The 103,498-nt window shown below is 48.6% G+C and overlaps 3 long non-coding RNA genes across 5 annotated transcripts; all 3 read left to right on the plus strand.

Annotated features, from left to right (window-relative positions):
- The first annotated feature begins 5,339 nt into the window (after nucleotides 1-5,339).
- Nucleotides 5,340-61,707, plus strand: LOC310704660. Of its 3 annotated transcripts, XR_014524945.1 has the most exons (5): nucleotides 5,391-5,551; nucleotides 36,264-36,573; nucleotides 51,653-51,739; nucleotides 55,578-55,648; nucleotides 61,294-61,707. It is a non-coding gene; the product is annotated as an uncharacterized lncRNA (long non-coding RNA). The 3 variants fall into 3 exon arrangements; XR_014524944.1 differs by lacking the exon at nucleotides 61,294-61,707 and having other exon boundaries at nucleotides 5,352-5,551; nucleotides 55,578-58,862; XR_014524943.1 differs by lacking the exons at nucleotides 51,653-51,739; nucleotides 61,294-61,707 and having other exon boundaries at nucleotides 5,340-5,551; nucleotides 55,578-58,862.
- LOC310704664 lies at nucleotides 7,207-12,036 on the plus strand. Its single transcript, XR_014524950.1, has 2 exons — nucleotides 7,207-11,276; nucleotides 11,511-12,036. It is a non-coding gene; the product is annotated as an uncharacterized lncRNA (long non-coding RNA).
- Nucleotides 61,708-92,403: 30,696 nt separating the features above from the next.
- Nucleotides 92,404-98,287, plus strand: LOC310704663. Its single transcript, XR_014524949.1, has 4 exons — nucleotides 92,404-93,462; nucleotides 93,581-94,486; nucleotides 97,049-97,186; nucleotides 97,535-98,287. It is a non-coding gene; the product is annotated as an uncharacterized lncRNA (long non-coding RNA).
- The last annotated feature ends 5,211 nt before the right edge of the window (nucleotides 98,288-103,498 follow it).

The raw sequence follows: 103,498 nt of genomic DNA on the forward strand, positions 1-103,498 counted from the left end.
TTACAGGTCTAGGGATGCAGATGAAACAGTTTAGGTAGTCAGTGGCTACAATCTGGCCTACAATGATAGAAGGGACCCTGAGAGTCATCGAGTCCAACTCCCTGCAAAGGGAAGGACTTAAAGAAAAATCAACATAGGACTGAAACCAAAATATATTTTGTTACAGGGAGAAATTTTTTTGCTTCCTTCCCCAGTATAAAAACAGCCCAATACACAGACAGGTTAACAAAGAATCCCATGGAAATTCGACAGAGCCACATGGACACAACCTCAGCTGCACCCTTCTTAACTAGGTTGTGAGTTTGGCTATGAATCAAGCACACTGGCTAGCTATGGAAAAACATCTGCTTACAAGCACACTCCTTAAAACCACAAGAAACACGATCTAAAATTTCAAACTCCTTCTGCCTGATTAATCCTGGCCAAGCCAAAACGTACCCATTTCCTCTATTCCAGACCATAACTGGCCACATTAGGGAGTAATGAAATTACAAGGATTTGTTAATCTAGCCTCTGGATCTCTGAAACACAGAGACACAATAGCCAATTTCCAGAACATCTGTGCAGAAAGTAGGGGAAGGGGCTGGTGGCTTGATCACTTTGTAGGAACTGTGTAGGTAATTCTTTGTCCGCAAGGGTCCTGTGGGAGTGTCAGCATGTGGGGACTGCTTACAGCAGAACTGAGGTCTCAGAAGCCATTATAAAGGAAACACCTTTCCTCAGGCACCTGGGACCTTAGGTAGGCTGAGGCCCAGTAGCTTCTTCCCTCAGGGCCAGCCCAACTCCGGAGGCTTGGCAAGGCAGTCACTGCAGACAGCAGGCTGGGAAAAGCTGGTAGGAGTGGCAGATTCAGCCCCCCAAGGAACGTACTGCTTCCTGCTTCCTGTGCATTGTCACCTACCTTCTCCCCACCCCTTCTCTGGCCTCTTTTTTTTCTTCCTCCCCCACCTTCTTCAGCACACTGGGCTTCTGCAGGCTGCCTCCAGTCACCTCAGGTAGAGGCAGCAGGGGTGGCAGAGGAGGAGGTTGGGGGCGCATTTTCTGTAGCAAAACATATTGGGCTGGCTGATCCAGCTTTCCCTCTGCTCTCTTCATCTGAACTAGAGTTGTGAGGTAAGGCAAAGGCAGCTTCCTTCCCAGTACCAACAAAGAGCCAGAAGCGCAAATCAGAATTCCTCTGCAATTGTGGTTACCTAAAACCCTCCTCAGAAGGATAAAGGACTAAGGAAGCAGGACCATGAAAAGCCAAGCTTGGAGGTTGTCCGTAGACCTCTTACCAAGCTGAACCTAGATGCAATACTTTGAAGTAAAGCCCATTTGTTTCAAACTCCAGTGATTGTACTCAAATGGGCAACCAGGATAAAAGCACAGGTATGTGTCACTTGCTTTAAAAAGTGGATGTAAAGGCCACAGTGTTCCATACATTTAAAAATGTAGCCTAAGCAAACTTGCTAGTGAAATGAGGTGGGTGGAAACCAATATTCACATTGACCTCACTGTCATACGTGAGGGTGTCACTGTTGACTGTGGAGTCATAATTCCAATACTTTCCAATGTGAAACCAATGACACAGATCAAGCATACAGGAAGAGCCATAGCTTAGTTGTAGAGCATCTTTTTTTCCATGCAGAAGATCCCTGGTTCCATCCATCACTTGATCTCCAGGTAAGACTGGAGGAGACCCTGCTATGAAATTGCCAGTCAGTGTAGGCAGTACTGAGCTAGATAGACCAAAGTTCTGACTCAGCATAAGGCAACTTCCTATGTTCCAAATGGTTTCCTGATACCCTCTCAAAAACAGTGCTTTTCAAGGGAGGCAGTGAGGTACACCTTAAGTGAATGGAATGAGCCTTCAGACCTCATACAACCACCACTCCAGTTGTTTTTAGCAACACATTTTTACTGCAGCTAAACTTCCTCTCAAGGACAGGGCTGTGATAAAAATATTATTTTGAAAGCACTGCCCCATGTGCAAGAATAATAGCAGATTTTATAAATTCCATATAATTAAGCTGATTTCCACAGTATTCCTTAATGTTGAGGTAGCAGGAATCAGGTACAAAGTGCTAACTCCAGATCGGAATCTGGAGGATTACAGTTATAACAATTAATAAAGCAGGCCAGGTAGTCTCTGAAGACATTAAAGTCAATTGAATATTTGTCGTTAGCTCCAATGTGGAGTGAAGGGGCCCTGAAGTGTCAAACTCTGACATTCAGAACCTAAAATCATAACTGTAATTCAAAACAGGTTCCACTGATGTCAATGAGACTAAACAGGAGGCAAAATAATTCTAGATAAATATGTGTTCATAAACATGGTCATAAAAATGCATCTCTCCCCATACCACATATAGAAAGAAGAAAGCCAAGCTGGCAATCAGATCTTGCTTCAACACTGGGAACAGATAGCATCCACCACACCTGAAGGAAAGCCTTCCGTAGCACACACACATATCTGTCCCCGACATCAACACTTGCATCTATTTCCCAACACCTACCTCCCACTCCCTGCCCACCCTCTAGCATCTGCTGCCTGAGGCCGCTGCCCCTTTCTTCCTAATGGTAGTGCTGGCCCTGAACATGATAACTCGGAAGGAAATGTCAATTACATTTTCATGAGACATCCAGCCATGCCTACTCTGTGTTGAGAAACTAAATGAGGATGAAGTCCGCATCAGTGTACATGAAATCTAAGCCTTATTGTATAACACTGGTGTTTCAGAGACCTCTGATCGGCAGGTAGACCAGCGAGGCTTCCTTCCAAGTAAGTGTGATTAGGGATTGCAACGTAGTATGGACGCACATCGATTCAGCTATCTTCTTTGACCGTGTTCCCGCATCGAGGATTGCAACCCTAAGCGCGCTCCTGAATAAGCCTTCCCCCGCCCCGCCCCCCCCCCGGAGTACAGCGGGAATCGACTTCCCTGTAAACAGGCGTAGGATGGCACCGCATGTGTTAGCCCTGCTGCCTGAGGGCTTTTGCTGCGGCACAGCCAAGCCGCTGGCAGGCGGTGAAAGTAAACCCTATTAAAATGAGCAGGAGTTTGCGAGGAGGCAGCAATTCCAGAGCCTCCCTCTCTAGGCTGCAGCCCTTAAAAACTTCCGAAGTGAAAGTGTGCAGGAGAGAGGGTACTGCAGAGCAACGAGCAAGACTTTGCGCCCGGGCAAAGGGCGTCCGAACAGGCTGGCAGCTTTCGCCTGAGCAGCTCCGCGCCGGAAGAGAGCCGCTCACTCCCCTCCCCCGATCTCCAGGCTCTGGCCTTGAGCTGCACCTTTCTCTCCGGGGCTGGCGAGGGAAATTCCCCGCGGCCCAGACTCGGGCTCCTGGCTGTTCGGCCTTCTCAGAAGCCGCCTGTCGCAGCTCCTTTCTTGGAGCGAGCGGGGTCAGCAACTGCGGGTGACGAGAAAAGAAAACCCTTGTAAACCCCAGCTTGGCGTGCGATTAGTCATCCCCAGAGTTCCCCTAAGTCAAAGAAAACTTGGCAATCCCCCAAAGCCGGAACCGTTAGGAGGGGCTACGCCTCCTGTTTCCCCATCATCACCACCAGCACCCCCCCCCCTGCTAGGAAGGGCACGGTAGGGGCTGGGGAGCTGGGGGGGCAGTGTGCGTTTCTGCCGCCGCCGCCGCCGCGTGTGTCAAAGCTCCTGCAGTCTTTCAAACGCTCGCGAAAGGTTTTCATCTTGGCAGCCAGATTAGCAACTAACGAAGTTCGGCGGCTGCAGCCCACACGACTTTAGTTGCCTGCGTTTATCCTTCAATAAAAGCCGATTCCTTTATTAGAAACAGGAGGCGCGTCTCCTACCGCCCCTCTCAAATCCCAACGGGCGAGGCGCAGCCCGACACCTCTCTACCCGCCCTCCTCGCCCCATCGATTCCCCTCTGGCAAAGCCACCGCCAAGCCCTCCCGACGCCGGTGGCTGCCCCTGCTTCCACACCGGGGCCGGCCAGCAAGGCACACGGAGCCCCTGCCAGCCTCTCCTCCCTGGTGCAGGGAGTTAGAAACCCACAGCACACCCTCGATCGCGAGGGAGGGGGAGCAGCCAACGTCTCCCTTGAAATCTCCCCTCCGGGGAGGCAGCCAGCCCGAATCTGCAAACTATTAATCCCTTTCTCACCAGGGACAGCCAAACTACCAGTAGCAAATCCCCCGCTTCCCTGGGGCAAAGGTTTGAAATCCGTCGCTCCCCCCCCCGCAAAAAAACCAAAAACCAAAACAAAACCCCCACACTCAAATCCTCTTCCCTTCCCCCATTCTCTCCCCATAGGTATAACCAATCTATTCATTTCTAAGACCATACAAACACACACCGTTCCCTAGCACGGCATCCAACACCTCCATCATCCTAACCAGCCCCCCCCCCCTCCGGAGCACCTTCGTTCTTCCTTCGAGAAAAGTCGCTTCCTTTATTAGAAACAGAAGGCACGCCTTACCCCCTCCAATTAAAAAAACCACAAAAAACACCAAACCTCGGGCGCAGCCGCCCCCGCTTTCCCACCCCTAATAGCAGGGGGCCCTCCCCTTCTCAGGCGAAGCTAACACGCCCTTCCCTCTCCCTCAAATCCCTCATTACCAGGCGCAGCCAACCTCCCTCCCCTCCCGAAGCGCAGCCAACCACCCATCAAATCCCCCTTCGCCAGGCGCTGCTCCCGCTCCCTTCCTCCCTCCCTCCCCTCCCCCCGCATCAGCAGGTCTGAGAGGCAGCAGCGACGTATTTGCTTGTGCTCGTTCGCCAGCGCGGCCAGATTGAGCGAGCGAGGCTGCGAGGTTTTCCCGGGCGCCGCCGGGAGAGCTACGCTTGCTCTGGATGCCAACGGGCTCCCTGCCTATCCCTCGCGCTCTGCAGCGCGCTGGAGGCCCTGGGGAGCTTGTCGGTGCCAAAGCGAGGGCAGAGCCCGAGCCGCGGCTACACGGCCGCTGTTGTGCGAAACGCCATTCGGCAAGCTCTGCTCGCAAAGCAGGCAGGTGATTCTGCCGAGCACAATGAAAGAGACCCTTTTCCGCCGGTTTAAACGGCGCTGAGCTGAAGCGGCTGGCTGGCTGGGGGCGGGGAAGAGAGCGAAGCGAAAGCGCTGGGAGGCCAGCTGCGGTGGCGATACCCTCCGCGAAGCGGTTTGGCCACGTCCCGGGGCGGCGGGACAAGCGAACTGGTGTTTTCCTGCGGGGAACGCGGCGGCTCTCGCCGAGTCCTCCTTGGCGCAGGCCCCAGAGCTCGCGGTACAGCGAAGCCTGCCCCGAGGGCGGGAAGAGGCGCGAGGAACAAAGCCCGGCGGCAGCCACCTCAGCCGCCCCAGGGCTGGCTGGCTGGCAGGCAGGCAGGGGAGGGCTAGGGAGGAGCACTTGGGAAACGCCACCCGGGCGGGCGCGGGCCTGGCAGGGCTTCCGAGGCCTTCGCCGCGGGGAGCGAGGAGACCCCTTGCTGACGGCCAGGCTAAGCGGGGGGGGGGGGGCGCGAAGACAGGCCTCTCCAAAGCGGGAAGTTGCCGCTTGGCTGCCCTCCCTGGCGCGTCGCCTCGCTCCTCTCCTGAGGCCAGGGGCCTCCGCCGCCCACGGTGAGAACCGAAAGGGGGCCAGCCGGCAGTCTCGGCAGCGCGGGGGTGGGAGAGGGGAAACCCAGCCACGGCGTCTGGAGACAGCGCTGCCTCTAGGCCCGGCGCGGGCCTCCCGCCCTTCTCGCCCAGCCGACGAGGGCGAAGAGAGCTGCTCTGAAGAAGCGGGCTCGCTGCGCAGCTCCGCACCAGCCACGGCTGGGCGCGGGAGGCCGGCGCGGGAGGCTGGCGGAGCGGCGGTGGCGGCTGCCGCCTGCTCTATGCCTTGCGCGGCCCTGAGCTTCCACCTCTCGGCTTGCCTAAGGGCGCGCTTTGCAGAGCGAGCGAGGCAGACACAGCCGCCGGCGCCGCCGAGTGAGGCAGTCAGTCTCTGGTCCTGCTGCGTGACACGAAAAGATGGCGCTGCCTCGTCTTCCCTCCCCCTCCAGCAGCCTCCTTCCCTTTCGGCTGCCACTTCCTTCCCAGCCGCCTCGCCGGGCCGTTTTAAAAGGCTTTCCCTCATTTATTTTATTTTATTTTTTGCACCCGGACACTAGTGGGTCTCTCTTCTGCCTTTTCTCCCTTGCTCAGTGTCCTTGTTCCCCGCTCCATTTGGCTTGTTAACTTTCCTTCTCTTCCCCCTCCCCCAGCCCGCTTTTAATGTCAAGCAGCTTGCCGCGTGGGGGAGGGGAGCAGGGGGAGCCGGTGGACAAAGCCCGAGAAGCGAGAAAGGAAAAGTTCCCTCCGTCTCCGCTCTCCACCCTCCTCCGTTTCCTCTCCCCCTCCGCCCCCCCCCCCGCCACCAGGGCGGGGAGGCCAAAGAGCTCGGAGCGGGTGGGGTGGGGGCTGCTCGAGACTCCCCGGGAGCAGGAAGGAAACCTCGCCAGAGAGTTTTGGCTGAGTTTCAGAGACACACACAAACAGAGAGAGAGAGAGAGAGACCCGAGCAGGAATCAAAGCATTGCGGATTTGGGCTTCAAGCTGCTGCGAGCGCAGGGAATAATGCGTCAGATTGGATCTGGGAACAGGCCGTCGATAAAGTGCCCTCTCCATCAGGTCCACCCCTACCGCTTCTCATTAACTGGGGACGGGGGAGGCAAAAGCCACCACACACTCTTCCGGCCACGGCAGCATTTTAGCTTCGCATCGAAGCCTACCCCCCCCCCCCCCGCGGATCTTGGTGTGGGCTTCAATCCAGGGGTTCTTCCCTGCTTAGCGGAGTTGTGGACAAGAGGCTGCCGTGGGCCCAAGTGGCTCTGGTTCTCCCTGCCTGCCAGCTTTTATGCGTCTGTGCCTCCCGCCCCCCACCCCTCTCTTCATCGTGCTCCTCTCTCCCCCTCTTCCCCCTTTCGGTTGTTTGATGTTGTTGTTCACTTCCTCCCCACCCATCACCTTTGCTGATGGATGGAAGGGGGTTGGGCTGCTGGAAGGGAAAAGAAAAGAGTTGATGCGCCAACGGCGCACTATAGATGTCACAGCCGTCGGAGAAGTTTAACTGCCTGGAAATTCGGTCACAAAAGGGAGAACGAACCAGCAGCCCTTTGAATCGGTTCCAAACTACCTCCCCCCTCGCTCTGCTGCTCAAACCCCAGAAATCCCCCGCCCCCGTGTACACGCAACGCAGTCAAATTTGCCCTAAAGTGCTAACAAAATTTTTTGTTTTGTTTTTGTGAAGACTGCAAATGAAATTCAGCGTGGCGGTCGCCTATTTTAAGGGCCTGATAACTGCACGTCGTGGTACTGGGATGCTGCTTAGAGAGGCGAAAAGGCCTCGCGTGATCTCTCTTTACCAGCCCAAAATATGCGGACAAGTCAGCGATGAGATCCGACTCGCTCCCCACCCCACCCCCTCCAAATTGTCGAATAAACATAATACATGAGATTGTAAATCTGCTGGTTTACAGAGGGTGTGTGTGTGTGTAAATTAAACGTTGCCAGAGCTTTGCCTTGTCTGCCAGCGCTTCGTAGCAGTCTGTTTTAAAGAAGAGCAAATATTTTCCTTTTGGGATAGAAAATGCAAAATTAGGAAAAGACTGCCACCCAGAACCACATCCCAGTTAATTAGAAATCGATAAATCGTAGCAAGAATGTCTATAGTAACTGGGGGGTGGGGCGCGCGGTTTGTATACACGGATTTCAGTGAGATTTACGTACTTCTAGGTAGTGTGTTTTGGATCCAAGCCGGTGGTGCAGTTTTGTTCTAGGCAAGTGCCCATCTCTCTAAAGGCAAACTGATTTCTTAATTGTTTTTGCTGCTTGGTCTGACTGCCAGTTAAATGGAGTATCCATCGTTGTGATTGTGCGTACAAAAGTGGAAGGGGCCAGATTTGGTTGTTTGCGACTGACAAGGTCAGGAAAATTCTGACCTCTGATCAGATGCGCTCGAGAGGCGCATGAGTGACGTCCGCCAGCATGTTAACATTTAGCAGTGAGTGGAGCAAGTCTTCCATTTGTGCTGAAGAAATGGGGCAGGGGGCTTTCAGGAGCTCTATGCTTCTTCATTTCGAGACGATTGATTTTTGCTGCCAAGGCACCCGGGTCGCAAACGCAGTTGCTCTTTCACCTCCAGACACACGTAATGAGAACCGTGTTAGTCGAATCCCGCCACCCGCTCAGAATGCAAATGTAATTTTAGCCTGATTTCCAAACAGAAATTATCTCGAGAAGCCTCAGGGGCTGCGGTCCTCAAGTACGTTGTTTGCAAGAAGGCGGACCAGGAAATATCGTATTTCCTATTGTTGTTTTGAAGTAGTTATCTGATTCCTAGCAGTTTGCAAAGGGGGTTCTGTGCATTAAACTCTTGGGATGACGCGGGAATTCCGTCTTGTCTCGAGAGGAATAACGTTTGTCCTTCATATTCTTATTTGTTCTTTGTTTTCTCTTTATGTTTGCTTGATCGTGGTCAAATTTGAGGAGCGAATTCAGGTTTGCATGGTGATTTGATAGTGGGAATGCGGAGAAGCGTCTTTCTTGTACCTGTTATCTCGCTCCGGATTGAATATTAACAGACATCAGCCTCCTGCGGTCGGTCCCGAGGCCTTGCCTTCTAGACCTTTGTCTGCTTTTCTAAAGGCAAGCAGGCACCAGGCACTTTCCTCTTTAAATGCACTGGGGCTAATCGGATTACAGTGGGGCCGATGGGGAGGAGGAGGAGGAGGAGCGGGAGAGCCAATTCTGACTATTTAGAAAGCGGGTGCAGGGGTCCCCAAGGCCACAGCACCTACCTACGCGGGCCCGTGGTTTGGCCGAAGGTGTTGATTTCTTTCTCCAGCGGCGTTTGGTTTGACTTTCTAACCCAGGAGGGTTAAAGGACTTCCACCACGTGCTAATTAAATTGCAAGCTCTTGCTGGCACCCTTGCAGCCGAAACGCATTCACTGGGAATCCCGATCCACCACTCTGCTAGATGAAAGTCCTGAAACCTAAGACGCCAGAAGCCTCGGGTGGCAAACCCTTTTGTGTGGAAGTAACTCTTATTCATTTCAGTGGAATGTAAGGATTAGGGGGAAATACTTTTTTTTATTGAAATGAATGACACTTCCAAATAAATGCGGCATAGGCTCTTCCTGCACTCCAGCAGCGATCTGTCGAAGTTCTCGGACTTAAATGGCTTGTGGATCATTGGTAGGCAGTAACAGATGAGCAATGTCAAATAAATACCAAGTGGAGCTGTAAAGTAGAAGTTTGGAAGCGCCTTCCCAGGGCCAATTAATCTTACTGATGGGGGCGGGGGGGGGGTAGAGAGCACGTACCCGAGATCCCTTCAGGACTGAATTTGAAGCAGTGCTTAAAAACGCCAGCACGTGTTTTCAATATTTGGGCTCAGATCTGGTGCGTATGAGCTGGAGACAGATGTTTTCTTCCTTTTAGTCTTCTGAGGTCTGGAAGCAGGGCGATAGAATCTTCTTTCTTCGCGGGTGCGCACTCGTTTCTCTCCCACCCCGTCTGAGCGTTGTGCCAGTGCAGACAGGTTTTTCAGGTTTTAGCTGTGCTTTGTCAAAAAACCTGCAAAGCCTGTTTGACCGGTGACGATGGTGCGTTCGCCAAGGAAGGATGGGGGTGGGCTCTTTGGTGCTACCTTGGGCTCCTTTAAATAAAACCACAGCCTAGCTCCAGGCTAATGGAGAAAGCTGCTTTTATTCCGTCCTGCTTTAACCACAAATCTTCTCCCTACTCCCTATGCAAAGCACACCCGGGACTGGGCACAAAGGCTTCTAGATCAGAGGGTGCGGCTCTCAAGAAGTACGGAACCCCAACACCTTACTTCGTGGTAAACAAGAAGGGCAGTTCTAGTGGACTAGTTATCCCCACGATTAGGACGTCAAACGGAGGCTTCCCTGCTCATTTTTTCCCTTCAACATATGTTTTAGCAGCGGTGTGTGACTCCAAACGGCCTGTGCCATTTGAGGAAGGGAGGGGAGGGGTGGTGAGAGAAGCAAGTATTCTGAATTAATTAATCCGGGGCGAAAAGGGCGCGATCCCCTCTGCGCCCTCGCCGAGTCGGCATGGTTGCCAAGTGCAGGGGAGCCCCCAGCTCCCGGGCAGGCTGGTGAAAATAAGAGCCCCCGGGCCAGCTCTGCCTAGTAAACAGCGAGCGCGTTTGTGCAGGCGCGCCGAGTAAACAGTGCCTGGCAAACAGACCACCGGCTTGGCTGGGGCTGAAGCAGAAACCTTCCACTTCTCAGCACTTAGCAACCGAGCCAAGCGTTGCTCGCCCGCTCTTTCCCGGAGCCAGGCAGGCAGGCAGGCTCGATTTGATTTACTTTCTGGTTACGACGCAGAGATTTCGCCTGGCAGTTCAAGGGCAGGACAGGAATCGTGGAAGCGGAGTCTTGTGAACGGAAATCTCTCATTTACAAGGTTCTGCTCCGCCACCGAAAGCCACCCTCGAGCACATTTGTTCCGCACGCAGCTCCCTTTTATCTTCTCCACTCGCTCCTTCTTCCCACGTCTCGCACGGAGGGGGGAGGGAGGGAGCCGGTGGGGAACCGCAGCGCAAATGCTACAGGAGCGAGCGAGCGAGCTCTGCTTGGCCTCTCGTTTAGGCCCAGGGCAGGCGGAATGTAAATAGGAAAGCGAGCTCCGGCTCCACGCGTAGACTAGATTCTCCAAGGCCAGACAAACACAGCAGAGGCACGTGATCAGGCTGCCCTACGAGCCTGTAAAGGCAGCAGAAGAGGAGAGCCAAGGATCTCCCCGCCACTTGGTGGGCTGAGAGGAAGGTGAGGAATGAGCAGGAGGACGTGCGTCTGACCAAGAGAGCCTGGCTGGCCTCGTGCAGACCCGAGAACTTGGCGCGTTAAATGAACACTTTTCGAGCCCCGCAATCTGGCTGTTGGGTTGATGGGAATAGAAAATGGAGGCTTGGCATTATTGTGGTTTTCACTCAAAGGACTGCAGAGTCGTGTCAAAAACTTGTAATTAGGGCCTGCACTCAAACAGAAGGATAAGGTATTGATCTTAAAAACAGGAGCGGGAAGGCTGAGATAAATAAAACATGTTTTCAGTCCTCTCCTTAGGCGAGGAGCCTTGAATGTCATGCCCCGTGGAAAGCCAGTAGGCCTTCACCGCCAGTGTTTATCACTAAACCCAAATGGATAACACAGAAAAAGAAAACTGGAGAATGAACTCTCTATCAGAGATTAGGATATGAGGGTATGTTTTGCCTTGGCTTCCATATTTGGAGTTCTGAGATCCTCCAGTCCTGCCCCCCTCCAAAAGGAAGTTTCAAAAAGCCCTCTAGCAGGGTTGTACGGTAAAGGTAAAGGGACCCCTGACCATTAGGTCCAGTCGTGGCCGACTCTGGGGTTGTGGCGCTCATCTCGCGTTACTGGCTTCCAGGTCATGTGGCCAGCATGACTAAGCCGCTTCTGACGAAGCAGAGCAGTGCATGGAAACACCGTTTACCTTCCCGCCGGAGCAGTACCTATTTATCTACTTGCACTCTGAGGTGCTTTCGAACTGCTAGGTTGGCAGGAGAGCAGGGTTGTACCTGGTGCTTATTAGGTGGTGACTGCAGGTTTTTTTTTTAGTGTTCTTGGAGTATGAAACTGCTAGGTAGTGGTAGTTACTCAATACAGTGGTACCTCGGGTTACATACGCTTCAGGTTACAGACTCCACTAACCCAGAAATAGTACCTCGGGTTAAGAATTTTGCTTCAGTATGAGAACAGAAATCGTGCTCCGGCGGCGCGGCGGCAGCAGGAGGCCCCATTAGCTAAAGTGGTGCTTCAGGTTAAGAACAGTTTCAGGTTAAGAATGGACCTCCGAAACGAATCAAGTACTTAACCTGAGGTACCACTGTAATGGCTATGGCTTTTCCTTTAAAAAGAGAGTGGCTTGAGTTTCGAAACCCTGACTGATTACTTGCCCCTTTTGAATGGCCCCCAGTAATTCATTTTCATTCATAGGCTCCCATTGTCTTTTTCTCTGTCACATGCTTTGGGTGAGGAGACCTATCATTTCAAAGAGCAAGCTGGGAATAAAACTCACAAACTCAATGTATATTAATTTCTTTGCATATTTTTTATTTTTAGCCTACAATTGTGCTCAGGGCCATGTTAGTAATTTTGGGTCTTGCTCAAAAAACCCATTTCCATTGGGAATCCTGCCACATAGTTATGAATACTTTGTACCATAGAGGAAAAGCAGGCTGTGTGAAATCACCTTCTAATTTTTCTTCTACAACAACTGCTAAAGCAATGGGGTCTTCTAAGCAAGAGTCATGTTAAGAGAGAGAGTTTTAACTCTACATAACACTCAATAAGCTAACAGTTTATCCTCAAGTCTTGAAAAGTTTATTCTGCCATCATCAAAATAATGTGCCTAGACAGGGCATTATTTCCCCCTTTTCTTTTTCTTTTTAAAATGACACTGTGTTTAGAGACTGGCCACATAGTTGGTTTCTTTAATTTAAAGGAACACACACTGCCTAGTGAAGATCTATAATACAGATTCATACAAATATGTGAATATGCCACATATCCCAGTTTAGGAAGTTTTAAATTATTTGCAATATCTTGGACGGAAGCTGTGCAAGTCATAGGTGTGCTAAACATGGTGTATGCACATGTCACATAATAAGAGCAATGTGCAATGTACAATAGTACCTAATGGACTATACATTTTTTTATATGATATTTATTGAAAATTTTTAAATTACAGAGAAAAAACAAAGCAGAAAAAGAAAAAAGAAAAAACAAACCACATCAAACAATACAAATTCAAAAAACAAAAATACACCGCAAACAGACAAAAATAAATCCATCATTCTCAAATCCTCAACTCTCATTACCTTCTTTCTTTGACCTCCTCCTCCTCCCTTTTTTTGTATCCTGGTTAATAATTATCGCAGCAAATCCTTTCCATATTTCATAGTATTCTGTCATTACATTACCTTAATCTATTTTCATCTTATCTTATAGAAAACCTTAAAAACTTAAAACTTAAATCTTATTTTTACCGACTTCTCACAACCATAATATTCTTACCTAATTCTTTAAACATTTTTACTAGAGCCAAGTAATTTCGTTCCAACATTTTTCTAACATTCATCAATTTTATAAAACAATCCTGGTAATAAAAAGAGAAATAAAAACAATCCAATCTTCATCCAGCGTCCCTTCCTCCTGGTCCCGGGTTTTGTCAGTCCTTTTTATCCCATCGATCTAGCGCATTAACCTGGTAACCTTATATCCGAGGCCCTTAAATCTCTTCCATGTCCCTTCCGCAGCTCTTCTTCATATTCTCCTTTCACTCATGGGAACTCCAGCTTGGTGATGTTTTTGACCCTTTTCAACAAATCAGCCCCTTTTCCATAGTCCAGACTCAACTCCATGTGGTATTTAAAAACATGTTTCAGAATCCCTCCAAAATTGAGAGCCCCCACAGCTCCAAACATCTCACAGCCCATTGCCAGACTCGGAAAGTCCAAACATCCCTGCATAGGGGGGTCTATCCAACCCCCCATTTCCAAACCAATCCAAACTTTATCTTTCCAAATCTGGCTTTTTCCAAGTTCATTCGTCAAATCCAAAGGTCATGTTCCTGCAAGGCCACAGCTCCCTCCATCTCTGGCGCCCAAGATTCAGCAACATCCTCTTCTCTCATCTGCTCTAATTCCTGATCTAATTCCTGGGTTGGCTCCACATAGTTTCCCACTGCCTGTTCAAAAATTCTGGCCGCATTGGTCATCAAATCCATCTTCTCACTTAACTGTTCCAATAGGGCACTTGTTTTACAGAGAGCACACAACAGAGCCTCTGTATACATTGTCCTACAAGGTCACAAGTCCATTCCCACGATTGTAATCTGAGACAGCTGCAAGCTTCCTGGAATTAGTTACAGTTTCACAGTCTCCCTCTAGGGGGAGAACTTCTATTTGTTCTTGCAACAAAGTATCCTTTTTGAGATATTTTGTCAATATTTGTTCCTTTAAAGTGCGAAAGGAAACAGTGGAATCACTATGTTTCTCTTCCTTTAACTATCTGTCAAAAACGTTTGTCTCTGGTCAATGAGCTTCAAACGTCAGTCCTGACACCCCGCTCCAGGATCAGGACGGTGGAAAGTTACTTTACTTTAAACTCACTTCTGCAGGTTTAAACAGTCCAAAAAAGATCCCCCTTCTTCTCCTGCTGCCGAAGGGGGGTTCAACAATTTTAAATGATGAAAGCCAATCCTTTAGAAGCGATTTTCTGAGCTCTAGTTTACGTTGTCTTTGCTTTATTCTGTCTACAAAGAAACGGAAGGCTGACTTCCTGTTTAGACCTTCCCGTTTCAGTACCAAATTGAAGTAAATTTTTAAGTCCAATTCCTTTCTGCTCGCAAGTCCTTATTTAAAGTCCGATTGTTCAAAGTTTAAGTACTCACAGGTGCTTATTTTAGAAGCCAAATTGTCCCAGGAAAAAGGCAGCGCTCTCCGGCAACGGCTATGCGGCTTCGCTCCATGGAAATAGCAGTTGACTCACAGCACCGCGCCACTTCCCCCTCTTCACTTTGGAGCCCATTAGTGGGTTCCTTTGCGGGTTGGGGGGGCGCTAAGGGTGCCCACCGAGTCCCATGGTCACAGGCTTCATCCGCCTATGATTTTTAGCAGGGTCCCCGCTTCGCCGTAGCGGAAAAGACCCGTTTCATGCAGAGCTAGTCCCTCCAGTTCAGAGGGAGTCCACCATTGCCGATGGCGCCACCCTAATGGACTATACAGAGGGAGAAAAGGAACCAATTTTGCCTGTCCACTAGCACCTCTGGCATGTTCTCTGTCTAGGCTAGCCATATGACATACCAAAATGGTCTTTACTTAGCTTTTGGCTAAATCCTGCATGGCACCTTTCCATATGCAACCTTTTGATTCAGAAGAAAGTGTGTGTGTATAAAAGCATTCATTGGATGCCAAGATCCAAGTTTGGGGAATGCACTCTTTGGTGAGAGCACCCCAGCAGATATTTAAAATCACAAAATATGTAGCAAAGCAAAGCATGGAAATTTAGGCAGTTAGACCTTTTAAAAATGCCTTTCCAAGTGAGTTCCGAAATAGTCTCCTCTTCTGCCAACATAGGAAAATACCATATGTTTAGTAAGTTAAAAATGGTTTCCTTACAAACTCTCTAAAGGTCAGGTTCATGTGTTTTTCCATACATCAGTATGCACAGTTGCACAGACAGTAAAACTTAGTTTAATTCCCAAGTGGTGAAATGATTTATATACAAACTCAAGAGTGACTTGTGAAAGCCATCCAATATGAGCTTGGACAACTAGCTCAGACTTCTTCACACATTGAGCTTGTTAGGTAGACTGAGGGGAACAAATACTTGAATACCTTCTCTCTCCAAAGGTGAGCTGAGCCTGGACTCTATGCTTTTAACCCTTTTATGCATTAATTAGACTTAAGCATGCTGGTTTTGTGACTGTTATCCTACATAATTGGGTTGAGGGGCTGATGGGAAATACAGTGTGCATGCGTGCTAAAATATAATGGATTAAATCTTGCCTGTGTTCAGTTCATTGTCAGTTAATGACACCAGTTTCACCACAATTTTACCCATAGAGTAGAGGGCATGCTGGAATTCTGCTTTTTGATCTTATTTAATCTGAAGCACACTTACTAGGAAGGAGTAAGCCCCAAGGGAAACCCCTAATATGTGTGTTTAGGATTGCATCCTTAAATAAAATAAACATTAGTGGTCCCATCATGTCCTTTACTCCATAGGGAAAGACTGTGACCAAACCGAAGGAATTGCCACTGAATTTAACCATAGTGGGGCTTATAAACAAAGGAAACAAAAGAAGCATGCAATATGGCCTTTTATCTCAAACCATTTGAACTACAAAAAATAGCATTACTGTTGCAAACCAGGTGAACTACAACATAAAACTATCAGCTGAATAGTTTGCAAGAATTTAATCATTCAGTGTAATGTGAGTGTGGTATGAGACAGCTACTGGAGGATAACCAGTTGTGCTGTCCCTAAATCACCACCTTAGTCCTCAAATCTGTTACTTTGGAATATAGTATTGTTGAAATTAGAAGACCCCAGAGTCAGCAACTTGCAGGTTTCCCCCCTACCATACCTTCTGACATCAGAAAAGCTTGTATATTTGACCTAAAGGCTTTTCTTCTCCTGCAGCACTGTTTATAGTTTAACTTTCCATCCAGTTCATTAACAAGGAAAAGAGCTGCTTTTTCAGGAAAGGCAATGTTCCTAAGGACAGCAAAGTCCTTCCTTTCCCTTCTTGAAAATTCTCTACTTACAGGCAAGGCCATTCACTGCCTAATGACCAGAGTTTTTACCATAAGGCTGTGTGTGCTCCAGAGTTGGAAACCGCTAGCTAAGCGAGTCTATTTTTAATTCTTTTTGTCACAGGAGGCCTGGGTTATTTTTGTAACTACCACATCTCCAAATCCCCCCTCTCTGGCCTCCAAGAAGGTCTTGGAGCATGTCAGTAAATATATATCCTTACCCTAGATATTAAGATGGGCAGAAGTCCTAGATTTATGCCCAGCTTCTTAAGCAGCCTTGGCTTCTTAAGCTTTGAAATACTGCAATTATGCAAATATTTGTGATGCTGTCCCCTTTGATCAAAACTTTCTCAAAATGATCCCTTTCCATTATGGTGCAGGAAAATGTATTTTGGCCATGTAAAGTGAGGTGCAGAGCCCCTTGAACCTTTTTTTAAAAAAACAAAAAACCAGAATCACACTAGTTTCTCATGCCATGCATTCCCATGTTCCCCAAAGTTGAATGATAAAAAGGATTTCTACAAAAGGTGTCCTCCCCACTCTTCTTCAGGCCTCAGTTTTGTCACAACTAATATGCAAAAAGTACAGGAGGTTTACAGTCTGCTTTTGTTTTCAGCTGAGGTCATCTAGTTGATATACCCCTCCAAGGGTGTTAGGGGAGGGGTAGTACCGTTGGTCCCCACCCAGCACTCAGCTCTCACCTGTGGCTCCTAGAAGCTGTAAGCATGTGACAGCAGCTACACCCGGGGACATGGCTTCGACTGGCTAAACCAGGTGAAGGTAGCCGATGGGTGTCAAATCCTTGGCAAGTTAGGGACTTTCCCTGCATAGAAAGACAGGCTCTGGTGGATTGAGAGGAGGAGAACAATAGTGGGTCCAAAGGTCAAGAAGGTGGTTTTTGCACATGCTGTAGAGGGAAGTGAGGAGCAGATGGGGCTCATCAACCTGGGAAAGTAGCTCATCCAGGAGAAGGAAAACTCTGATCCTAAACCTCTGCTGCCTTGTGGGATATCCTCAGAGAAGAACAGGCTAAGGAGAAAACCCTACACAAATCTAGAGTGGAGTCCCTAAAATGGTTGGATGGTGCCTTGTATGCCTCCTTCCACTGATGTCACTGAGACTAAACACTAGGCAAAATAGTTCTAGATAAATATGTGTTCATTAACATGCTCAGAAGGGCATTCTGCTGCCTAAGGACAGGGGCAGAGCTACCTGCCCTGGCACCTGGAGTGGCTTGGGGGCAGGGCTAGCCACACGCACGGCGAGCGTGGGGGGGTGCTGCTAGCTGCCCATGTGGCGAGCATCCCTAGCTGCCTGCCACCCACACTGCGAGTGTGTGGTGGGGTTAGGGATGGCATAGCCATGTAACCCGCCCTCACAGCTGACCCCCCCCCGCACCTGCCTTCCTCCACCAGTGCCTGAGGAAAGGCCAAGATGGCACCCCTCCCCATTCCACATATAGAAAGAAGAAAACCAACCTGGAAATCCCCAACACCAACACTTGCATCTATTCCCCAACACCTCCCACCCACTCCCTGCCCACCCTCTAGCATCTGCTGCCTGAGGCCACTGCCCCATTCTTCCTAATGGTAGTGCTGGTCCTGAACATGATAACTCTGAAGGAAATGTCAGCTACGTTTTCATGATGCATCCAGCCATGCCTACCGCAAGCTTGTATGCCTCCTTCTGGCAACTGCTGTAGCCAAGCTGGTGTCAAATGTATTGCTCTCCTTTCCTTTGGACTACATAAGTGAGACTGAGAGTGGGGTCTTGTTGTCTGGGCAGCCCAGGACTTTCATAAAGGTAAAGGGACCCCTGACCATCAGGTCCAGTCGTGACCGACTCTGGGGTTGCGGCACTCATCTCGCTTTATTGGCCGAGGGAGCCGGCGTACGGCTTCTGGGTCATGTGACCAGCATGACTAAGCCGCTTCTGGCGAACCAGAGCAGCACACGGAAATGCCGTTTACCTTCCCGCCAAAGCGGTACCTATTTATCTACTTGCACTTTGACATACTTTTGAACTGCTAGGTTGGCAGGAGCAGGGACGGAGCAATGGGAGTTCACTCCGTCGCGGGGATTTGAACCGCCAACCTTCTGATCGGCAAGTCCTAGGCTCTGTGGTTTAACCCACAGTGCCACCCATGTCCCATAGGACCTTCATACACACTGCCTAAACTTGCACTCTGGGGAGGTCATTTCGGTGCTACTAATGCAGTAGTTTGACTTCCCCCTTGGAAGTGCAGCCCATTGTCTCTTGAGACAGACAGATGCCAGCAACATATCCCTCCAAGTGCATCACTGATAGATGTAATCCAATCCAATAAAGCTACTGATGATTTAACTAAATTTATGTGACAGAACCAGACCACCTTAAGTCCAGCATGCCATCTTAACAAGTTTCTGCAGTAGCTTTAAAATGTATTGAATGCTGATTCAACTGGTTTGCTGATATTCTCTTATTCCTTCTCTGATTGACAAGGTAGGAAGCAGGTAGAGAAAATTTACTTCCAACTTTCTTCTCAGGCATACAGCCAACCTCTTTATCTAGTCTTTAGACTTACAAGGAGTGTTGAGGCAGTTGCTAGGTGCCGTTTGCAGTTGTGGTACTGCTTGCTGCAACCAAGCCTCAGCCTACTGGGATGATTTGACTAGATCCAGGAAAGGAGGCTGCTGTGTTGCATTTAGCAGGTGATGATAGGACACAGTGCCAAAAGCCCCCGCAAGCCAACTTGGAAATGCCTGTGGAGCCTATCCAGAAGTTGTCTAGAAATCACAGTGCGCATATTTATTCTAGGATCCAGCAAATAGCTAGGGCAAAAATGTGGCTATTTCAAAGAGCAGCCCAAATTGGAGTGTGTGCATCAAGGAAGGTGGAAGGAAAGAAGTAAAGATAATATGGGGGTGGAGGAAGGCACCAGGGAAAGGATCTTATGAAATATAGGCTCATGAATATGAAAACATGCCAGAATGCTATGTAGGCCTTCAAGGTGCCACAGAGCTCTTTGTTTTTGTAACAATGGACTAACACATCTTCTGTTCTGCCTAACAATGCTATATGTGCGTCATACTTTAACCACAAAACACATTACTGTATATAGACTTGCCTTTTGGCTAAATGACAATTGGAAAGCTTTAAAGCCACCTCTCGCTAGCACTATGTTACTTTTTGTTTTTAACTGACAATTGCTGGCCACAGTTGTTGCCCATTAAAGTTTTCTTTTAACTCGGCATGGGTATGTTTGTATGGGTGGATCCATGGATTTAATAATATTTCTGCCCTACCTGTTGGTGTAAAATGGCCTCAAGGTGACTTATAATAACAAAGTACAATAAAGCTAATACAGTATAATAAATACAATTACACCAACCAAACACAGAAATCCAGTAGATAAAGGGTCATTAAGCGATCACATATAGCACTAAACACCCCAGATAATGGGCTGGACTTTACTTCGTGCCTAAAAGGTAAGAGTTGATGCTCACTGAATGTGGGTTCCATAATTTGAGTGTCACCCAATAAAAATCTTCTCTGTTATTCTCCTATTCAACTTCAGAAGGTGGGGAAATGATTTCTACACATTATTTTGCTGGCTGGCAGGTTCAAATGCAAGAAGAAAAAACATTTTTATACCCCATCCCCACACCATTGAGGACTTTGAGAACTAAAACTAGAACTTTGAACTGAACTTGGAAATTAACTGGGAGACAGTGAATATATTTTAAGATACCATGTGCACTGTGCAGTTGGCTGTGACAGTAGAACTTTCTACATGTGTTTCAGAGGCAGCATTACAATAATCTAGCCTGTATATTACTAGAGTTGACTAACTACGGTCCAATCATCTTGTCTCCAAAAGGTGTACGCTCAATCAAAGTTGGTAAAAGTTATGGATGCCAACAGCAATTGTACATTTCATTTGTTTTCAAACAAATCATTTTCTACTTGAGCCTTCTAGGTGAGATACAAATTTAAATAAATATTGAATTCTAGATAGAGAGCATGCTTGCTGTTTCTGTTACTTCCCAGGGAGAGGAAGGCAGAGCAATCGGGCGTTTACTGGGTGGGAGACAAAACTGAAACACTCCCAGGGATGACACCACTTCTGGGGAAAACTAAGGAAAGGAAATATTAAAAACAAGCTGATGAAGAATGGTAGTATCTCACTATTATTGAGAAAGCACCCATACGGAGACCCTTTTCATTCAACAAAGAATCTTGTGACATGTCAAAGATTAACAGATTTATTGTGGCTTAAGCTGTTAGTTTTATTATTGTTAGTCTTATTGTGGCATGATCTATTTGTCTTTAAGGTGCCACAAGTCTCTCTTGATGTTTTTGCTGCAACAAACACAACTACCTTACTAGACATCTTCATACATTCATTATTTATTTATTTTTATTCATTTGGGGTGCAATATTATAGTGGTGTTATACTGGCTGAGAGGCTTTCGGATTTGTGAAGCTTCCCCAATACAACAACAGAATAACTGAAACGGGGGCAGTCTTTGGCTGAGATGCACAAGAAAGGAACACACTTGCACCAAAACCTATTCTCTCAGTCCATGGCCATGCCCCCATTGGTGACAAAACTTCACTCTTCCATTGATCTCAATGGGAGCGGTGCATGTAAAAATAGCTTCCCTTGCACTGATAACCACACTGCCCACATCTCAGTGACAGAACACAGGATATGGTATAACTCAACACCCCATCACAGGACACCACAATTGGTATATAAGCCCCACACAGTGAGACCATAACTCAACTATTAGGCATGTGACATGGGAATATACCTCTCTGGCCTTATGCCATACATGCTGATGGGGGGATCTGATGGAAAGAATCTGGTTGTCCAGATTCTTGTGAGAACAGGATGCTAGACTAGATGGGCCTTTGGCCTGATCCAGCATGCCTCTTTTTATTTTCTCATACCCCATGGTGCACCTGATTGCTTTCTGCTGCTGTGACTGAGTGGTAAGATTATTGTACTCCATATGTGGGCATTTGATTTCCTTGATCTGCAGAACAAGTGCAGATCTTTTTATAAATGCCTCATAATTTTTATTCTACACATGCAAGGAGCCAATCTTTCAGTGTGGTAGGACCTAGACTCCGGAACTCAAAGACCATTTGATATTAGGTGAGTGTCTTTGTTGTGTATTTTTGGCACCTGCAGAAAAACAATTTTTTAAGGTGAGCCTACCCAGACATGTACACTTGACAAGCATTTTAATATGTATTTGTATTTTATCACAGATATTTTTAACACTGCTGATCTTATTTATATTACCGGTATATATTTTTTATGCTCAGCTTGTTCTTAATGTTTGGTTTTTATCAGTATATTTAATGTATATTTTATATAAACCAATTTGAGCAGGTATGGGGATCTTAGTGGATCCAGGTGTGGCTGAACTACAGCTCCCATAAATCTTGACCATTGTCCATGCTTGCTGAGGCTGATGGAAGTTGTAGTTCAGTAACATCTGGAGAGCCAAAAGCTCTCCACTCCAGGCTTAGATGATTAACTGGTATACAAACCCCATTAAGTAAAAAAGTGGGGAGCTGCTCTGTGGTATTTCCAGCGTGAATTTGAGTCTGAGGTGTTCCCTCTTTTTTGCCCATAACATACCGTATTTTTCGCTCTATAACACGCACCCGACCATAACACACACATAGTTTTTAAGGAGGAAAATCCGTAGGTATGCCACCCGAAGGCATTCCCTCCATAACACGCACAGACATTTCCCCTTACTTTCTAGGAGGAAAAAGGTGAGTGTTATGGTGCAAAAAATACGGTAATTCTCCCCTCCTCAGCATGGGAAATATGATTGGGAGTATTGAACTCCTATCTCCTGGATGGTGTACCATCCAGTGAACCACAGCAGGCTGTTCCTGTCAGTGTGTATCCAGCCTTGTTGCATGTCCTGGTCTCTGCTTTCACCTGTTTGTTAAAAAAGACCTTTCCCTTCCCAGGTGGATCTTGAACCCTTATGCCAAGGGTTGCATGTGTCTCTCTCTGTGTGAGTGCCATTCAAGCCCCTTGCCCAGGGAGCTGTGTGAGTGCTGTGTTTTGTGACTTCTCTTAGGATATGCCATGCTCCACTGTAGTAACAAAGAACATAAGGGGTTCTGAAGCCCCCAACTTGGAGGAATGCCTGGGGACTGGCAGTAGAAAGCCCATTGCTAGCTGTGTCGTAGGGGCTGATCAAGTGAGGGTGCTGTGGCATCATCTGTGTATAAAGTGGTACCTCCGGTTACGAACATAATTCATTCCGGAGGTCTGTTCTTAACCTGAAACCGTTCTTAACATGAGGTGTGCTTTCGCTAATGGGGCTTCCCGCTGCCGCTGCACCGCCGGCACAAGACTTCCGCTCATATCCTGGGGCAAAGTTCACAACAAGAAGTATCTACGTCCGGGTTAGCAGAGCTCGTTACCCGAAGTGTTCGTAAGGAGGACGGTACGTAACCCAAGGTTCCACCGAAGTGTGGTATGTGTACTGCAGGCGTTTCCCATCTTCATGAGTTCATTGGTTGTCTTTGTATGTGGGTGGTTATATTTCCCAGTCCTGCATAATTTAGGTATAGAATAGATCTGTATGAGGCATATATATTATCCTTACACTTAAAAAAACAAAAAAAAAACTACCCAGATTGTCTAACAAATAAATAAATATCAATGGTTTCTATGCCACACGTATGTTGTGTGAACCTGGAAAATATATATTCCAGGTTTATACAACATACATGGTCAGTAGCTGCAAGGAAGGTAGTACAAGAAGGAATCTAGCACCTCTGGCATGAGTTTACTGTCTGCTGCATATCTCCTACAGTGAGAGGTATGACTGGAAACATTTAAGAGTATTTATCAGAAGCAGTAGGAATGATTTACAAGGTTCTGAGACCTAGCTGGGTTTTTTGCCCATTTAATTTGCCTTAAACATCTGTAATGCATTGAAAACTTCCCCCTTTTACCCAGTCATGACAGAAGTGGTGTGCTTTAGCAATGAGTACCTGAGCTTAAATACCTGAACTTTGTTTGCCCCAAAAGCTTCAGATTGTTTAAACTCTGTGTAGGATTGATTCTCATTGTTAAGGTGGCCTGCCTAGAACATTACACTTGACACCATGTGACAGCTTTTTTGTGTCTATGTGGGAATACATTGTGGGAGACCGCAGTCAAATACAGCTAGCGAGCATAGTGCATGAAGGGGTAAAGGACCACAGAATTGTATTGCTAGATAGACTCAGGTCATGCCCCCTCTCTTCTGGAAAGGAAGGAAGTGAAGCATTTCTACTTCCTCTCTCTCTCTCTCTCTCTCTCTCTCTCTCTCTCTCTCTCTCTCTGTGCATCATGTAACCAGTGAAAGAGGACATGTGTAAGCTTTCTCCTGAGCTTACAGCACATGTTTGGAACTATATTCTGTTATTTTCTACCCAAGAGTGTTTTGCTGCTGCATGGAATCATGCAAGACTGAGACTGTGAATCTGTAAGTAAAGCTTTTTAAACGTACTTAACAATGTGTGGTCTGCTCATTGCAAGAGGCGTGGAAAGAGGTCAGGCACTGTGTGCAGCTGAGTAGGATAAAAAGGTTTAACAACCCGTATTCCTGATGCTATACTGCTACTTAACTTTTGTGCATTAAACTTTGTGAGTTAAACTCTGCTACCGGGGCTCTCTCCCTGCAGGAGAGTGTGCAAAGCCCCATGTTTTGAATCCAGGAACCCAGCTATTTTCTTTGGTTGTTCACCTACACATGTGGGTCCACAGAGATTCATATATTAAATTCCCCCACATACATTTTTGAACAAAGGATTGTGGAGAGCAAAAAAGAAGATTGGGGGGGGGGGTTCACTTCCAAATATCAAATCTCATCTGATCTGATAAACTACAGTATGTCTAGAGAACTAATGTTTTCATGATGTTGCAAGACTCAGCACAGAGCAGCTGATAGAAAAGTTAACTGTTTATTGCAACTGACAATAGATGGTCCCAGTAGTGTGATTTAGGAGACCTATTGCATGATCTGTGAATCCAGTGACCTATCAAGTGGTAGATGGGTAACAAAATTGCCTCTTAAAAATCTGAGGTGAGCTGGGGATATGATTCACCATCCACTTACAGTGGAAGATTAAAATGGCATGCATCCAAATACTCATTCCTTTGTGATTCAGACTATTAGCCACCAGTCAATTGCCATCTGGCACCTTGTCCTCCAAATTTACACAATCTGAAATTGGCCTTGGGGATACCCTGTGCTGGGTTGATCTTGTGCCAGTTTCCTGAAACAGGGAAAGTACTTTTGGAGAAATGTTTGCACCAGCATGAATCCCCAATGTTGTGTGTTGGCTGCTTCCTGGTGCACATCAATGTGCGGAATCTAAATGGGCAGACCATTGATTGGCTACAGCTTATACTGTACTTTCTTTAGAGCTGTGTTATGATTGGCTTATTGCACACCACATTTTTTCTTGCTTAAAGAGGTGCCATGCCAGGGAGGGAAGGAAGAGAGATGGCTTTAGTCTTGCATGCTTATAAGATATTAAGATCCAGTGCCTAATGAGATCATTGGGAGGTTATCAACTGAGTTAAAACATTAATGTAAGAAATTATACAATGTACACATCTTATGACACAGATAGCAAAGCCCAGAATTATGAGAGTTGTATTATTAAAAAGAAATATAAAGCAGTACATGCTACTTGTTTTGACGGGGGGGGGGTCATGTTTAGGTTTTCTTTCCACATGACTCTCTTGCACTCTCTTGTCATTTTGGGGTCATTACCTGATGAAGTTTGAACTAGTAGCAGCAATCTACCTCTCTAAGGGTAGTGGACCCATTCACATTGCCCACCCTCAGAGGCTGATGGAACCTGAGGGGTTCCCAAATCCTTTGACGGATCTTCCAGCTGATAAAGCTGATGATCCTGTTAGAGCTCTGGTTCCGCTATGGGATAGCAGGATGTAATGGGCGGTTGACACAATCACTCACTCTCCCATCTTGTAGAGCCAGATTGGCTCCTTGGTGCTCTGGAGAGCTTCAGGCTATGAAGCAAGTTGGTCAAAGTCTAGAGTACAAGTGGCACAAGTCTCACTCTGAAACCCAACAAACTCTGGTTTGGGCATATAATCATGCCTACCATATGACAGTGTGGACAATGCAAGAAGCCTCATTGTGCAGCTCATTTTGCAGCTTCCATTGCATCCTCTAGCAGCCAATCCATGGAGTTATTTTGGATGACTCCCACCGTGGGTGTGAGATCTTTGGGACGTTCAAGGGCATTCTTTTCCCAACTGGCTATACATTTTGAGGATAAAATTGGTCAACTTCTGATGGATTTTTTGTGTTATTTATTCCTCATGATGCAGTCAGACTTTCTAGAGATCTTTATTTGGGACTTTCCATTGTCTGGGCATCTATTAGGTAGAACTCCTTATTGAAGCTAATAGCTTCAAAATTAGAAATAAGAATCTCCACTCCCATAGCTTGAACAAGTGCAGTGCAGAAAATTGCCACAATCTAGTATTGGAGGGTGGTGCTTGTCTGCCTGTGTGGCCATCTGTTCCCAGGTCCCACTCCCTTCATATAAGAAAAAATGTGGGTCTCTGGGAAGTCATAATCCACTGTTCTTATAATAGGCAGGCACTTCCTCTGGCTTTGAGCTCTAACTGGAAGAAGGAAGATTGCCGCCATCTCCCAGCCATTGGCATGCAATTCTATATGACGGTATTTGGTAAACACAAACTGCTCCCTCGTTTATTCCCCCTTCTCAAAAGTTCCGCCTGTCATAAATCTGCAGATTCGGATTTCAGACCATAATATGTAAACTGAATACATTTATATTTCCCCCTAAAATCATGCTCAATTCTTTTTATGATATATATTTCTTACCTCAAAATATTAACTGCCCTGAACATAGCCTTGTATTTCTGTTCCCTTTCTGCTCATCTGTGAATGACCGAGATCCAGCTCTAGTCATGTACAGTCAGTCACTTGCAACAACTAATGAGTCCGGATAGGGATGTGCGTCCTTATCTGCATTAAAATATCCTTTTAGCCATTTTAACAGGGCCCCTATGTGTTGCGTGTAGCTCTCCTGGTCGTTTATCTGGAGACCAAACAGGCTTTTCTTTTTTTAGAGCTAGAAACTAACAAGAAACAGCTATAACAATAAACTGTGGATACATCTTATCACCTCCAACTGCCCGTTTGTTCTGACCCCATTTATCCCTCAGCACATAGAGATGTGTCTCTACCATGGCATGTGCAGATACACATCCAGATTCACATCTCCATCTGTACTGGCTGTGCATGCAGAAACCTGGTTCTGTAAGCAAATCTCCATTCCTGGATCACAGGGCATTATCAGTAATTTAACAGCGTATCAGAAATGAGCTGTATTATGCAAAATGAAAGATGCATGTACAGTGGTACATCGGGTTAAGTATTTCATTCGTTCCGGAGGTCCGTTCTTAACCTGAAACTGTTCTTAACCTGAAGCACCACTTTAGCTAATGGGGCCTCCTGCTGCTGCCGCGCCACCGGAGCACGATTTCTGTTCTCATCCTGAAGCAAAGTTCTTAACCTGAAGCACTATTTCTGGGTTAGCAGAGTGTGTAACCTGAAGCGTATGTAACCCAAGGTACCACTGTACTTATTATTATGTTTTCATCTGCATACATAGTCTTCCAAGTCCCATTTTATCCTGTAAATTAGGTTAGGAAGAGAGATAGTAGCTGGCTCCCAATGTCATCCATGGTGGAGCAAGGGTTTGAGCCTGGCTCTCCCAAGTCCAGGTCAAATCCTGTAATCAAGATCATAGAGCTTCTCTAGCAGTATAGTAGGTTTTAGCCAACATCTGATGCATATGCTCAGGAACACTAGCGGATTAACAGCAAAATAAAGTTTCACCCTGTTGGTTTTCTAAATCTACAGAAAACTATTTTCTCAACATTTTTGACATTTATATTGTCAGAATTCCCAGACTCTGTCATATCAATAGTTTGACTTCACAGTTTTCATCCTATGATACTTCTTTAGAAAAATATTCATTCTAGAAATGCAGGTGTGTTATCAATTCAATACTGCTTTTTTATGGCTCATCTATTATTATAGGCCACTAATGTACACATTCAAACCAGATGAATCATAAATGTATGCATAATGAGATCATGGAACAAACAAGACACTGCCTGGGTTACGTGGTTTGGTAGGGCTGAAACCTTCATCACTAGTTGCTGCAAAGCTGGTTTATCAAGCTCCGCAGGATTTCTCATGACATGTGGTGGACCCTGCTGTTGTGAAGAATGGATTTTGCACAAGGCATTTTCCTTGTTGCAGTGCACTATGGAAGGAAAAGAGATTCATTTTGCACTTCAGCCCAGAGTGGGGGGACATAGGGAATTTAAGGCGCAAGGACCAGTCCTTGTGTTCCTTAAAATTAAAAGTTGAAAAGCAGCCAATTTTAGGAACATGAATATGATAAATTCTGTAACATCCAATGAAATAAGCCAAGGGTCAGCAACCTTCTTCAGCCGCTGGCCGGTCCACCATCCCTCAGACCATGTGGTAGGCCAGACTATATTTGGGGGGGGGGGATGAACGAATTCCTATGCCCCACAAATAACCCAGAGATGCATTTTAAATAAAAGGACACATTCTACTCATGTAAAAACACGCTGATTCCCAGACCATCTGCTGGCCAGATTTAGAAGGCGATTGGGCCGGATCCGGCCACCAGGCCTTAATTTGCTTACCCCCGAAATAAGCAATGCAGGGCCAATATATGACTTCTGAAGTCAAGCAAATTGCCTCTTTAGAATGCAGACTAAGTGCCAAATAAATTCAGGCATGTTTAAAAAGAAACTCACAGTTCACAAAAGGCAAACACAGCATTTATCCAGCAGCCATGACATTTAAATGCAGGAGATTGGTGCCAGTAGCAGTGAAATCCTGCAGCATGACACACTGGTAATTCTTCAGCCGAGAGAAAACAACAACAATTCACTTAAATTTCACTCCTGTTCCAGCAGCATGTATGAACAACACTCAGGGTTGTGACCATCTACTATACTATTCCCGAGCTATCGCTTTAATAATTTTTAGAAAACAAAAAAGTGATAAATACTTTATGTTGTGCACTGTAATTTTCAGGAGGCTAGGCAGCATTGGGTGTGTAAGCAGGGGCAGCCCTACCAAAATGAGGCAACTGCTTTAGGTGGCAGATGTTGGGGCAGCAGTGGCAGCCCCCTGTCTGTTCATAAGAGCCCTCTGGGCAGTTCAGTCTATTGGAGGTCAGAGCTGTGTATGTTAAATAGCCTGTTCTGGCCACCCTGCTACGTAAGGTGCAACACTGCCAGCATTGTAGTAATATTCAACAGCCAATCTAGTTGACTTCTGCATGTGGATTGGGAGGGATGCCATCTTTAGCCTTCATCTCGGAAGAGGGAGTGAAACTGGGCTGGGGATTCTGCAACTTTGTACACATACCTGACAAACTAAATAATCTGAACACCAATCCCAAGAGAACAGAGGAAGGAAATGGGGCTCCAAGAATTAACACTATTTTGCATCCTAGCAGAAGAAGTGCCATTTGTTCTCACAAACCCTATTCTTGCTCTGGAGAAAGGGGTTCTTTATCCAAGTGAAGCATTCTGAGCAATGTGGCCCAAAGAGCGCAAGTGTTTCCACCACTCATGGTGGCTAGAAAATATTTCAATACTGTATTGTATTCTGAAAACTAACACCCTTCCCACTGATATACTTCCCAGACCCATAAACAGATAAGGGTTAACTTCTGTCCCCAATAATTATATGTCTCTGTGTTATTTATCAGCCTCTGACCCTTTTTCATGGTGATTATTTACTCCGGAACAGAAGTGCCAGTGCAGTGCTGTCTAATAAGCAGGCTGACCTGGAGCTTGAATTACAGGGGGGAACATAGGAGACCTTAATGAAACAAATAAGGTCCACTTCCTGGTTCCACTGAGTTTTTGCAAAAAAAAAAAAAATGTCCCCAAAGCCTTCCAAAAACAGTAGTTAAAGTGGCCATCATAAAAGATAAAGGGGGCAGAAGCTCTGCTGGGCATCATCCCTGCCCTCAGTAAATTGAGTACTGGGTTGACACCATGTACAAATAGTATACAGGACATGGCAGTCCTGCTTTAAACATTAAATGAAGGGCTAGTCTTCCATGCATGGGACCATAACAGCTGAAAGCAGGTCTGTCAAACAGTACAGAGACAGCAGCTTGCATAACTATAGCATTAATATGTTTTTTTCATTTCAAATAACTTAATTTGGCCAATGCCATTTTCTGATTGTTGCTACCCGCTTATTATTTGTGCATATTCAAAACCTGTTGAGTGCCTGACCTAGCCGTGCTCATGTGTTCAACATGCATCTCCACACTCAGTATGTGGACACTGAAGCCAGGGCTAGCCCAGGAATGTGGCATGTGGGTGGGGCCAGAAGCAGAGCCCTACTGCTTCTCCAGTAGATTCACACCCTACATCCATGTAATGCATGAATGGGGTTTACGTATCACTCTTTTCATCATATTCAGAAGCCATGACTTCATGATGGCATTGCAATTTTTTACGCCCACTGAGTGAGTACAGTGGTACCTCGGGTTACATACGCTTCAGGTTACAGACGCTTCAGGTTACAGACTCTGCTAACCCAGAAATAATACCTTGGGTTAAGAACTTTGCTTCAGGATGAGAACAGAAATTGTGCTCTGGTGGCGTGGCAGCAGCGGGAGGCCCCATTAGCTAAAGTGGTGCTTCAGGTTAAGAACTGTTTCAGGTTAAGAATGGACCTCCAGAACGAATTAAGTACTTAACCCGAGGTACCACTGTATAGGTGGGAACTTAGCACGGTTTGCAGATAAGCATGTGGTGAACTGTCTGTTTTACATATGAAGAACTGGCTGGTTGGCTACAAGAGAAAGCATTTGCCCCCCAACTCTGATTCAGCAGGGAAGGGGCAAGGAAGAAACAATGTAGAGTTGGTGGGAAGGCTCCAGCAGTTGTATTTACGGTAATCTGCTGGGCTGTAGCATCTGAGAGGCTATAGCATCTGTGAGGACCACATCCCTGTTGCCCTGCCTTACATTTTACCAGTAGAAAGTAATGGTGATATTCTCACCACCCTCTGGAATGTTTGCATTTGGTGTAAGGTCACCCAAATTCACATATGGCTCATTTATATTTCAGAGATAAAAAACACTTCAACATGACGCCAGATCTGCTATTTATTTCTCTCTCTGAGGATCAGGCCTCCCCTCATTCCTTTTCACATCTATAAAAAATGTCCCCATATCTAGCAAAACATGCCAGCATACTGGATACAAGTTCAAATGTCATTATACTGATCATATAGCTATGGTTGAAGGGACGGGCCTTGGCACTGCACAAGATGCCTGTCGATTTCCCCACTAACATGGTCCAAAACAAGTAGCCCTTGTACCCTTGAAACCTGAAAACTCTTCCTCTGATTCTAACCATGTAATATTCATCTTTGTATTTAGAGAGAGTTTGATGTTTTCACTCTGGCTGGGATCCAAAGTGCTACTTTAGGTATGCCCAAGGGCTTGTACATACGCAATAGGATTTAAGACTCCCCCCCCCCCCACTCCTAATGCCAGACCCACCCATTCTGTGTTAGTGATTGCATTTGAAAAGTCAGTCAGTTTCAAAAGAGGCACGCCAGGGTGGGGGCTGGTGTTTGATGATGACTTCATGGTTGATTTCCCAGTTATCTGCAGAAAGCTCCTGCAGTTGTGAATGATCCACTTGTGTATCTCTTATGTATGGTTTATTTGTTTCATTGGTCACTGAGGATTTAATATGGTCAGCAATACTACAGGATCATGGGTTAGGGAGCGTGTGAACTGAAACTTTGGTTTTCTAGTACTTTGCGATGGAGGGTGTGCCACAACTGTGGTACAGCTCAGGAAACCAAGGAGTTTTCTTTGTGTGGTGAACAGTGTAGTAATGCAGAACAATAGTTACAAATGTCACATTTTCTTATGTAAATATTATTAGTAGCTGTATTGCTGGTAAATACAGGCAGTTGCCCTGGTCAGGGAATCATGCAAGGTGGGTTACTTTCTACTGGCAGAAAAGTACTCTCAAGTAAAATTTGATTTCCCAAATTGTTGCCATAGTTTTTAACCTTCTGCTAATCTATTACATTGTATTTCATATGGAGAATGTTTTGTGAATGCAAAGCAAGTGTCCTTGAAAGTAAGGCTCACTTTCTGCCAAATTGGCATATAAATTAGGATCGTATACTAAATACGGTATGTTTATTAGTAAGCATCCTTAATCTGGATACAACTGAGAATCTCCTCTCATCCCCAAATAAACCAGACAAAGAGCCCTGAAGAACTCAAAAGCTATCACTAGAAATGGATGTAGTTGAAATGTATGTCCTTTTGTATGCTCTTTCACACTACATATTACAATGCAATACTTCAACGTTACATGGCATGAGAATGATATTACTTTTCCTATATGCTTTACTCTGATTCCATATTAGAGAAAGGAGACGGGTCCTAAGCAGGAATGCTTTCACTTCAGCCTGAACAATCAAGGCTTTCTGGTCCATCCCTGTGAGCTTAGGATAAGCACAATGTGCTTAGGCCTTGTGGAGTGCATTTTTGCTGAATACCAAACAAAGGCTTTCCCAGCCCCTCTCTTCTCAGTTAAAAATACCAGAGCCTGCTGTGGATGGTCAATAAATCTTTGAGTTCTCCTATTAAACCGAAGGATTCTGAAGGACAAAGTGAATGGGAAACTTGAAGATTGGAGTTAATTGTATGACTTTGCTTAAATTATTTAGGCACTGAATAAACATTACAGGTGGTTCTCTCACTTCAAAAAGTAGGTTGTCTTGTGTGCATGAGAGATTTGGCAATTGTCTAATCAATGAGTTGTCTTGGGGTTCTCACCTCTTCAAGAAAAAGGAAATTCACAGACACATGGTCATCACTTTTGATGACTGAAAACATCAGGTGATAATTTGTATATTTGAAATAGGCACAAATTATCAAACATCTACAAGAAAGGGGTTTCATACTACTCGTAACAGAATTTAAAACCAAATAATTGCAATGAGACAGTTCATTCTTATCGAACAATATGGTGTCATATGACCTACATTCATACATCTGCAATTCAGCCTTGAGACAGGCTACTACTGGGTATGCATTTTAACACATCAGAATCTGCAATTGTAACTCATTTTCAGTACTGTGGAAAGTTTCAGCATCTTGCCAGAATAATCAAAGGTATAGCAGCAGCAGCAGCACACATGCACACCTTAATTTTTCAGTCTATGTATGTAACGAACACACTCTTTTCTCCGTTTACCACCAGCCGCCTGAAGAGATAGAATTGAGCCTAACAAAATCAGGCCTCCAGATAAACCAGCTCATCTGTAAGGTGCTACTGGATGATTTATCTTTCTACTACCAACAGAAAGATTAAGTGGACTCCCCTCCTCTTCATTAGGAGGCCATGAAAAATTCCAAAGGAAGAGACCCTAGTCACTTTCCTAAACAACCTGGTTTGTACTGTAGTGCCAAAATGTTACTGCCATGTTGGAACAGTGTTCCTGCACTGTGCTTTAAAATCATTGCTTTTTGCAGCAGTGTGCAGCATTTAAACTAGCTAAACTTCAATTTATAGCCAGGTCCTATGTATATTTACTAAGAAGAAAATCCCACCTAGTTTAATGAGGCGTACTCCCCCAAAATTCCAGATAAGATATTCTGGTCCCATCTTATCTTATGCATGCTTACTCAGAAGTAAAAACCCACTGAGCATACTGGCAACTGCATCCTCAGGCTTCTGGCTCTTCCTCCAGGAATTTCTGAGCAGCACTTTAGCCTCATAACAGCCTTGGGAAGTAAGTTGGGATAAAAGATAAAGTCTAGCTGAAAACCTGGGCTTAGTGTTTGAACTTGGATGGGACCGGAATATCCCACAGTGAAGCCCCACTGAAGCCAAGAAGCCACTTTTTTCCATCTCGCAGGAGGCAGGCACTAAAGTGGCATATATGGAAATAAGCCCCATTGATTTTAAATTAAATCTTATTTCCATCTGCGCCTGCTTGGACTTGGTGTTAACACCAGCCATCCCCGCAAGCCTTGCTTTCCGATATCTTTGCTCACAAACGCATCGTCATCCGTGATGATCTAGTATTCGACTTAAGCCTCCCCACCCCAAAGTTGGTGGGTGTCCCCCTCCCGCCCTTCTCCTTCTCCTCCTTTCCTTTCGCTCCTTTATCCAAAGGCTGCTCGGCTCTCTGTCATCTCTCTCCTGGTAATTGGCAGCAACATCTGACAAGGGATCAACCGTTGCTTGCAATCTGTTCAGTGACATTGCACACCTGGTCTTCGCATCCTCTCCCTCTCCCACTCCAGCTATTTATACCGCTCCGGCACCAGACGCGTCCGTGGCTCACAAGAGCAATAACTTTGGGCGCAACAAGGGCACCGCGAGTCATTTTTCTCTTAGCCAGCACTGTCTGTTCTGCTCTGCTGAGGATGACACAGGGCTCTTTCTCGGCGCTCGTAAGCAATGCCCAAAGAAACGCGGCGGCTGTAAGAGACCCGCTCTCCCTTTGCGCAGAAAGGAGTATGGAAAGGCGGCGGCGGCAGCTGCCTCTTCTGCAGTACACCTCCATACACCCCCTCTTGCTCCATACAACGCAAGGGTTCTCCCCACCCATCTCGCCCCTTCCCACCCGCCGCCCTCGCCTCGTGCATAGCCAGCCGAGCTGTCTCTGCTCTTTTCCCCTAAGGTCTCGCGCCGGCAGGCAACAGCCCTCAGCTCTCTCTCGCGCAGCACGCGGGGCTGACTGATAGGGCGCCAGGAGGCAGGCAGCGCTTGTCCATTCGCAGCTAATGATCCCCGCCGGCACTTGGGCTGGAAAATGCGCGAAAGCTGCACTCACGCCCCGCCCGGCGCCTTCTCCCGCTGTGAAATCCGATCCAAGTCCGGAGCCTTCGCTGCTTCCATTTTCAGCCAAGGCTGCTGAGGCCTGAGCCTCCCTAGGAGGAAGTACAATGAGCACCGTGGGATCGGGCCGGAAAGCTGCTTGACCCCTACGGCCAAGGAAAACAAGCGCTAGTGCAATGGAGAGGCTGAGAGGGCAGCGCACCGACCGAGGAGTCCCGGGTTCAAGTGTCGCCTTGGCTACTAAGCCCACCATCTTTTAGCATCAAGCCCACTGTCTACTAGGCCGGCGGCCGGGAGGTTCAGAATACCGACCGACCGCATAAGTCTGCATCCAGGGGTGTCAACTTGAATAAAACATTAGGGGGAGGAGGTAATGCCCGCCCCACATCGCAAGACACCGCGCACGCACACCATTTGAATGGCAATGCCCATCAACTTGGAGAGGGGCTCAAATATTTTACATCGGTCCCTAAGAGTTGGGTTCTATGGTTGCACAGGAAGCTCTCTGAACACTCTAGAAGTCAATGCCAAGCACTGTTACTATAAAAGTGATAGAAATTAGTGGGTCGTGCGCTTACTTCCGAGTCAACACGCCTCAGTCCAGGTTTGTGTGATCCGATCCTAAGCACGTTTACCGAGAGAAGCACGTCCTAGGTCATTTAGAGGTTGTAGGTCGATCCTATGCTTGTATAAGCGAAAGGAAAGCCTGGTGTTATGTCTCTGTTCTCTGCGCGTTTATTCGCCCGTCCCCCTGAGCATAGTCATTTGAAATACAGGACAGCGAGCTGCCTTTCGGTGGCGAGGAAGGCGGGAGGGGCAGGAGCGGCCGGGCTCGCTGGCTACGGCAGCCAAACGCGCGAGGCAGCCAAGGGAAGCCACTTTTGCAAGCGATATATAATTAGCCCGAGCTGCGCTTTCTTCCTCTTTCCATGAGCTTTCACCTTCAGATTCTGAAGGGAAAAGAGAGGGAGACGACGAACGCCCTTATCAAGATGGGATGGGCTCAGGGAGGGAGGTGAGTGCGAGGCGTCGCTTGGAAGCGGGCCAAGAGGAATTCCTGAAGGTTATTCAGGCTCCGGGCGGAATCCTGCTCTCGTTCTCCAACGCAAAAAGGAGGGAGGCAAACAAATGGCTGTCATCCTCATCAGCCAGATAACAACAACCCAGATTACAGACTGCGGGGCAGAATCCTCCCCCCACCCCCGCGTTTCTGCGTTTCCTTGGACAAGACGTCAAGGCGCCCATCAACCGCGCGCTCTGCTCGCAAACTAGCTACCGAGGGCTCGTTTTAAACAACGAGATGTTGGGCCACCTTTGCATCGTTTGCTTCTGTGGAGCAATGGTGGGGAACCTTTGGCCATCCAGCTGCTGTTGGACTACAACTCCCATCCTCTTTGGCCACTGGACATGCTTGTTGGGGCTGATAGGAGTTGTAGTTTAGCAATGGAGACCCACAGGTTCCCCGCCTCTGCCGCAAAGGGTCCTGAAAGCAGGATGCCAGCCATTCTTACAAGGAAGCTAACTCGTTTCAATAGGTCGTATTTACGAAGAACGGTGGTCTTAAGAGTCGTAGTCCTGGACTTCTGTTTGGCAAACCCTGCTTACCTCAGTTCCGTTCTCCGATAAGAGAAGGCGGCAGTCCTAAACATATTGACTGGCTTTAGGTTTTAGCACGCTCTTTGTGGATCGAAGCCACAGCTTGCTGCGAAGTCCTTAAAACTTATAAGGCAATGCCTGAAGCCAAGTGAAACCGGACTCGCTGCTAGGTTGGCAGACACCTGAGCCAGAGGTCTTTGCTAGCCCTGCTACTGCTCCTTGTCACAACGTGATGACTTGGAAGTGCCTCTGAGTTCAGTGGTCTCCTCCGAAATCAGCTTGCATAGCGTAGGACAACCAAAAGCGCTGAGGACTGGAGAAGGCCCTTTCCCCCACAGCCCATACTCCATCTCTGAGGCCTGTATTGACATGCTTTCCTAGCCCTATACCATTTAATTTTCTCTGCCTGCCTCTCCCTCCCTCCTTTCCCAGCCCCCGATTCCCAGAGGCTTCCATGTGGTCGAGATTGCCCCTTAACAAAAGTATCCAAGCGGGGCGGGAGAGGCAGTTCGCACGCTGGCTCTGCTCCACTAAGTCTGCGCAGCCGGAGGAACCTTCAAGGACCGAGCCGCCACCCCTTTGATGTGCGACGCCGCCTGGAAGCGACAAAAGCCGAGCTCTCCTCTCCGCCCGGCCTCCTTTCAAAGGAAGGCGCTTAATTGTGCGGGCTCCTTGTTTGGGGAGGGAGCGGCAGGGAACTCCGCACAAAGTGGCGGCCAGCCGGAGCACGGCTACATCAAAGGTATTTATTTTGATTATCTCCTGGCTATTTTTGGCAAGAACTTTCCTCCTCTCTCGCTGCTTAAGTTTTGCCGGCAGAAGTGACTGTAATGATTCGTCTTTGTTCTCCACTGGATGTTTACGTTGCTCTTAGCATCACGTGCCTTTTGCTGGGACCACCAGCCCGCGGTTGCACTGGCTTGATTTGGAGTTAATCCTGGAAGGGGAAGGTGGGGGCGGCGGCGGCGGGTAACCCTGCTTTTATTAACTGTTTAGGTGTCAGCTAGTTTTTTTTTGCGCCGCCAGCTTCTTCTAACAGCTTATTGAAACTTCTCTAATGGTGGGTTTGACTTTCCATTTGAAATTGTTCTCTTTACCTCCCTGGAACAAACCCGGATCATCAAGTGTCACGGAAGCCTCCTTCATTGACTTCCAATTCTGTTACGCCTGCTTCTTGTTATCAAAACCAGGAGCCAAACCCCAAAGATGGAACCACCTTGTACTGGTTGTTGACTAATCCGGGTTAACCACATTTCTGCTCACGATTCTAATCTGGGGTTATAATTCCTCGCGTAGAAGCATGAATGGACAGAAAACACCCTCACCAATCTTGAATCATTCGACGGCTAGTAGGATCTGTAGGTAACTCTTATTCAGAATTTGCCATGATATTGACATTGGACCTAAAAAACTCCATTACGCTGCAGTTCTAAGTATATGCTTATCTGAAAGTAACTCTCAGTTAAACCTATAAAACAGAAGCAGGAACAAACCTGCTTAAAATAGGCCTGTTGTGGGCGGCGGGGAGCCCGTGACAGAGCATCAACTGAAGGGGTAAGCAGCTATCCTTTGGTAGAATATATCCAATGAATTCCGGTAGACTTATTTCCAAGTAAGCACACATGATGAGATGGGGTCGTCAGCCCTACAGAAATCAACGGAAGGAACTCGGTGTGTGCTTAGGGAACTTAGGGATGTCCTGATGGAGCCAGCCAAGTGGGGGGAGGCGAAGGTGGCCTTTCCTATCCCAGGAAGGAGCGACAGCCGCCGCCCCCTTCCTGCTGGGGGTTGGCTCGCGTTCTCCAGGAGGCTGGAAATACCTCCAAATTCGAAACAGCTGCTGGCCTTGCCGTGGTCTGCCTGCTAAAATATGCCGATCTCCTTTTAATCTGTTTCATATTCACAAATTAAGCACTTAGCCTAGGTAATAAATCATTAGCAGTTTACGAGACGAGGCTGAGACACACCAGTGAAGGGAAGTTGGGGGTGGGGGAACAGATCCCCCTAAAAGCGCAGCAGCCGCGCCTGGAAACCAGCGCTTGGCAAAACGTTGCCTGGATTCTCTGGGGCGCAGAGCGCCCGAAGCACGTAGTGTCGAGGATGACGCCTTGCCAAAAACCGCTTTCTCGAGTTCAGGGGTGGGAGGTGGGGACTTGGCCTAAAAAAAACCCTCCGCGGCAAGCGGAAGAAGCTGGAGGTCTGGCTGGAGACAGCTTCCCCGCACCCCGCCAAAGCCTCGTGCCTCCTCTGAGCAGGTAGCGCCCAGCTTGGCTGCACCTGCAAACGCGGCTCCGCTGCAAAAGATGACTCACTGGGAACAAGCAAGGCGCGGGCGCTCTCCCTTTCTCCCTTCCCTTCCCTTCCCTTCCCTTTTTCTTTCTGGCTGCGAGTCTCCGTCTCCTTTCCAAGGGCAGCTCGCCCATTCCTGGGCCAAGCTCTCCCCGCAGCCAACCCCCCCCCCCCAAAGACCGGGAGACACAAGACACCGGTAGGACTGGGTTGCAGTCAATAGCGGGAAGGCAGTCCTCTTACCCTGACTCTACACGGGAAATAATCGTGAAAGAAACCACCAGACAGCCTAGGATCACATTGAAACAAGATAAACATTTTTACTAGCCTGCTTAAAAAATAAAGACCGGTAGCTCAGCCTGCTCCCTGACGCCACAGAACAAAGCATATTGAGGAAAGGAGGGGTGGGGGTGGGGCTTGCACAGGGGCCACACAGGGAGCCTGGTCTGGCAACGTCAAAGTCCCACAACGTGCTTCCGGTGCCAGGACTCAACCCTAGGATACTGTATTTGAAACCATGCTTCTGAGCAAGCGCAGAGTGTTTTCGTCTCAGCGCTGAGCAGCCAGACCCCTCATTTCTGAATACTGTATTAGGATCTCCCAAGCTTAGTTAGCAGGAATAGCAAGTCCCATTGCGCCCAGGGAGACTTCCTAAAGGGAGACGGCATAATAAGCGGTAAAACACTTGTTGCTGATACCCCACTTCTTTCCTGGATGGGACTCAAGGCGGCTTACGGGTTCTTTGCGTGTTCGATCCCTGACATTGCCATTTAACTGGAACTCTGGTTCCGGGCCGTGGAAAGATCCCTCTCTGCCTGAGGTCCTCCAGACTGCCTTTAATTCCCGAAGAAGAGGAAGGATGGTGGACCGGAGACCCTCCAGTTGCTTTTGGGCTCCAGCCGTAGCCAGCATAACCAAAGGTCAGAGATGATGGGAGCTGTAGCAGCGTCTGGAGGGTCACCGCGGAGTAAGCAAGGTTAATTCTAAACTAACGAATGCTCTGGACAAGGAGCTTCGCGTATTGTATGTACTTCGAAGTAACCCTGTATTAAGATATGGCTTCGTTCTCTTGAAATAAATTTCTTCTGAAACTACCGTGTCTTGTGAGGATTATTATTGTTGTTGTTTGGAAAGGGTGGCCGGTAATAAAAAGGAACCAGGTCAGAGACGGCGGTCCCTCGAGCACGAGACCCAGCACCCACCGCCAGTCCTGACGGTGACATTTAGCAGCCTGATTATGCACAGGAGGGGGAGGAGAGGCTGGCGGCCTGCCTGTCATTACATCCCTCCTCCCTCCTCCCTCCTCCTCCCCTGCCGAGGAGTCGGGGACTACAGGCTGGGAAGGGGAACCGGTTTTCTTCCGAGCCTTCTTCCCACCGCTCTGCTTCAGGTCCGCTGCAAGACTCGCCTCTGCTGCGCCCCTCCAAGTTCCCTCAACAGGAAAAGCCTGAGGATAGGATTTTCTCCGGGAGCCTCCCGCTTGACTCGTCTGTGCCAGACATGAAACGGCTGCCTGCGAGCGCGCTGCAGCCAGGAAGAAAGCGAGACCAGGACGGCGCCGGAGTGCCATCCGCAAATGAGTTCAGCCGGAGTTCTTGCCCTAAAGGCGAGTCCTTCTCCTAGGCTTACAGAGCCGCTGACACGTGACGAGTTACTTGGAACTCTTCCTATCAACCGCCTTAACCCTATGGATGTTTACTCAGATGCAAGCCTAGGGCTCATCCACAATGCCCTTTAACGTGGATAGCAAGCTCCCTGTAGCTCCATTAATTTCCCGTAGTCCGTATCATGTTCCCCTCCAGCAGCCTGCCTTCCCACACTTTCCCGTCCCTCAGTCCGGATTTTCTCATAGCCTTCTGTTCGGAGCATTCTTGGTATGAGAAAATCCGGATTGAGGGAGGGGAAAGTGTGGGAAGGCAGTGGTCTGGAGGGGAGCATGATATGGACAACGGAGAATTAATGGAGGTACGTACAGGAAGCTTGCTATCTACACTAAAAGACAGTATGGATGAGCACACCCACCCACAGAGAGAGAGAGAGTAGAGCGTCTACTGTGCCTTACTCCCAGTTCGAGCCTATATAGTGGGTTTTGCTCCAGTTTAAATGGGACTTTTCACTTCCGGCTCAAGGGGGCTGCCTGGCCGATCATTAAACACCCTGGGAAGTCGGTTTCATTGCGCACTGCAATTCCAGTACTTGGGAGTAAGGCTTACAGAGTTCAAAGAGGCTTACCTCGCAAGTAAGACTGCGGGTCTTTTGCCACTTTAGGTCCAAGGGCTGCTGCATGCAGAGGGAGCTGTTGCTTCCTGTGGGCCAAACTACTTAGCAAAATATCAGTGTGGGCCAATGCCCAAGTCTTAGGAAAGGCTGCAAGGCTGCACCCATTGGAAGGCAAAATATGGAGCGGGTGTGTGTGTTCTGTGCGCACTCCCAAAGCATTGCTCCACGTGAGGCCGGGCACGATACTCCGATAAAGTTGCATTCAGTCTCCTGGCTTTGGAAGGAAGCTGCTATATATAGCCAAGATGGCTGGACAGGACGCTGATGGGAAGGCCCGTCTCTTTCCACAAGCGAGCAGGTTTAAGGCAACACCTCATCCCGAATGCGCTTGTTTGGAAGGAAGCCCCAGCTATTTCAGCCTGGAGCTGGGCTGGAGTTCTGCTCGCTTCCTGCCTTCCAAGGGACTCAGTCTAAAAACTCGGGGGCCCCTTCCATTCATTGTAAAGGTGGGCTGACTTGTTGGGCTCCAGCTCAACTGGGAGGCGGATCGAGATGTCAGCTCAGGCAAAATAGAAGAAGTTTGTGTGTCCAGGATGCCTCTGGGAAACCTCTTATCCTTTCTACAAGCCCTGCTTACTCTCACCTCGCACCGTCAGGAAGGCGATCGATTTCCGTTGCCAATCCATAGGGATCTGCGATCTCGGACAGCACTAATTCCAGCAGGGAGCGAACGGAGGGCTGCGGTCACACCTAATCGTTATAACCCTCGCCTGCCAGGGTCATTTTTAAAGGGCACCAGGAGCCTGCAATTCTATGCACACCGCCCAGCGAGTGAGACCCATTCAACTCTATGGGAGTTACTTCCATGTAAACAATGGGTTGCGCTGTTCGGATCTTTCCTTACCCCGCTCCCCCGAGGCTACCCAGGAAAAGGATTCCGAGAGAGGAAATGAACAGCTCCGATCCACAGCACCATTAAGACGAAATGAGGTGTGTGAAGTGACTGGCTTCAGGGGTCGTAGTTCAGGATTGTTAGGAAAGACGTCGACTTATAAGGGGCTTGTGTTTGGTATATATACACACCAAACCTGATGGATTAGCTGAACGGATTTGCGGACGGGGCCTTCCTGGGAATAAGTAGGCTTTCGGCTTATTGGGGTTTGTGGATTTGAGCTGTTTGGGGTTTTCGGGGGCTCCATGACTAGTAAGGCTTTGAACGCGGAGGTGGCCAACATCAATCGCGGCGGCTCCGAAAACCTCGCTGTGGTGAAGCGAATGCAGCAGCAGGGCGATCCCGGACTCCAAACACTGAAGGGCGGGGGGAGGTGCGGGAGGAGGAGGAGGAGGAGAGGGGAGTGGGGGAGGGAGGGAAATGTAAGCGGGGAGGGACGGGGCCAAGGGAACGAGCGACTGCTGAGTGCATTAAAGAGAGCAACACCGACCTGGGAGCATCCGCCGCGTGCAATTGGAGGCGATCCCCTGGCGAGGAGGCGCTGTCAGAGGCTATTTATCTCTTGCCAGAGCTGAGGCTCCGGTTCCCACATCGGCCGCGTGTAACAATGGCAGCGATCAGCAGCCTTTCACGCGCTTCAGTGCCTGAATGGATTGCGGAAGGTGCCCGCGCTCCGCTCAGATGCCTGCTTGATTCATCCCCTCCGCTGCACAGTGACGATCGCCACGGCCGCTCTGCCCGAGGGACGCGCGCGGGAGGGGAGGGGAGAGGCGGTGGTCTGCCCCATTTGCCAGCGGAACGCGCACCCCCCCCACACACACACACAGACGCACACCCCGCTCCACTTCGCCTTCCTTGCCTCCCTCAGCACCACCTGATTTTCCATTTGCAGGACCGTGGCGTTCAGCCAGAAATGTCAGCGAGGACTGAAACTTGACACACAAATAGGAGCCCGAAGCAATTTCCTGCCTCCTCCTCCTCCTCCTCTCCTCCCCTGGCTCTCTCTTTCTGGTCCAGCACACGCACCCCACATGTCTCCATCTTGTCTTCTAAGTTCACTTTGAAATAGTTTGGCGCTTTTCTTCTCTCTCCTCTTAAAATGCTTGTACAATCAAATAGATGTATTTTGCAGCCGGGTGAATTTTGTCACTGGAAATTCTCCCAGGGAAGAAAGGGCCTTCGGTGCGCTGGCCAGGAGCTGCTCCTCGAAGCTGGAGCAGCCGTAAGGGAGGGGGCTCACCTGCTGTTTATAGGTAACGAACCAAAACAGAGGAGAGGGCCTCGGCCCATGAAGGCACTTAAGTCTCTGAAGCAGAGAAGTGGGAGCCTAGCACCGCCACCGCTCTGACCTGGGAGCACTGTTGGGTTGATCTAATTCGTCTCAAATTCCCTGACTGTACTCTGGCATTGAAAGAAAGAAAAGATGGGGAAGGAAGCTCAGGGCTCGGAGGAACCCGAGCGCCAGTTAAACCCTGGGTGCCAAAGGCAGTAGAGGAGGAGAGATTCTGAAAGGGCCCTTTCATAGGAATCTGCCCTGCTCTGACCATTGGTCCATCTAGCTTAGTATTGTCAACTTCGGGACTGTAGTGGCTCTCCAGGGTTTCAGACAAGGAGTCTTTTCGTCCTCTGCCTGGAGGTGCCAGGGATTGGACCTGAGACCTTCTGCATGCAAAGAAGATGCTCAGCCACTAAGCTGCAGTCCTTCCCTAAGGGACCTTGGAGCTCAGTCATTTCCACACACACTGCTCAATACAGAAATCTTGCGATTGCATTGTCCTTTCCAGCCTCTCCAGCAAAGGAGAGAAACCACCACCTCCTGGGGCAGGCAGGCAGACAGACAGCATTGGTTGATAGGTTCTCCTAATGTTTGGCCAAACTCTGCTTCCTTCCAATTTCCACCGCTTCCTTCTACTCCTGAGCCTTTCACTTGTCCATCAAATCGCAAAGACGTGTGACTGAAGGAGGTCCACACCAGACTGAGCTTCCTTGTGTCTCCTGTTAATCCATTCAGAGACTCGCCAAGTCCAGACTCCTACTAAACGCTGTAGGAAGGGAAGCAAAAATGAAAATCCACCCCTTTACCACAGGGGACAGGGACATGGAAAGGATGCTAAGCGTGTGTGGGGGGGGGGTGTAGGGGGAATCAATCTGTATAAAGACCCCAAACTCCAATTCTAAGCACATTGCTTGGAAATATGCCCCGCTGCCATAAACTACTCCCACTCAAAATGTGTAGGTTCGCGTAAGAGATGAAAGAGGATAACAGCGCAGTCATTGCCGGAAGGTTTCTTGCTTAATTACCTCGCTAGGTGAGGAGCTCTGGCTTTGGGCGCCATCCGCTTGCATTAATTTCAGTGTTCGGCATCTCAAAGGTCTGTGACCTGGTATCATCATAATCACTGCTATTGTTATTATGTTAGGAGAAGCGCCGCCCCTAATTCAATGGTGGAGCATCTCGTGTGCATGCAAAAGGTTTCAGGTTCAATCACCTGCCTGAAATCCGGGTGGGTGTGTGGCACGGCGCGGCGGCTCTGTCAATGAGGGTGGATGACAATCCTGAGGATGCGTAAACTCTGTTCCTTTGCAGCACACCCTAAATACATCCTTTTCCTCAATGAATTCTGGGCACTGCCATGTACACCTTTACGATTCCCAGCAACCTTTAAAACACTTCAGTGCCCCTAATCATTTGAGAGAAAGGATATGCTTCGACTGTAAAGGTACACAGTGTGTACACCATCTAGGCGGACCAATGGTCTCACTCGGTATAAGGCCGTTTCCTGTGTCCCTGTTGTTGGGGCTGGGGGCTACACAAACGCCTCTTTCAACTCAGTGGCTCCACCCTCCTTGACCTTTATTGGGGCTTCAGAGATGGAGGCCTGAAGTCTGTTGCATCAGATAGCGGTGGCCTAGAAAGCCAAGGAGGAGCCCCAGCGAGTCCTGGTCCTCGGGTTCCCCTCGGGAACAGCTCAGGTCGAGGTGGGGGAAGGAAGTGTCCACGTCCACCTCTTTCTTCCTTTTTCTTAGTGTCTGCCCATCGGCTAGAGACCCACAACCCTGTCCAGAATTAAAGCTGCTTTGCGTCCCAGCGACTTCTCCGTGACCTGAACCAGACGTAACCTAAAACGCGAGGGATTGCCTGCGTCATGAGTCTGAAACCTATAGGGTCCAGCCAGGGGCATTTGGCCAAGGATTGCATCCAAACCCGAAACAGATGCAGTTGGAAACCGCTCTCATTCAGATCAACGGGACCTAGGATGAGGAGGTAAAACAAGCAAACAAAAACCCGGGGGCTGGTTGAGCGCTGAATGTTCCGACTCCGAGAGCAGCGTTCGGGAATGCTGTTTGGTTTAATTAAACTGAGCGCTCCGTCGGAGCTTGTCTCTCAGCCTCGTTTGACGCTCCTGTGACCCAGCTGCCTCCCTCCCTCCCTTTCTCTCTCTCTCTCCTCTCCCACCCTCCTCTGCGGGGGAGGTGGGGGGAGAAAAAAATGCGTCTGCGGGAGTGAGAAAAAGCAAATCCGCGACAGCACCGGAGCAATCAGAAAGCCTGGCGTGAACGTGGCTAAACGGCGAGGCAAGGATGCCTCAGCACTTTCCTTCCACTTGTGCATTTGCAGCGCAAGGCAGGCTAATTCCTCCGCTGAGGGCCTCAATCAGGCATTTATTTGACACACATGATGCATGAACGGTTAAACGCTATTCTCAGCAGAGGGGGGATCAGCCAGTCGTTTCGTGGCGGAGAGTTGCCGCCGACATGCGGCTAGCTGGAGGAGGCTGCCTCCGCTCGCGTCTCGAGGCTTAGGGGAAGGAGAAGGGCGGGCAGGAAGGCTCAACTTTTCTCAGCCTCCTCTCCAGCGCAACCAAGGGCGAGGTGATAAACCTCCCGGCTCGCAGCCAGCCCTTCCCCTTTGCTCAGCGATGCCAGATGACCCCCCTTCCTTCCTTCCTACTTCCTCCCTCCCCCCTTCTTCTTCTTCTTCCTCCTCCTCCTCCTCCTCCCCCCGGCTGTTGTTTCCTCTCGCTCGCTCGCTCGCTCCCTGCCTCTCTCTCTCGCTCGCTCTCCCCCTCCTCCCTCACCGCTTTGTGTTTCCCTGCCGCACCGCCTGTGCTGGTGGCCACCAAGTGAAACTGACGAACATGCAAAGCCTGGCAGCGCCAAGCTTAGTCAGTTTCACGAGACAGAGAGAGGCAGGCAGGCAACCAGAAAGGGCACAGGAACTGCAGGGGGAGACAGGGGCGGCCAATATGGAAGGCGGGGGAACCAAGAGATGGTCCTCTTCGGGATAAAGCATAGAACTAGCTACGTGTTTCCTCGTTAGAGCTTTTGATTTTTGTCGAAAGGGCTCTTGGCCTGAGCGGGGAAACAATTGGCCCGTGTTTCCTTTTGGTTAAGTCATGTTCCATGTTCGAACGAAGAGAGAATCAAGTAGGCCCCGATCCCTGCATGTTGCTCCAGAGAAGGCAAATCCAGCAGAGACTGCTAATCCAGAATTGGAATGAAGTTCCACTGAAATAAAAGGAAATGTCCTGATCCTACGCAGGCAGTTCTGCAAGAAGACTGTAGCATTTTCAAACAAACGAAATGTTTATGCTCTCATGCTAAGTGCTTCAGTTCAGCTCAATGCTGCTCAAGGCTTTTAATGGGCCTCATGTTAAGTGGGTGTTTCATGAGAGGAGCAATGGGTCCCCGAAACGCCCTTTCTATTAGGGCACCTAGCTCGTGGAACCTTCTCCCCCCTGAAATAAAGCAGGGGCCAACTCCTTTGAGCTTTTGGAGCCAGGGTGGCAAAATGCAAGTGGCCTTTTTCTCAAAGTTGTTTGGCTACTGACTACAAAAATGATCTTCCTTCAGTTAGCTTTAATGTGTTTTTCTTTTTCAATTTCCACTTTGATGTTATTTGTGCTAGGCAAAAAGACGTGGAGCACAGCTTTACTTTGAGGCAAGGTTACCAAGCACTTAGCACTTCAAATACTATAAATGCTATAAGCACTATATAAGTGACAATAAAATCAAGACATAAGAGTTCAGCTGGATACCTTTTTTGTTTATAGCTTTTCTTCATTATTTTTACAGATGTCAAAACAGATACTCTAAAACAAATAAAGCTTACCAAAAGATAGGAATGGCTACAAAACAAACAAAATTAACAGTAAAACAAGGCTGGCTTGGCCACATGGTTGCTACAGTTCTATATTTTGGGGCAATGGTAATGTTCAAAGTTGAAAAACAAAAAGGGAAGAAGACTGAAGAAGAAAGTACAGCATAGGAGGCTGTAGTATATGATAAATTGTTGCTTTAAGGCTTGTTATACTACTCCAAAAGAGGGCCTGCTTCTTGTAGCTGAGGAGGGAATGTTTAGAGCTGGCAGGAAACTTATAGCAGCCCCTACTTTGTGTGCCTGCTGAACAAAATGAAGGATGTTGCCCTAAAAACCCATGAGATTCAATATTTGAGAGCCACCATACCACATGGCAGAGACTTCATTGGGATCCTAGCAGGGGCAGCTCATGCATGAGGTCAGGTGAAGCCATTTCAGGCAGGGGATCCAACCCCTGCTGTTGCATCACTGCTAGCCCTGCTGGGGCTTCCTGCACTGACAAGGCATCATTGTCCTTGACCCGACATCCGCTGCATCATCACCACTGCCGCTGTGTCATGGGGGCAGGCGCAGGTGAAGATACAGTTGTGTTGACAGGGTGGCAGCAGTGTGGGGGCAGAGAGGGGACTGGGTGAGAACCTAGATCTCTGGGGTGGGTGACATTGACATCAGGGCATGGGCAAAATGCCTTGGGTCAGCCCTCGCTTCTAGAACTGGAGCAAGAGTACATTGAAAGCAGAACAGCAAATAGGAAGTTGAGTCTGGGCCCTTTCACAAACATTGTTGGGGGAAAGTCTGGAAGGAGGCCTGCTACACTGATATATTTTGCAATTCTGCACAAGCCATACAACTTGGTAGCACTACAAAGCCACAGGATTGCTCAGAGGATGGGGCAATTGCCCCATGCATGCAGAAAGCTAGGGGGTCCCTGCATCGGGTCCTGTGCATAACATTGGCCATCAATGGTAAGTCAATGCACCTAATATTTCAAGGCAAGGTGCTACCAGAGAGTAATTTTCTGTGGCAGTTGCCACAGGAAAGCTGTAGGAGTGTTGTGAGGCCAGGCCTTAAGGGAATAATCCTTCCTGAGTGAGTGAGTGAGTAGTGGAGAAGGCAAACAGCAGCCCACAACCAGAAGACATGTGAGACTGAGCCCCAGGAAGCAGAAAAAATCTCTGCCACAAGGAGGTTGGAATTTGGAGGAGATACTCAGGCAGGAGAAGTATAACCTAATCCCTATTCCCTTAATCCCATGTAATAAAAAAATAAAAATGAAGCACACCTGTCATTCTGCTTGATCCCAGGGCAAGGAAGATCTGCAGGTGAGAATTTGCAGCTTGTGCGTGCAGTAATTCTTGTATGTAGATTCCCACATTCGTGCACACATGCATGGGCTTTGCAGTGGGCATCAGCAGGGATCCCAACATCACACCAATACCGGGCCCCATAAACCCGCTGGGTGGCCTTGTAAAGCTGACCATGGCTGGGGGGGGGGGCGGTTGGACATTGAAGGCACTCCGCACCCAGGCTGCTATTTATCCCAGGGCCAGTCCCAGTCCTGCTTCTGAAAACCTACTGGTTCACTCAGACCTTTGCTGGTCATTGATTCCAGTACTATTGAGATTTGTCCGTCTTCTGTAGTTGTTACTGCTTTTACTATATGTGTTGGCTTTTAATGTGCCATTTTATTGTTATGTACTGCAAACCTCCCTCGGATTTTTTAATGAAGGGCAATGTAAAAATACTTGCTCAAATAAACAAGGAAACAAATCCTAGCATATGTTGTACCTGCAAAGTAAATCACACATATAGGCCTTGAACCTCTTGTTCTTGTGAATCTTGTTGCCTTCCATATGTTTAGAATTGTGGCTGTTGGAGTTCTTTCTTAGTTGTGGATGAGATTGTTAGCTTCTCTAATAGACCACTGGAGTCCACTGGTTTTAGAAGCCTTGATTGTCAAGCAACTTGCCTGCACTGGAATGTACCATCTGTTGGACTGCTTTCTTATCCTAAGCACATTTATTGGATCATATTAGATCCCATTTGACACATGAGATCATAGCATTGTGGCGTAGGAAGGGACCACAGGGATCAGCAAGTCTAACCCCCTGCAATGCGGGAATCTTTTGCCCAGTGTGGGACTTGAACCCACGACCGTGAGATTAGCTGCCTATGGGTCAGTTTTAATTCTTCCTGGTGAGGCTGCATTGTCATCAGTGGGGGAAAATATTCATCAGGACTTCAGTGAGAGACAGAAAATAAATATGCTTTATTAAATAAGTAAATTTGGTGGGAGATTGCTGCATCCAATTTTTCAGTATCCTGTGAAATTCCCTCAAAACATAGTTTGTTCAAAACTGATATGAGTCAATAAAAAAGACTGAGCTGATTCACCAAGGCTGCTTCTGCATGGCCTGGGCAAATGCTTCTTCCATCATCCTCTCTCATTTCCCTCTATGCATCCCAAGTGTCAAGGACTGTGTCAAGTGAAGAAGAGCAGAGTGGCCTTGCGGAGCCTGCAAATTGCCAGCATTTACTGCCGGGATATGACATGGTTGTGGCCTGGAATCAGAAAGGAAAGTTGGCAGGGCTAATTGTCTGGGATGATTAGGTGGGAGGATGTTGCAGAGCATGAAAAGGCACGTGGGAAGGGATTTAGTGATAGGGAGCTGGTAGCTGCAGGAATAGACAGTGAAGAGACCAGGGAGAGAAAACTGAGAAAGGGCATGTGAGATAGAAAAAGAGTGCTGAAAGAGGTGCTGCATGGTGAGGTGTTTCAGCTGGCTGGAGAGCTTTGATGGGTGTAGGCTGAAGGCTAGAGTTTTGACCCAGGTGTAAAGGATCAACCCCTACCACAAACCTGTATCTCTCTCCTACAGTCTGAAAGATACACTCTACAAAAGCTGTGTACAGTAGTATAATTATTATGAGTGTGCCCTCTATCAGCTTAGGCTGGTGGCCCACCTATGCCCCTATCTGGCCAGGGACAGCCCAGCTACAATTGTCTATGCTCTGGTAACCTCTAGGTTAGATTACTGCAATGTGTAATATGGTTCAGAAACTTCAGCTGGTGCAAAATTTGCCAGCTAACCAAGTTGCTCACAAGGGCAAGACAGTTTAAACGTATTACACCAATTCTGACCTGACTGCACTGGCTGCCAGTTTGCTTCTGGGCCCAATTAAAAGTGCTGGTTCTGACCCATAAAACCTTAAAACAGCTCATGATCACAAAACCTCAAGGACCACCTCTCCCCATATGAACCAACCCAGACCCGGCCTGCAATGATCATCTGAGGCCCTTCTTTGTGTGTCTCCTCCATGAGAGGTTTCGAGAGTGGCAGCACTAGAATGGGCCTTTTTATTCCATCATTATACAGTGGTACCTCAGGTTACAGACGCTTCAGGTTACAGACTCCGCTAACTCAGAAATAGTACCTCGCGTTAGGAACTTTGCTTCAGGATGAGAACAGAAATTGGGCGGTGGCGGTGCAGTGGCAGCGGGAGGCCCCATTAGCTAAAGTGTTAAGAACAGGTTAAGAACAGATCAGGTTAAGAACAGTTTCATGTTAAGAACGGACCTCCAGAACAAATTAAGTTCTTAACCCGAGGTACAACTGTACACCTTTAGGCACCAGGCATAAACATTCTTCTTCAACCAGGCCTTTTGCTGATTAAGATCCTATATATTTTTTAATGTGTTTGTGGGATGGGAGAGTTACTGGTTTGCTTTGTTCTTGTTTTCATTATGTATTTTGTGTTTTTATCTTGTATCTTTATGCTGTGAACCAGCCTGAGGTCTTCGGATGAAGGACAGCAGACTGACTGACTGACTTGACTGTATAAATAAATAAGATGGCATTTGTAGGAAGCTTCCTTATACTGAATTGCTCTACACTCACTGGCAACAGCTTTCCAGGGTTTCATTCCCTGTCCTTTGTAGGCATGGCTGGATTAAGGTGGTACAGTCCCAAAAATAGGGACTGCAAAAAGTATTGTGGTATCCTAAACACTAACATGCTTATAATGTCGTAGGTTTTACAACAACAACAAAATTACAACACCTCAGCACATGCCATTTAACAATGCAGCCAGGTGAAAACAGGTCCCCCCCCCAACCTTGATGACAATAATAATAATTAGATATCATTACAATGTTACCCAAAGCTCTCAGGACAGGTTACAACAACTTAAACAACTTATGTTTTTTTAAGCAACTTACAAAAAGAAGGTGGGTCTGGAAAACATACATATCAAATGTCAGAAGCCATGGTAAAAAAACACCCCGCATCTTCAGCATTTCCTGAAAGCTGCATGATGAAGGTGGAAAGGGAGTTCCACAATTCAGGGGCTGCCAACGAGAATGCCCTTTCACAAGCTGCCGCCACCACTAGGATAAAATACAAAAAGAAAGCACTCTAATCATGTTCACTTAACACAGTATCACTGTTTTTGCACACTTCCTGCCTTGGGTAGCCTAACCTACCTCACATGGCCATTGTGGCGATATAGAAGGATGAATAAAATGGCTGAAAAATGGACGTTAGTGCTGGCATCATAGACACCAGATGTTGGTTCCTTCAACCAGACTTATGCATCTCTATTCTATAAACAGTCATGTTTTCTTGTGCACCCCCCCAAAAAAAATTGGCACCAACCAATCTTAATCTGGCTTGATTATTGGATGTTTTAGATCCCTTCAGTTTGGGGCCTTAGATTTCAACTGATAGTGAATCGCAACCTAACTGACAGGGGCTTCTGTTTTGACCAGAGCAGCAGCACTGCATGAACGTTCTTTTGCCCCCCCCCCCCCACACTGTTTTCCTGATCTAAACTGCATCCTCACCAAGTACTATTAATACCACTCCGGGGGGGGGGCAGTATATAATGCCTACTGTTTTTTCTCAGTGATGCTAACAGGAACATCTAGCAGTAATTATGGTTGGCTGGCTGGCTGGCTGGCTGGTATGGCTTAAAATTCAGGTAACCTTGTCATTTTTGTGCAATATTATGGGTAAAGAATTTGGCTCTTCATCTCATTTGATACCCTGCATGACTATCTGAAGCCATATCCTCCTTTGGTACTCAATTGCACAAGGCCTTCTTGAGCTACCAGAGTTTCATATTTCCTGTACTTCCTTTTGTCATTCAAATGACAATATTCCACTACTCATGTATTCAAAACCTGTCTTCTCTCCCATCTTTGTCTTGTCCATGTATATCCTTCTGGGCATCTGTCTCCTCTCTGGACATCTGAAATAGAACACTGCAGCAGGGGAAGCATAGCTGTGTCTGCAATCCATAATCAAGACTACTCTTAAATTTTTAAACTTACAGAACTGCTTTGAAGTAAGTAGTTTCTTTGCAATCTGGTGTCCCATCATAAACACATTCATTTAGAAATAGATGAATGGAACTTACTTCCACTGAAAGAGCCACAGTTCAGAGAAAGTTCAGCTTGTTTTTAAGACCTTTGAAATAATGCAAATTAAGTGCATTGTTAAACCCTTGTGCTTTGGTAATTTCAACAACACTGGTTTATGGATTTTACCCATTTCAGTTGGACCCCCTACATGTAGCACTTTCACCCACGGCAGAAGAGGACAGACTATAGCCCAAGTGCCAACTAATTTCATGAGGGTGCCAAGGAAGGGGAAATGGAAGGCAGAGAGAGAGGTGGGTGGTAGAAAAGGTGAGAAGGTTCTTCCACTTTGGTTCTGATTTTGGGCCTGCCCATCACTGGCTGCAGCCTCACCCACCTCAAGCAAGTGGACTTCAACAGATTGCCCCCAAGCCAATGTGGTCTTCAACAGAAAAGGGCTTTCCACCCCTGATGTATGGGATGCAAGCCCTTATTTACACATCAACAGAGCAGCATCCCTGAAGTTCAGTGGCACCAGATCAGCATTAGTAGAGGCCCATATCCCATGCCAGATTTAGAACAAAATAGTTTCAAAGTAGATTACAATTCCCCCTTCTAGTTGTCACAGTTATGGAAATGTCTGCCCAGCCACAAAAGTTCATTGGTACTCATTTAGGGACTTGGCTTGTATGTGGTAGGAATCTATTGAGTTTCAGAAACAAATGTTCAGCAGGAATAAAACAACAACTTGGCAAATGGGAAACACTAGTGCCAATAAAGCAGGAAGCTGCAGAGTACCTTTTTCAGATTATAACAGATGCAGGATCATATTTATTTTTTAAAATAACATTTATTGCTTTTTGCATACATCAATAAAAATATAACCTTTACAGAAAAGAAATTTAAATATACTATGTGGAAAGGTGATCTCACTAGACACACTGTGAACCACTGACAACTGGACATTTAATACAGATGGATATTGTATTGAAGATTTTTTGATAGGTCATCATTTTCTAAACATTTTTAAGCCAGTTGCTTTTGTTGTTCTTGTTCTTTCTTTCTCAAGAGTTTAGCCAAAGGCATTCTGGCAGCTGCCAGTATACATAACTGGAGTTCTTAGATGTTCACACTGGTAACACCATTGTTTCATAATGATGAAGACAGAGTAAAGGATCTATGAAAGGTCATATTGCTGCCTTAAGTTTAGTTCTGAAGTGTTTCAAAGTTTCCTTCTAACCCACAAGCATCCTAAGTAGTTAGTGAACTGCCTGTCTAAATGCATTCTCATTGACATGGAGCTTCTGATAATTAAAACAAAATGTATTCATAATGTAGACATTCATTTTCGACAGATCTACAAACATATAAATGTGATACATTTTTGCTTAGGCCAGTCCACAGTTGGAGAAATCAGTCCAATTAAGTCAGCAAAAGTGTGAGCACAGTTGGTCCAACAGTTTGAGAACTGCATAGTAAATCATCTCTCAAATGCCAACGCTTTTTCTATATTTGTTTTTCAAGTAGAGGTTGTAGGGAGGAGTCAACTGTAGACAAGAAAATGAGGGCTTCAAAGAATCTGAAGAGGTCTAAGAAGTGACATGCAAACTCAGCAAAGGAGGTGTCTACATTCCATCAAAGTGAGCAGAGGGTCTCAGAACCCTATTAAAGAGGAATGGCTTAGGCCCAGTTCTCATCGAGGTGCTGAACCTGTGTCGGAGCTGCATCTCTTGAGGTCTGGTGGGGGCTCACATAAAATAACAGGAGGTCATCTGACCCAACCCCTACTCAAAGCAGATATCATGCAACAAGATTATTAAGTGGAGGCTGGCTTGGCCAGTTATGAAGAGGGCAGTGCCCACCAACCTCAGTCTGCTCTCAGCCTGTTCCTACCTGCCAGCCTTCTGGTGTATAACTAGCCCAGGGGCTGACTCTGGCTGTCAGCTTCCTCCTCCTTAGTCTCAGTTTTACCCTTGTAGATCTCAGAAAGAGGATGGGGGCAAGCCAAGAAATAGTTGGCCCCATCCATGCATCCATCTTTGCTTTTGGGAATTATTGGCTCTGGCTCCACCTACTGATGGCCTCCTTGCCTTCCACCCTACCGATGGGCACCAGCCACCATTGATACATCCCTGCAGAGTCCACTCCACATAGAAAAACGGAGTCAGAGATCAGGGTTCTCACCTAGCCATTTTCCTTTACATGCAGGAGCTGGGAACTCTCCGCTCACCCTAAAATGTCGGGAGCATTCAATCTCTTAAGCCCTACCAGGATTCTGCAGGGCCCATGCCTGTGGCCCTCCAGATGTTAATGGAAAGGACTCCAACGCCCATCCACCCCAGCCAGCAAGGTCAGTAGTCAATAGGAGTTGTAGTCCAGCAACTTCTGAGAAGACCACAGGTTTCCCACTCCTGGTTTACCACTAGAGAGAGAAGTAGGCCTTGGATTTCACCTAAGCACAACATTCCCTACAGAGCTTCAAATCCTTCCACGCATCGAGGGTGTGGCTGGCAAACGGCAGAGCGCGGCTACCCACACTGGCCCACTGGTCTCTCTCCCGCACGTCCGGATGGCCGCTACTCCAAGATGCCTGGAGAAGTTTCCAGGGCTGGGGAAGCGTCGGGACAAGGGACCGGTCTGTTCTGCTTTTCCGACAGGCAGCTCACAAAGCCTGTCGCCCTGCCCCCCTTCCCATCAATTTCCTAATTAGCGACGCCTTTCTGTGTAGCAAGCCGTTTCATATTAATGTGGCATTATGCCTTGCTGGAGCAAAGAGGCCGGAGAGGCCGCTCCAGCGGCGGGTAAGGCTCCGGGCACGCTTCCTGAGCAGGCGTTCCTCCGGAGCTCATCGCGCAGGCGCGACGCGGAGGAAGCAGGCAAGGCAAGCAAGAGGGGAATTCTGCAGCAGCTCGACAGCTGCCACCCGCGAGGCTGGGGCCGCAGCCCCGGGAGCCTCTTTCCCCTTCCCGTGCGCAGCCATTCACCTTAGATCACTGGGCTGCAGTAAATCCACCCATTCCCCGTGGTCTTCCTGGTGCAGTCGGGCGCCCCAGTGCGCACGGATGTATGCGCCTGTATGGACATGTAAATAAATAAATCCTCCCCTCTGCTTGCTCGAAAGCCCCGATTTGCATCGCGATTGGTAGCGAGTCAACTTTCGCTGCAAATCCGCTCGCGCTCCCGAGTTTTGCGGTCTGTTTTCTTGGCTCGGCAGCCAAAGGCTGCCAAACATACGGCGCTCTGCTTTTACATTAAAATTTCAGCGTGTAGGCAACTATTTACATTCTCGGCTTTACCGACGCCTGTGTATATAAAAACCATCGAACATGCTGTCCGTGGGTGCATTTGTGAAAAATCAGGCATCGATCTGCTGTTATTGCAGAGAGGGCTCACGTCATGGACACACACACACACCACACCTCCCCCCATCTATTGTTTCATAAAGGTCTCTTTCTGATGCCTCTTGGATTTAGAACGCTAGGCTGTGTTTTGTTCGGGGCTTTTCCCGTGGTTGTGTTTTTTAACTGGCTCGTAGCTGCTGCTGTTTCCCCTGGCCTGGCCTATCAAATGATTTCCTGCCACACAGCGCTGTCGCCTTCCGTCCTGCAGCCCGATCGACGACCCGGCTCGGTGGAGCACGCTTGCATGTCTAAGCCAATGCAAACCACGATTTCCGTATGGCCGGTGGGGTTTCCTTGCGAGAAAAGGTGGCCCTGGGATCAGGAGGATGAGTAGGGAAATAAACGGTGCCAAGACCACAAACAAACAAAATCTTCCTCTTCGGTTCCCCTACAATAGGGTTGATTCGGTTTGGTGGTCTTTCAGATAAGAAGAGGAAGCGTATGTCAGCAACAAGGATGAAAGGAGATCCTGGGAGGTGTTCTTCCTTGCGAAAGGTAAAAGCAATACAAAGAGCAAACCAGTTGCTGAAAGGAGCGGCGGCGGAGGAGAGAGACTCACCCTGTGAAATATTCCCTGAGCGGCAGCCTCAGCTAAACAACAGCCTCAACCAAGGCCGCCAAGGTCAAATCCAGCCGGTTAAGAAGGGGGGAGGGGCGGGAGAGATGCAAAGCTGGCTCTCTCGCTCGCTCGCTCGCTGGGGAGGAAGGCATTGCTTCTTCAACGGTGCATGGTTCTGTTTAGGCGGAGAGCAAAACAGAACAACCTCTGCCTGGCGAAAGGTTTTTTCTCGCAACAAATTTAACAGCTGCTGCCTCTTTGGCTGGAAATCTTTCGTGCGCTCTGCTCGCCCGTGCAATTTGGGGCGCATGCTCAAGGCCACTTCATGCGGATTAGCTACCTTTTAAACACCCTGTTTTGCTGAAACAGGACGGCCAAAGAGTGGGTCCTGCACTGCCCTGCACGCGCGCGCACACATGCACACCCACCCTTAGGTGAATACTTAGTATTGAAGTGAGGTTTTTAAACCCAATTAAGCTACATGCTTCGCGCTAATCTACAACGGCGCTTCCTCTCTCCCGTTCAACCCCCCCCCCGCCCCCGTTGCTCAATCGTAGTCAGTAAACCCAGATGAGAATCTCCACTTTATTCGTAGGCTTTCCGTGGTGCGGAGGGTGGGGGAAGGAAATGACTGTTTTAACCCCTCTGGTTGTTAAAAGGAGATAAGGAGTAAGTAATCCCCCTCCAGTGGTTTGCCTATATACATCATTGATGACGGGGAGCAGGAAACCAAGGTTGGTAGTCCCCGGCTGTTTAGCTGGAACTATAAACGCGACACCCTTATAGTGAGTGACATCTGAAGTACATTTGCTGGAGGGGGCAGGCAGTGCTGAAAGAGTCAGTTGGCTTGTAAATTTGGCCAGAAGTCCACAAGCCAGTGAAGAGCCTTTAAAAAAGAAAGTATAGCCGCAAGGAGTGGAGGAGAGACAACTTGGCTTCATTGCTAGCCTGCAGACATTTCCATTTATTTATTTCTTAAGCCATCCCCAGGGAATGCACTGCTGCTGCAATTCAGTGGCACAAGAGTTAAGTCTTCAGACCTTTGCCTCAATGGAGAGAGCCAAAGGCCCAGACCTTTGACCTGCCCTGGGACCCTCAGTTCCTTGGCCCTCAGCCCTTAGTCAAAGAACATGGGGCAGTGAGATGGACCAAGTGACCTCCCCAACTTGAGACCATGGATGGGCTCCTTGCTTTTGAGATGAAGATACTTAAACTACTAACTAAACCAGCTGCTTAGGAAATGCAAGACTCTCTTCTTCCACCCAGCCCATACTGGACAGCAGACCAGCTAGCCAAATGAAAAAAGCTGGTTGCAAACTGATTTGGTGCAGGAGACCTAAAGCTCAGTGGAAAGTTTCCTGAAATACCTAGAAAAGATTGGCCCAAACAGAAATTTCCTGATGATTTTGGAACGTACAGTCCCACTACCAACAGGCACACGCTCCACCTCACGTGACTGATGCGCAACTGTTTCTTTTCGCATTTATATCCGTTTGAGTTTTAAATTGTGAGTTAACATTCAGTAAAAAGTTAATAAAGTCTGCTGAAAGAAGGCGGCTATTTGTTGAGGACCCAGTCATATACAGAGTGTGCTCAGTATTTAAGAACACAATAAGAGTCTGCAGGATCAGGCCAATGGTCCATCTAGCTTAGCATCCTGTTCTCCTAGTGCGTGTGCGAACAGGACAAGAACACAAAGGCACTCTCTCTTCCTGTGGTTTCCAGCAACTGGTATTCAGAAGCGTTACTGACTGACAGGGAGCCTGAAGCACAGCCATGATAGCTAGTAGCTATGGATAGCCTTCTCCTCCATGAATCTGTCCAAATTCGTAGTTCTGTTAACCTGAATGGTGTTAAAGCAACAAATTCAACTAGTCCGAAGTAAGTGGGCTGTGTATGTGCCTTTAACAGCTGTGAAAAATCCCTCCATCTCAACCCGCTTCTGCTCTTCCCTTCTCCCTGCCTGAGTGATCCGTGGTAAGCCCCAAGTGGCTGACGTTGCCATCAACAAACCACTAAACCAAGTGATGTTAACGATCTACAAGTGACTTGGGGCCACTTCTCCCAAGTCTTATTTACTAACTGCACAATGACATGGGCGACAAGCAGATTTTGAAGGTCTGGCCACTCCAGACCTTCCTTGGGAATAAGGCCCACGGAGCTTCAAGGGCTCAATCACCGCAGCCACTCCAAAGGGATGTGCTTCATATAGGGCTGTAACGGTGGTCGTCAGCGTCAGCACTGTTAGACACATTCCCATCAGACAGGCCGGTTTAAGTGATTTCAAGAGCCCTCTTTCCCCCGGCAGAGCCCATTGTCTGCACAGCGAGGCCTATTTCCGAGACAGTGGCTTGAAGAACTCGGCCTCTGATTCTGCAAAGCCTTCCCTTAGCCCCGTTGGGCTGCAGTTTCTTTGTCGTGCACTCTAAAGAATGGCTCTTCTCTTGCCAGGGTCCCACAGAAGGGAGCTGTATGGGCTGAATGTAAGCATTGTTCGTGACGCTTCTGTGTGGGAGAATACAACAACCTCTCTATTTTAAAGAGCCAAGAGGGGAGAAACGGCTGGTGCAAGGGGGCTTCTTCTTCGAAGCGTAGCTCTAGGAGCAGAGAGGGGGGACAGGGATGCCGTGGGGGCGGGGCTGCTCTCCGCCTAATCAGCGGTCACAAAATAGCAGGCTTCCTGCCCGCAGCAAAAGGCCAGTCGGGAATGCAAGGAGGGGCTGGGAGAATGCAGGCAAAGAGACCCTGAAAGCTTTAGTTAAGGAGACGCAGCATAAATGAAGCTGGGACTGTCATCTAGCAGCACCAGCTCCCAGAACAAATACAGACACACGGGAGGCTGTGGACCCAGGATATCCTGTGCTCAGAATATATGATCTACACACGGGGGAAAGAAGGAGGAAGACCACTTGTGTACTGTCTTCCTGCCCTCCCAGCTTTGTATCAGGGACTTTCTAACGTCATATGAAGTCAAACACGTCAAGCACTTGCTTTTTATTATTATCCTCTTCATCACCATAACTTATTTATGTATCTATTTTAGTATCTCAAAAGAGGTACTTATCTTGAGATTTTCATATTATGAAAATATATTACCTTTTAATTAATTACTCGATGAAAAGGCATATAAAATTACTGAGCCAACTGACATTCCGAACTTTAACTCTCTACTTTCTTGCAACTTTTAACCTTTTCACACCAAATCACTCAATTTCTTCCTCTTCCTCTCTTGCTCAGGTTGCAACACTGACTGTGTTTATTTGGAATTTCCTTCTGAGTTTTGTCTTTGTTTTAAGCCAGGCATGGCCAAACTTGGCCCTCCAGCTGTTTTGGGACTGCAACTCCCATCATCCCTAGCTAAGAGGACCAATAGTAAGGATGATGGGAATTGTAGTCCCAAAACAGCTGGAGGGCCAAGTTTGGCTATGCCTGGTTTTAAGCCCTATCCAGTTAAGCCTGCCTGGAGTGTTTCAACCCAGCTGTGGTTTCAAGCAAATGCTGCTATTTTAATGGACATCACTTAAGAGATCCTCTAAAGTAGAGGTTTTCAACCTTTTTGAGTCCATGGCTCCCTTAACCAACTACCGTATGTTCTTTCTGTGGCACCCCTGTGGGGCTCAGGAGCCCAGTTATGTCACCCCTTGCCTGCAGAGCTGGCAGCCTCTCACCCTTTTTCAAACACCCTCTCTTGTGCAGTGTTCGTTCCCTCAGCCTCCTCTCCCCTCTCCTTGGGAGTCCTCTGGTCTCTGAGCTGCCCTCCCTGCCCAAAGAGAGGTGTCTCCTCACACTGCCCCAAAGGGGCCTGGGACTTGTCTGTCCATTCTCAACAGCAAGGGCTGGTGGACTGGCTGGCTGGGCTCCCTCACCCTCTTGCTTGCTTGCTTGCTTACTATGAGGCTGCATCAACTCCTGGCAACCAGCACCCCCTGGCCAGCCCCAGAGGCACAATTTGCCTGCAGTTTGCAGCCAGGGCTGCTGCAACAAACAGCTATGCAAGAGATGCAAGAGGGCATCAGAGGAGGGAGGAAGGAAAGAGAGACAGAGGCCAGTGTTGCCCACAGCATGCCTGACCATCATTCAAGGCACCCCAGATTGCCATGGCACACTGGTTGAAAACCACTGCTCTAAAGGAATTGTGACTCGGTTCTGAGTGGAGACTGAATTAGCAGTTTGGGGATGGAGCAGCAGACATGCTTCCAGTCACAGTCTTACCCTCTGAACCTTATAGGGTTGTCATATGTCCTCTTTTTCCAGGACACATCCTCTTTTTCATGGGTATGCCGAATGAGAGCCATCATGGCGATCTATAATTAAAAGTAGAAGTTGGCAAATGTGCCCTCTTTTTTGCTCTTGTGCTCTTCAAAATATGGCAACAGCATTGCTGTTGTAAGGAAGAATTCCCACAAAGAGCATATGAGGTTCCTGGTCTGTAGCACTTCAGCCTGCATGTGAAAGATCTCATGGCTGAATGACTCTCCCACCACCCAATGAAATGAAACTAGTTTATGATGGAAGTTAGGCTACAACTCATTTCTCTAATGTCTACTTTTCTGTCTCCAGGAGTTTTTGATAGTGATGACCATTTAGTGAGGGGATTCCCCCACTGCATTAATACAGACTGTAGGAAGAGTGTAATCACCTAACCTCACCTGCTACTTTGTGAACTAGACCTCCAGTCTCCTTAACTTCCATAGGCCTTAGATTTGCTACCTTCATTAGTTTTCAGACTAAGCGTTCTATGCAATTTGTTGGTGGATCTGCATCAAAGTTTTTTCTCTTTTATACTCTCTGTTGTGGGCTTAGATCCCTACACTCATTTCCTCAGAAATTCATTTTTTAAAAAAAAGTGTTTCTGATGTGAAGCAATGCCATCTTGCTCCAGGGGCCCTATGGAGGGAAAGGTGATTTCAGATGAGGGCTTAATGTTGTGAACAGGCCATTCAGATGTAGCAAATAGGTCCTTAACAAGAGGGGAAGGGGGGGCAGCAGAGTGGTGGAGCATCTGCTTTGCAAATTGAAGGTCCTAGGTTCAATCTTTGGCATATCCAGGTAGGGCTAGGAATGTCTCCTGCCTGAAGCCATAGAGAGCCACTGCCAGCCAGTGTAGACAGTTCATGGAACAATGGTCTTGTAGCTTCCTATATTCCCACAGGAATGGTCAGTGTGGTGTGGCAATGCCCTGCCATCCTCCTCAATGGGTGTTGCTGCTGCCTACAGGGATGGAGCAGAGCTGAGCAATAGTGAGGCTGTGGTTAGGTGAGTGCACCAGGTTGGCCGTGCCAGGTTGGCTGTGCCAGTTTCTCTTGTGCAGCCACAGCTGCAGCCTTGCCTAACCCTCTTGATATATAAGCATGGCGCCACCCACACCAGCCACTTCTCCTGTTATTTTAACTCCAGTCTCATCCACGTCATACATTCAAAGGACATTTAAAGCACCCTGGTTTTCTGCAAAGACTCCTGGGAATTGTAGTTTAAGGGTGCTGGCAAGTATAATGGTGTGAGAGATAAATCACAGTTTCCAGGGCTGTTTGGGGAAAGCCATGTGCTGGATGTGACCTCACTAGGTTTTTTTCTTGGACAGGGTAAATCCGGATTAAATGGGGAAAGATACAGGCGGTGCCAACGACTATATATCGACACTGTCAGGAAACTTGTTTGTACAGCAGCACATAAACACCTTAAATCCATATTCTGTCCTGAAACTGAGTTTCTCGGCGCGGTGACTTGAAAATAAGAGTCGGGTTCATTTCAGTAGGACTGACTTCCAAATCGTGGTGCTTCAGGTATGGGCTCTTTTATGTCAAAGTAAATTCCAAATAAGTTAGACTTTTATTTGGAGGTTGCGGGAGATGGCATGTCAGCCTTTGCTGCGGGTCCGGGTCCTGCGGGATTTGGGGAAGGCATTCACAGCCCCTGGAGATCTCCGCGCCCCCCCTTCCATCCCGCCGGGAAATCTCTCTTTTGGCAAACAAGACCCTGGGCGAGCTTTCCCCTCCCCCAGCGCAGGCGGCGGGGAAGCACTAAGAGCCTCCGGTCTCCTCCCACCCTCTCCCTCGGAGGGGCCGACGCACAAAGGGCCGCTTGAAGGCAGGATCCAGAGCCGATTAGCTCTGGGGGCAGCCACGTCAAGGCCCCATTGGCGCGTCGCGCCTCCGGGGAAGGCCGCGCTCGAGGAGGGCTGTCCCCGGCCTCTGCTCGCGGTCGAGGTGCTCTGCATGTGCGCGACGCCCCCGAGGCTGCAGTTCGGCCTCGGCCTCTTCTGATCTGCAGCCTCCTTCCTTCCCTTCCTCCGGCAGATCGTGGCGCAGCGAAAGGAAACACGCTGCTCCCTCTGTGCAAAATGCGGACCATGTGTGCGCGAACCGTTGGCTAGGAGGCCAAGGGTGGGGTGGGGGTGGGGAGGAAGACAGCTCCGACCCACACAGCCCAGTGAAGCCGAGGTCCCTGGGAAACTGGAGGGACTTTTACTGATGCCCCGTCGTCTGTAGAGTAGGGAACCACACTTAGATTCCCGTTGGAATCAGACGCATTTCCTCGCCTCGTTTGTGTCTCTGGGCGCAGCATCCAGCCGGTTCGGCTTCGGTCCAAGGACATCAAGCGAGGCGGGTAGGGCAGTGTGTCTGTGTGTGTGTGTGTGTGTCCTAAATTAGGAGGGCACGGCTTTTCTTAGCCCTATTGAAACCACCGTGAAGCTTCCACACTCAGGACAAACCCACAGTTAGAAACCCTCTGCAAAAGAGCCCACATTGGCAAAGATTTCCTCCGTAAGAATATTAAATCGGCATTTAGTGCCCTCTTGGAAAAAAATGAATAAATGGGAAAACCCTGGGCCTCAAGGGTAAGGTTGCAGTGCTAGTCAAGATCAGACTACACGTCTCATTTGACAGTCCCAGATTAAGGATCCTCGCCAAAAGGATTCTGAAGGTTTTTGGTTGTTGTTTTTTGCAGGGGGTCTATTAGACCGTTAATCAATTTATGTAGTATTGTGCATACTGTGATTTGCGATCCACAAATCACTTAGGTCGAAATAACAGACATGTTCTGATTTGCCTTTCACACTTAAACGTATATTTGGAGAAGCTCCATGTTTCTCACAGAACTAACTCCCAAATACTGTGTTTAGGATTGGGATATGTTCAGACTCTATCCTGAGCACTCTGACTTGGAAGCAAGTCCCACAGAAAGAGATCCAAGTCAAGGATATGCTATGTAAAAGCCCAATTCTTACTACGATCTTTAGGCCCCCTTGCTGCTTGGACGTTCTTCTCCATTGAACTCAATAGGATTTACAAGTGTTGACGATCCGAGCACTCTAAAAAAATGGCAGACAATACTGATTAAATCCAAGGTTTTGCATTTAGCTACACCATGGACCAGGCAGGAGGTGACCATTTTACAGCCCAGTGCTCGGATTTTACTCGCTTGCGGGGTTCCTTTCTCCTCTTTTATCACGGGCTAATTCTTGTTTTGTTTTTGGAACCGAGAGGAAATGCCTCTTAGACAGACGGCCTCCTCCGGCTCCCTTCCTTCTTGGGTTAGATGGAAAAGGTGGGGGAGGTCTGCAGCTGACAAATATTATCCCTCCTTGCCATCGATCGGAGAGTGTACAGATGTGAGATCTTGAGGCCGGCTGCAAAGCGGCTGCTCCGCCGTTGTCTCCTCGCTCTCTCGCTCTCCCCCTCAGAGGCTTCGGCTTGTCCTCCTCCCCTCCCTCCCTCCCTCCCTCCTTGCCCTCCCTCCCTCCCGCCTTCCCTCCATCCATCCCCGCTTTGTTCTCCTCCCCTTTCCCTCTCTTTAAATAGATTTCAAGGCGCTGCCCGCCCGAGAGCAGCTGTTGAGCTCTCCAGAGGGAAAGCGAGCGCTCGCTTCCCTGTCAATAGCCTCCCCGCTTCTCCGATTTCCAAACAGAAAACAATCCTCGGCGAGCTGAACCTGCGGGGAGGAGTTAACCCCAGAAAGCTGGGGAGGCCGCCTGCCCGACCAGCCATCCCTCTCTGGAGCCAGCAGAGATCTCTAAGAGATCTCTTCCCCCTCCCCAGCTCCTCAAGCCCCTTCCTTTGCATCAGCCCGCAACTCCAGCCTCGCCGCCTAGCCTGACTTCTCTCCAAAGCAGCCGAAGAAAGGCAGCGGGTGAATGGGCTGGTGGTACTCAGCAGCCCAAGGGTTAATCTGCCCGGGTGGGCTCCGGCTGCTTCTGACAGCCTCCCTCCCTCCCTGCGTCTCCAGCGGCCACTAACCTTGCTCAGTGGCTCAGGGAACGATCCACCAGGCACGACTCTTGCCACCGCCATTCATTTCAGGGGGCTTTGCAGGGCGAACTCCCATGGAAATGAATGGCGCTTGCGCAGTAGGGTCGATCTCTCTCTCTCTCTCTCTCTCTCTCTCTCTCTCTCTCTCTCTCTCTCACACACACACACACACACACACACACACACAGAGTTGAAGTCCAGAGAACGTGTACTTGCAAGTTCAGCGCCGCTGGTTTTGATAGGACTGTATTCCAATAGCACCAGATCGGGACCAGAAACAGTGCCCCGCCCCGATTGCGCCTTTCTGAGTTCCGCGCGAAGTTGGAGAAACGAGTCCCACTGGTGGCCGAAATGCTCACATTTAGCGCATACCATGCGCTTAGGGTTCAGAGCGATTCTCATGCCTCAGGGATAAGGAACCCGCCACCCTTCGGGGGCTGCTGAGCTACAGCTCCCAGGACCCCTGACCATTGTTTGGGACTGATGTGAGCCGGAGTCCCATCAAGGTCTGGAGGGCCGCAGGTCCCCCACCATTCACATGACCTTACAACAACCCTGCAAGACAGGCCACTGCTGTGATCACCCCCAAACTGCACAGAAAGTACTGAGGACGATGGGGAGGGGGTTGCCTAAGGCCACCGGCCGCTGGCACAAGAACCCTTCTTTCTCTGCCTCCACTTAACTAGGCGACTTTCGTAGGCTGCCTGAGCTGGGTGTTTGAGGTCCGGCCGAAGCACAAGGCGCTGCCGCCTGCTAGGAAACTGGGCGTCCTCGTGAGGGGCATGGAGGGGGGGACCTTGCCCGTAAAAGCTCAGGTCACAGTAAACATTCCCTCCCTTTGTTTGTTTGCTTATGTGCCAGAGGATTTCTATTTTTTGCTCTTTTGCTACGCCCTTGTAATTAGAAATGTGTCATTTAAACGCGCTAAGCCCTTGAGCGCCAAGCTTCAATCATCCACAACCTTTTTTCGTGCGGGAGGGGGGGAGGGAGTATTCCAAGCCGGTCCCATTGTTCAGTGGGGCTGCCCGTGAGGTGGTTGCGGTTTGTGGGCTGACGCTCGACGAGCACGTTGCCCCATTCCAGCGATGCTAGCAGGCCTGACAGACAGGCTTCCTTCCAGACACGGGACCCGGACGAACCGGTTTGGGGAAGGGCGGCCTTGGGAAAGCGGCACGGGCTTCCCTTTCCAGTGGCTAGGGCCCTGTTCCGTGGGTGAGGCACTCAACTGCGCCTGTTCCCGGGCCGCGGCTGGCGGAAGCCAAGGTTAGCCAAGGCGTTCGTGCTTCGGCATTACGAAACCCAGCGCTGCAGGGGGCGAGTCAGACAGCCGGGCAGCGTGCGGGCTTCAGGCCAGGGCCAAGACCGTGTGATGTACGTGTGGAGCCCTTTCTCCTCCCCGCTCCCCCACGAAGACTCCCCGATTTGAGCTGAGTCAACATTCCGCGTGTTCCCTTTCGGAGCTGCGGAGCACGCGGCGGGCAGCGGACGGATTAAGCGCGATGAAAGCCTCTCTCTTCGCCCCACGGCGCTTTTAAAGCCTTTTCCCCCCTTGTGGGGCGCATCGCGACGCGAGCCTCCGGCGGCGCCTTCGCGGGAGCTGCCAGGGGCGAAAACGTGGGGGGCTGCTGGTGGGCGGAAGGCAAGTGTCACCCGTCGAGATGTTCTGACAGATGCTCAGTGCTATGCCCTCCGCGCGCTGGCTGGCTGGCTGGGGAGGGAAGGAAGGCAGGCAGGCAGGCAGGCAGGCAGGAAGGAGAAAGCTAAGGGCAGATTAGCGAGCGAGCCGCTCCTTCCCTCCCTCCCTCCTTGGGTGTGCACGGGCAGGCGCCGCTAGTAGAAGCCGTCCATCAGCAACCAGTCCAACCTGCCAGTGATAATGTGCGATCAACACCAAATCACCCCCGCCAGGCACGATCCATCATCCCCTGCAATGCGAGGGGGGCTCGAAGCGGAGGCGTCTGCACAGATTGGGGGGAGGGGTGGCGCGGGGGGGGGGAGGAGGTAAGGAAGGAGGAGCGGAAGGCTGCAGCAGCAACGACGAGCACCGGCAGGGTGGTTGCAGCCGGGCTCATCGGCTGCCTGCCTTGGCTGAGATACCGAGCTGCGATGTGCTCCTGGGGCCGCAGCCAACACTCCGGCCGTCCCGCCTTCTGCTGCGGTCTCCCCAGGGAGAGTCCCCAACCTCCCCCGCCCCGCCTCGTTAGGAATAAAGAGGACATTGACTAAGAAGCCAGGATGCGCTCGCGCTGGCTCAAGAAAGACACCCTCCCCCAGCCGCCAGATAGGTTTATTCGGAAGTCAGTCCCGCTGTGTAGAAAGGGGATTGCTCCCAGGTAAGCGCGCACACGGCGGCAGCATCTTTATCCCTGCAAGGATTGGGGCTGCCCCGGTGCTAAAGCCCGGAGTGACACGGCGGCACTTTCTGGTTAAAAAATAAAAAGGTAGCGAGGCTGGCGCTGCACTAAAGGGGCGAAGCGGCTCCTCCACAGTTTCCCCGCCGCTACTTGTGAAATCCACAAGCCCTAAAAGCCTCCTCGAGCTCCCTGCTCCGAGGTGACTGCTCCCTCCACCCGCTAACAAGCGCCTCAAGTGCTTTTGCGCGATGCGCTCTACAAACGCCGGCTAATCCCCCTGCGAAGCTAGGCCGGATGGATCGAGGCTGCCACCTTCGGCGCGCTCTGAAACCTCGGGAGTGTCGCGGCTGTTGTCTGCTAGAGCAGCGCCGCGAGGCTGGAGGAGGTGGGGGTGCGGAGAAAAGGAGGAGGTGGGGGTGGGGAAGTAAGGAAGCGACTGGGAACCCGGCCAAGCGCCACCCGCTGCGCGTCTCCGGGCCCGGCTTCGCCCGGGCTGCTCTCCGCAGCCGGCGTTTCCTTCTCCGCGGAGATCGGGGTCCGCTTAGGGGAGGCGAGGGCAGGCTCGGCTGCGCCACCTTGGCGCTTGTGTGCCTCGGGGGTGGGAGGAGGCGGGCTGCCGGAGCGGGAGCGAAACCACAGCGCACCTGGACTTGGCTCGGCTCTGGAGGAGGAGGAGGCACATCGCGAAGCCGCCGCCGCCACCGCCTCCACCACTGCCGGCTCCTCCTCCTCCTCCTCGGAGGCGCCGTAGTACCTCTGGCTGCGGTGGCAGGAGGAGCGCAGAGCTCGCTCGCCTTGTCTCTCGCTCCCGATCGGGCGCTCCTTGGCGCTGTCACCCTCTTGACCCAGATAAGAGCGAGGCAAAGCCACACGGCTCTCTCGCTTCGGCTCCCCTGCTGTTGTTACACCTCCTCACACCCCTTCCTTCCTTCCTTCCTTCTTTCCCTTCCACCAGTCTCAGCCGCCAGCCCGCCTCTAGGGCGAGCTCCTCCGGCTTCCTTCCTCTGCAAGAGCTCGGCCTTCTCCCCTCCCTCCCTGCGCTGGGGGCCGCGGGCTGGCTCCTCCGACTCCCCCGGGGGGGGGCTCCCTGAGCAGGCGAGACAGCGGGATCAGGGCCGGAGAGGTGAAGGATCCCCGGGTGCACGCATCTGAGTTTGGCCCCTTCCTGGAATCCGCGACAAGAGACTTAGAGGGTGACAACTCTACACACCCTCAGAGGCACTCTTTATCATCTGTTGTTGTTGTTTTTATTTGACCTATTACGAGTCTTGTTTCACGCAGCCACGTCTCCCATTCCCCTCTTGAGGTGGGGAAAAAGAGGGTGAAGAAGAAAGGAAGGCAGGACTGGTGAGATCGTGGCTGCATTAAATCTCCACTCCCACCCCGCACCCACACAGCCACTGCCCTATCTTGCCCTTCCGACAGAACTGTCTGCGAAAATGCGCTCAGGCTTTGTCTCAGTGCCCTTTCTCATTTGCTCCTTATCTTGCACGTTTTCCGATTCAATATTCTTGATTTAGAGACTGTTCCAGTCCGGGACATTGAAAACAGATCCTTCTATTTTATTCTCAATCCAGTTAATGCCTCCCGTACTTAAGAAACAGCCTGTCGTTTCTCTCCCCGCTCCTGCGACTCCTTCCCTCCCCATTTTATTTACTTTTGATAAGGGAGGGGGGAGTGAACTGCAGACTAACAATTGGTCCCCGTCCCCCACTCATTCTTCCGTCTCCCAGGGAGTCCTAAGTTACCTTCGGATCCTGTTGTTGCCTGCTAAAGCCGCACGACCCAAGATAACCCCACTCCAGGACCGTTTGCAGAGGATGTCTAGGGTAATCGCTGTACATATTTTATGATGCGAGATAAAAGGGACCTCGACAGGGATAATACTTCTTACTAGTGAGCGCAGGGAAAGGTGGCGACGGAGCAAAGGAGGCGACGCCCACTTTGCCTCTTGCTAAAGAGCAGATTAGTGTGGTGTGTAGCCCCTCGTATATTTCAATCTGACTGGGGCTGGGGTGGGTGGAGAGAGAGAGAGAGAGAGAGAGAGAGAGAGAGAGAGAGGTGGAAGGAACTAAATGCATAAAAGCGCAGCATAACTCACGCTGTCCCTCTCCCCGGAAGCGCGCTCTTCGCACTGCTCTTCACGCGATGCGTCACGTAACTGAAAGCCTTAAATCCCAGCTTGTCCGAGTAATTGGGCTGTCGATGGGGCAGGCTGCTAATCCCACGTGCATCGCGTTCAGAGCCAGGATCTTCTCCCCAATGATGACTACGGAATGTCCACTGGGTGGGGTGGGGGGCAAAAACTAAGAACGTTTAAGTCCTCTATGGATTGGGGCACACCTGGGAAACAAACATTGTATTCATTTTTAAGAGACTAGGGTCTGGTTCAAATAAACCAGTTTGTACATCACTCCACGGTTAATCTAGCCTACGTGCTGAAAGGTATTGCGATTTGGTTTTTTGTTCAATTTACCATATTTATATAAGCCACCCTGTAGCTTTTTCCTCTGAGTGGCTCACATGATACGAAAGTGGTATTTGAATGGCTATGGTTCATTCCACAGAGGCAAATCCTCATTTTGCCTTACTGTCATCAAGCAATGAACATGCTTGTGTGAACTTATTCTTACTTTCATGTAACATGATTAGAATCAGAGAGCCAGTATTCCTAATTAACAGCACGATTTCTTTCCCCAAACCTATTTGGATAATGGCTGTTGTATAATTTAAGTGAAAATTAGACTTAATTTTGAATCAGGGCTCAACCTGGGAATGCTTTCAAGCACCAAGGTTCACAGCAACGTACATACACACAAGTTCCCACCAGCCAGCCTCTGCAGACTTCACCTCTAAACTTGTGCAGAATGCATTTAACCAAAACCACTCCAGGATCAAAGGTCGTGTGTGTGTGTAATATCCTTGGCATTCTTCATTTTATGACAGAGATTTGAGAGAAAGTGCACACATCAGCATCTTAGCATGGTTGATGATGTTCCTGGCTTAAGGAGGACCAAAGTTATATTAGAAAACATGCTGAAGATGGAAGTTCACAAGGTGCTCACAAGCTTCTTCAAGAAATCACTCAGAGGCGTTAGTGCAAGTATTGGCTCTGCCCTTGGCACACACAGAGATCAGGGAATTTGCATGATTAATGATCAAATTCTGGAATGTAACAGACAGTGACATCCTTCCATTGGGTTGAGAACCAAAGTACTGAGTTTAACCTGGCATCCTTCTGGCAGCGGCAGTCCTGCTCACAAGCAATGCGTTCCATGGTTCCTACAACTTTGCTTTAACTTAGTTGTGGCTCGGGCTCAGACATGTTGGCAAAGACTACCATGTATTTTGTTCCTACGGTATATCCACAAGCAAACTATAAATTAGAAATAAAAGTAACAGTTGGCAGAAATAAATATAGTCAAAACCAGATGGATCTTTCTATTGCACCTACTATTTCCAGATGCCTAAACTGGTTAGGAAGCTGCACTTCCTGTTTAGAAATGACCAAAGGCACAATGTCTGGCCTGTCTCTACCACTCTCTCTCCCCTTATCTGTTTTGTCTCATGCACTGGGCTTGGTTCCCCTCTGTTTGCTTTGTGATGCTGTCCAATTTTGCTTTTTCCCCTCCATGGATCACGCCTCTAAGGCAGCATGAGGGCTCACATACAGTATGCTTCCCATCAGCAACACACAATACAACCATACAAAAGACACTGCTGAAACGGGATCACATGAGCAAGGAAGTGGCCTAGTGTTTGGAGCCAACACAGAACTGAATCACTTCTTATCTTTGGATCTCTGCTACTACAGTGTCTTGGTCAAGAAAAAACCTTGCCAGCAAACCGTAAACTCTGTGTTCCTGCTAATGGCAATACATGTACCACAGAGTAAAGGTAAAGGTACCCCTGCCCGTTCGGGCCAGTCTTCACAGACTCTAGGGTTGTGCGCTCATCTCACTCTATAGGCCGGGAGCCAGCGCTGTCCACAGACACTTCCGGGTCACGTGGCCAGCGTGACAAGCTGCATCTGGCGAGCCAGCGCAGCACACGGAACGCCGTTTACCTTCCCGCTAGTAAGCGGTCCCTATTTATCTACTTGCACCCGGAGGTGCTTTTGAACTGCTAGGTTGGCAGGCGCTGGGACCGAACGACAGGAGCGCACCCTGCCGCGGGGATTCGAACCGCTGACCATGTGATCGGCAAGTCCTAGGCGCTGAGGTTTTACCCACAGCGCCACCCGTGTCCCTGTACCACAGAGTAGGCATGCCCAAAATTGTGGCCTTTAGATAGTTACGTTTCATTTCATTTGTTATCACATTTTAAAACATCAGTCTACAACATCCAGCATTGCCCTTAGACCAGGGCAACCTCTCAGACCAAATGGGCTGCAAGAGTACTTCAACACAGATCCTGCAGGCTGCAACCTGACATGTTGTTCAGGGCGTGGGAAGCAAGGCTAAAATTGGATGCCCCCTCAGCCCTCATGCTGCCTGCCCAAAGCCAGATGAGTGAGGCACCAGGCTTTAGGAAGGAGTGTGAAGCTCTGACAGGGTCCTAGAGCCCTTACACCTTCTTCCCAAAGCTGGGAACTAGGCTTTGTGAAGGAGGCAGGAGGACTCTGAGTATAGGACACTGTCAGGGCTCTCATACGTCCTTCTCAAAGCCCAGCACCTCACTTACCTGGCTTTAGGAAGGCAGCAAAAGGGCTGGGGGGGCATCAAATGTTACCAAGGGCCACCGAAAAAACCATTGACCACCCTGCCCTAGATTATAATTTCATGTCCTTTTTACCCCTAACTCATAACATATTTATTAAACTACCCCATGTTTCGTGTTGCAACTGACTTTGTGCCTTTGCTTTTCTGATTTTACTTGAATACAGGGGCTTGGCATGTGGGGTGATGTTGGGGCAGACACATTTTTCTAGGGGGCATTGGCAGAGTGGTATCAGGAGGACGCAACAGCCATGTGCCCTTTGATCCCAGCCTCGCAAAGTGGATCGGGGCTGACGTCACGTCAGCAGCAGGGGCTGGACTGATGTGCACTTGCATGCCTGCCCCAGGCACCATGAAGACATGCTCTGCTGCTGCTGCTTTGACATCCATTGCTGCCTGAACCCATCTATTCCTCTTTTAGAACCTGTCTTTCCTTTCATTCACTGTGCGGTTTACTTTGGATCATTTGAAGTTTCTGGGCACATCAATTGTCTGTGATTCTTCAAATCCCTCCCCTCCCCAGTATAGTTTGCTATTGTGCTCTCCGTGTCATTTCTTTCCCACTTAGCTGTTTCATGTCATGTCCAAGTTTTTTTTTAATAGTTGTCATCTGGCAGAGAGTAAAATGAGATGGTTCCATGTGGGAATGATTTTATTGGGAAGTACTTATTTCGTCTTTAGATATTTCCAGAAAGGCAAATTTCTATCCATATCAATTTATGCAGAAAATAATTAGCATCCACAAAAACCTGAGATGCAGTTCATAGGTTCTCATACACTTTGCAAGACACAGTGAAGCTCTTGATAAGATATTGATTTCTGAGTCCACTATTTTCAAAATTTGTCTTCCATTTTCAGCTAGTGACATCTTTGAGCTTCTAATAGTTTTGGCTATGGCTCAAAAAGGTTCCATAGTTATAAGACAATTGGAGGGTCTGAAATGATTCAGCACTGTACTAGGCTATCTTAGATATGCTTTGAACTATCAGCTATTACTAGGGTGAAAAATAAGCCCTGAATGTCAAGTGGAATCTTGGGCAGATTAGCAATGTATAGAAAAGCAAGACCCTCACCCACATATTGATATGCATTTATTTGTAATGTTGGCCCTTAAGATATAATTGCAGCACAAAACAACTAGGACAATAAGCAGTGGTATAGTGGACAATAAGCGGTGGTATAGTGGACAATAAGCGGTGGTATATATAGGAGAAGGGGACGACAGAGGACGAGATGGCTGGATAGTGTTTGCGAAGCTATAAACATGAGCCTCACCAAACTGCGGGAGGCAGTGGAAGACAGGAGCGCCTGGCGTGCTCTGGTCCATGGGGTCACAAAGAGTCGGGCACGACAACAACAACAACATAGTGGAGCAGGGATGGGCAGGAAGGAAATGGAACCACTTATTTCACAGCAAGGACAATGCTATCATCTCCCAAGCACTATTTGCCAAATCTTCTGCTTGCCAAATGAATAAGCTTTATTTCAGAAAGTAACCCATCAGAGGAAATGTTATATTAACATGCATTGCTAAGGGTTGACTGCCACTTTTATGTTGGGGGGGGGGACCAGAGTCCCTTTATAGAGTGGCTGGGGAAACGTACGTGTGTGTGTGTGTGTGTGTGTGTGTGTGTGTGTGTGTGTGTATTACTATTGTGACCAACCAAAATGTTTCACTATTTTGCTATCAATAAAGCTTCTTCAGACTGGATGTCAAGCAATGCAGGAGGCAGAGTAAGAAAAAAATGGTTTGGTGTCGAACTAGTAATGTCTGTATTGGTCAAAACTTAATATTTGTTGCATGGAACATGGTGGCTGCAGAGCAAGGTTATGAGGGTTGTAATGGAAAGTACCCACACTTCAAATTTTACCTCTGCACCCCTGGCTATAAGTGACCAGGGAACATTACAAATGACATAACTGTAACAGCCATTGATGTCCCCTGGGGTTCCCATTCATCCCCACATACTTACAAAACATACTGGGCAGAATCCAGACAAAGTTAGGCATTTAAAGTTCAAATTATTTCAGTGGAAAAGTGTGCACGGCTCTCTCCCATTGAAATCAATGAGACTTAAATGGGCTTAACATTGGCTCGGGCTGTATTGTCCTGAGCTCTATAGCAGCTTGAATAATAAAGTCTTTCTTATCTGATAAACTCTCCTGATTGTCCAGTTAAGCAAGATAGCCTGCATATGAAAAGCCATTGTTTAAACCCACACCCTGAATGGGCCCAGATGGCTAGTTGGCCTTGGCAGAAAAGGAGCTGGAATGAACTAGCTTAGGAGGGGGTCCAACAAGGGGATTTCTCAGGAGGAATTTGCAAGAGAAAAAGGAAATACTCACTTTGAGAACTCCAGAGCAGAGGGCTTGTGAAGGAGAGAGAAAGAGAAATGCGGAAGTTCTACAGAAACCTCCTTTATTTTGTTTTTCCTGTAACAGGCATTGTTTCATGAAAACAGCACTCTAGCTCGCACATTCAGCCCCCATATTTGCCAGATGCTCAAAAGTAACTACTATCTTTTTAGTCTATCAAGCACGGTCTAGAACTGCATTTATGAATCTTCTTAATGGCACGCAGGTTTGATACAGGTGGTTTCAAGGAGCTCCCCAACCCTTTCCAATCCAGGGGACAAACAGACCCAGACCTGCTTAGCTTCAGCATGGTGGTGGCCTTAAGGGCCTTCAGACCACAGCTTAGAACTGCTGCTCCAGCTCCTCACCACCACCTTTTCTTATCCAGTTCTTATTAGTGCTGCCCTCAATTTACGCAATTTACTCTTTCTAGCTAAGCAAAACACTTCTGAAGCCATTAGCCGGGACTTGTGAAGCAGCTGACTTTGGAGACTTGTGACACTATAGAGTCGATGGTCTTTTTTCAAATTGTTTTTAAATGCACCTTTAAGAGAGGCAAACACTCTCCTGCATCCCAGAGAACAGAGGAGTGTGACAGAAACCCTTTAAAGTTCTGTGAGTGTTTACTTGGAAGCAACTGTAAGGTAAAGGTAAAGGGACCCCTGACTGTTAGGTCCAGTCGTGGCCGACTCTGGGGTTGCGGCGCTCATCTCGCTTTATCGCCAAGGGAGCCGGTGTACAGCTTCCGGGTCATGTGGCCAGCATGACTAAGCCGCTTCTGGTGAACCAGAGCAGCGCACGGAAACACCGTTTACCTTCCTGCCGGAGCGGTACCTATTCATCCACTTGCACTTTGACGTGCTTCCGAACTGCTAGGTTGGCAGGAGCAGGGACTGAGCAATGGGAGCTCACCCCGTCACAAGGATTCGAACCGCCGACCTTCTGATCGGCAAGTCCTAGGCTCTGTGGTTTAACCCACAGCACCACCCAACTGTACTATAGGCTAATTTCTACACCCACCCAGTCCTTTCTAACCTCCATCCAGACAAGCAAAAGGCATTACAGTTCAAGGTCACATCTAGCTATGCCAAAAGGCAGGGTGCAAAGTGAGGGATGTGGCCTAAGGAGAGTTATGAGCAGGGGTGCCAACTTGAATAAAATATTGGGGGCCCAGGTAAGCCCTGCCCCACATAATCAATCACAAGGTGTGGTGCACCCACACCATTTTAATGGCAATGCCAATTAACGGGGGGGGGGAGGCAGCCCCCTCAAATATTTTATTGAGGGAGGGCTGAAAAGACCTCACCCCCTAGGAGTTGGCTCCTAGAGTGAACAGAGAGGCCTTGGGGGCTGCATTTGGCTCCTGGGCCTGAGGCTCCCCACTCTGGATTATTTAGTTATTGCATTTATATCCCACCTTTTCCTCCAAGAAGCTCCTGGTAGCTTACGTGACTCTTCCCCACCTCACTTTTTTAATCCCCATGTGAACTCTAGACTCATCAAATATTCATATAATTTTAGAATTGGAAGGGACCCCGTAAGTCATCTAGTCCAACCCCCTGCAATGCCAGAATATGCAGCTGTCCCATATGGTAGGTTAGGCTGAGAGGCAGTGACCAGTCCAATATCACCCAGTGAGCTTCATGGTGAAGTGGGGATCTGAACTCAGTTCTCTCAGGTCCTAGTCTGACATGTTAACCAATGCACTGGCAATTGAGGTATCATAAGGTTGCATAATAACTACATAAGTAGTTAGGCACATATTATGTCATTTTTGCATCAAGCACCGTCAGATTGAGCTAGATATGCATTTTTAGTTACTGCTAACTGTACAAAAATGAGGTGCAAAGCATGGAAAATGAAGAATTTTTAAAATTACTTGGATTTCAGTGGAAGTTAAGCATGTGCTTTGCTCTCCTGTTGAAATACAACATTTGGAGTTTATTGCACACATGCTATCAATCTTTTTTGAAATGTAGAATGTAAAAATTTATTCCACTCCTCTTAAGATCTAGTTCTAATTTCCAGTTAGAGGAAGGAAACCTTTTTTTGGCTTCAAACCTTGAACAAGTTAGAGGAGCCTGTTTGAAGGGGAGGAGGGAGGTTGCTGCAAGCAAAATACAACATAAACAACTCAGACAGGAAACAGTAATTTATGCTAAAATAAATAGACTTCCCCCCACCCCTAATCAGAATATTCTTGGGGAAAGCTAAGGAATACTGCAATTTCTCTAATTTATGGTATTGGATGGACCTTTTTAGCACATTTCCAAGGTGGTTTTGCAACAGTTTCTATTTGAGCTGGTCATTATAAGAATTCTGACTTTAAGAACTAAGCTTGCTCCCCTGCACACACTTCATGCTTTCCTCCCCTAGCATGTTAGTATATTTTAGATTGTGCAGGGACCGTCTTACGTCTGCTTTGGGTAAACTACTCTGGGAGGTTTTTGGGGTAAAAAGAGCTTTAAACAAACAATTAAATAAAAGTCCGCTTTGTTGCGGAGGGATTATTAGGAAGAGTGGAGCTAGCACTGGCTATAGTCTGTGTTGCTACTTTTCCATATACGTGATGTGTCTTTGTGAGAAAAGTGACTGCCTTTCTCTCAATGGAGTAAATATCTAGAAGATCCAGCCAATAAAATTGAAAGGCTATGTCATCCTATGGTACTGATATTTTAGCCATCTTTAAGGGCTTGATGGTGTTTGGAGAAACAGAGAGAGACTTCTGAACACTTGGAGCTATTGATTATATGTTGTACAGTAGAAGTCTTTTGACTTGGAGGGAGATCTGCAAGCATAAGGGTGTTTTGGATGATAGCATCAGATGACTAAATACCATCCCCCTTCCTCCTTTTTCTAAACCAGCTGTGGGCAGGTGGCTAGATCAGTCTTGTCCACACTTGCCCAGAGAGAAAAAGAGAGATGTTTCAAATGTTATTACATGTGGAGGCTTCAAAAGCCTGTGGCTTAGTTTCCAGTTCCTCTTTAATAGGGTGCTATGTTTCAAAGGCACCGGAGCAGGCTAGCTCATAAAGTCTTCTGTGACTGAAGAGGTCCTGCCTCGCAAAGGGAAGTTTGGCCGATTCTTTTGCTTGGCTGGCAAAACCTCACTGGAATCTCACGCATGGTCTGGTTCAGTGTCTCCTTGCCCTCCTGACACCACTCTGATGATCTGGTAAGAGGCCTGGTAAGTGGGGGGGGGGGCATATGGATGTCAGCACCCTGCAACTGTCCATTTCCCCCCACTATTGTACATGCCACTATCATAAAAACACCCACCAAAAAAGCTAAATATATTTGGAGCCAAACTCTTCTTCAAGAGGGTGTCCCCCTCCCCCTTTATGCGCCACTAAGCACATTGTACTTCCACTAAATGGAAATCATTCTTGTTTTCGTGTGTGCATGATATGTGGAGTGTGTGAATCACATGTGTGTATTTTGCCATTTTACATGTACTGTACTGGACCCACAAGACTGGATGTGGGGTGGTGTTGCCAATAGTGCATAAAAGTCAAGAGGATGAGCTTCTTCTCACGTGAGGCTTTCTTTTTGTGTCACACTTGTTAATTTTCAAAGAAGGAAGTTGCAAATCTTTCCTGGTGAGATGTAGACTCATCTATCTGGATTCTCAGTTGTTGTACCACCACCACCACCGAGGCACCCAGAAAGATGCAGTGTTTCGATGGGGATCACACAAGGGGGGTGCGGAGGGCGAACCTGCAATGTCCTCGACCCCATTTACCCTGACAGCTGAGAAGGAAGCACCATTCTCTCCCGTTTCCTCCGTTGCTCCCACCCGCACCCCCTTTGTTGAAAAATGCTTAGCTGCTTCCAGTACGTTGGCTGGGTACAAGTACGGCGCTTCTCGGTTTTAACCTTGGCGTGCTTGCGAGCGCGTGTGTTCAATCGCTCTCTGATGCAGCGCTTTCCTTTTCCTTCTCCTCCCCGGCGTTCCGTTCTCCTTTATGAATGCTTCGGGAGGAGTCGGAGAGGTTGGCCTGAGAGGAGCCAACCTCCAGGGTGGGCTTTTTTTAAAAAAAAAAAAAACTGTCCGCCCCCCCCCCTGATAAATAGCACTCCCTCTTCTCTCTAGCTGCCCGTTCCGCCTCCCACTTCACGATTCCGATCTCCTCCTCGCCTTCTGTAAAAGCAGATTCAGCTTCCGAGAATGAAGAGTGGCGCTGCTTATTTTTGTCTCCCCCCCCCCGACCCTACAGCTTGTTGTGAACCCAGGGGAGGGGAGGAGGGTGAGAGGGGGGAAGGAGGGAGAGAGGAGACTGGCTGACTGACTGTAGCCCTTCTGCGCCGATAATAGGCTTATACGGAAATCACCCCCCACCCCCGCCTATTTACATTTAAAACGCGCAGAGAGAGGGGGGGGTGGGTGGATGGGAGAAAGCGCCAGCACACGTCCTCTGCGAGGATAAAAGGGAATTAAAAACAAAACAAAACAAAAAACGCTGGCGCACACAGAGCCTGTGACTTCAAATGACCTTCAAAAAGAAACGCAATTACCTGTGGTAATTAGCAGTGTGCAGTTCTTTCATTAAAAAAAAGCAACCCCCCCACAAAGGAGGGTGGGGGGATGAGGAGGGGAAAGACAGGTGCCTGCTCCTCCGCGCAGTCCCACCTGGCAGAGAGAGGCGAATGGCAGACGCAGCCTAGCCTGGGCCTCAAGGCCAGGGAGGGAGATCTATTCTGCCCCCCCCCCCCGGCCTTCGCTCTCTTCCTTACCTACCACAGCCAGCCATCGCCGGGACCTACTACTTACCCCTGGGGGGGGGCCCTGCTCGTTCCCGCGCGCTTCCCTCCCCTCCACCGCTCTCTTTCCCGCCCGCCGGGCCTGAGAAGGAAAGCGAGCAGAGTCCCGCTCGGCTTTTGTCCATGGAGCGAGAGAAAGAGCGAGAGCGCGCGGCGGAACTCGCTAGATCTGGCTGCTGCCGAGGAGTAGGCGCCGCCGCCGCAGCGTGTTTACTCCCAACTCCCTCACCAAAAACACACACACGGCTCCTCCGGAGGCCCCTCGCCTTCTTCCCCCACGGCTCTCCCTCCCCCTACCACATCTCACTCACACACACACACACTCCTGAGGAGAAGCGCGGGGGGAGCGGAGGGCGGGAGGCGAAGGCTCCTCGCCCGACCCGGAGCTCGGGAGATTTAGGTTAATAGGACGGCCTTCGATCCGCGGTCCCCTCTCGCCCCTAGCGACAGCCACCGGCGCGCCCGGGTCGCCTCAGAGAAGAAACGCAGCAGGCCACGCTCCCGCCTCACATAAGCCGCGAGGAAGCCGCCGCCTTCTTCTGGAGGAACAAGAGAAAGAGCCCAGGCTCCGTTCAGGCCTACAGACCGCGAGAGAGAAAATGTGCTCTGTCATAATAATGGCTCCCTCGGCTCTCTCTCTCTCTCTCTCCCATTCACTGCAGAGCCGAGGAGGAGGGGAGGGGAAAGGAAGCGCGGCCTGCCTGCCCCTCTTCGCAGGGCGGGAGGGACGCGCGGAACGACCCGAGGGGGCGAAGTGGGCGGGTGGCTGTGGAGGGGCGGCCAGGGGGTCAGCTACTCGGGGCCGGCGTCGGAGAAGATCTTTCACAGGATTCAACAGGAGAGCCTGGCAAGAACGCAGGAGCAGGAGGGGAGCCGGAACAGGCCGCCCCCCTCCCGCGCACACTCCTTTCTCTCTCCTTCCTTCCTTCGCAAGGGCTGGGTGGAGAGAGAGGGAGCCATCTGGGGTTGGGTGGCTTCTCATCTCATTACAGGGCATTAGGAGAGCCAGGCAAATATACAGCTATTAAAATTAATCGCCTCACGCTGTCAGCTGAACATAATGGAAATTATTTATAGGCCGCCGCCTACGTCGCGTTTCTCGTCAGAGAGGCTCGGGGTGGTCGGCCGAGGAGGAGCTAGAGGGAGAGGGCCGCGCGAGGCGGGCGGGTGAAGAAGGAATGGAGCCGCCCAGGGGATCCGCGCCAAGTCTAAGAGCCCAGGGGGCAAAGAGGCGGCGGCGGCGGCGTCCTTCTTCGCGAGGAGACAGGCCCGAGGCGGCCCCGCCGAGAGCGAGGAAGAGGCAGAAGCTTCGTCCGAGCTGCGGAGCGGGCGACTTGCAGTTCAGCGCCTAAACGCCGCAGGCCGGCAATAAAGGTCGAGGGATCGCGATCTTCGTCTATGAGCCGAAAAGCAAATGTTTTCCTCGGAATGCAAACAGGGATAAGGAAACGTCGGAGAAGGCACCAGCTTTTGCCACCCAGAATCCAGTCCGTCCCAAGGCCCCTTTTAAAACCCCGTCACAGTGCAAATTAAAATATAAAAAGGGGAAACAAGGAACACGGTTAGGATCCGGGTTGTAGGTGGCTGTGACTCGGATCCACAGTGACACTTCCGAGACAGTGTTCCTGATTTAAAGCGCGCTTACTGAAAATTCAAAACATATTTGAATCGGAATGTTAGGGGTCCCACTGAAGTCAGTGGAATTTGCATCCAGGATCTCAGGCTTTATACATCTATATTCTTTTCACACTTTGATTTCCGAGGAAGTGGGTTCAGTTGGTATCAAGGCGTCTCTGCAGTTCATTATGAGACTGGCTTGGGACCTTGTGTTAAAAATGAGTGAGACGTTAAAATGGCGCTACGTTGTTTTGTAGCGATCCAGACACTGGCCACGAGATTCGCTTTTCTGCGTTGTGGCCCTGAATGTTTGCAGATCAGCAGATTATTCGCCCTGACGGCTAGAGATGAAGGCCCGTGTGGTTTCACGTCCTTGTGGAGAATAATCTCTTGCCATGGCTTTGTGGGGTACAAGTAGGATCCAGTCCACCCACCCAGCCAAGGTCAGAGGGGCTCTCAGCTCACTACCACATTTCGAAGTAATGCACAGTACACTCCCGTGGGATGGAGGAAGTAGAAGAGACAGAGAAGGACTAGAAAACCTTTTAAGTCCTGCAAATCCTTGAAAATGACATATCTGCACTTCCCTCAAGCGAAGGAAAGTGCAGCTACTAGGAAGGGCCGAGTGATTTTTCACCGTTTTAAAAATGTGGCAACGGTAAGAATAGTAACATCAATTGATAAACGTATCGTGCATGCAATGCACTCTCAAAGTAGCCCTGCTCCCCGTCCCCGATTCTAGACACACTTGGAAGGCTAGCCCCACATATCTTACTCCTGCGAAAGGTGTTCTCTTCCTGGAGGGGGGCGCGTGGCTTTTGTTTTTACTGAATGAAATAAAACAGCGCGGCGTTGCACGCGTACGCTTGTTCTGCTTTTCGGGACTGGCTGGCACCAAAACGCAGCCGGCTCTGCCAACACACTCCAGCCTGGCTCCTTAAGGGTAAATGGCCTTCCAGCTGTTAAATGAATCAAGGTCCTGTGACATGACGGATGAAGGCTCCTCCGCTGTGGTCGACCATGGACAGCCTTGCGGCAACGTGTGGCTGGAGGAGGCAAAAGACAGCCATCTGGGTCGGCGAGAGGCGAGGCCGGCGCGGTTTGCAGGAAGCTGCGATGTGGGGGTGGGGGAAGGTGTATGCGAGGAAAGAGGCGGAGGGGATGGGTGGTACATAGTTGGGAAGATGAGGAAAAGAGAGCGAAAGAGCCTCTGCCAGGCCTGGGAAGTTAATAAGCACACCGTTCTCTTTCACGTACGCCCGAGGGCTGACTCGCAGCTCAGCGGGTAATTGACAAGTCTCCAGCCCAAATTGAAACATGTGTTAACAACAACGCCACGCATCCTAGGAGCTGCCCGGGAGATCGTCTCCTCGCGGGGTCCTGGTGCATTATCTGAAATCCTTAGGAGGAAGATGTCACGAGGTTTCCCCCGAGCACGTTTCGCCTCTACCTGCAAATCAGCGCTCTTGCTGCTCGGTGATTAATCCGGGAAGGGAGGAGGAATTCTTTATTTAAGAATAGGCCAATTCCATCACCACCCTGCGTCCTGTCTGCATTCTGCTGTGTCCCCAAGGCAAAACATATGATGCTCTGGACCCTCCTATTAATTAGACTTTCAGCGCTTGGCATCGATGCTAAACACTCGACCGCAGCATATTGATCACATTCCATATCCCTTCTCACCAGGCAAGCAGAGATGCTTTAAATACAGCCTGTCGGCACGTATGGCTCTTTCTATACATACTCCTATGCTTTGCATGTTGTTTTCCAATGCATCCTTAATACACATGGGGGCATGCCATATGGAGGTCTCAGCCTGAGAAACAGGAAAGCAAGGTGGGAAACCTGTGGACCTCTAGAAGTTGTTGGCCTCTGTCTCCCATCCGGTCCCAACCAGTATGGCCAATGGTTAGTTGTAGTGCTACAACATCTGGAGGACCACAGGCTCCCCACCCCTGGCAGAAAGATTTCCTGATGTAAGGACATTTCTGGCACCACACCACGATCACACCACACAGCATCACAAAGGGATATCAAGACTCCCTAAATCACCCGTTAGCATGTTTTGAAAGAGTGGGGGGAACCACCCATTTAACAACTCCTTAAGCAAGAGGGTTGTATTTAACACCTCCCTTTGTGTGTTAAAAGGGAAAGAATCATGCATTAAGTGGTCTTAACATATGGGCCCATTTGGCATTCAGCTCTGTTTTGGAAGTTCTGTCTTTTGTTTCTTGCCTGTGAAAATCTGGGCAGAAGAAAGAAGTAGAAATAAGAGGACTTTGTTATGCGAGTGTATAGATTATGGCCCCAACTCTGTACACCTCCATCTTAAGTCACATTAATGTGAGTGAGATATGCATATGCACATGAATTTTATAGAACTGCCTTGAGGAGTTGGGCTTAATCTGCAAGTAAGATGTTAAGCAAAGCTCTGCTCAATAAAACAAGGTTAATATTTAACCATTTCATGGACAGTTGTTCATTAACGCTTAGCTTACAAGATGATGGCTTTCCTTTTCTCTCTCTAGGGAGAGAAAACCCTACATGGTGGAATAATATCCCAGCCTACTAAGTGATAAGTCTCACTGAGTTCAGTGGGCCTTACTCCTAGGAAACTGCATAGGTTTGCAGCCTTAGAATAGAAACAGTCAACAGAATCTTCATTGTTAATAGATTCGGATAGGTAGCCGTGTTGGTCTGATGCAGTCAAAATATATTAAAAATTGTCCAGCAGCACCTGAGAGACCAACTAAGTTTGTTATTGGTATAAGCTTTCATGTGCATGCACACTTCTTCAGATACCATTGTTGTTGTTTTTTCAGATACCATTGTTCATTGTTAATTTTAGTGGACTCAGGATTACATCGTTATTGTTAATGAATGGAGACAGGTTACTGCAGAAAAGAAAGGTTTGGAGTTTGGAGACATTTACACTAGAGAATCCCTTCTTCTGGGAATTCTATCCCACCCAAAATATCCCCCCAGGAAATCAGGCACTGCAAATCTGGTGGGGACAGACACTTGCTGGTGCTGCATTTGCCAGGAATTCAATATGCAATGACTCAAGACAAGGCATTTTTGGTACAGTGCCCCCCTCTCTCATTATGGAACTCCCCTCCACACCATAATATATGTAGCATGAGTGTTTGACCCCAATTAAAAACTCTCCAATTAAAGATCTGGCCTTTGACTGAATGTTCTTGCTTGAAATTTGTATGCTATGTTATTGATTGTGTGAGGTTGTTTTAATTGTGTCACTTAAATTTGTTCTGAAATATTTTATATGTTGACTTAAACATACTGTCTGAAAAATGGTATATAAAAAGGATATACTAAATAAAATCTATAGGATCCAGACTGGAAGAACATAAACCCAGTGTGAACTCAGAAAGGCATTTCTTCACACCACTGCTTTGACAATGGCTGCTTACTGAAGTAGGCTTCCTCCACGATGACTCAAGTCTCATTGAGTTCAGTGGGGCATAGTCCCAGGTAAGTTGGTATAGGACTGCTGTCTAAGTGATCTGCAGTGCAGTACTGTATGCATGTAGTTAGGCATGCATAGGGCTACACTATTATATTTACTCTTAAATATTTGGAAAATAGTGTTACCCTAGAGCAGAGGAAACCAGCAGTACTTTTACAGAAGAAAAAACACTCAACCTCTTCCCAGTCCGGTGATCCTTTAACTTTTCATCATTTAATTCATTTGAAACAATCCTTGTGGTGTGAGACCACTTCGATTTTACATTATGTAGGACAGAAATTGAGCAGGCACATGACTGGTCAGCTGTAGAGTACCAGGCGAGCTGGGCAAAGAGATTGACGGGAAATCAGAGGCCAAACTCAACCCTCCCTTACACAGTCACGCGCAGAAAAGCACTGTGACCTTGCCCTCCTCGCCTCTTTGCAGCTGCGCACTGGGGCCCAGGGCACAGCAAAAGCCCGCTTAAATCCCTTACAGGTCATCTAGAACTGCAGCTGTCTGCCTCTTACCTTCTCCCCTTGGGGGCCAATCAAGGGCGTTCCCAAGGAGGAAAGACGACGAGGAGGAGGAGGGGCTAAGGCTACAGCCTCCCTCTGCAGCGGACAGCAAATGCAAAGCAGTTAGGGATCCAAAGAAGGGTCTGCCTTTGCCATCGTCTTTCTGGGAGAAGGATCGTGAAGGAACGCCGTTCCCTGGGACCGGGCACATTCCAGCTCAAGGAGCAGATCTGTCTGCCTTACGTTATCTATTAAAACTTACAATCCTGACTCTCATTCTTCCAGTCTCAGAAGAACCTACAGTGAATACAAGTCACTCTCATCGTCCCGGGCGTGCAGAGTATACATTGTAGTGCGTGCATCTAAGTGATACAGCAGCACATCAAAGGGTCTCTCTCTCTCTCTTCCACACCCCACTTTCGACAGATTGCTATCTTTGGGCATCTGCCCAACCCGCAATTAATTCAAGTGGGAGCATTATGATCTTGGGGAAATTGCCCCACTTCCAAACACATTTACATGGATGGTCATTTCCGCCCCCGCAATGTTACTTGTTCCCAAATAATTGTGTTAAGAGCCGATGTCTTAAGGGAAACCCTGATACTTTTGCGCAGCTTCGCACAGTTATGACCCTCACTGGACGACGGCGGCGTCTCGTGGGGGCTTGTGATACATCAGCCGTCGCAGAAGCCACTTGTACACCACCCCAAACGCAATGCTTCCTAATGCAGTCAGTTCACACGTTAAGCTGCCAGACATCCGGCGCTGAGGAAGCAAGCGGCGTGTATGCAAACTGCCCTCCAGAAGACTAGCGAGCCGCCTCCTCGCTCCAACAGGACTGCTAAGTCGACTTTTGCAGAGAAATGGTCCGGGGGGCGCACAGCCTCATTAGGCATAAGTACAATTCCCCACCCCAAGGAGACGTGCCAGATGAGCTTTCAAGCTTGCCCTGCATAGAGATCGCACGCTCCGGGCTGGAAGCCTCGACCCCCTAACCCCAGATACGTGGGGGCCAGTAGCCGAGGAGCGGAAGGAACCTCTGCACGTTCGAGGAGCGAGTATAGCAACTCTCCTTGTTGTGCCTCTAGAGGTGCCCCGCTATTCCCTCCGCCAGGTTTCGGAGTCCAAACCACGTCGGATTCAAATCCGTTCCTCTGTGGGAAGCCCTTCTCTCTCGCGACCCTCCCTCCCTCCCTTATTTACGAGTCTGGCAGGCTCTCTCCGAAACGTTCAGTCTGCCTCTGCTGCTGCTGCTGCTGCTCTGCCAGCTCCAGCTCTTCGCCTCCTGCCAGCTCTTATTGAATATAATTTGTTTGATCGATCGACTTGCGGGCGGGTGGGGAGGAGAGGGGAGGGGAGCGGGAGCGGGAGAGTGTCAGGCTTCAAAATCTGCATATCGCCCTTCGAGATCCCGCTGCTGACAGAACAAGGTCTGCCAGTGGCGTGGAGCCGCTACCAGCATGTCAATGGGGCGGCGGTGAGGTAATCAGATTCCCAGTCCGGGGGAGAGGGAAGGAGGAGGAGGAGGAGACCGGCTAACGAAGTTAGAGGGTGCCCGAACTAGCCAGCGGACCAAGGAGTCTGGGTTCCCCTCTTTGGGAAGCTTGACCAATTCACACGCGCCCAACGCAAGGCAGCTCGCCGCCTGCCAAGCCGCGCACGGAGTTTTCCCTCTCCGGCTGCGGACTCGGGCGTGCTCGCCGCCTGGGAAGCCTGGCTGGGCTCGGCTTTGCATTCCGCGACCGAAAGGCCAGCGACGTCGCCCCAGGCGAGGGAGGAGGAGGAGAGGCGGAAGCAGGCGACGGGGCCTCTTGGTCCCGGGAACCGAGCCGAAAGCGCTTCTCGTCGCCCACGAGGATCGGGAAAACGGTTGAGACTCTCTCCTCCCAGAAGCATCCAAGCCATTTCCCACCCACGGGGCTTAAGGAGTGCCAGGCCTCGAGCCGACCTACAAGTTACACTTTCTGACTGAAGGCACCTTAGGAGCGGGGATAGGGAGGCTCCTCATGTAGTGCCGTGGTGGTGGCGGCGGCGGCGAGCGCATTGCACATGCCCGAAAGCAAGAACCTGCCTTTATGGCTCCCCACATTCCACAGGCTTGTGACACTGAAAAGAAGTTCTCTGTCGACCCCAGCCTCACATTTAGTCCTGTCCTACCCGCAAGGACAAACCTAGACAGCATCTTAAAAAGTAGAGACATCACCTTGCCAACAAAGGTCCGTATAGTAAAAGCTATGGTTTTCCCAGTAGTGATGTATGGAAGTGAGAGCTGGACCATAAAGAAGGCTGATCGCCGAAGAATTGATGCTTTTGAATTATGGTGCTGGAGGAGATTCTTGAGAGTCCCATGGACTGCAAGAAAATCAAACTTATCCATTCTTAAGGAAATCAGCCCTGAGTGCTCATTGGAAGGACAGGTCGTGAAGCTGAGGCTCCAATACTTTGGCCACCTCATGAGAAGACTCCCTGGAAAAGACCCTGATGTTGAGAAAGATGGAGGGCACAAGGAGAAGGGGACGACAGAGGGTGAGATGGTTGGACTGGAAACAAGAGGGTGGGTGTGTTGGGGTCTTGTGTGGAATGTGAAACACAAGAGATCTGCCGGTGGGTAGGCTCAGGCTTCAGTGGAGCCAGCGGCTGAAGTTTCCTTTCCTGAACGCCGCTTTACGGACACTTCTATCCCACTTCAGTGTTAATACCAGGTCCTTAGCATTTCTGCTTTCCTAAACACACCTTCCTGGAAAGCAAATGCCGCCGAGATCTAGCACAGCGAAGGGTACGACTGATGTCAACTAATACCCTCTTCTTATAGTATGGAGCTTTATTTGAAAGTAAGGGTTGTTGACTTCAGTTAATCTCCTTTTCTATTAGGTATATTTAGGATTAAGGTGTGAACTTCTAAAACAACAGTTCAAATAGTTCACAACGCGGCCCGCTAAAGTCCTACTTGTTCCAAGATTCCCACAGAAATCTGGGAACAGGATGTGGAACTAGACAGACCAATTCCTCAGATTCTTATGTCCTGAAATCATGGGCACACTTTCTTACTTCCGAGTAAACACGTAAAAGATCAGGTGGCACACAGTAACTCTCAGACTCCAATGGCAGCGGGAAAATGGCCCCTCTACCACTTCAGTTTTTAATTTAACCTCCTAGAAATTGCGCTGGGTGTTGCTACTTTGGCTGCAGTCCTACAAATATATTTCCACCTGGCCAGCTTGACCAACTCCTTCTGTACCAACACCACCCGGTCGCAGCTTCTCTCCAACCTGAACACTGGGTATGCAACACTTCCTAATGTAATTCAACCCTCGCGTTCCTTGATTCTGATGGGACATGGATCCACGCTTTGAGAAAACCTCCGCTTTATAGGCCTGTTCCAAACGAACATCCACACCATTGTTTGCACGCCAGCCCGCAGGCCACACGGAAGCCGACCTCTCGCTCGTCAGAATCGCCCTGTCCAAACGTTGCGATTCCCTATAGTATGAAGCTGTTTTCTAGGCATCAAAACATTCAGGACCACCCCCCCTTCCCCCTCACCCCACTTAAAATCCGTTTTCGAGGCGACGTCGAGTTTGTCGTCCGCTGTCAAGCGTAGGGAAGGAAGCACATCCCGCAGAAATCAACGGGAGTTTAGAAAACGGGGAGGAGGGTGCCAATCTTATAATTGTTGGGTTTGTGCCGGAGTTGGAGGAGGAGGTGGGGGTGGAAATCACATACGAATGTATTTCTCTAAAAAATATTGACAAGAGTAATAGCCTCCTGGCGAAGACCTCGCGCGGCGAGGTTTTGTGCTGGAGAGATATTTTATTGCCGGGTAATTATTCCCGGTTCCCCCTCCTAACGAAGGGCTGTAAGTGAAAACGCTGCCAGAATCTATTAAATGTCGCCAAGGCAGAATTGAAGTCAAACTGCTGCTGGGTTTACACGCCCCCTGTTGGAAAAGATCTTGTAATTAGGGAGAGCTCTCCCGCCGGAGGAGGCTGCATATCAGGGCCCGGAGGCAGGGTGGGGGAGGGCTCGCAGGAGAGCCGAAAAACATCCTCCTTTCTTCCTCCATGCAAATAAGGTTGCATTGAAACGACAAGCCGAGAGATCGTTATGCAATGAACAGCAGATGTTACTTTCCGCCTTGCCTGGTGGAAGGCGGGGGCGGGGGGGGGGGAGAAACCTACGTGAAAAAGAGAAACCATCCCCTCCTTTTCCCTTTCTTTTTTTTGGGGGGGGGGAGGGGAGGGGGTTGTTGGCAAACGCTTCGCCTCTTTTCAACACCTTGATTCGCGCTCAGCGTTGACGTTAGCAGCTGTTAAAAGAGAGCCCAGGCCGCCGTCATTAATGTTCCGCGACTGTGTTTGCTATCCCATGCGAGAACAACTCTGTCTCCACGCCAGCGCTCTTTCTTTTAGCCTCATTTTACAGATGGGAAAATCTAGGTCCAGCACCCTGACCGTTCAGCATAGACAGCCCTTAGACTTCTTGTGCGTAATGGTGTCAAACTAGGACCTGGGAGTGCAGGGTTTGCATCCCCACCTTGGGCCAGACCCCATTTCTTAGCCTAACCTACCTCACAGGGTTGTTGTGCGGAGGAAATGCAGAGAACCTTGACCTCAGTGGAGGAAAAGGTGGTATACAAATGTAACTAATAAATCAATAAATGTATAAAACAGGCTGACGGAAATATTTAATTAGACTACAGTTGGTAAAGGAGTGTGCAAGCTTTCCAGTTGCACAGAGTTCTTCATCAGAAAAAAAAATGGCTCAGTTTGCAAGTAAGATTTAGTAAGGAAACTTCTGTAGCAGTGCAATTTTAAACATGCCTACTCAGAAGCAAGTTATGGAATTCAGGAGGGCTTACACCCATGTAAGCAAGGTTAGGCTTTGCAGCCTTAGTCCAGTACTTAGAAAAAAGTACTTCTACTACTTAGAAAAGGAAACAGGCTGTAAGTCTGAGCTATACAGTGGTACCTCGGGTTACAGATGCTTCAGGTTAGACTCCGCTAACCCAGAAATAGTACCTTGGGTTAAGAACTTTGCTTCAGGATGAGAAGAGAAATCGTGCGACAGCGGCGCAGCAGCAGCGGGAGGCCCCATTAGCTAAAGTGGTCTCCAGGTTAAGAACGGACCTCCAGAACGAATTAAGTTCTTAACCAGAGGTACCACTGTATTCTCTTTATAATCAGTGTATGCTCAGATCCTAAAACTAATTCAGTAGGTTTCAGATTTGCCTAATGTGGTTTAAGATCAGGGCTGCCTTTCCTTTTGCCCTTAACTGGAAAGTTTGCCATACCCCTATAGTAGCTAGCAAATATCTGTTTACATGAAGATCCCACATGCAAGCTACCTAGTTCCCTTGTCTTTGATAGGATCCCATCAAATAAGGCTTTTGAAAAGCACCATGGGCCCTTGGACAGATTTTTACGTAAGCCCTGAAACATCTCCGCAACCAGCTCCATAGGCTGAACAGATGCTTGCTCTAATGTCACCGTGGTTCAGATATACCAAGCAGGTAAGGGCTAACAAAAGCAAGTTTTGTTACAGGCCAAATCTAAAGATCCCTAAGGGCTAGTTTGAAATTCTGGATTACTAGTTTATATGGACTCCCCATTCACTTCCCTTAGTGTTTGGCAGCAGAAAAGTGAATACTACATAGTCTTATATCTTTAAATTTAAAAAAAGATGGGAAATGATTGCATTAATCCTTAATTATGAATATATTTTACCCAAATGAGTTTGTGTGAGAGAATAGCCTTATATGGTTCTTCTTTAAAAACAAAAACACTCAAAATGTGATTTGAAAGGGTTAAAAAATAAATAGTACACGGTGATGTGGGATAACCCAGAATTCTAGATAATTATAATTCCGCCAAAAGTAACAATTACTCAAAAACGAAAACAAGTACCGGTATTTGTTGTTTACTTCTTGCGGACACCTGCTAGTTAATCCTGAATGAGTCATGGTTATTGTATTTTAGGTATTTTAAATGTTCTGCTTCACCACTAAGCTAAGAGCAAGTAAAGAGCACGTAAGGTTTGCTGCCCCTAAATCTACTCTTTAAGATACAGTGGTACCTCGGTTTAAGAACAGTCCTGTTTACAAACAATTCAGTTTACGAACTCCGCAAAACCGGAAGTAGTGTCCGGGTTGGCGAACTTTACCTCGGTCTAAGAATGGAATCCAAACGGTGGAAGGGCACTGGTGGTGGGAGGCCTCATAAGGGAAAGTGTGCCTTGGTTTAAGAACGGTTTTGGTTTAAGAACGGACTTCCAGAACAGATTAAGTTCGTAAACTGAGGTAACCACTGTACTTCACTGGTGGGGAAAGTGAGAGACAGTGATTGAAAGGGAAAGACATTTGAACGTAGGATCAAGTCATTCCTATCCTTTGAATTCATACCATCCCCCCCCCAAGCCAACCCCAATGCCTTTCTGGAAGGAGGTAAACAATGGTGGTACCTACTTTCTCCTAAACAAATGTTCCTGATGTTTTCCTCCAATTCCTAACAGTAATCCTTTTAAATTTTGTTTAGAAGCAATCCCACTTCCATGGAGGCCACCGTCAGTGGCATTTCCAGTTTCCTTACCAGAATTTTAATCAAATCGATGAGCTCCTGGAAAGCAAACTATAAGCTCCACAATCCTCCTTCCGGGTCACTGAGCTCCACGAGAACTACTGGAAAGCCCAACAGAATAAATCAACCAAATCTTCTGAACTGCCAAAAAGGCCAGCATGTCGAAACAACGGCGGAGATGCTATTCTGTGCACGAGTACAACCAGTAAGAGCCCTACCGTGGAATCCGCAGACTGAATTCATTTCTGCACTGGAGAGCGAGCAAACACCTCGCCTGGCGCTCTTGCATGTTAATGCGCGGCTGCGTTTAAGAATGCCCAAGGCACTCTCGCCTGTCACTTAAATACTGTCTAGTCGGAGGCTATCACCTCGGGTGTCTGTCTGCAAATGGTATACAATGCCTGCACACCTACGTATTCTTGTCAAAGGAAAGAATGGCCCACGGATGGTAGTTTTCTTTTTTCTTTTTAATGGAAACCACCAGTGTGAGAAAAATTCAGCCTGTTTCGTAAAAAGGCAGGGAAATGCTGGATTGATGGTTCCAGCTTTTAACTACTTTTTTTGCTCTTTCTAAAGCAGCATTGCATAGTAACATGGCATTCCTAATCAGGTTTGCAGAGGGAAGACTCTCAACTTTTGCCAGTTCACCACTGATATGTCGACTGAAGGGCATTCCTTGACAAAGCAATCTTGTATCCTGATCTGCACCGACTGAAAGACAAGATGCTTCAGAACAATCCACGGGAAGGGGAGAGCCTCAAGCAGCGATCCGCCTTCCCCACTTATCCAGCCAGGACGCCTCGTAGGCCACACACGCCTCCCAGGGTTTTCCCGCCTCAGCTGCATCTTCAGAAAAGCCTCCTTGCATAACGCACCTTGCGTGCTGGCAGTTCCCCTCCCAGAAATATGCCTAAGCGCATTAATGGCGAGAATGGAGTCATTCATTCATAAGATCAATGAACGTACGGGAGACTCACCAAGTGCCCATTCCACCAGATCAAGAGAATTCATACCAACTGAGCTGCTCTCTTGTTTAACGCGCAGGACAGAGATCAGACCATCTCACTTGAGAGGAAAAGCCACGCATGGAGAAATCGCATTTGGGAGTTTGAACTAAGGCCTCACAGGCTGCCGGGAAAGATCGGATCCATTTCTGCATTTTACTTAAACGGCTGCGAGAGGCTGTGGCAGGGACACGGCCGGGTGCCTTCTTACATCGGCGCATCCCGAGTCCCGCGAGCAACGGGGACGTCCTTCCCTCTCACCCGGGGTGCCAACTTGAATAAAATACTGGGGGGTGGGGACGGGGACAGGTAAGCCCCGTCCGGCATAATCGATCACAAGACGCTCGCATGTGCACCATTTGAATGTCAATGTTCATCAGCTTCGGGGCGGGCCCCTCAAATATGTTATTGGGGGCGGAGAAGAGACCTCGGCCCCTAAGAGTTGGCCCCTATGCTCCCGCCAAAGCCACGCTTTTTCCGGGGGGGCTGCAACCCCCCCCCCTTCTCAGCTTTAAGCGGACCTCAGTCGCAGGGAGCGCGAGAGATAGCCCTTTGCAGCTGGGAGGGGGAGGAGGAGGAGGAAGGCTTCCCGCCACGAGGCTGCTGCTTCTTAAGGGGCCAGACGGGAACTACCAGCGGCTCCCTGGAGCAGGCAACCGAGTCTGCGCCTAGAGAGCCCCGCCAGCAGCCAAGCCCCGCCCTTTCGCTTGCCTGGCAGCGGCCGCCGCTGCCCCCTGGAGGCGGCTCCCTTCGGCTTCACCCGCCAGGGATGCAAATGGCGGCTTCGCTCGGAAGCCCCGAGGGCCCAGGCGCTCGCTCGCTTGAAAGGGGAGAGCCCCGGCCGGGAAAGTCTGGCGGGCGCCCGAAGCTTGCCTGCCGCGCTGCCCAGGCCGAGCCTGCTGCTGGCGGAGGCCCCGGGCAAGCCGGCCCTGGAGCGGGTTGAAGGGGAGGCCGCAGCGCGCCGCGCTCACCTCCTGAGGCCTTCGCGGAGGCCGCCCGAGAGCGGGGTGGTTCCGAGGAGCCTGGCTGCGAGACTGGGGGCGGGGTCGGTGCGGAGCTGAGGAAAGGAGCCTTTGTGCGAGGCGGCGCTCGGGCTCCCTCTGGCGGCCTCTGCCGGCCGCGCCCGGAACTGCGCCGCTTGGCTCGCCCGCTGCCTGCCACGCCGAGGCGGGTGTGTGCGCCAGAGAGATAATCCCCCGCCACTGTGCAGCTGTCACACATGCCAACTGTCCTTGTCAAGGGAGGACAGCCCCGCTTACGCGCTCGCTTTGCAAGCGCAGCCCGCTCGTCTCCACGGAGCTGTCCCTTTAGCAAGCAAATCGCGCGGCGGGTTTCCATGGAGGTGGAAGGGAAGGGATGCTGCGGTGTGACCCCCCCTCCTCCTCCTGCCACTCACGTTGCTTCTCTCCCTCCCCCCCCCCCCCGCCTCCAGCTGTAAATTCTTCTCCTGCTGTGCAGGTTCGGCTCGCTGCTTCGTCCTCAGACCGTAACCGAGTCTCTCAGCTGCGAACTGGGTCAAAAAACTCTGGCACTTCCTCTTGCACAGCTTCGCCTTGAAAGGAAAACCTCGGCTAGTTTCAGTGGAGCCTCTTTTCCAATGTGCTTAGGTTCGCAACCTTACGCTCCAGTGGTAAACACATTAATTTCCTGGCATCCTCTTATGTAAATAGAGATGCTGGAGCTCAAGTTTGTGTTTATCCTGGTTTCTAATCGCAGATGTTTGGCAGGTTGCGGTTACTACCGGGGAAAAAGCATTTCTGCATGGTTATATTGTTTCTTCAGACGTTCATTGAAAACAGATTTTCCGGGCTGACGGGGACTTGCTTCCACAAAGCTCTCTTAGCCAGACTGTCAGGCGCATCACTGTAATTATTGTTCAGTGGCGAAGAAAAAAAGCACTCTGCACCTGCTCAAACACATTCCATTCTCTGTCGGTTCATAAATTCCAGAAAATCCTAAAAACAGATTCCTGGGTGCAGCAGAGGAGCAAGTTCATTATAACTTCTACCTATTATATTTAAGGATCCGGATGCTAAATTAATAGCTTTGTAGATTAAAGCCAGGGAATGGTGCGATTTTATGCATCTTTACTTGCGACTTTATTTCAAGTAAATGTGCATGGAATCGCAGCCCTAGGCAGTGGCGTAGCGTGGGGGGTGCAGGGGGGGCCGGGCGCAACATCTGGGGGCTAGGGGGCGCAAATTACTTGCCTTGCCCCGGGTGCTGACAACCCACGCTACGCCACTGACCCTAGGGTAGGACGGCACCTCAGTGATACCTCTGTTGGAAGAACAAATCCGTCTGGGGTTTGAAGTTGCCCTATAGCTGGCGGAAGTTGGGGACTGAAAGATGAAGATAACCTTTAACTCTCTGTTCTTAAGCAACATAGTTAAAAGCATGTTCTATTGAATAAGAAAGAGCGCAGTTCCGAGAGTAGAACCTAAAAAGTTTCCCTTATTTCAGTTACAGTTTGCTCCCGAGCAATAGGGAGGAACAGAATGTGGTTGACATACAGGCCTTGAATCGCTTTCCTGGCGGACTAGAGCGTTTTAGAGGGGATTACCCTAGTACCAGCAAATGCTCTTGGGAAACAATTTTTAGGATTCCGGATTTACAGACTAGCGAGAATTAGAGAAGCCGCTTTGGATTTACGAGGGGCATCTTAAAACCCACCAGCCTTTGGGTTTCTGGTGCTGCAGACTAACAAAGCTCAGCTGAATCCCTCTTTTTGCATGTTTCCGAGTGGCAGCTGAGAAAACTCTGTGGCACATTCAAGCTTGGGATGCAAGAGCCTCACTGAATAAGTCCTCCTTTACTGACCACTGTACTGGTATTGCCAGTCGCGACTTCCGAAGGGCACATTCTTGCAAGCCTAAAGCCTGAAATTGTGAACACGGAGCTAGAGCGTGGTGGCTGTTCTGAATTAGTGAACTTGAAGTACATGGTGCTGTCGTAAAAATAGATAAGCTGTCCCCCTCTCTTTCCAGTTTTTCGGGGTGGCTGTAGGGGGAATATGATGCAGCTGATCACAGAATGAGTGCGGTTTGCTGTTGCTTGAAGCAAGCAGGTCTGACTGGATAGATGCACCCAACGGTGCAGTCGGAAGGAATGCCTTCCAGTTCCAGCGCAAGCCTATACGTGCCTTGCCATTTACTTCCAGGTAAGTGTGCATGCAGCTGCAGCCATGGGCGTAGCCAGGGTTTTTGTGGGGCGGGGGCGGGTTTTTTGTGTTGGGGGGACAGAACCTCAGCTAGCTATGTATTTTTTTTATTGATTTAGGGGTGGCAGCTGCCCCTTCCTGCCCCTCTTGGCTACGCCTTGGGCTGTAGCCCTAGGCTTACTGCGGGTGACCCAGCCCAGGCTCTGCATCCTGCTAAACCGGTCTAGTTGCCCACCAGCCTCTATGTAACTTGGGGGGAGCGACGCCCTCGTAGCCTCTTTTCTGGGGCTTCAGCGGCTCCGTTCTCAGTTGCCACCGCTGCCGAGAGCTGAAACCTCCTTCTTCGGGGCTGTTGAGCACGTGACCCGCCCCCCCCCCCTCGCCCCCGGATCTCCAGCAAAAGCAGCTGCAGAGTTCTGAGCGCAAACAAGCCATCCCGAGGGCGGCCCCGGCCTGCCTCCCTGCTTGCTTGCCTGCCTGCTTCTGCTTCTGCTGCGGCCGCCAAACTCACGCTCAGCCCTGCAGATCAGAGTCTGCTTATTACTGGGGAAGGAGGAAGGGGAAGGCAGAGTGAAAGCTCGTCCTCCGGAGAGGAAGGCTTTGGCTCCGCGCCTTCCTTGCTTCCCGAGAACCTCGAATAGGAGCGCGCTTCTCCTTTTCTGTGTATTCTCTCCTTCGCTTGCTCGCTTCTCCCAACCGACATTCGGCTGAAGCATGCAGAGATCTACCGCACAGCCATACTGGTTTATAATGGGATGAGATGGGGGAGGGCGGAACGTCCGCCGGGCCACTCTGTTCTTTTCTAAATAGGCGGTGGGTAATTGCAGCAGAAAAGAATAGAGACCACCACCAGAGCATAGGGTCGATAATGAAAGCGGGAGTTAAATGTCTCCGGGAGGCTTCTCATCTGTCTCTCAAGGCCACCATACAGCTGCCAGGGGTGCCAACTTAAGTAAAATATTGGGGGAGGGCAGGTAAGCTCTGCCCCACATAATCAATCACGTGACGCGGTGCACGCACACCTTTTGAACGGCAATGCCCATCCACTTTAGGGGGCTGGCTGCTTCAAATATTTTATTTGAAACACCTCGGCCCCTAGGAGTTGGCTCCTATGATACACGCTTACTTGTGAGCAGGGCGGGCACAAGACATTTTGGCACCTGAGGCGAACCACAAAAGGGAGCCCCCCTCCCCTAGAGTGGACAATGGAATGGGAAAAAGCTTGCAATTACCAGTTAGGCTTAGGGTTTAAATAAGTAATGTGATGAATTAACATGTTTAATGCTGAATTGGGAAGAAAGAATGATGTTAAGTGATTAAGTTAAGTTCATAAGAATTTTGATTTGGAAAACCGTTAAAATGATGTGCATTGAAATTCAACCAGGGGGATACGAGGAAGTCACTTTTGAATGTTAATAAGATTAGTTTTAATAAGGTTTGATTTCTGTTTGTTGGTTTATTTGTTAGTGTGTTTATAATTTTGTGAAAACCAATAAAAAATAGGGGGGGGGGGAATAGAGTGGACAGTGGAGATCTACATCGGGAACAAGGGGAGGAATCAAATCAACCTTACCAGATGGTTGAAGTGGGAACCGAAGGTCCACGGTGGAGAGAACGACCCCTGCTCTGAATCACTCCAGATGGAAGCAGAGCTCAGGAGACCCCCCCCAAAGGGCAGCACCCACCATTGGGGGGGGGGAGATAATCCGTACTTCATATTTGCTGAGAGATCAGTCCGACCTCCAAGGACCCCACTTAGGCAGCAGCAGGCCATGTATCCTTGGAGCATAGGAGCCAACTCCGAGGAGGTGAGGTCCCTTCAGCCCCCCCAATAAAATATGTGAGGGGACTGGGCTCCCCCAAAGTTGATGTGCATTGCCTCTGGCACTCTGGCACTAACTCCTGGGGGCCCAGGCACACACATTTTTTTCCCAATGGGCGCCTGGCCTCCACCCCTGCCACTGCGACTCACTGCTACCACTGCACACGGCCACACCTCGCCATGCACTGCTCTCTGCCACCGCCTGCCAGTTAGTGTATCTTTAGTGCCAATCCTCAACAACACTGGTCATGATCCTGCCAAAGTTAAGCATGATCCCCAGCATATCTGTGGATTTGTGGTTGAAGATGGGATTCAGCACATCCATGGCATTGAATATTCGCATTGCACTTTAATTGTATTTTATTGCTTCTTTTATTTCTTACATTGTATTTTATTGTATTGCAATTTGAATTGTATGGAACTACAATTGCAGCAAAAGTGGTCAGCAATTTTTTACTGGCCCATTGGGAAAAAGTTTGGGAATCACTGCTTTAGAACCCTTGCTGCATTTGTTGTCTAAGCTCCCTTAAAAAAAATGTAGATGTTGGTTGTTCCTGGGCCAGCTGCTCCTGTATTTGATAGATAGGACTTAAAATATGCTTTATAATAAGATTGCTTGACTAGATCTCTGGCTGAAAGATTAGAGGAAAACTGGCAATGCCACTGAAGAGCTCCAAGATTAACAAACCATCAGCATTGTTTCTATTAAAAACCATAATAATTAAGATTGTCTCCACCAGTCTTTCTATAGTCCTGATCCCATGAAGAGAGATCTGCCCAGGCAAGGTGCAAGAATAATCTCTGTTATTGTATGTCCTGGGCTCAGCCAAACACCTACCACATGCTCACTCAACACTGAATGGAAGACTCATCACCAGGTAATAGGAGGGATATTTCGTTTCCTTTATCGCTGCTGGCTGGATCCCTTTCTCACTGACTTTAAGGCCTTCACTATTTTTAATGTTTAGTGTTAAATATTAAAGAGATGTGTGGGTACATGTGCAGTCTAGTTCAAGAAGACATGGAAACTTTCTGATGTTGAATGTGGAGTTCAGAAGATAATAATAACAGAAGCCAAAGTTTTGTCTGATGCTCCAGACATTCATAATTTATCTTCATTTGGTAGTGGTCTAGTATCAAAATGCTTTTTTGTATCTGAAAGATTTCAGATGGATTGCATTTATGTTATTTTACACAACAAGCCTTTCTGCTTGTTTGTTTTGCAGAAGTGTCTGCTGAGTCAGCTAAGATGGACAAGTTGTGACTGTCTAACTAATACTGAGAAGAAACAGTAGGCTCTCCTCTGGGAAATTCACACTTCTATTGTTTGCAGGCAAAATCTAATATTTAATGCTAAGGTCCTACCTTGGAAGTATTATTCCACAGCTCACCCTTGCCCTATGAGCCTAAGGAAAGTTTTACACGCGAAGACTTGCACTGATGAGTTGTAGCAATTTCCTTTGCTAGTTTTGCTATGTATAAAATATCTCTGTTGTTTAAATAATGTTTTCCCTCCATCTACTCAGCCATCTGCTGTTCCCATTCAATCCTTCAATGGCAAAACGTTGCATATTATATCACATACATTTCCAAGGCAACAGTGTGATGGCATAAATACCGTATGATGATTTCATGCAGCTGAGTTAGGAAGAGGGAAAACCTTTCATGGAAGCAAACATTTGGAACAACTCTGTGGGTTAAACCACAGAGCCTAGGACTTGCCGATCAGAAGGTCGGCGGTTCGAATCCTTGTGACGGGGTGAGCTCCCATTGCTCGGTCCCTGCTCCTGCCAACCTAGCAGTTTGAAAGCACGTCAAAGTGCAAGTAGATAAATAGGTACCGCTCCAGCAGGAAGGTAAACGGCGTTTCTGTGCATTGCTCTGGTTCGCCAGAAGCGGCTTAGTCATGCTGGCCACATGACCTGGAAGCTGTACGCCAGCTCCCTTGGCCAGTAAAGCGAGATGAGCGCCGCAACCCCAGAGTCGGTCAGGGGTCCCTTTACCTTTACCTTTATACTCAAGCAATGGCTTTCAAATGGGTTTCTCCCCATTATTTTTCCTTCACATTTATCCAAGATTCACTTTAAAGGATGAATTCCTCTCAGTATGAATTCTTACATATATAAAAAAGGTGTCTGTGTATATATTATTAGTATCCCATCCTAACTATGAACATGATCCAGGCAAAGTTAAGTTGTTTCACATCAAGAGTTAAGCATATGCAGGGCTGTGGATTCAGCTCTATGTTTGCTTCATGACTCTTCACATCCTACTTGATTAAGAGTCAGTGTGATGTACTGAACAGAGTGCTGGATTTGGACCAGAGACCTCAGGTTATGTCCTTGCTTGGTCACGAAATCCCTGCAGTTGCCTTGTACAAGTCACTATCCTTCAGCATCCTGTCTACCTCAGAGGATAATCATAAGGATGCAGTGGAAGGAAATCCCATATACATCACTCTGTGCCCCTTGGAGGAAGGGTAGGATGAAAAGGTAATAAATACATGATGTTTCTAAGAAAGCACACTGGAGATTGTAGCCTAAAATTCAGTACAGTGGTACCTTGGGTTTAGAACTTAATTCGTTCTGGAGGTCCGTTCTTAACCTGAAACTGTTCTTAACCTGAGGTACCACTTTAGCTAATGGGGCCTCCCGCTGCCGTTGTGCCACCGCTGCGCGATTTCTGTTCTCATCCTGAAGCAAAGTTCTTAACCTGAGGTACTATTTCTGGGTTAGTGGAGTCTGTAACCTGAAGCGTCTGTAACCCGAGGTACCACTGTATTTCCCCCCAGAGGATATATAACACCATTATGACTACTAAAAAGGAAATGAAAATGGCATTCCAGCCCTCTTCTAATGTACTGTACCATCATCACTAAACTTTCTTCTTACATAATGACTTCTTTTACTTTATGTATGGTATTGTCAGTGCACCTTGCAAATGCAGAATAATGTAAGGGAAAAGTTCTCTGCTCTGGTGTGTATACACTCTACCCATGCTCATTGTCACTCCCGGGTTATATTTTTTGATTTCTGGACAAAAGTACAGTTGTGAAAAACTGGCCTTTTGGGTTGGAAATTGTGGGATCAGTTAATGGGGTAGCATAAAGAACAGGGGTAGCGTAGAGGAAGTGTGTTGGGTATCTGTTATAGATTTCAGCAAATATAAGTCTAGGTCATGAGAGCAAAAAGAAATGTAAGCAGCCCCTTCCATTTTGTGCTGGCAATGAGAAACCACAAAGCATTGGGCGGGGGGGGGGGGGACGGACCCACAAGAGCAGAAAGTGCTTTCTTCAAATTGAGATTTGTGAGAGTCACAATCCCTGATAGTATTTTTTGTTTAAATATATGTACAGTGAGGGGGGGGGAGTATTTGACCCCCTGCTAAATTTGCCTGTTTGCCCTCTGACAAAGAAATGACCAGTCCAAAATTTTAATGGTAGGTTTATTGTAGCTGTGAGAAACAGAATAAGAACAGGAAAACCCCCAGAAACCCACTGTTTCCCTCACTGTGTTTTAGGATAATTGTTTTTCACTGTAAGGAAGGGGATGGACAACATTTGCCAGTACATAAGCAGCAGTCTTGTCTGGTAGTCATCATGGAAGTTGATCCTGCAAACTGAAGGATCTTATCCATTTGGGTTTTATTATGGGGAAAGGAGAAGACAATGGGATGGAATTCTTCTATTATCATGTAGAAATTGAAGTGGCTGAGGAAATAATGACATTTGTGAGTTGCCTAACCTGGAAGGCATATTGCATGGAATCAACTAGTCTTAGGCTGGTTACACACTGCTAGCTTAAAACACAGTGAGGTTCCCCCCTCCCCCCCCGCTGCATTTAAATTATAATTTGTGCAGTGTTGTACACACCACTATGCTTTGATGTGTTTCTACACCAGGCCCTGCTGTCCCTCCAAATGAGGGGGGCGTCATGTCTTCACCAGATGCAAATTGCTTGGTTGATTTCGCTACCCCTCCTTCCACTCCCAGTTCCTATTGGTGAAGCTTTCATCCCCCTGGAAATCATCTGCAGCCATGGTCCTATACATTGCCAGATACAATGGGATTTACTCTTAAGTAAGAGAGGAAACATCTAAATGGACACATCACAGATTCAATGTTTAAACTCCCTAGCATTAATAGCCCCTCCCCCCTCCTTCCCTCTCACACACACAGAGCTTCCCCTCATGTCACCTTTTTTAAAAAAGCCAGCAATCATTTATTATGGCGAGTGGCACAATTGATGCTCTCTTGTGCAGAGATGGACAGGGTGTTGTTGGCAAGGGGGAGGAAGGGGGCGGGAAGGGGCTGCTTGTGCATTCTAGGCTTGAATTGTTCAGACTGTCTTTGTGCTGCTTGATTCTCTGCCTTTTTGCAGCACACTCTCTGCTCCCTTTACCCTCCATGGCTCCTGACTATAGAGAGTTCTTCCAGTATTGGCACTTTTGAAAATCAAAGTGAGTGAGAGGAGACAGATCTTCCCCTTCCTGTTTGCAGATGCTCTGGGTGGGCAGAGATCTCCCAAACTTGCTTTAAGGCAAATTTATTTGGGAGTAAAGATTACATTCCTAACCCATTTAGCGGGAAATAAGTTCCATGAAAATCAATGGGACTTAGTTCTGATTAAACATAGTTAGGATTGCAGCCTTAGTTCTGAGAACAGGATTAGGACAAGGCAGCAGGTGGCAAGTGGGATGTCCCTCTGTGATCCCTCTCTGCTGACATGTGGGACCACCCCCAGCAAGACAGGCAGATGTTTCAGTTATGCCCAACAGGGATCCATGAAGCATTGAGTAAGCCTATGGTTCTTAAGTCAGAGTGCAGCTGGCTTGGGGAAAACTGCATCAGTAAAAAAAATGACATGATACCTGTGGATTGTGGGTAACATCATCGGTCCTAGCAATCTTAACTATAGAAAGCCAGTGTAATTTATGCCATTTCAAATTAACCCTTTTCCAAATCCCAGTCAGGAGTAATTTGGCTTACACCACCCTTTTTTGCCAGCTACGTTTGACTAGGTTGAGAGGTCATGTGACTGAGTTGAAAAGGGTTTGAAACAGATGTAGACCTCCTTGCCCTGCCCCAGCCACGCCCCCGGAACACCCCTTTTGCAGGAGTTCTGCCAGTATAAATTCCGCTGGCTTAAATTCTGCTGTCTGAGCTACAGTGAGGAACTTATACCAGCAGGTGGCTCAGCCCAGGTTCTGGACTTATACCAGGGAGGTCCTGGCTCAGGTGGGAAAGCCCAAGGTCCAGTGCATCTAGACTCTCATCTCAGCTCTTAACCTGGCAGATCTTATTTATCTGCTAGAAAGGAGATTGAGGACCAGTTTGGCCTTTGTGTACACAGAGTCAGCTGGCAAGGGAATTTTAGGTTGCTGGTTTTGCTTTGGTTCCCAGCTACACCCTTCCTACTCCTTGTCCCTATAAATGTATAAAGAAATATGTTTTCAAAAACAAAGACACCATAAACGCCCAGTGTTCTCCTTCCAAAATATTGATCTTGCAAAGGTAACCCTGATTTTTCCGTTACTCAAGGAATGGCAGGAAATGAAACAAAGGGGATGTTTAGACCAACACTGAAAAGACCAAGAACTCTGGCAAGGTGCTGGGGGAAAAGGATCAGAGAGGTTGCAGGAAGCTGAAATACTGAAGAAAAGGAAACATACTGGTCAGATTAAGAGTGGATTATACTGACATACTCCACAGAAGCATAATCAATCTTTGATTTAATAATTCAATACCCCTGACTGCAACCCCAAAATAAAGTGTATCAAAGCCTGAAGTATCGATATAAAAGAGCATTTCTTGATATAATGACTTTTAACTGTAACTTCCTGTGGTTGGAACACAGAAGACAAAAGAGTTTATTCATGGTTTCATCCAACATCAAAGTCTAGAATGTTCAGAGAAAAAAAACTAGAATCCTCAGAACCAGCTTCAATGAGACCGTCAGTGGCCTCTTCAGAGAGACAGGAGGAGACCAGCTTTAGAAAGCTGAGGATGAACTAAGAGCCTACAAAAGCTTTCAAATGTCCCGGGGAAACAGTGCCAGTAATTTTGTGTGGTTAAGGACACCCAAGATGCTCAAGAGATTTCAATAGAGTCAATCTCCATTAATTTATTTTTAATTATGTATGCATCATGGGCAAAATCCACATTCAGTTTTCTTGATCCCAAATAGCATGTGTCCAAGGGGAGACCATTAATCATGTTCTTAAAGAACCTTATAGCCTACCAGACTGTTTTTTAAAGCCCTAAACAATTTTAGACCACTTTGCCATGTTGTCTGGCTTTTGGGCCACACCAGCATAACCACCTTGAGGGACTGGGCTTTTTCAGCATTGAGACCTCAGTTGTGGAATTCCCACCCCTGTAGCTTGCTTGGCTTGCCTTTCATTGAATTTGAATGGCTTTCAGATGATAGGTGAACGTATTTTTATTTCCCCCAGCTTTTAATGGTGAAAATAATAATTCCTTTGGTTTTGCTCCTGCTTTTAGTTGTGGCTGTGTACTGTCATTTTACTGTGGCTGTATTTTAGTTCATAGAATCGTAGAATTTTAGAATTTGAAGGGACACCAAGGGTCATCTAGTCCATGCCGTTGCAATGCAGGAATCTCAACCAAGCATCCATGACAGATGGCCATTCAACCTCTGCTTTAGAAACTCAAATAAAGAATAGTCCACCACTTTCCAAGGGAGTCTGTTCCATTTTCAAAGAGCTTTTGCAGTCAGAAAGTTCTTCCTGATGTTTAGTCGAAATCTCTTCTTTTGTAACTTGAATGCATTGGTTTGAGTCCAACCTGCCAGAGTAGGACTCATACCAAGCCTGCTCCATCTTCCATGTGACAGATCTTTAGAATCAAGTTGCTGGCACCAAGTACAGGGAGTTTGCTGTGAGCAGAGAGTGTGTGTCCTGTGTGTCTGTGGAGTGTGGAGTGAAAGTGCACAGGAGCAGCACAGGAAGCTGCCTTCTACAAAGTCAGGCCATTGGCTCCATCTTGCTCAGTAGTGTTTACACTGGCTTTCAGCAGCTCTCCAGGATTTCACACAGAGGGCATGTGTTATATAAATATTCCAGTATTACAATGTAGGTAAGAGGGACAGTCTGTTTTTCCACCTTGGAGAAACTGAAACCTTTCCCTCCAAAACCATCTTGCTCACACTGGCGGAGGAAGAGGAGTGCGG

Source organism: Podarcis liolepis (assembly GCF_965112155.1).
Source record: "Podarcis liolepis genome assembly, chromosome: 4".
NCBI lineage: Eukaryota > Metazoa > Chordata > Lepidosauria > Squamata > Lacertidae > Podarcis > Podarcis liolepis.